The following is a 139106-nucleotide window of genomic DNA, read 5'->3' as shown; positions in this document are numbered from 1 at the left end:
AATTGGAGAGGGGCGGGAAAAGAAGCTGTTGGGCAGAGAGGGGGATCAGCTCAAGGACAGCAGGGGCTAAGGAGCGGACCTGCGGCTTCTCCAGGGCTGACCAGCCTCCTGCCGGCCGACTCTCCCAGGTTAGGGATCAGCACAGTCCTGACTTTGATCAACTACACCTGGTGGATGCTTGGCACCCTAGCCGTTCCTGAGGCCTTTGGCAGCAAGGTGGTGCCACTCGGCAAAGAATGCTGGGCCTGGAGTCCGGAAGTCCTGGGTTCAAATGCAGCCTGAGCTCCAGTAAGGCTTGTTGTGGGGAGCAAATGAGATCCTATTTGGGAAGGACTTGGCAGAGTGGCTGGCATATAGGAGGGACTAAATAAATGCTGTTCCCTTCCCTTTCCTTCCTTTCCCTTTGTGCAGGAAACTATCCATGCATATTGTACATTTCACTGTATTGCTCCCTGGGGAAGGAGAGGTCTGCCAGATAGGGAAGGGAATCGCAAAGCACTCTGGACTCAGATACAAGTTCTTTCTGCATTTTTTACTGTGTAAAGACACCTGTTCTAGACTTTGCAGCTTAGAAAGCTCACTACTTAAATAATTGTATGGACATGTATACATATATTGTATTTAACATATACTTTATTTATTTTTAAAATGTTTTTATTGACAGAACCCATACCAGGGTAATTTTTTACAGCATTATCCCTTGCACTCACTTCTGTTCCGATTTTTCCCTTCCCTCCCTCCACCCCCTCCCCCAGATGGCAAGCAGTCCTTTACATAACATATATTTTAACATTTTTAACATGTATTGGTCAACCTGCCACCTGGGGGAGGGGGTGGGGAGAAGGAGGGGAAAAGTTGGAACAAAAGGTTTGGCAATTGTCAATGCTGAAAAATTACCCAAGCATATAACTTGTAAATAAAAGGCTATTAAAAAAAAAAAAGATTCAAAACTGGGGTGGGGGTGGGGAAGGGAAATAAATAAATAACTGAGAAAAAAAAAAGAAAGCTGACTGCTTGAAGACAGCTTGCCGACTCCCCTCTCTCTAGCCACTATGAGGGATGCCATGTTCTGACTCCCAGGATGGAAAGAAATTAACCAGAGAAGTCAGATCAGAGAATTTAACTTTGGATGAGACGGGTCAAAACCAGAGCTCGCCATGTTCCTTGCTAAACTTCTCCAACCTGAGAAACAGAGCCCCCAAGCCCCTCAAGTCCTTTGTGTCAAGAGGGAGCCTCCAACAGCAGGCTCACCTGTATGACGTGCTGCTAGAAATATTCTAAAGGAGATTCAATATCAAGAAAACTATCAGCATGATGACCAAACTAACAGAAATCATATGATTATCTCAATAGATGTAGAAAAAGCATTTTTCTTTTTTTTATTATAGCTTTTTATTTACACGATATATGCATGGGTAATTTTTCAGCATTGCCAATTGCAAATCCTTTTGTTCCAATTTTTCCCCTCCATCCCCCCTACCTCCTCCCCCAGGTGGCAGGTTGACCAATACATGTTAAATATGTTCAAGTATAAGTTAAATCCAACATAAGTATACATGTCCAAATAGTTATTTTGCTGTTCAAAAAGAATTGGAGTTTGAAATATTGTACAATTAGCTTGTGAAGGAAATCAAAAATGCAGGTGGACAAAAAAAGAGGGATTGGGAATTCAATGTAATGGTTCTTAGTCATTTCCCAGAGTTCTTTCACTGGGCGTAGCTGGTTCAGTTCATTCTGCTCCATTGAAACTGATTTGGTTCATCTCATTGCTGGAGATGGCCACGTCGATCAGAATTGCTCATCATACAGTATTGTTGTTGAAGTGTAGAATGGTCTCCTGGTTCTGCTCATTTCACTCAGCATCAGTTCCTGTCAGTCTCTCCAGGCCTTTCTGAAATCATCCTGTTGGTTGTTTCTTACCGAACAATAATATAGAAAAAGCATTTGACAAAATCCAATACCCATTCATAGTAAAAACACTAGAGAGCACAGAAATAAATGGAGTTTTCCTTCAAATGATAAGTAACATCTATTTAAAAACCATCAGCAAGCACCATGCGTAATGGGGATAAACTAGAAGCATTCCAGTAAAATCAGGGGTGCAGCAAGGGTGCCCACTATCACCATTACTATTTGACATTGTAGTAGAAAGCTAGCTTGACGTGATAAATGTGGGAGTATGTTTAGAAGAACTGCACAGGTTTAACATATTGGATTTCTTGCTATCTGGGGGTGGGGGTGGGGGAAGGGAGGAAGAAAAGTTTGGAATATAATGTCTTGCAAGGGTGAATGTTGAAAACTATCTCCAACTATCTGAAAATAAAAGACTATTATTAGACATCTTTAAAAAAGAAATGTTAGCTTTAGCAATATAGGAGGGACTAAATAAATGCTGTTCTCTTCCCCATTTCCCAAGAAATGGAAGAAATTAGAACAGATAATGAGGAAACAAAACTATCACTCTCAGAAAGCATCACCTGCAATGGGGATAAACCAGAAGCTATTTCTGCCATCGGCAAGTTGGCCCTTCTTCCTTCCACCCTCTGGGTCAGTCCCTCATAGAAATACCAGAAGACAACTGGCATTCCTCCTGCCGGTGCCCTGTCCCCACCCCCACCTTCTCTTCCTGAGTTCCGTAATTGGTCTTCATGGTCCTGAGCTCCAGCTATGTCCGGGACGCCCTCCTGCCCAGCAGAGTGCGGCCTTAGCACTTCCCCCAGCACTCCTGCTGGGCTCTGAACGATTTCTGACTGTCCCCGGGGGGTGACTCTGATCAACTACGTCCTGGGTCTCAGTGTCCTCATCTGTCAAATGAAGGCCTTAACTGTCCACAACAAGTGCTGCTCCTCCTCTAAGGGGCTTTGATGACTAAATCCCCCCCCCCCAAGGCTTCTTCTAAGCTGTCCCGCCCTGCTTAATTAGTGCCGGAACAATGGGGCGGTAGCCAGAGGAGCGGGGAGCTGCCCTCTTGGGACCTGACCGAGGCGCCCCCAGCCACGGAGAGTGGAAGAGCTTCCGAGGCATGAGGTCTCGGGAAGAACGCGTTCCAGGCCTTCCTGGTGCCGCACCGGGCCAGTTTTAGGGCTTCTGACTCTTGGGGAGGGGAGACAGGATCCAGCCCTGCCCGTCCCTACAACAGCAGCATCCTGAGGATTGGTGTGAGGAACATCCCTGGGAGCTCCTGGGAGCCATAGAGGGCAGTAGTCCTTCCTGCTTGGCCTTTGGAAAGAGCTCTTGGGATGAGTCTGTGTTCTTGCAGGGTTAGAAGGGACGGAAATGGCTCCGTGGGTCCCACCTCCGCTCCCTTGGGGGCCTCCTTTGCTTTTCCGGGGAAAGGCTTGGAAGGGCTCCCATGGAGAGGGGATGGACGGTCCCTTTGGAGCATGAATGAAAGTGTCCAGCTGGGACTCTCCTGTGGATGGTGATCTCATGGAATTCTGGGTGAGCTTGTCAGCAGCCTCAGATGGGCCGTAACCTTGGTTTGGCTGGGACATTGTGCACCCTTGGACTGAGACACTAAGCCTGGCTCTGCCTGCACCCCGCACAGGCCTCAGTTTGCTTCCCTGTAAAATGGGATGACAGCCTCTAGCAGGAAGTCTCTGCTCTCTGAGTTTCTATGTGGGACTCTGGACCAGATAGTCTCCAAGGCTGCTCCCCATTCTTGGAATGGAAATGGGAGCTGGAAATGGGAAATGGAAATGGAGGAGAAATGGGACAGATGGGCTGATCTTTGAGGTGCCCGCCCCTGAGGGCTTCCTGCCAACTCCCCTCTTGCCAGCTCCCAGGCCAGGAGGAGGGGGCCTTCTCCATGGCCTCTCCCACCAATTCAGCCTTGATTGGGAACCTCTGGGGAGGTCTCTGGCTTCCCCCCACTTCCTGAGGTGCCATCATTCTACCAGGGGCCTATGATGTGCAGCCACGCCTGGACTTTCCTCGGGGAACCCTGGGAGTGACCCATGTGTTTGAGGTGAAGCAGCGTGCTGGGTAAAGCCGTTTGTACTTCCCAGCCTTTCGCTTGCCAAGAGGAGAACCACCCGTGATCCTCCTTCATGCAGCCTCGGGCCTGGCCAGATTGTCCTGGCCCCTGCCTCCACACCTTTTCAGAGGCTTTCCCCGTATCTAAGGGGGGTTTCAGCCTTCCTCTGACCCTGCCCGAGGAGCGCCACCTCCTGCCCACTGCCCACTCTGTGGGCTCATTGTTGGCGTAATCCCTGGAGGTCACATGTACATTCTGGTGCCTCCCCAACCCTCCTGCCCACGGCCCACCTCCGCCCCAGAAGCTCCATCGAGGGCTCCCACCTCCTTGGCAAACCCTTGGCACACAGAAGGCGCTTCGTAAGTGCTTGTTACCGCAGGAAGCTCCGTAGGGGCGAGGGCTCCGTTGCCTTTGGCTCCACGAGGCTGGAGCCAGCACCGCCAGGCTGCCAGGATGTCGCCCGTGCTGATTCCTCACATGAAGTAACTTGCCGGGAGCTGCCGCTCTGGCTTCCTGGCTTCCCCGGCGTGGCTCTGCCCGCCTCCCTGCCGCCGGGCTCCGTGCTTCTGAAGTCTAACCGCAGCCTCCTCCTCCTGGTCTGTGGGCCTGGTATCTCATGCAGTCTTGGCCCGGGTATCGAGCCTGGCTCTTCCCTTTGATCACCTGGGAGCCGGAAAGCCGAGCTCTACCTGCTTGACCCAGAGAGCCAAAGACCTGCCTTTGGCCAGGGCAGCCTGACTCAGGGAGTGGACCGGTGCCCCTCAGCTCCCAGACTCCTGAGCCTCCCAGCAGCCTCTCCTTTGGATCTGCCTGGGATCAGCTTCCTCCTGTGCTATCTTGAGCACTTATGTCCTGGAGGCAGGGCCTCCCAGCATTGGGGCTTCCCCTCCTGGCCCCAGGGCTCCTCTCAGGGCTCGCCAAGGCTCTGCTTAGGCCCATTTCACCCATCCTTGTCCTTCAGTCAGATCCTGGAGAACAAGTCATTAAATGGAAAAACTAGGGCCAGAAAAACACCTTTGAAAGGCTTGAGAACTCTAATGAATCCTGTGACCAAGGGAGGAAGCCTGTTCCTGACTCCTGATGGAAAATCAGGGACTTAAGGTCAGGATGGCCCAATAAGACATGCATAGAGCCTGGAGGCAGGAAGGCTCATTGCCCTGCCTTCAAATGTGGCCCCAGAAACCCCCTAGGCCAGTCATTTCATCCAGTCTGCCTCAGTTTCCCCATCTGTAGAATGAGCTGGAGAAGGAGACGGCAAGCTGCTCCAGTGTCTCTGCCAAGCCCAAACGGGGTCACAGAGAGTCGGAAATGACTGAAATGGCTAAAAAACGAGTGGGGATTTGTGGAGTTTCCTATGCCTATTTGTTACCAAGGTTTGTTGCTCTTCGTTTTTTTTTCCAAAAAGAGTCAGGAAAGCGCTTATAAGTACTGCTGAGCAGAGGGCAGGCTGGACAGCAGCACAGAGCACAGGGCTGCTGGGAAGGTTCTGCTCTAAAGCAAAAGCAAGTCACCATGTCAGGGCCAGTCCTCCGGCTCTGTTCTCCCGTGGAGGTGGACACGCTCTTTTTTTCTGGTGTTTGCTAAGTTCAAACAGAAAAAAAATAACAGGGAAACCAGCCTGGCTCGGCCCTAGAATGAGTCCGGAATCCATGGTTACTTGGCCCTCTGGGAGTTCAGGAAGCATCTCCACTCCCCCATTTCCTTGATTTCACTCCATGCTCTTCCCCTTTTTGCTCCCAGAGCGGGTTTGGGCATTCTCTGAGGGACAAGTGCTCCAGTCGCATCTGGCCCCTCTCCCAGAAGGTGCGCGTGCTCTGGGGCTGCTCTTCAGGGACTCCCAAGTGTCAAGAGCACCAGCAAGGCTGCAGCCACTCTTTCTGGGGTCGGCTCTCTCCTTTCCAGGGTCGGCTCTCTCCTTTCTGGGGTTGGCTCTCTCCTTTCTGGGGTCGGCTCTCTCCTTTCTGGGGTCGGCTCTCTCCTTTCTGGGGTCAGCTCTCTCTCTCCTTTCCGGGGTCGGCTCTCTCCTTTCCGGGGTTGTTTCTCTCCTTTCCGGGGTCGTTTCTCTCCTTTCCGGGGTCGGCTCTCTCCTTTCCGGGGTCGGCTCTCTCCTTTCCGGGGTCGGCTCTCTCCTTTCCGGGGTCGGATCTCTTCTTTCCGGGGTCGGATCTCTTCTTTCCGGGGTCGGCTCTCTTCTTTCTGGGGTCGGATCTCTCCTTTCCCGGGTCGGATCTCTTCTTTCTGGGGTCGGATCTCTTCTTTCCGGGGTCGGTTCTCTTCTTTCTGGGGTCAGCTCTCTTCTTTCTGGGATCGGCTCTCTTCTTCCCTTCCCTCCTGCCCTGGAACTAGAGATGGGAGCTCACTGCCCTTCTCAGCCAGCCGGGCATCCTTAGCACATGTTCCTGCACACATGGAGCGCTGTCTCTCCTTCTACCTCATTCTGCCATTTTCCTATCCTGAGTGACTCCTCCTTTCTCTCTCCCATCCGAATCCCGGCCTCCTGTCCCCGAGAATGGAAACTCACAGCACGCAGAGTGGGAATATGACTTGCTCCTCTAACCTTCTCATCAAATGGCCATTTACTTGAGGACCACAGAGAGCTGGGGTGGGGGTGGCCCCAGGCCAGTTTCCCATCCCCCCACCTGGGGACAGCTGGGGTTAGGAGGCAGCCAGCTGGCCTCTTTTCATCCCTCCCACTCTGAGCTTTGTCCTCTGGCACCAAACTCCGTGAAGTTCTTCTTTAGTTACTGGCTGGGCTTTCCCAGCAGGTGTCAGGCCCCGGACTGGGCCTGACACCCCCAAGTTCTGCCCTTGACTTTGCTTTCCTTCCTGACCAGTGCAGACCAGGAATCCTGGTGACTTCCTGGAGGAAGGGGGACTTCAGGGGGGAGCCGGGGCCTGGATTGCTGAGCCACACCTTCCGGCCTGGATCACACACAGCTCCTCCCTTTCATCACTCTCCCAGCACACAGAGAATGTTGCCTCTCCTCCTAGACTGGTTCTGCTTGGTCCCGAGGGCAGGATGGGGAGCTGGAGGGGGGGGAGAGGGAGTGGCCAGGCCAAATATGGAGCCCAGTGCCTTAGCCTTCCTTAGAGGCAGGGCTAGCCCAGAGTGGCAGAGGCTGCCGGCCTCCAGCTGGTCCTAGCAGAGCCTGGATGACCTCTGGATGTCAGGGAAGAGCTTTTGATCCGGGGAAGGGAACTCCGAGGCCCTGTCCAACACACAGATGGACACTGGGGCACACTCCGGGACACTTCCATTGTCGGGTCGCCCCAAACTCGCCCCCTGCGAGACCTTGTGCACGTGGAGAGTGAGAGGAAAGAGAGGGGTTAGACGTCTCCCCCCGGAGGTTTCTGGCCAAGGGATGCTCCTGTGGGTGAGGACGCACTGAAGCCGCCCAGTCCCGTGGGACCCCGGAATCAGCCTTGGAAGGCTCAGAAGCTTTCTCCAACAATCTGGGGAAATGGCTGGCCGTCCCAGGCAGTCCCGGGAGCCTGCCCAGCACCCTACAGCCAGGCCCACGGACGCCCGCACCTGTCCCAAGGACCTGGCCACCAGGGAGGCCCCTCCCAGCTTCAAACTTGAGCCCTCTTTCCCCGGCGGAGGCTGCAGCCCCATCTTTTTTCCCTCTGCTTCTTGCTCACTTGGAAGGTGGAGGCGGAGGAGGTGGAGAAGGCGGAGGTGGGGAAGGGGGAGGTGGGGAAGGCGGCCTCTGTCTCCCTTGAGTTCTGCTGGCTCCCTGGGTCCAGGTGTCTGAGTCCTGCAGGATGAAGCCGCCCTCCTCATCCAGGCTCGTCCAGCTGCCGACTGACAGGATGGGGCGTCTCAGGCAGCCCCTTCTCCCTTTGGCAGCTCTCACTGTTAGCGCTTTTCTAATATGGAGCCAAAATCAAACATCCTCCCAGTCATCCTGGTCCTTCTGTGGAGGCCAAATGGAACAAAATCTTCTTCCTCTTGTGTTTTTCGCTCCCTCGCGGGATTTCTTTCCTGTGGTCTCACCCACGCTCTGGGGACCCCTCTGCCCTTTCCCTCCTCACCTCCCCCATCCCCAGTTCAGGATCATGGGGCAGAATCAATCCAACTTTGCCCCTGTCCCCCGGATGGGCTGTGCCAGTCTCTTCCCCGGGGGCCCCATTCGCCATGCTGGAGACTTCCCTGACCCAGCTGCCCTCCCCGGCCATTATTCTTTCTGGGTCTAGTCTGTGTCTCTGGGGCTAGCCCAGCGCCTGGCCCAGACTCTCTCCCTGGCTTCCGTGTTGCCTTCTGGGATATCACTGTAATCACTGAGCTGATTGTCCGCCCCGTCTTTTTGCCAGTCCCGGGTACGTGTCCCCGTCGGTGAGCAGTTATTAAGGATTCCCTGGGTACCAGCCACGGGCACAGATATTGGATGCCAAGTCGTTGAGCTTTTTCCTTCCCCAAGGAGCAATTTCTCTTCTCGTTTTATTTGCATCGAAAGCTCTGACTTGCCCACTCTAACCTGGGTGGGGAGTGCCGTGGGAGGTCCTGCTGCTGGGGGTCCTCATGCACAGCTCTCCGGATCTTTGGGGGGAGGAACAGGCACAGGGATACTTTTGAGGCCCACGGAGGCTGGGCCCAGGGAGGTGGTGGAGGTCGTTCTAGGAGTCTGCACCAAGCCTAAGTGGGATGGAGCTTTTCGTGATCTTGTTGGAGGAGTATGGCCCTGGATCGTCCAGTACGTCCCGACTCCCAAAACAGCCAGCAGTGACCAGCTGAAAACAGGTTTTAGAGAGCCAGTGGATGCCAGGGGAGATCCGAGGCCGTTGCCCAGACCGAATGGCTCCCGAGGGGCCCCGGGAGCTGCGGGAGCTTTTCGGAGCTTCCCACAAGTGAGCTTCGGAGGATTTGCTGGCGCCCTTAGTGGGGCTGGCGGCAGCTGCTGCCTTCCTGCTCCCGCAGCTCATTCCCTGTCGGTGGTGAACCTGAGGTGGCAGGGGGTCGCGCACGGAAGAGGTTGGGGCTGGCCGGAGAGGTCGGGGAAGGCGGCCCCCAAAGGGGACCACGAAGGGCGAGAGGGATTTGGCTAAGAACAGGCAGGATGTCTGCTGGGGCTGCTGCTGGCTGGGGCTCCAGGTGAGGGGACTGGTGAGAGCAGAAGCAGCGTGGGAGGGAAGCCTCCTGTTTCCTAAATTGGAGTCGGGCTCGGGTGGGGGAAGGGGAGAGGGGAGAGAGGCCCTGTCACGGCACAAAGGAGAGGGCGTTCCCCGCCCCTCTAATTCCGGGCTGCCTGCTTCCCCGGCTCCTGCCTGAGCCGCACGCATGCTCGGCACCTGTTTTGGGGGCGCAGATGGGGTGAAAGAGGGAAGCAGAGCTTCTCGCCCCCTCAGAGCAAGTTTCTGCCTGCGGTGCAGTAGTCAGGGGCATTCTGACTTGGTGCCGAGGGCTCTCCTTTACTTTATCCAAACTCTCCCCAGGCTTGCCTCCCCCTGCAGGGAGCCTGCCAGGTCTAAGAAGATAACCCATGGGAGAAGGCCTTTAACCTCTGTCTAGATCAAGCCTCCCTTGGGGAAGTGTCCTGGCGGCCTTGGGTCACTCCCAGAAAGGGGGGAAGGGAAATGTGTCTGCAGTGAGGGGGCAGGGAGAGGATCCCAAGACCCAGAGGAGGGCGATGTGCCCAATGGCCACTGTGGTCCCAACTCCAGGGTCAGGGGTCCCCTCCCTCCCCCCGGGGGAATCAGCCGCTCTCAGGAGGGCTGGGGGAGGGCTCGTAGCGCAGTGTTTTCCCAGAACCTCAGGCGGAGCACTGAGTTTCCCCAGCAGCTTTCCTAAGGGACTGATGGAGGGGATCGTCTCGTGTCGGGGGAGGTGACGGCTCATTGGAAACCAAGGAAAACATTCTCCAGGGATTAGAGGAGGAGCTGGCGGTCCTTTGGGACCAGGTTGAAGGAACCTGAATGGTTCAGTATCGAGGGAAGGCTCTAGCGGAGCGGTCCAACGCCCTGTGCGTGCAGGCGTTGGCTGGAGGCAGGAGCCGCTCTGCAGGTTTGTGGGTGAGACACGGGCGCGGGGAATAGAGACGCAGCTTTCCGGCGCACGGAACCCAGGCAGCCGTGCTGACCCTAGAGCCAGCCTCGCCCGGGTGGGGGCAGGGCTGCAGGGAGCTCGGAGATGGGCGATCCATCCTCCAGTCTCCCAGGGGGACGTCTGCGGGCCACCCCTCCCGAATGTCTGGGCCTGGGTGCGGGAGGAAAGCCGTTTCCCTAGTTGCTCTCCAGGGGCACGTGGCCCTTTGCCGTCCCCAGCGGCCCAGGCCTCCCTCCCGAGTGCTGGGGAAAGATGGGCACGGGTAGCCAGGCAACCCCCAGAAGGCCGTAAACAGAAGGCCAGGAAGTCAGACTGACTAGAATAGCCCCGAGAAGATGGCAGAGGGCCAGGAGCTCTGTCTGAGTCACAGAAAAGCCCTCAGCTCCCCCAGCAGGAAGGAGGAGAGAGGGAAGGAGGGGAGAGGGAGGGAGGGAGAAAGAGAGGGAGGGGCAGAGGGAGGGGGGATGCTCACCTGCATCCCTCCCCCATTAGCACAGAGCCAGAATCCCAAAAGTTGGGGTGGGGGAATCAAAGTCCAATCCAGGGAGCTCCGAGCTGCTCCCAGGAGGGTCCCTGAGCCTCGGCCGTCCCAACCCGGAGCATCAGAGCCTTCTCTTCCTTGCCTCTCCCAAAGCATCCCCCTTGGGTGAGCTCCCACCTCGCACCCTTGGGCGCGCTTCCACCCTGCATCTCCCAAAGCGGTCCCACCCTTTCCCCACCACATCTGAGCCCTACCTGGACGCTCCCATGGCCCCCAGATGTTTCTTCTGGGTTCCTCCCTCCCCGGCAGGATGGACACTTGGGGGCAGATCCTTGGGGCCCAACCTCAGGAAAATGAGACGCCCGCTCCGCCCCCTGGATACAGTGGAGAGGAAATTCCCATCTTGAAGTCAACGGCCTTGACCTGACCTCATCTTGTCTGGAACCAGCCTCCCCCCCCCCCCCAGTTCTTCAGGCTGTTGGCTCCCCTCCCCACTGGGGCTGCCTCCCATCTATTTTCTCCCTCCAGTAGACTGCAAGCTCTTGGAGGGCAGGGGCCGGCTTTCTTGCTTCTATTTATATCCTCGGTGATCCAGAACTTGGGCCATTATTGCAGTTCATTATTAATGGAGACGTGGATGCCCACGTCTCCTTTGGAGTCTGGCTTTTCTTTGGAAGATCCACGTGTATTTATGTGGGTTCCATTGCGAAATCTCCCAGCATCACTTTGTGCCCCCTCTGCCCCGTCCCCAAGGGGCCCCCACTGCTCAGACAGCTGCCTCACGCCGGCCCCCCCGGAGCGCAGAGTAGACACAATCAGGGGCTTGGGGAAGGAAAAAGAGGGGGAGCAAAGGTTGGCAGCCAGGGCCGTGTGCAGGGCCCCAGGCAGCTTTTTCGGGCCATTCCTTCAGCACCCCCCCCCCAGCTGTCAGAATGGCCTGGGCTGAATAAGCGAATCTTCATTTTTCCAGGGCCAGAGAAATGATCTGTCTTAACCAAGGTCCCCCATCCAGTTAGTAGCAGACACTTCAATTAAATGGCTGTTTCCCCAGGGACAAGACTGAGCTCAATGAGTATGAAGGAGGAGGGGGGGCCTGACTGACCACTTATACGGGGCTTCCTGTGTGCCAGGCACCGTGCTCCATGCCTTCTACAAATATTTGCTCATTTGACCCTCACAAGGACCCCTCAGGATCCCCATTTTACAGCTGAAGAAACCGAGGCAGACATAGTTGGGTGACTTGCCCAGGGTCACCCAGCTAGTGTTGAGATGAGATCCGAACTTCTAGCTTCCTGACTATGGGCCCATTGCTCCGCCGCCCCCCCCTCCCCCCCATTGTGCCTCTGGCTGCTTTCCTCAGACCAACAGAAAGATCTTGTACCACAGGGAGCCTCGGTGTCTTCCTCTCTAAAGGTGTCAGAAAGGAGGCCAGGTGGGAGGTTGGGCCTCGGGAGATGGAGGCTCAGGCCTTTATGATGACCCTATTACAGTGGCTCCTGGGAGTGAGGAGCCACTCTGGCCTCCCTTCCGCCCGTCTGCCTCCCTTCGGGCCCGTCTGCCTCCCTTCGGGCCCGTCTGCCTCCCTTCGGGCCCGTCTGCCTCCCTTCCGCCCGTCTGCCTCCCTTCCGCCCGTCTGCCTCCCTTCGGGCCGTCTGCCTCCCTTCCGCCCGTCTGCCCCCCTTCGGGCCCGTCTGCCTCCCTTCGGGCCCGTCTGCCTCCCTTCGGGCCCGTCTTCCCCCCTTCTGCCCGTCTGCCCCCCTTCAGGCCCGTCTGCCTCCCTTCGGGCCCGTCTTCCCCCCTTCTGCCCGTCTGCCCCCCTTCGGGCCCGTCTGCCTCCCTTCGGGCCCGTCTGCCTCCCTTCGGGCCCGTCTTCCCCCCTTCTGCCCGTCTGCCCCCCTTCAGGCCCGTCTGCCTCCCTTCCGGCCGTCTGCCTCCCTTCGGGCCCGGCCCCGCCGAGTGCCGGGGCCTCCGTGGCTGTTTGTGGGGAAAGACCAGGCTGTTGCAGAGACCCTGGCCTCGGAGTCAGTCCCGGGGCCGCCTCAGCCGAGCCTCTGGGCTTCCTTTGGGGGAAAGAGGCGCAGGGCGGGGTTCGGTGCGTCTGCAATGGAAGGAGGCAGCGGGAGGACGTAGCCCCAGCCTCAGGACTGCTGCCTGTGCAGGAAGCAGCCCCTGCTCTCTCCCTTGTGGCCAGCAGGGGGCCGGGCCATGCGTGCATCTGTGTGCTCGTACTGCCCCCTGCTGGACGAGATGCTGCCCCTCCAGGCGGGCTCCCAGAAGTGGAGGGGGGGAGGGGAGATATAGGCCCTGGGCTCCGAGGAAACTCTCAAAGGCCCAGAGTAACTGCAGGGGGCGCGCATTCAAGCCTTGCTGTGGATCAGCCGGGGGGTCCTGGGCCGGTGCGGGGCCTCCCAGCCCCCTGGGTCCCTCCCCCCCATGTCAGCCTGGGCTCAGACTAGATTCCGCAGTGACTCGTTCAGGCCTCACATCCCCAAGGCAGTGAGTCCCGGGGCCAGGGCAGGACTCGCACCGAGGACTCCTACCGCCGTCCTCTGAGGGGGGGAGGGGGGCTGGGCTCAGCAGGACAGCCAGAGCGCTGACGGCTTGTTTCTGGAAGTGTCTAAAGGATCCTGGGGGACCCGGGCAGCCACCTGTAGGGCGCAGCGCCTGGGAGAGTGTCAAGGAAGAGAGGCCCTGCCCTGGGCTTTCTGGATCCAGGCGGGCGCTCTTTCTGCTCCTGAGACAGGGCTATGGTCTCCAGGTGCAGGAGGGCCAGCCTCTTTCTAACTGGCTCAGCGCCCGGACCTTGGGCGGGGAGACCCTCAGCCACGGCCTCTGGCCCCCGGAGAGGAGCCGGCTCTCCTGGGCAGCTTAGGGTGCTCCCCCAAGGCTCCCTTGTTGTCCACAGGAGGATCCTGCCTTGAAAACCAACAAGGCCCAGCTCCGAGGGCAGGCCTGAGTCCGGGGCAAGGCTGGGGGCAAGGCCAGAGTCTGGGGGCAAGGCCGGAGCTGGGGCAAGATCGGAGTCCGGGGCAAGGCCGGAGCCGGGGCAAGGCCAGAGTCTGAGGGCAAGGCCGGAGCCCGGGGCAAGGCTGGAGCCCGGGGCAAGTCTGGGGGCAAGGCCGGAGCCTGGGGCAAGGCCAGAGGCCGGGGCAGTGATGGCGGCCAGAAAGTCCTACGCCGACGTTCCCCGTAGCGGAAGGGACTTTTTACAGGTTGTGCTGAACGACCTGTTTTTCAGAGGGGACATAGTCTGGCTAGTAAATGTTTAACTACTGGCCTTTCCCCGGCTGCTCCACCTCCCAACCCGGCTCCAGGCCCTGGCACTGGTTGTTCCACTGTGGGCCTGAGGGCCTCCTTGCTGCCCTCACAGCCTCCTCTTCTGGCAGGACCAGCTCCAGCCCCTCTCACCTCCAACTACAACCCCCCCCCCCAAGACTACCTGGTAATTCACTCACTTTGTGCTACTAAAAGCAGCCCTGATCTGGCTTCTCCCTGGTCAGTGAGACCAACTTGGGAAAAGAAAGGTGGAAGCATTTTGTCTAGAACCCCCTGGCAGCCTGAGGTCAGGAGGCCGGGGGGAGGGGGTAAGAGCCAGCTCAGACCCTCCCTCATTATCATTGGGGGATGGGATTGGCACATTGGCCCATGTCCAGACTGCTCCCCTCCCCCCTCCCCCTTACTGGCTGGCCACAGACACAAGGATCAGACCAAAGATTAAGCTCCGAGCCCCTTACAGGGGTTTTTCCCAGTCCTCTGCCTTCGGTGCTAACCGTGTCCCTGGTGAAGCCCATAATCGGACCCCACCTTTCTCCCCTCTGCTGACTAGCTCAGTCAGCTCCTAATCTGGGAGTTGGCCTTCCAAGTAGCTCCTTAACCTAGGGAGACACTAAACAGATGCAGGAAACGATCCCTGTAAAAGCAAGATGAATGGAAACCACCAATGCTTCGGCCATGAAAAGTCGGGTGCCCGGGAGGTAGCCGCTCCCGTGGAGACGACTCCTCCTATTTGCTGGGAACTGATTTCAGGTCCTACTTGTTCAGGAGAGCAGCAATAAAGCTGTCAGGATTTAGGCGCCGGCCTGTTGCCTGTGGGAGAGTGTACCCCTCCCCCTCCTTGCAGGAGGCAGTCAGAACCAGTCCATTGGTGAGGCCGTACCCCTGAGTGCTGGAATCGTGGGACGAAGCCCCATCCCTACCCCCCCATTGCCTAAGTAGCTATGGCTTCACTTGTCCCTTCGAAACCTGTTTGTTTGGGTCAGGAGGCCGGGCGCTGGAGGCAGTTCAGGCTCTCCTAAGGCCATTGTTTTGCTTCTGACCTCCCCATCTTCCCCAGTCTGCCTTCCCCTCTCTCAGCCCTCCCTTTTCTTATCGGATCTCTGGAGGGTGACTCTCTTGAGTGTGGGCTTGTGGGGATGGTGCATGTGCCAGAAGCCGGGAAGAACCCCGTCCATCCCGCAGCACCCCCTTTTTGAGAAGCCAGTAGAATGCTTTGTTATTACACAAACTTGGAAGCCCTGGGGCTCCCCTCCAAACCATCACCGTGTGTCTGGCCCCCCAGAAAGAAAGCCTTCTTATCATATCGGGGTCCCCATGTTTTCGTTCAGAGACACGGTTATACCCTGTCGGCCGTGCCATTATCCGCCATGTCCCTTCTGTTCAGGATTGCTGTTCCCGTCCTCCAAAGTAAAGGGTACGGGGGCATCCTCACCAATGAGCCCAAAGAAAGGGGTGACTGGCATTTTGGCCTGGCTCCCCTAGCCCAAGTGTCCAAAACAGGGCAGGAAGTGCAAAAAACCAAATACAGGGAAGGAGAAGGTCTTAGGTATCAGTGTCAGATAAGCAGGTGACCAGGGACCACTGATGGGTGTTGCCGTCTCCTTTGCACTTACTGGATTCAAAGACTGATCAGGATGGATGGAGGTCAGTCATGGCAGGCTCCACACGGGAGGGAAGTATCCAGGTTGTCTGTGGTCACGCTGCTGGTCTCAGCAAATCAAAACCCTTCTGCAGCCCACAGACTTCGGTAGTGCAACAAAGTCAGTCGTAGCTGTTCAAATGGCTGCTCCTCCTACTTTCTCCCCACTTTTGTCACAGTTTTCTGCGTTCCAGTTACACTGTCGATGAGAAAGTTAGCTAGTGACCACAGGCCAGGGCTGTCCAGACACCGTGAGCAAACCCTGACCTCTGAACTTTCAGTACAAGGTTCCCAAATCAGTATCGGTCCAAACAGAAATGCCAAGCTGCTTATAGAATGGATAAGTCCATAATGCACACAGAACAAACAATCAAAATGACAATAGCGTGAATAACGAGATCCAGTAGTTTTAGGAAAGTCAAGTTCTTTGGCAGCATCCGTGATCTTCGGGAGTCTGGACAGCACTTCCTGTGCAGCTTTCCAACAGCTGTGCATGGAGCAAGGCAGGCTGGCAGTTCCCAGTGGCTTGTGGGAATTATCTGGACAATGCTACAAAGGCCTGCTAGTCATGAGACAGTATAATTTAGGGAAATCTAAACAAATTGGCCTTCCAGCGGTTAGTTCTTGAGACAAAAACAGTCCAGACCTTTTCATTCTAATCCCTTTAACAACAGAGCTCCAAGAACACCAAATTAGGAACCCTTAGTTTACCTGAAAGTTCTGAGAATTTCCCTTTTACACAGCACTTCTTTCTCTTGTTGCCCAAACCCTGTGTCTGATCTGGGAAATGCTATCAGTATGCTGAAGGGAAAGTCTTAAAAGGGTCCATGAGGGGCTGACTGCGAAGATGGGCTCTTCTTTCCCTTAATATGACCAGACAGACACTTCAAAATACAAAAAATGATGATTTAAGTTTTTCTTTATCATTATTAATACAACTTCATTTTATTATTTTTATTAAAGCTTTATTTTCAAAACACATGCACAGATAATTTTTTCACCATTGACCCTTGCATAGCCTACGAATGAGATGTTCCAAGGACTTAATCTTATACTTGTCTAAAAAATCATAAAAAAAAAAAAATGATAGTTGTCTTAAAACCTCAGGAAAATGCTGACTTCAAAAACCCTCTCATCTGTACTGCTGAATAATCCTGAAAGAAAACATGAAATCTTTGAGTGTGAGATTTATTATTACTAAGTTGGCTCAAAGATGTAACTTTAATACACATTATTTATCAAGAGGCCCAATTTCACAATTTTCATATGTGACAGCCAAACAATCCATCAGGTAAAACTCACTCTTTTTTTTTTTTTTTTTAAATTAAAGTTTTTTATTTACAAAACAGATGCAAGGGTAATTTTTCAGCATTGACCCTTGCAAAAGCTTTTGTTCCAAAATGTTCCCTCCTTCCCCCATCCTCTCCTCTAGCTGGCAGGTAAAACACTCTTTACTATAAGCAAACTCCTAAGTTTTCCCCACTTTGGCTGGGAGGGATCCTAGTTTCTCCAACTTCATTACAGACAGTTCTCACTTGATGTAAATTTCTTTCACACAAATTCTACTTTAAGTAAAGATTTCTGAAAAAAAAAAATATACCTTCCCCTCCCTTTTTCCATATTAACTTTACTGTAAAGTGTTGTGTTCTCCCTATTCATGTCTCCTGACTTGGTGCTAGAAAAGCCCTTCAAAAGAAAGCAGAATAGATGCCTGGAGAGACCACCGCGCTGCTGCCAGGGAGCCCTCTGCCCCCCTCTGCCCTCACTAGATTTTCTGTCCACACTTGGCTACCATGTGTCTGTTCCTCATTCCTGTGTGCCCGCCTTCCCCTGTCACCTGTCCTCCTCTGTCTGTGTCTGTCCTTCTCTCCCTTTGCCATCTTCTTCCTCTTAGTTCTGGTCAGATCCCTATGTGATTGACCCCAGCCCGGCCTATTTCTTTGCCTGCTCTTGATTCTCTTTCCCCAATTCCTTTGTGTCCTTGAACCATGGGCTGAACCCCTCCCTTTCCCAGGTCCCCTTCCTGCTTTTCTCTCTTTCTCTCTCCCTTCTCCATGTCCACAAGATCAAATTTGCATCAGGTAAAAATCACTCTATCTAGAGGTCTATGGAACAGTCCACATATTCAAAGGGAGAATTGTCTCTACTTAAAAAGTTCACGCATTGTCAGCAGGACGAATAAGTCCTGAAAAATTCACAGATAAAGATAACTTTTTAAGGCCTTTGCTACTTCCTCTCCAAGTGTTGTTGGTCTTATTCATTTTAAAGTAAAATATACGAAATTAAATATGTAACAATTTGCAAACACTGTGACCGTAATGTCCTTTCCCAGTTTAATTCACAATTTAACAGTATCCAGATTAAAAGAGAAGTTACTTTTCTGATGACACAATTGTATCTCCTTGGGTATAATTATTTTTTGAAAAACATTATCAGCATTTCATAGACAATGGTTTCCCAAAATTCACAGTCCAAGAAAAATATTAACAAAATTATGGATTGTAAAAAACATAACAAAACTTTTTTCCAGTCAAATAATATCAATTCATTCGAGTGCATTTCTGAATTCCCTTATAAAGCTATCCATTTTGGCATTCTCTATATTCACATATAGTCAAAACTCTGGTAGAATAATTACACTTAATATAAGAAGAACTAACATTTATTTGGTACTTATCATGTGCCAGGGACTGTGCTAAGCACTTTGTAATTATGTCATTTGGTCCTCATACCAACCCTGGGAGTTAGCTGTTATTACCATCCCATTTTACAGATAAGAAAGTGAGGCAAACTGTTATGCCACAGTTCTCTTTAACTGTCCTGACTCAGTTTCCTTGTATAAGTTTCCCTTGTCTCAGTCTTCCTAATTACTCCCCTAAGCTGTAAATCTCCCTTTGGTCCATGAAGGCTGAGGACCAATTAGTCTAAGGATATAAATGGTTAGCCCAAGTAAGATAAACAAGAGAGTAGACTTCCTGATTATCTTCTGTCCTTGAGAAATTTACAACATCCCTTAAAATATTCCAAGATATTTCACTGACAGCTTTATCTCTGGGTTCCTTTTTGATTCATAGTCTTTTCCAGCTGGGCTTTTCCCGCTCTTTTTTTCCTCTTCTTTGTCTCTAAAAGGTATATAAAGGTTAGAGATTCTCCATTCATTGCTGGAGAATGGCGGCTGGCTGTGGATGCTGGACGCTGGATTCTTTGAGATGATAGTCTCCTCCAGACCTGGGACCAACATGAATTCCTTGGTCCCAGTATATCTTTATCTCTGTCTGACTGGATAATTTGAGACGAGAGTCCTGTCCAGTCAATCTTACTCTCCCATTAATAAAATATTAAAAACTCTCTAATCTCTCTCCTGCCTCAGTTTCTCTGGCATTACAAAACAGGTAAAGCAATTTGCTTAAGATCAGACAATTAACACATTTCTGAGATCAGATTTGAATTCCGGCTTTCATGATAAAACCCATTTTGTCGAGCTGGTTGCCTTAATGCCACATAAACTTATTTTGCATTAAATTCTGATTTATCATAACATCTCATTTTAAATGAGATCACATTATGATTTAGTTTTTGGGTCAAACTTTAGTTAAATCAATATGGATTGATCATCATTAATGGAAACATTCAAAATCTCAGTTTTCCCAAGGGCCTCAGCTGCCAGCACCTTAAATTTTAGAATCCACCAATTTAAGTTAGCTTCCTGTCACAGATTCACATGTTCTTATCTCCCCATTTTTGAATCTCTGCAGGCTTTAAGGACTGAGACACACATGGTCTTTCCAGGGCAGAATTTTAGTCTGCTCGACTAATTTTAGCTGCAAATTTATCTCCATATTTCCCATATCATAGAGCCACATTATATTCCTCATATCTATCTTATCTCATCAATACTGAAACTCATCAAGTTCTCTTTTCCAATTCTAAATCCTTTACTTTTAAGCTCTCCATTCCCATACAATGTAGACTTCAACTTTCTACCTGTTCTCCTCTGGTTGAGAAGATTCATCCCCAGTCCCTCCCCCCCCCCAAAAAAAAGGTAGTCTGTTTTATGTCCTCAGCACTGCTCTAATTCCTAATTCTAAAAAGAGCTGCTACAACATTTTTGCATGTGGGTCCTTTTCCCTTTTTTATGATCTCTTTGGGATACAGGCACAATAGCGACATTGCTGGGTCAAAGGGCGAGCACAGTTTGATACCTCTTTGGGCACAGTTCCAAATTGCTCTCCAGAATGGTTGGATCCGTTCACAACTCCACCAACAATGCATCAGCATCCCAGTTTTCCCCATCCCCTCCAACATGTATCATTAGCTTTTCCTGTTATCTTCGCCAATCTGACAGGTGTGAGGTGGTACTTCAGAGTTGTCTTAATTTGCATTTCTCTGATCAATAGTGATTGAGAGCTCCTTTTCATATGACTAGAAACTTAGTCCCTTGTGAGAAACCTTGCCCCTTTGAAGCAGGTTGTGGTCCCTTTAAGAAACTGCATTTCCTTTTGCTCTGTGATCCCTTTCAGATTCTCAGCCCCTCCTGGGGAAGCCATATCCACCCTAGACAAGTCATCTCTCTGGGAGGCCAGAGCCTTTGATTCAATTAGAAATCCTGGTCAAAAACCCCCCTTTGAAGTGTTCATTCCAATAGGAGATCCGGGCTGTCCCGCCCCCTCTCCCCCCTGCCTGTCTGACCTGCTCGGCCTGTCCCAGCCCCCACTAAGACCCAATATAACAACTTCCTTTAAGGAAGGTCTTTTTAATTTTATTTTATAATAACTTTTTACTGACAGAACCCATGCCTGGGTCATTTTTTACAGCATTATCCCTTGCACTTACTTCTGTTCCGATTTTTCCCCTCCCTCCCTCCACCCCCTCCCCTAGATGGCAAGCAGTCCTATATATGTTAGATATGTTGCAGTATATCCTAGATACAATATATGTTTGCAGAACCGAACAGTTCTCTTGTTGCACAAGAGAATTGGATTCAGAAGGTAAAAATAACCCGGGAAGAAAAACCAAAATGCAAGCAGTTTCTATTCATCTCCCAGTGTTCTTTCTTTGGGTGTAGCTGCTTCTGCCCATCCTTGATCCATTGAAACTGAGTTAGGTCTCTTTGTCAGAGAAATCCATTTTAAAGAAGGTCTTTTGCAGATGGACCCAGAGTGCTCACTCAGCTACCAGGACCCTTCTGTCCACTGGGAACTGCATTCTCTCAGTGCAAAACTCCAATTCCCGGAGATCTGCCACTGGCGACGTCAGCCTCTGGGTAAACTGCTTTCTAACAATAAACTTTCATTTTGCAACTAATATTGGGGAAAGAGTGAATTCTTTCACTCCTACAACCTGGGGCCGATTTAATGGGGATTCTTAGCAGCGTCTTATAGCCGCTAACCTCTAGAGCACTGGAACCGCATCACCTTGACTAGGACAGGGGTTCAAGTCTGCCAATTTTTTTAAGATGCTTTGTGACCTAGCCCGAAACTCCAGCCTTTGGGGGCCCCTTGGAACTGAGGTGGCTTTGGTAAAAGGGGCATATTGAATTCCACCCAATTGCACCGATCACTGATTTTGCCCAGTCTCTACTTCTCTGAGTCTAGTTTTTAGCCTATGCAGCTGAAGACAACCAAAGATTGCACATTTATCTGACTAATGTCCTTTCCCACAAGTCCCTGTTGAGCTTCACTATTTAGATTTTGGATATTCACTGGCAGTTTTCCCTTGACCCAAGTTTCTTCTTTTTTTTTTTTAATTATAGTTTTTTATTACAAGATACATGCATGGATAATTTTTCAGCATCGACAGTTGCAAAACCTTTTGCTCCGATTTTTCCCCTTTTCCAGATGGCAGGTTGACCAATACATGTTAAATATTATAAAATAGAATACTTGTCCAAACAATTATTTTGCCGTATAAAAAGAGTCAGACTTTGAAATAGTGTCCAATTAGCCTGTGAAGGAAATCCAAAATACAGGTGGGCAAAAATAGAGGGACTGGGAATTCTATGTGATGGTTCCTAGTCATCTCCCAGAGTTCTTTCGCTGGGTGTTGCTGGTTCAGTTCATTCCTGCTCCATTGGAACTGATTTGGTTCATCTCATTGTTGAAGAGGGCCATTTGACCCAAGTTTCAAGCACTTGCCTAAGCGTGAGTTGGCAGGATCCTTACCCGATCCCATAATGATGCCAGTGTCCTCTTAATCTTTTTGTTCCTTGGCAAGTCGTGTTGGGCAAGACCATCTACTCGCCCCTGCCCTGTTCTATACATAAGCAGCTTCCGTTTTTCTTCACATACAAATGAAAATCAGTTTGGGGCTTGGGGCTTATTCCTCCCGATCCCGTCTCAATTTGGACAGTTGAATTCTGTGAACAATTTCTGAGAGAGACCACTCTGACTCGCAATGGGACAAAGGTCCAAGTGCTCGCTGTGGAGCTAGAGCCAGTCAGAGCCGAAGCGATAGTCATAGCAAGTGAGCGATCCCTTCGTGGTGGCCAATATTGTTAAATCTTGATTTGGGCCTTGTTAGTAAGGCAAAGTCAGAGGGATTTTATGTAGCACACCGAGCCAGCTCGCAGTGGGGGCAGCCAACGCGGATTCAAACTTTGGGGCTGATTTTATAGGGAAGAGCAAACATTTCCATATCAGGGCAAAAGCATGTTGACTGGATTGTGTGATCATGAGGAGATGAGATTGGTGTCCGAGCTCGGGAGTATTTCCAGACCACGATCCCCTGTAGAGTGGCAGCACCCGTGCACAGATATTTTAAGCACCGTTATTCTTAGAGCCCCATAGACTGACCTTTCATAGCACTTTTTTTTTTTTTTTGGGGCTGAGGCAATTGGGGTTAAGTGACTCGCCCAGGGTCACACAGCTAGGAAGTGTTAAGTGTCAGAGACCCCATTTGAACTCAGGTCACCTTGGCTTCAGGGCCAGTGCTCTATCCACTGCGCCTCCTCGCTGTCTTAGTGCTTATCCTTTCTTTTTTTTTTTTTTTTTTTTTTTAAATTTTTTATTTAATAATTACATTATATTGACACTCATTTCTGTTCCGATTTTTTTCCCCTCCCTCCCTCCACCTCCTCCCCTAGATGGCAAGCAGTCCTTTATATGTTGGATATGTTGCAGTATATCCTAGATACAATATATGTTTGCAGAACCGAACAGTTCTCTTGTTGCGTAGGGAGAATTGGATTCAGAAGGTATAAATAATCCGGGAAGAAAAACAAAAATGCAGATAGTTCACATTCGTTTCCCAGTGTTCTTTCTTTGGGTGTAGCTGCTTTTGTCCGTCATTTATCAATTGAAACTCAGGTCTCTTTGTCAAAGAGATCCACTTCCATCAAAATATGTCCTCATACAATATCGTTGTCGAAGTGTATAATGATCTCCTGGTTCTGCTCATTTCACTTAGCATCAGTCCATGTAGGTCTCTCCAAGCCTCTCTGTATTCATCCTGCTGGTCATTTCTTACAGAACAATAATATTCCATAACATTCATATACCACAATTTACCCAGCCATTCTCCAATGGATGGGCATCCATTCATTTTCCAGTTTCTAGCCACTACAAACAGGGCTGCTACAAACATTTTGGCACATACAGGTCCCTTTCCCTTCTTTAGTATTTCTTTGGGATAAGTGCTTATCCTTTCAATATTTATTTTGTGTCTAGCACATCCTCTGGCTTTAGCCAATCAGCATAATTAGCCTTTACAAAGGGAAATTCACAAAGAAGGGACAGCGAAGACCAAAGTGGCCATCGTCCCCCAGTCCTAGACACGCTCTCTTTGGCACACGCTGGATCCCTGGGCTCCAGCTTGAAGCACAAAGGTTCGGAAGCAAACGTGTGTAACTGAGGGTTACCTGAGAGCCTCTTTCTCCTTCCAGGAAGTCCCTCCCACCAAGTTCATTCTGGGTATGGTTTAGTCAGCGGACGCATTGCTCCTTTCCTCAGCCGGGCTGTCGCTTTCCAGGATTAAGTCAAGCAGGTCATCCAGCTATCGCCCTGCCCTTTGTTCACGGCCTTCTGATCCGTTGTTGGGGTCACTGACTGGCTCTGACTTTTGACCTATTAAACCTCCAAAGACTCACGGAATCGCCACCAGATATGTCTGCAAATACTCAGTCCCCTCCAATGAAGAAAGAGTAAACATGAGAAACAGAAGCCACGTGTTCACGACCACGCGGCGGCCGAGGAGGAGGAGCTGAAACGGCTGACGTCATTGACGAGAGGTTCTATTCCTTTTTCTCCTCTCTCCGAAAGCTTCCAGAAAAGGGAGGGGGATCGTCCACTCAAGCTTTTTTGTAGGAAAATTCAGTTTTCCCTCAGTGGCCAAATAAGGGGTTTTTAATCACCACGGGAAACTAAGCATCTGGTATAGCGACACTGCCTTGAAGTGAGAAGAAAGATCTTCCCTTCACAAAGCTGGAAGGAGGCCCGCGGAGCCTCCCGATGGATTGGAAGAGGCCCTTCTAGCAGTTTCTGTACTGGTTTTCCCATGGGAATGGGGCTTTCTTGTGAGCAGGGACCGTTCCTTTCCTCATCCTTGTTCTTGGACCCTGGCACCAAGCCTGGCTCTCAAACTTGTTGACTGGTAGGACGGAGTTTGATTCTCTGTGACATTACTTGGTATTTACACGTCACAGTTATTGATTTCCTGTTGAGAAAGACAAGTGTGAGAGCTGCAAACGCGTGGGAGGTTCCCGTGTCATTTGCAGGTCTTTGGTTTTTCTGTTTTCCCTCCTGTTTCTCCCCATTGTAGCCTTCCCCACTTTTGTGGTGAAATCCCGCAGGGCCGAGGGACCGGGGAGGCGCTCCGACTGCTCCCCGCTTCTTACCTTTAGCCACCGCTGCTGGAGCAAAAACTGCCATTATTTTTGTGGTGTCTTTTTGCAAATCCGTGTCATGCAATTTTCATGGTGAATCCTGCAATGCCTGACCACTAGTGTCCCGGGAAGTCGGGTTTTTCTCCCGGGGACAGGATGGGATCCGGCCGCCCAAGCCACGTGTTCATTGATGTTGGGACAAGGCTCTCACTTGGGAAGGACCAACGGGCGGGGTTATTCCCGGCCCTCAGTGAGCCGCCCTCGCCGGCCAGTCACTGCCGAAGCGGAGGGAGGGGACTGCCCGCATCCCAGGGCCATTTAAACAGTCGAATTCATGCGTGTTGTGGCCACGTTTTCATCAGTGGGTGCCAGCCCGGCCCGCGTGCTTCTCCGAGATGGTGAGCGTGGTCCTTGGAAAACAGCTCTGGGCTGTTCCAGGGCTCATCTTCCTAGAAGACTTGGGGGAAGCTGCCAGAGACTGGACTTCACCGTCAGGGTTTTCAGTCGTGTCCATGCGATGGAGAATCGGTAGAGGAGGAAAAAGTACTAACCGGCCCTTATACCCATCATTTGGGCGTCTTTGGCAGCTTCATCGGGCTGGCAACTCGTAGTGGGCTTGCGGTCCACTTAGACCCCTGATCTTTTTTAGATAAATTGTGCTGCTAGCCGGCCGGGCGGGAGTTTATTTGCTTAATACGAGTGCGAATGTCCCAGCGCCGGCCAGCCTTGGGAATTCCATTTTCTCCCCCGGAACCTGGGATAACAAGGCTGACTCTCTCCCGGACAGGTGAGGGCACAGGCTGTTGAAGTGGGTGCAGAGCCGCCCTCGGCCAGGGAGAGCTGGTGCTCTGTCTAGGCTGCTCTCCAAGGCGGGGACCCGTAGTGTTAGGGCCGTCCGCGGGAGCCCGGACTTGGAGGGAAGCCCTGAGTGACGGTCCTTTACCGAGATCTCTGGGGAGCCCGCCCGGTCGCAGACTAGAGTGGGAGGGGCCTCCGGAGCGCTTGTATAATGTGGGGGATGGGAAAACTTCGGGGACGGTAAGAGGCATCCCACCGAGAGAAATAACCAAGTGCATCCATCTCGTGCCGATCCCCCTTTGCTTTTGTCTTTAATACTGTTAAAATTACATGTCTAATAAAGAATTCTTTTAATATAAATTTCTTTTATCGCTTATTATTAGGAAGTATTTTATAAAACTGTACACCCAGGCCTGCGAAAACCCCTCGAGTGGAAAGGAGTCGCGAGCGGAAGGAATTTAAGAAGCCCCAACACTGTTCTGCTCCCGCCCCATTTCACAGATGAGGTCACCGAGGCTCGCAGGGCGAGGCTTCCAGCTTTCCCCAACTGCGGCTGGAAGTTTTCCCCCTTCCAGAACTGCTAGGAAGTCCGCCCGCTCCTTTCCGAAGCTCCCGCCTCCCGCCCCCTCTGGCCCCGCCCCGGGAGGCGTCAGTTTCTGGCCCAGACCCTCTTACGCCGGCTCGCGCCTGCGCGCTGGGGCTCGCGGAGTGGGCGCAGAGGGTGGCAGGAATGCCTCAGGGCTCGGGGGGCGGGGCTTCGCAGAGCGCAAGCGCACGGCCTCCCTCTCTGGATCTGGGGCAGCGACTGGCGCAGGCGCGGGAGCAGGCGTAGGCGTGGGCGGGGCGGGGCCACCGAGCCGATTTCATCAGCCGGGCTGGGCCACGCATGCTCCCGCGCCTGCGCCTCGTGTCTCTCCGCACCCCCTCCGCCCCCTTGGGTCCATGCACCCGCGCCGCGCGCTCCTTTTGCTGTTGCCGGTGCTGCCGCCGGTGTTGCCGGCCGTGAGGCGAGTGCGGCCCCTGGGTCAGAGCCCCCTGCCCCGCGCCGCAGGCCCCGCGCCCGCTCGCCTCTCCTCCTCGTCAGTGGCCGCCTCGCGGGCGCGGCCCCAGGGTCGCCCCATGGACGGAGCCCAGGCCCAGGCCGAGGCGGCGCTCGGCCCCTTCCGCCTGGCCGTGAGGCAGCAGGTAAGCGCCGGGTCTGGGCTCGGCCCTCGGGGGGGAGGGGGACTGTCATGCACCGGGCTCAGTTTCCTTCTCCCCCTCCCGCCCCAGGTCCGTGGGCATCTTCCTGATTGGCCTCTCCGAGCTTCAGTTTCCCCTTCTGTCCGATCGGTGCGAGGCTGGGGCGGGATGGTCCCGCAGCTCCTCTGGGCTGAAGTCACTCTTGGTGAAGGGAGGGGTGATGCCGGGGAAATGACCTTCCTCCTCCTCCTCCCTTTCCCCCTCCTCCTCTCCTCTTTCCTCTCCTCTTCCCTTCCCCTCCTCTTTCTCTTCTTCCTCCTTCCCCTCCCCTGCTCCCTCCCATGACCCCAGGTCTCAGACCCCGCCCTTTCCTCTGTCTCCAAACCCCACCGATCCTCCCTGGCTCCCGGGGTTCCCAGGAATCCGTCCCATAGCTCTGTGACCTTGTGTCCTCTCTGGATGACTCTGACCCCTTCGGTTTGCCCCTCCAGCCAGTCTGTGCCTTTCAGCAGCGAGGTGCCGGTCAGTCAGCAAACATTTATTAAGCACCCATTCTGCGTCAGGCAGGGGGCTGCACCCTGGGCAGACCTGGAAGGAGTAAGCCAGATGTGGTCAGGGACCTGCAGACTGATGGGGACCGGAGTGAATGACAGGCAGAAGGGTTGGGCCCAGATTCAAGGCAGCCTCCGTTACCTCATCGGACAAGCTCTTTCCCCCTGCTCACTAGGAGAGGTTACCCAATTACGATCCAGGCAAGGATGCCCAGAGGTGCCAGCCTCTTGGAACAGGGCTGCACAGAGGGCTCAAGCAGCATTATTTCTGAAAAAGGGAGTGTTGCCTTTTGCTGTACACACGAGAGAATCTGCTTCTTCCCCCCCTCCCCCCCCAACCATACACTCACACTCAGTGGCTGCAACCACTTCCAGCTGGAAGTGTGCTGGAATCTAAGTTACTTAAGGGGTTGGCAATGAGGGGGCTTTTTCAGTTCCCAACTGAAATGATGAATTTGGAGATTAAAAATACTGTTTTTGTGCAACTGGAGCAAAGAAGTCAGGAGTTGGTTGTAGGTGGGGCCAGGCAATCATTAGTCAGGATTCTGGACCTATGACATTAAGAGGTAGGAAGTCCCGGTATGCAAATTATTTTATCTTAATGATTGATGGATGACTCCTCTTCTATGGAGAGTTTTAGACAGTGGCTTAAGACTTGGAGATGTGACTTGCCCAGAGTCACTGTTGTCTTCTGTGTCCTAGGCCCTGTGCTAAACTCTGGGGATACAAAGAAAGGCCGAAATCAGCTCTTGACTAATAGGGAAGACAATATGTAAACAGTAAGGGATAGATGAGGTATATTGAAAATCATTACAGATAGAAAACAGTAAACTTTGAGGAGGACTGGACAAAACTTCTTGTAGAAGACATAATTTTAATTGGGACTTAAAGAAAGCCAGGGAGGTCATTAGCACAATGCTGAGAACTGAATGATGAGTTTTGTTTGAGGAAGATAAAAGAAGCCAGGAATCCGATTGCAGAATACCTAGGGGATTAATAAAATGGGAGGAGACTAGAAAAGTAGGAAGAGGCAGATTTTGAAGGGATTTAAAAGCCAAATAGAATTTTAGAATTGATTTTGAAGGTAATAGGGAGAACTGTTGCAGAGATTAATATTATTCATGGCGGGGGGCGGGGGGGGGAGTTACATGGTCTGATCTTTGCTTTTAGAAAATCATTTTGGTGATCACTCTGGTAACTGATTGATGACTTGATTGTTTTGATGGACTGAAGAGATAGGCTACTGCAGTGATCCAAGTGATGAGGGCCTGCATTCAGGCGGGGGCATTGTCAGAGGAGAAAAGAGGACTGTTCTAGAGATGCTGCAGAAGTGAAATTCAGAAGAAATGAAAGATTGCAGAGGTGAAATTGAGAAGTTGAGGAGAGATGAGAAAAGCTGTGGAGGTGAAATTGAGGAGGGATGCTACAGAAGTGAAGTTGAGGAGAGGTGAGAAAAGTGGCAGGAGTGAAATTGAGGAGAGATGCTGCAGAAGTGAAATTGAGGAGAGGTGAGAAAAGTTGGAGTGAAATTGAGGAGAGATGCTGCAGAAGTGAAATTGAGAAGTTGAGGAGAGGTGAGAAAAGTTGGAGTGAAATTGAGAAGAGATGCTGCAGAAGTGAAATTGAGGAGAGGTGAGAAAAGTGGCAGGAGTGAAATTGAGGAGAGATGCTGCAGAAGTGAAATTGAGGAGAGGTGAGAAAAGTTGCAGGAGTGAAATTGAGGAGAGATGCTGCAGAAGTGAAATTGAGGAGAGGTGAGAAAAGTTGCAGGAGTGAAATTGAGGAGAGATGCTGCAGAGGTGAAATTGAGGAGAGGTGAGAAAAGTTGCAGGAGTGAAATTGAGGAGAGATGCTGCAGAGGTGAAATTGAGGAGAGGTGAGAAAAGTTGCAGGAGTGAAATTGAGGAGAGATGCTGCAGAGGTGAAATTGAGGAGAGGTGAGAAAAGTTGCAGGAGTGAAATTGAGGAGAGATGCTGCAGAAGTGAAATTGAGGAGAGGTGAGAAAAGTTGCAGAAATGAAATTGAGGAGAGATGTTGCAGAAGTGAAATGGAGGAGAGATGTTACTGATGTGAAGTTGAGGAGAAATGTTGCAGAGGTAAAATTGAGAGATGTTATGGAAGTAAAATTGAGGAAAGAGAATGCAGAACATAAAGTTGAGGTTTTCCCTCAACTCAAAAGTAAAATTGAAAATATGTTGCAGAGGTGAGATTGAGGAGAGATGAGAAAAGAATATGGGAGGTAGGGACTTGAGAGAAGGGGGTTGAGAGAGTTGGATTATGATCCTGGTAACTGGGTGAATGTTGTACCCTTGGCTTTTAGAAACATTAAAAAGAGAGGAGAATTGAGGGGAGCAGTTATGGTGAATTCAGTTTGGGCTCCTTTGCCTTAAGTTGTTCAGTCAGCATTTGGAGATTGGAAGCTACTTAGGTCTGGGATCAGAGTATGTAGATGAGCAGAGCCTTGAACTTTCTGAACTGAGGTATGGTACAGATAGGGGACTAGATGCCTTCCTAGCATCAATATTGAGTAAGGGGATTCAATCCCATCTCTGAAAATGGGTAGAGAAATGTGTCTTGTTTTAAGTGGACTTGCATATTCAGTCGGAGGATATCGTCCAATTCATTTGGCACCCAAATTGTTTCTCCTGAGAGGTCCCTGATGCAATCAGTGTGTGCCTCAGCCTGATAGCCGGGTGGGTCCTATCTTGGGGTCAGGGCAGCGGGAGCCAGCCCTGCCCTGCATCTCCTGCTGCTGCTTTTTCCTTTGTCCAGAGCGGTGTCAGAGGCCCTGGGGGACATCCCCTTCTCCAGCACTCGGCCTGGCTGAAACCCCCACACTCAGACAGGGGTGTTGGCTGCCCCCATTTTGCTGTGGTTACTTTGCCCTTTCTGTAACTCAGCTTTTCACTCTCCTCGCTTTGGAACTGAGGCATTTTGGGGTTTTTTTCATTTCTGTTACATTTAGACCCCTCCTTCTGCCACGTTAGTCTGAGACTGCAATGCAGACCAGCTGTTTGTGGCAACTCGGGTAAAGCCAGCCACCTAAATGAAAGGGATTGAGTAATATTTGTCGACTGGGAATAAAAGCTGCACCGGGGAACCTTTGAAAGCGGCGGGGTTACTCTGGGATTTGTTGAGTCCTTTCAGTGTCTCTACCTGCTTTTCAAAGACAAGGTTTCCGAGCGAGGAATCGGACGTGGCGGCGTCTGCTCTTCCTAATCATTCAGATGTGGACGAGTCGAACGGCCGTCGCTTTGACAAGTCGATGACTAAGCTGGGGAGTTGCGGTGGCTCTTGGCTCCCGTGTGTCCCTGAGGGTTCTTTGGAGGACCGGCCGGGGGACTGAGGCAGAGACTTAGAGCAAGGAGGGGCCTCAGGTGGAAGGGCTGTGAGCCCAGGACCATTCCTTAAGTCAGCTTTGAGGAGCCTAGAACCAGGAGGAGCTCAGACTCGCCCCTGCTGCAGTTTCTTCATCTTCCCCGAGTTCTGAAGGGCACTGAGCTGGGAGGATCCCAGGAGGTAGCAGGAGCCTCCTTTTGGGCGGGTCACGCTTTGCCCATGGAGGAGGCGTGAGGAGGAGAGGATGGAGGCCGGCCAGGACGCAGGTGCTGTGATGTGTCTAAAACGAATGGATATAATTTGGTCCCTAATTGTGGGTTTGAGGCAGTGTTGCTGCTGAGGGCTTCTTGCTGGAGACAAGGTGGGAGGGCTGTGGAGGTGGGAGACGGGCAAGGACAAATGCAGAAAGAGGAGCTTTGTGGTGACCCAAGGAGCCGTCAAAGGTCAGCCCTCAGCCAGGCAGGGTCTGAAGCTCCAGCCGGGTGCTGGGCTCTGCGGGGAGGACTGGGGAAGGCAGCCAGGAAAGCCAGGCAGGGTGGCGTGGGGGCTCGGCCCGCACTCGCCTGCCTCCCCCAGCCTGAGCGGGAGCTGCTCGGCAGGGCTTGGGCCCGGCCGGCCGGGAGCTCACTGAGCGCTGCTTTCATGGTAGGATGGTAGCGGGGGTATAGCTCTCCCTCCTACTTCTGGGAGCTCGGGGTGGGCCCCCACGGCTGGGCCCTGACGCCTTGTTTTGTGGGGTCTCGTTCTCAGAGGGAGAGCACAGACTGGACGTGTCTCATTGATCGGTCCGGCTCTGGCCCCGACCTGGCCACGATCGTCCCCTCTCGTGGGCCGGGCCTCCTCTCCCTCCTGCGGCGGCTGCCTCTGGGCCCCACGTGGCCCGCTCCCCGTGCCCGGCAGCCTCTCCCTTGCTGCCCTCGCTCTGTCCCGGCCCCCGAGGGCGGCCGCTGAGCCGCCGTGGGTCAGCGCGCTCTGTCTGGGGGGGCCTTTGAGAGTGATGAATCGAGCTTGTGGCCGCCACCCTGGTTCACTTTGATTCTCTGTGTTTTAGGGGGATCTGGTGAGGAAGTTGAAAGAAGACAAAGCTCCCCAGGTCGACATCGACAGAGCCGTTGCAGAGCTCAAAGCGCGCAAGAGGATTTTGGAGGCAAAGGTGAGGTCCTCCGGCTCCCTGGGACCGTCGGGGGGAGGCCCCCTTCTGGCTGGGGAGGGAACCCCCCTCTCCCCCCGTGGAGAGTGAAAGAGGGCAGGCTTCCCCCCTCCCCCCAGGGTGGTCCTGCCCTGGACAAAGGGGGGGTATGTGTGATTCTGTTCTGGGTGCGTTCAGTGGGGGGAGGGATGCATCATTGACACAAGTACATAAAAAATTAAAGGAGGTTAACCTCAGGGTTCTGGGGAGTCAGGGGGTGGTGGAAGAGGCAGGGAGGCCAAGGAGGAGGAGCCAGGGCGGGCAGGGGGAGGTGAGGGAGAGGGCTGAACTAGGCCTGAGGCTGGTGGGAAGTGCATGAAGGGCCAGCTGCCTTTGGCCCAGGACGGGCTTGGGGGGTGGGTCAGGGGTCACCACGAGATGGCCCGAGAGGGGGGAGGGGTGATGCCCTGAGCTTTTGACGATGGCTCCAGGGGCCCCGGTGGGCTGGTCTGGGCCCAGAGCTTGGGGAGGAAACCCCTCAGGTTTGGCTACAGGCCCCATGGCTGGACACGTGAGCAGTTTCTGAGAGTGCCGGCGGCCAAGGGCCATAAGCACAGTGAGAATGGGGGGGACACTTGGGCCTGCTTGCCAGGAGCAGAGCTGGAGCCGGGGAGGGCGGGCGGTTTGCCTGAGAGCCCTGGGGGGCAGTGCCAAGGGCCCCTGGGTGGGGAAGAGACAGGCTCCCGCTCCTCGGATGAGGGAGAGTGGAGGGCTTGAGAAGGGAAGCTTCTGGCGGCCAGTGGAGCAAGAGCAGGAATCAGGAGCGGGAAGATCCCCTTGAGGCTGGACCACCTTGAACAGGACAGAGGGAGGTCCTCGGCTTTGTTCATCCCCATGGGTGGGATGGGGAGCTGGGGGCATTGATGGGAATAGGTCCAAGAGGGCCCTGCATAGAGGGAGAGGGTGCAAGAGCGGAGGACCCAGGAGCTGGAAGGGAGAGGGCGGAGGGGGCACCGGATCCGGAGTAGCAGGTCCTGAGGGACGGGTCCTGCGCGGGTGGGGGAGAGGGGCCGGCCCTCTGCTGAGAGCTCCACTGTGGTCATCTCATTGGGGCCTTGCAGGAACCCTGGAGGTCAGGACTATGACCCCGTTTTCCACTTGAGGAAACTGAGGCAGACAGTGTCTGATGGAGGATTTGCACTCCCCACTCCATTGCTCTGCTCGGGGGAAGTGAGAGGGGGGCAGCAGGCCCAGCCCTCTGTGGGGCAGGGGGACTTTTCCGAGGCCTTTTTGGGTGGATTAGAGCAGGAAGCTTCTGGGGGAGCTGAAGAAAGAGGGGTTCCTGGAGCGGAGCTCCGGGCTGGGCCGGCCCCTGTCACTTCTGGGAAAGGTGAGGAGTGGCTGGTGTGAGAATCTGTGTTTAAAGCCCAAAGATGGGGGCAGATGGGGGTGCTGAGGCGCCGGGAGGAGCCGGGTTCAAATCCAGCCTCAGAGACTTCCTGGCGAGGGACCCAGAGCAAGACCTTCCCCGCTGTTGGCCCTGTTTTCCTCATCTGTAAAGTGGGCGTCATATTAGCCCCAGCTTCCCGGGGTGAGGACCATGTGATACAGTCTTTGTGAAAAGAGCCTAGCCAGGGCCTGGCACACAGCAGGTGCTGCATAAATGCTTGTTCTCCATTCCCGCCGGGACTGTCATTGCCCCCCTCCCCCTCGTCACTGGAGCCACTTCTGGGGAAGTGCTGGATCGTGGTTGGAAGTGCGGATTCTTGGGCTGAATTGCCACCCCGGGCCCGAGGGACGCGGCGGGCGGCTTGGGGTTTGAGGGAGGCCGGTCTCGTGGCCGCTAAATGTTTGCCCAGGACCCAGATCCCTTGTGGGGTCTGGGGGGGAGGGGGGCCAGTGCGCTCTCGGCTCCATGCTGTTCCTTCTTCCCCCAGGAGTTGGCGCTGCAGCCCAAAGATGACATCGTGGACCGGGTTAAAATGGAAGATACCCTCAAGCGGAGGTTCTTCTATGACCAAGCCTTTGCCATTTATGGAGGTAGGGGATTCAGGAAGCTCGCGGGCCTCCGCTCCCGGGGCCTCCGCTTGCTCCTACTCTGGGTTTGGAAGCAGGGGTACAATCGGCCCGTTCAGTTCTCGTTTTCTTGCGGGGGTTTCAGGCTCGCTTCTTTGGTTTGGGGTCCCCAGGGGCTTCCCTCCATTCCCAGACCCGGAGTCTCTGCAGACACTTGCGCTTGATCTGCCTTCCCCACCTGGACAGAGCAGGGGATTTCTTGGGCCCGGGGAGAGACGTGGAATTGGCTGTAATTGGGGCTCATTGTGCTCGGGCCTCTCGCCTGTCGGGCTCTGGATCCGGGTCCATCCCTGTAGGCCGGCCTTTGTCCGAGGGGTCAGGGCCCAGTCTGAGGGTCCGGTCCCCTGGCCCGTTCCAGGCCCCCTCCCCGTCCTGCCCCAGGGTTGTATTGTGTGTGAAGGCGGGATCTTTCTGCAGTGGCCGTGGAGGGAGGCCGGGGGGCCTTGCTGCGGGGGCCGGGGGCGGGCTGCCCTCCCGAGGGGTCTGGGCTTGTGCCCTCGGGGTGATGCTGGAGCTCCCGCCCGGGTGTGTGCCGGCTAGCTGGGGCTGGAGAGCGAGCAGGAGTCCATTCAAGGTGGCGGCTTCTTTACCGCCCCAACCTCGGCCCTGTGGTCAGTCTGACTGACCTGGTGACTCGCGGTTTGGGAGACAGGGCGTGCCCAAGCTCGGGGCTGAAGGCTTCAGTCCTGGCTGACCCGGCAAGAACAGGCTCCTAGTCACTTGTGGGGGAGGGGTCTGGGGAGGGGGGGCTTTCAGCGCTGCTGCTGAGATCCGGCCTCCTCTGGCCACAAGCCCACCCCGACGTCTCTTTGCCCTTTTGCCCTCCATGCTTGGCTGAGAAGGCTGGCGGACTCCTCGCCACAGAAGAAGCAGGAGTCCGTGACGTCCAACGGGGCCTGGAGGCTGGGGGTGGTGGGGCCTGCCCCGGGGGGAGAGGTCCCTGTCAGCGTTGGCTCAGCCTGCGTCCTTTCTCCCAGGGGTCAGTGGCCTCTATGACCTGGGGCCCGTGGGCTGTGCCCTGAAGAACAACATCATCCATGTCTGGCGGCAGCATTTCATCCAAGAGGAGCAGATCCTGGAGATCGACTGCACCATGCTCACCCCGGAGCCTGTTCTCAAGTAGGTGGGCAGGGGTTGGCTTCTCCCAGGCCTCTGCCCAGCTCAGCATCCCCTGCCTGAGCCCCCCAGGCTGAGCCCCCTGCCCGAGTCCCCCAGATTCCGAAGCCCCTGGTCCTTAGGAGCAGAAGCGGGGCCCCTGCGCTGTCTGGCAGACCGCTCAGTCCCCCGGGCACGGCACATCTGGGCGCTGCCCCTGCTTGGCGCTTACTCAGCAGAGAGGAAGTTAGTGTAGCTCGTAGACTTAGAGCTGGAGCAGCTGGAGGCAGCACAGGCCGGCCCCGCAGGAAGGCTCTGAGGCAGGATTGGCGCTCGGGCCTGGGCCTTTCTGGCAGAATTAGCAGCACCCACGCAGCGGGTACTGAGGTACCGGTGGGCACAGAGACTGGTGGGCACAGAGACTGGTGGGCACAGAGAGACCAGCGGGCACAGAGGAACCGGTGGGCACAGAGAGACTAGCGGGCACAGAGAGACCGGTGGGCACAGAGACTGGCGGGTACAGAGGGACCGGTGGGCACAGAGAGACCAGCGGGTACGAGGGACCGGTGGGCACAGAGAGACTAGCGGGCACAGAGAGACTGGTGGGCACAGAGACTGGCGGGTACAGAGGGACCGGTGGGCACAGAGAGACTGGTGGGCACAGAGGGACCAGTGGGTACAGAGGGACTGGTGGGCACAGAGAGACTGGTGGGCACAGAGGGACCGGTGGGCACGAGCCCATCGCGGGTTCTCTCATCCCTCCCTTTTTGCACCCCCCGGGGTCAGTGCCTTCAGCTGCCGGTTGTTGTTGCAGGACGTCCGGCCACGTCGACAAATTTGCCGACTTCATGGTGAAGGACGTGAAAAGCGGAGAGTGTTTTCGGGCCGACCACCTCCTGAAAGGTAGCGTTTGTGTGGCCGAGCGGCCCTTCAGCCCTGGCTCCGGGACCCGAGGGGGTGGGAGGGGGGTGAGGTTCCCACCACAGGTGAAGCCCCCCCAGAGCTGGGTGGAGGAGGAGCATTCCCTCAGACAGCTGCCCATGGAGGTCCTGCCTGTGCCCCCGTCGCCCAGCAGAGGGAGCTCTGAGGATAAAGAGTAAAAGAGGAGGGCAGAGCTGTCGGACTCGAAGGCCCCGGTGCCGGCCCTGCTCCATCCCAGTCTCCCAACTGCCCACATGTGGGATGGGGAAGCTCTCCCCCCCTGCTTTTCGGAGCTGGCCATTCTAGTTTTTTAGCATCCGTTTAATTTGCCCGTTACCGTAGCCTGAACGCTTAGTCCCAGCACCAGACTCTGGTGCTTCAAAGCCAGCAGGAACAGGAGAGGGACGAGGGGCTCCTCTCCTGGCCGGGACCCCGGACGAGCCAGACGGGCACCTCGTTGGGTCCGTGCTGTCCGGGGCCCGGGCTGACCAGGCGCCTTCCCCGTCTGCAGCTCACCTGCAGAAGCTGATGTCTGATAAGAAATGTTCGGCTGAGAAAAAATCAGAGATGGAAGGGGTCTTGATCCAGGTGAGTGCTCGGGCGGTCTCCCCCAGCACTGGGCCCCTTTTAGTGGGTGTCACCCAGACCAGGACAGCTTCCCAATCACCCCTGTCCTCACTCCCGCTCCCTCAGGGTCTTGTCCCTGCCCCAGGGCCTGAGACCCTAACGAGGATGGGAGGGGGATTTTCAGCTCCTTTCTCTGCTACCCACAGTTTCCTTCTGGCCCACAACCCACTTGGAGAATGCTGGGCAGCCCTGAGCCTGCCCTGATGTGGAGGGGGATGGGACGGGGTCTTTCTGCGGTGGGGGAGGGGGCAGTGGCCTTCAGCATCTGTGACATGGTCCTCTTCAAGGCGGCGGAGGTCCCGCCTTGGGGGTGGCCGTCTGAGGGTGGGCCCTGACCGCCACGCTGCGGTGTGCCTTGGCAGCTGGACAATTACGGCCAGGAGCAGCTGGCCGACCTCTTTGTGAACTACAACGTCAAGTCCCCCATCACCGGAAACGACCTCTCCCCTCCTGTGGCGTTCAACCTGATGTTCAAGACCTTCATTGGGCCCGGAGGGAACATGCCTGGGTGGGTGAGCCCGTCCTGGGGAGGGCAAGGACCCCGAGGCGCCCCTGGGTGGGAGCTCCCTCCTCTGGTGGCTTGGCCCGGGTCCCCCAGGGACTGGTTGGCCTTGGGACAGGGCTGTGTCTGTGTGAGTGGGACACAGAGAGAGACAGAGAGAGAGAGAGATGGAGAGAGACAGTGAAGGAGACAGAGAGACAGAGACAGGGGGTGTGAGTGTCACAGAGCCCCCACGCGAGAAGCCAGGCCTTGGGTCTCACCTGAGGGCCGAGCATCTTCAGGTAGCTGACTCCTGGCTGCAGGGGGGGTGGGGGGAGGGTGCAACCATCCCCTTAGGAAGGCCCAGAATTCCCAGCCCTTCCTAAGAAGGAAGTGGCTGATGTCAGAGCCCGCTCTCGGCAGGGGGTCTGTGGGCCTGGAGAAGTTTGGGGAAAGCGCTTTTTTGTGACGTTGTTTAGACAGTTCTGAAATCTCTGGGTTGGCAGTGTGGGCGGCCGTGTGTGGCCGGGCCGCCCGCGCTGACCCCGGCTTCTCATGTCCAGCTACCTGAGGCCGGAGACCGCCCAGGGGATCTTCCTCAACTTCAAACGGCTTCTGGAGTTCAACCAGGGAAAGCTGCCCTTTGCTGCCGCCCAGATCGGCAATTCCTTCCGCAACGAGATCTCCCCTCGCTCCGGACTGATTCGAGTCAGGTAGCCTCTTGTTCTCTGGGTGTCCTTCATCTGCCGGGTCTGGGCGGGGACGCATGGCTGGTGGAGTCCTGGGGGACTATCCCTCCCCTCCCCAGCAGGAAGCGCCGCACAGGAGAGCCACGGGCAGCTCTGGTGGCACAAGGGCTGGTTTCCTGGCAAGGTGCCCCTGGCACGGTGTTAAGGGAGGCAAGCCCTGGCAGCTCTGTGGGGCCCTGTTGAGCCTTCTCCCGGCTAGTCCAGGCCAATAACCAGTGGTCCTCCCCCACCCCCATCCAAGGAGTCATTTTTAAGGTAGATTTTGGTGGGGACGGCCCCCTCTGCCCTCTCTCACCGCCCCCTAAACCTGAGATCTGGCGCTTACCAGATGCTTTGTTTAAAACAACAGTGGCGTTTGTGGGGGGGCCCCCGTGGGTGCCCGTCCGTGACCCTTCCATCTGAGGGATGGGCGTCTCAGGAGGCACCACGATGGAGGGGACAGGAGGCTTGGAGAGGCGGAGCCAGGACGAGCTCAGGCAGGATTTGAGGCCTGAGGTTTAACCTGTGGCTCAGCCCTGGCTGCCCTTCAGGGAAGCAGCCGGTTCCCACGGGCCCGGGGCGGCTCCTGGTTCTGCCAGCGTCAGAGGCAAGGACTTGTCGGTGTCACGTCAGGCAGCCCGGCACTTCCCCGTGTTCCCATTCAAGGCTCCGGCCCTGCTGGCTTTCTACGGAGCACACGATAGCACGGCATCCAGAGGGTGCTTACTGTTTGCTGGACTCGTGCCCAAGGCCAAAGATCCCCTTTGTCAGAATGTAGACTTGGGGGGAGGGAGGAGGGATCAGGTGCCCACTGTGGGCCAGGCTCTCTGTCACGGGGGTCACAAATGCCCCCTCAGTCGATACTGGCAGCAACCGTGGGAGGCAGATGCTGTTTGACAGCTGAGGAAATGAAGGCAGAGTTCACTGACGGGCTTGCATCGGACTCCAGTGTCTGAGGCTGGATTTGAACTTGGTACTTCCTGGCTTCAGCACATGGCACCCCTCTGTATCTGTAACCCAGGGAGGAGACTTAAAGAAGCCTCCTCGTGCCCTCTGTCCAGCTGTGCTCTCTGACTGGCTGTGTCCTTTGGCCATCTGTGCCCTCTGTCTATGCCTTCTGGCCATGCCCTCTGTCTGGCTGCACCCTCTGTCTATGCCCTCCGTCTGGCTGCGCCCTCTGTGCCCTCTGTCTGGCTATGCCCTCTGTCTATGCCCTCTGGCTGCACCTTCTGTCTATGCCCTCCGTCTGGCTGCGCCGGCTATGCCCTCTGGCTATGCCCTCTGTCTATGCCCTCTGGCTGCACCTTCTGTCTATGCCCTCTGGCTGCACCTTCTGACTATGCCCTCCGTCTGGCTGCGCCCTCTGTGCCCTCTGTCTGGCTATGCCCTCTGTCTATGCCCTCTGGCCATGCCCTCTGGCTGCACCTTCTGTCTATGCCCTCTGTCTGGCTGTGCCCTCTGGCATGTACTCTCTGGCCAGCCGTGTTGCTCTGGAGGCTCTGCGACTTCATGGTTCTTGCTGCTCCCCAGGACCTTGTGCGCCTCCGCAGCCTGGTCTCCGGGACCCTCGGGGGCTAGCCCATGGTGCTTGGGGAGAAGAACTTGGAGGATGGAGTGAAAAAGCAGCTCCTGCAAAATGCTGTCTTGGGGAGCAGGGTCTCTCCGTCTTAACTGGTGACTCGGGGCCCGGCTGCCACAGATCCAGCCTCAGCCTGAGGGACCGACCAGTCTCCTCCTCGTCTGTAAGCCCGGCATACGTGGCCCAGCCTCCCGGGTTACGGAGGCCGAGGATAAGCGCTGAGCGCGGCGCCTGGCGCAGAAGGTGCAGCGGGAGGGCTCGCAGCCCTGGGGGCGGTTGCTCGGCCTGGCCGGGAGCAGCCCCCGGGAGGTCGCCCCTCCCACGTTCCTCTGTGGCCTCGGCCGTCTCCGTCACTTCTGTTCACCTTTGTGGGGGGCAGTTGGGGAGGCCCCGGGGCCAGTTGTGGTTGAATTAAAGGCCGGGGATGGTGCGTTTGTGCCCCTCACGCTCGTCTTCCCAAGCGCGCTTTTGGCCGTTGCCGGGGGACGGCGTCACGCCCACGGCGGCATCGGGCCCGTCGTAGTCACGGGGAGAGGGGGAGCGGCCGATAGTCTCGGGAAGGAGGAGGGGACGAGACGACGGGCGCGGGGACCACGGCTCTCTCTCTGGTTTCAGGGAATTCACGATGGCGGAGATCGAGCACTTTGTCGACCCCAAGGAAAAGCAGCACCCGAAGTTTGACAGCGTGGCCGACCTCACCATCTCCCTGTACTCGGCCAAGGCCCAGGTCAGCGGCCAGTCTGCACACAAGATGCGCCTGGGGGATGCGGTGGAGCAGGTGAGCGAGTGTGGTGGGGGCACTGGGCCCGGGCAGGGAGGGGCCCCTGGGAGAACGACTGGCATCCGGGGCGGGGCCGCCCTCCCAGAAAGGCTGACGCTGGGCCCGTACCCCCGGCGCCTCGTGGGCTCCCCCCGCACGGTCCCTTTTTGTAACGATTTCGAGAAAGCCGTCTCGGTGACTTGGGACATCGCGCTCCATCTCGCCTCAGCCCTGCGAGCCCCGAACACTTAAAAATCTTAGTGTCGCGGGATTGTTCTGTTTAAGGGATCAAGAAGTCGTGCCGGTTCTGGGCGGCGGCTTGGGATCGGCCACGGTACCTGGGGGCTGAGAGGGAGTCTGGTTGTCGGCCGGCAGGCCCGAATCGGGCACGTGCCATGTCCGGAGCTGCTCGGGGCCCGGGGGGCGACGAGGAGGAGCCGTGTCCATGAGGAAGGGGGAGGGGCCCAGAGGGGGGGGTCCAGCGGGGCCGAGGCAGAAGCGGGAGCTCGGGGAGTAACCCAGGTAACGCTGACCGACCTCAATGGAGATGGAGCCTCGGACGAAGGCCCGTTTCGCTGCTTTGAGGCCTGTCGAGCCAGCGTGTGATTAAAGCCCCGTTCGTACGAGAGGCCGCCCAGACGCCATCGGGAGGAGGAAGACTGTTAACCAGGGGCTTCTTGCGTTTGCCGCTGGTCCCCCTGCTCGAGTGTCTGCAGAGCTTGGGCCTGGGCGGAGTTTATTGGCGAGGCTGGACCGGGGAGGAAGGGCAGCAGAACCGGGCGGGCCGGTGACCCGCGGCTGGATCGGGCCGGACCTTCCCGCGGCCGACCTTGCGTCCCCATGTTCCTTCCAGGGGGTGATCAACAACTCCGTGCTGGGCTACTTCATCGGCCGGATCTACCTCTACCTCACCAAGGTGGGGGTGTCCCCGGAGAAGCTTCGCTTCCGGCAGCACATGGACAACGAGATGGCGCATTACGCCTGCGACTGCTGGGACGCCGAGGCGAAAACATCCTACGTGGGTAGCCCGGAGACCCCGTGGCCCCAGTGGGGGCCCCTCTCCTTCCCTTTCTCGGCAGCCCCGGGGGTAGCAAGGAGGCGGGATTTGCTCCCCCACAATGGCCCACGTGGTGTCCGTGGCCCTTTCAGAGCCCCCCAGGACAGAAAGCCCCGGGACACAGCTCCCACTTAAATGAGTGGCTGGAGCAGCCCTCGGGGCGGCAGAACCAAGCAGAGGTCGTCCTGGCTGGGCAAGGGGGGAGGGGGGCAGGCAGAGGAAGGCAGAGGGAGGCAGAGGGAGCTGCTGCTCGGGTTTGGTTTTTAAACTCTCCTCTTTGTTGGGAGTTCAGCTCTGTACACCTGGAGTTCCAGATTGCCTCTCCCCTCCCCCACCATTGAAAAGGCTGACGGCAGGTTCTGGGTTGGGGCGGGAACGTTTCCCATTAGCTACATTGGGGGGGCCCCTGGAAGGGAGGAGGCGGCTTTTCCTCATGAGTTCTCCGGGATGGGATTGATCTGGGGGCCTAAAGTGGGGCTGCGGCTTTTGCACTTGGTCATCTTTACAACATCCCAGGAATCTCTTGTTTCTGCTCACTTGGCTCTGTAGTAGTTCATCCAAATTTTCCAGGCTTTTCTTAAACCGCACCCCCCCATCTTTCCTTGCAGAGGTGTTCTGTCCCCCCCCCCCCCCGGCGCTGCTGTCTCCCCCCCCCCCCAGCACTGTCCTCCCCCCCTCCCCTCGGCGCTGCTGTCTCCCCCCCCCCCCCCACAGCACTGTCCTCCCCCCCTCCCCGCGGCGCTGCTGTCTCCCCCCCCTCCCCCTCCCCACAGCACTGGGCTCTCCCTCACAGCCTGTTCAGCTGGTCCCCGGGGCTTGGGTCCCCCCCACCTCGGACTGAGCCGCTCTCAGTGCTAGTTTCCTTCTCCTGCTCCTTCGCCTGCACCGACTCGCAGGTTTTTTCGCCCCTGGTGTTCCCCGGAATGGGCCAAGTCCACCAACCTTGCGCGGGCGCCTCTGCTTTTCTCCCCACCCCCGCCGTCTGTCCCTGGGTCTCATTGGCCGAGCGGGCGCCTGGGAGTCCCCGGCCCTGGGGGAGCTGACCGGGCGCTTCTCCCCTAGGGCTGGATCGAGATCGTGGGCTGCGCCGACCGCTCCTGCTACGACCTCACCTGCCACGCGAAAGCCACCAAGGTGCCCCTGGTGGCCGAGAAGCTGCTCAAGGAGCCCATATCCTTCTGCTGCGGCCCCGAGGGAGCCTCTGTGGGGTCGGGGCGGGCTCCGGCCTCTCCCCTCCCGCTGCCCAAGCCCAGGGCCCAAGGGAAGGTGCCGCTCCTCGCAGATACAAAGTCGCGCTCTCGGTGGGGGGAGGGGCCGGGCCGGATCTGCCTGAGGACCGCACTGTCCAAAGGTGTGGAGGTGGGGGAGGGTGTGTAGGGAGCCCCCCGGGCGGGCAGGTTGGGCCGGGACGGCGAGTGTGAGTCCCGGCGATCCTTGACCAGTCTGCACAAAACGATCAACGTGGTTCAGTTTGAGTCGAGCAAGGCGGCCATCGGCAGGGCCTACAAGAAGGACGCCCGGCTGGTCCTGGACTACCTGGCCAACTGCGAGGAGGCCTATGTGACCGAGATGGAGAACCTGCTCAACGAGAAGGGGTGAGGGGGCCCCGAGATGGGGGAGGGAAGGATGGGGAGGGGGTCCTGGAGACAGGAGGGCCCCCCCAGAGATGGCTGGGAGCCCCCTCCCCCCAGGATGTACTGATGCACACGCACTCACACACATGTACGTGTTCTCACACACGTGCGCCCCCAGAACCCTTTGTTTTGAGGCACTTTGGCTTTTTGCAGGGAATTCACCATCGAGACGGAAGGGAAAACGTTCCAGGTGACCAAGGACATGGTCAGCGTGCAGCGGTTCCAGAAGACGCTCCACGGTGAGCGTCCCGGGGTGGGGCTCGTTCTCGGGAAGCTCTGGGGCTTCCTCGCCAGCAGGACCCCGGGTTGGGGCGGCGGGGGGCTGCTCTGCATCCCTTGGGGGGCCCCCTTTCTTCAGGCGCACGTTGACCCCCGAGAAGCAGGGCTGCCCGGCTCAGGGGCGCGTCCCCGCGGGGGTCCTGCTGTTGTCGGCCCCCTCCCCCGGGGCCCTGAGCCGCCGCCTTTTCTCTTTCAGTCGAAGAGATCGTTCCGAACGTCATCGAACCATCCTTCGGCCTGGGCAGGATCATGTACACGGTGTTCGAGCACACGTTCCGCATCCGAGACGGGGACGAGCAGAGAACGGTGGGTTCTGGACCCCAGTGGGGGAGGGTGCCCGGGGCCCTGGATGGCGGCTGTCTGGGGTGTCCCTTCAGGGCGGGGCCGGACGGGCTCTCTTTGGCACCCCGGGCTTTAGCCTTGTGCCTGCACACAGTAGGTGCTTAATAAGTGCCCCCTGGGGACTGTGCGCTGCTGACGCTGCCCCTGCTTCCTCCTGCAGTTCTTCAGCTTCCCCGCTGTCGTCGCCCCCTTTAAATGCTCCGTCCTCCCGCTGAGTCAGAACCAGGAGTTCATCCCCTTCGTCAAGGACTTGTGTAAGGGGGCCGGGCGGGGCGTTGGCTACCGGGGGCCATCGGTCTGGGAGGGAGCCTGAGGCGGGAGCAAGTGCAGACCAGCCTGCCCTTGGGTCACTGTAGGGGGCAGCATCTGGCAGGGGCTTTGGTTGGGGATCATAGGGCAGGGACCTCCCAGAGCAGAGTCCTCTTGGGCCGGCCTTCCCAGCCTGCGAAGGGCCCCGGGAGCTCCTGGTACCCCTCCTCTCCTCTCACCAGTGGGGAAACTGAGGCAGGGAGCGTAGCAGACACCCCAGAGAGCCTGCAAAGGGCCCCGTTAGCCTCTGGCCCCCCTGATCTCACCAGTGGGAGGCTTGAGGCAGGGAGCGTAGCCCCCCCTGAGTTCCCCGGCTTCCGGGGGGGGGGTTCTTGTGGTCCCGGCCCCCCCGTGGGGAGGGCCGGCCTCCATCTCACTGAGAGCAGGCTTCTCATCCCCGTGTCCCCGTGACAGCCGAAGCCCTGACCAGGAACGGGGTGTCCCACAAAGTGGACGACTCCTCCGGCTCCATCGGGAAGCGCTATGCCAGGACGGACGAGATCGGTATCGCCTTCGGGATCACCATCGACTTTGACACCGTGAACAAGACCCCTCACACGGCCACCCTGCGAGACCGGGACTCCATGCGCCAGATCCGCGCCGAGGTGGGCGCCTTCAGCTGTCACGGGGGTAGCGGGAGCCGGGGGGGCCTCTGGGAGGCTGCCGGACCAGGCCTTGTCTGGAGGCTCTGCTGGGGGCCTGTTGGGTGGGCCGCAGTCTGCATGAAAGAAGAAAGGTTGGGGAGGGGGCTTCCGTAGGCCCAGGGGATGGTCCTGGAGGAGGAGGACGCCCGGGGCCGTGGCACTTCTGTTCCTCGGTCAGAGGCCTGTAGTCTGGGGGCCCTGAAGTGCCAGGCGGGGGACGGGAGTGGTGTCAGACTGGCCGAGGCGGGGGGGCCTCCAGGACAGACCTTGGGAGGGGCGGGGGTGTGATGGGAGCTCTCGCTTTGGGGGCCCCAAAGCGGCGTCTAACGGCCATCCTTTCCCTCCCCCGCCTCAGATCACTGACCTCCCCAAGGTGGTCTGCAGTTTGGCCAACGGCACCCTGATGTGGGCCGACGTGGAAGCCAGGTACCCTCTGTTTGAGGGGCAGGAGACGGGCAAGAAAGACACGATCGAGGACTGAGACCCCGCGGCCCCTCCTCGTCCTGCTCACGCCATTAACCCGCAAACGCCTATCATGTGACCGTCTGTGCCGGAGGGGCTGGGGTTTGAGCCCCCGACACAAATGACGATTAAATTAAAGGTTCGAACAGATGAGGCTGCTTGTGTGTGTTTGTGTGGGGCCCGGCCCCCGGAGGAGCCCCCGGAGGAGCTGGCAGAGCCCGCGTTAGCCAAGGGCTCTCGCGGCATTGGAAAACTGCTGACCCCCCAGAGCATCCCCGCACACAGTGGGGCTCCTCTGGCGGCTGCTCCCCAGAATCCCCAGGCACACAGTGGGGCTCCTCCGGCTGCTGCCCCTCCCTCCCCCCCAGAGCCTCTGCGCACACAGTGGGGCCCCTCTGGCTTTCCTGGCAGGTTTGTGTATGTTCAGAAGGCAAGGCCTTGGGCTCCTGGGTCTGGGCAGTGAGACCCAGGCCGAGAAGTGTGTGGGGGGTGCTTTCCATCCCCCCTCCCCCACTGGCCGAGTTTGTCTCTTGTGACCCGTTTCGGGGCTGGGAGCCGCTCTCCATCTGCTTCTGGCGTGGCTGTGCCGCGTGCTGGGTCGGACGACCCAAAGCCCGGCCTCATCTTGCCGCACCATGGGGCACGCAAGGCCCGGCTGGCTCAGCCAGGGCATTCCGGGCCAAAGGTTTGCCTTGCTTACAGCCTTGGGGGACGTGGGGGCTGGAGCAGGGACCAGAAGGACTTTCTCCCTCAAGGTCAGACCTCCTTTAGGGGCTGGTGGGAGCTGCTCGGGGAGGTCTGACCTTTGTCCTTATACCTGTAGCCAGGCAGGGGAGGCAGACTCTGGCCCGTGGGGGGCCCCCCCCCCCCCCCCCGCTCCCAGTCTGTCCCAGTCTGCTGCCATCAGAGGGACTTTCCCACTGGAACGAGGAGGGCTGGGCCTCTGTGTGCCAACAGCCTTGGCCTGAGGCCCAGGGTGTCATGACCTGGTGCTACTTGAATCTCCCTAAAGCCAGGCTGAGCAGAATGGCAGTTCCGTGGGCCCAGGTGGTGGCTCCGTGGGCCCGGTGGTGGCTCAGGGCCTGGGCGGAGGCTCCGTGGGCCCGGCTGGCGGCTTGCTGCCTTTAGGAGAAGTGAGTGGGCTGGTGTGGAATTCAGTCATGGGGAAGGGCCCGAGGAGTCGTTGGCCCCGAGGTCCCCCGTGGTCTCTTTCTCTGGCCTCCCCCACAAGGTCTCTCGCCCCCACTGGCCTCTCGAAGAGACCTCCTGGGGAGACCCCAGGGGGCGTGGGTGTCTTTTCCCTCTGGTCTTTGTATTTTAAATTGCACGATAAAGGAGATCAGCTTTCCTAACCTGGAGACACGGGGGACCTTAAAGTTTCCAAAGGGCTGAGCTCCAGCTGTACCCTGGGCAGGGGAAGGGGGAGGGGCCTCCCCAGTGACCTCGGCCTTCCAGAAAAGCCCAGTGTTTCTTGTCTCTGATTCCACATCAAGATGCTTTAATAAACCTTGAACATCTCAGACTTTCTTGGCTCTTTCTGTGAGTTTTCCCTGGGGTCCCCACGCCCACCCCCCCAGCTCAGCCCTCCCCGTTCTTTGTCTCCTGGTCACGGTCGTCCGGGGAGAGATGCTCAGGGCGTTATTGTGACGTTCAGGGTCGGCTTTCTGGAGCTCTCGGGACCAGCCGAGGAATCCCCAGGAGAATAGCCCGGGATAAAGTCCCAATTCTTTATTGTCTCCTTCAAGGTCTGTCTCCTCGCCTGGGGCCCGGCCAGCTTTCCGGAGGCCTTCAGATGGGCCCTGGTCTCCGGGGGGAGCAGGAGGACGGGCCGGCCCCCCGGTGGGGAGAGGTAGAAGGTCTCCTTGGCTCCCAGAGCTTGAGCTCCCGCCCCCGGCCCTCTGTCTTCTCCAGGTCTGACCCAGCTGAGTTTGTCCCCATTAATATACAATCACATCCTGACAGTAACTGGGTCTCAGCCATTATTGGTTGTAAGGTTGTCAGTCATCCTGAACCAGAGAACTTGCAGGCTAAGCTGGATGGCCACTGTCTCGTCAGTCCCACCGAGCTGGCACCTTGTGAGAATCCTTGTTTCAGGTACATTTCTCCAGAGCTCTGGCCCATTACACGTTACCACTGAGAGGGCAGGGAGGGTGGGGGGCGGGGAGAGGGATGTCACTGGGGCCTTCTCCAGGAGCTTCCCCCTTCTCTGATGTGGGAGTAAGGGTTCCAGGGCCCAGCTCCAGAGGCAGATAAAGGTCATTCTCCCTCGCCCCCCCTCATAGAGCGGCTGCTCAACGCCTGCTTCCCAGGGTCGGTCACGCCAAGCGAGGGAACGCGTGTGAATCGGCGGCTGCTGATCTGGGCAGATTCTGGGGCTGCTGGGACCCAGTGACCCCAACTGTTTTTTAAAAAATATTTTTGTTTTCAAAATACAAAGCTAGTTTTCAGCATTCAGCCCTGCAAAACCACATTTTCTCCCTCCTTCCCCCTCCCCCTCCCCTAGATAGTAAGTGATCCAATATGGATCAAACATGGCGGTTCTATATGTTACCGTGGTGCACAGGAAAAATCAGATCAACAAGGGAAAAAAATGAGAAAAAAAAAGCAACAGAAAAGGTGAAAACGCTGTGCTGGGATCCCCGGACAGTCCCCCAGCCCCCCGCTGGATGCCGATGGCTCTATGACACGGCTACTGGAATTGGCCCAAGTCGCCCCATTGGGCAACCCCGGCCTTGTGGGAATCCAGCCCAAATCATTCAGAGGGAGGGATGACTCTTAGAAGTGGGCTGCCCAGAACGTGGGGCCCAGAATCCCCACGAGACTCGGGCCAAGGGACCGCGGATGGCGCTCCCCGCGCAGGGGCCAGCAGGACCGCGTTTGCCTGGGAGCCGGTCTATCTCTAACGGCGGGAGCTCAACCATCAGCAGCACCGGGAGAAGGGCCTGCAGGGTCTCCCTTGGCCACAGGCAGGCGCATGGTGTCCCCCTAGGCCACAAAGTATCCTCTTCCTAGGTCACGCCCCGGGCACAAAGTATCTCTCTAGGCCACAAAGTATCATCTCCTTAAGCCACAGTGTCATCTCCCTAGGCCCCGAGCCAGGCCCGCGGTGTCCCAAGGCCGCCCTCCCAGGCCTGTGTGTGGGCTGCTGACTCTGAACCCAAGTGTGACTATGTTTGGCTATACAAATTCTACAATTGGCTCTCCTGCTCTCACTGGCCGGGATCCCCAGGGGATCCCTCCTGCTCTCACTGGCCGGGATCCCCGGGGATCCCTCCTGCTCTCACTGGCCGGGATCCCCGGGGATCCCTCCTGCTCTCACTGGCCGGGATCCCCAGGGGATCCCTCCTGCTCTCACTGGCCGGGATCTCCGGGGATCCCTCCTGCTCTCACTGGCCGGTATCCCTCAGGATCCCGGCAGTCAGTGTATTAGCCACCTCCCAGCTTCATTGATCCTGCCATCTATTCCTTTGTCCAAACTGATAACAAATATTAGTCAGCACTGGTCCCTGGGGCACCCCGGCCGGATACACATCCACCTGCCTGCGCGCTTCCTCCGTGGATGCGCTTTCCCCATTAACATGGAGTTTGGGGTCAGGAAAGTGTTTGGCAATTACTTCCTGGGTCTGGAATTGGGCAGACTTGGCTTCATGAATTCAGATTTGACCTCAGACCGCCCACTGGCTCAATTCATCCTGCTTGCCTCAGTTTCCTCATCCGTAAAATGAACAGAAGGAAAAGGCCGCTCCAGGATCTTGGCCAAGAAAACCCAAATGGGGCCTTCTTGGAAGCAGGTGAGCGCGGGAGCCTGCAGGACATGGTGCTGAGCGCTGGGGAGGCCGGTGAAGGCGAAGGGCCCGGCTCTGTCTTCCCGGAGCTCACAGTCTGACGGGGGTCAACGTGCCAACAGTTGCACTCGGGGTGAGCTGGAGAAAAGCTGCCCAGAGACCCCATTAGCTGGAAGGGGCCGGGGAGGGGGCTACTTTTGGAGGAAGCCCCTGGAGCCGGGAGGTGGAGAAGAGTGGGGCGACATTGGGAGCCAAAGCGGGAATCAAGGTGCAGCCGCAGGCCGCGTCCCTGGGGGCTGGACTCGGGATGCGGGCTGGCTCCCATACAGGAGGCGGAGGAGCCAAACAGGGAGCCTTTGGGGTTCCTGGGGCGACCAGGCTGGGTCTGGGCTTTCGTGGCTGATGGGAGTGGGGGAGACCCCGCCTGCAGCATCACCACGGGCCAGCCCGGCCACGAGGGTCCGCCAGGACGCGGCAGCGAGGTCTCCACGCCGGCAGGGCCACGCCGGCACTCCCTTTCCCCCCAGCCGGCTTTGTCAAATGCCTCCTTATGAACTGAAGGCAAATTACCGGGAAAGTAAACACAGTATTAATAGGGGTCGTCAAGGGGTTTGAGGGGAGGGGAGCCCAGAGTCCGGGGAAGAGGGGGGTGTATGCTATGTCACAGTCAGTCCTAAGGACAAGGAGGAAGCGCAAGGTACCAAATGCTGCCCTGTGTGTTTCGTGGGGCGTCCTGGTGGGCGGCGAAGGGCTCACGCCCATGTTGCCTCCCTGCCCAGACTCCAGGATTTCACTGATGGCCTCGCACGATCTCTGTAACTGGCAGTCAGAGCTTTTCATGGCCAGCTGCAGCTGCTCTGGGACTTTACGGAACGGTTTCGGCCCCCGATGCGCATGGTCCGGCCTAACTACCTTCTGATGGCCGATCTTACGGCTCCTCCTCCTCCCCACTCTCCTCCCTGCACTTGCTGAGCCCCAGACCTTCCCTCTGGCCTCGGAGTGGAATCAGGGCAATGGGAAGAAAGTCCAGGCTCTCCAATGGGCCTTTATGGACTGTACTCGATGATGCAGGATGATTCAGCTTGACTTGGCGGACTCGTGTCGGAGAGCTGAGCGCCTCCGGGAAGCGAGGTCGCCGGCAGTGCTCCCCAAGCTCCGAGCGCCTCCGGGAAGCGAGGTCGCCGGCAGTGCTCCCCAAGCTCCGAGCGCCTCCGGGAAGCGAGGTCACCGGCAGTGCTCCCCAAGCTCCGAGCGCCTCCGGGAATCGAGGTCACCGGCAGTGCTCCCCAAGCTCCGAGCGCCTGTGTGTGTGTGTGTGTGAGATCCCCTAACCCCGACGCAGCCCTGAGCCCCCTTGCCCCTCATCTCCAGGTAAGACATCTGTGGGCAGAGGCTGGGAAGCTCGGGGCCAGGCGCCTCCTCCTTCTCCAGAGCTGAGCCCCCCAGGAGGAGGAGAACAAAGGAGATAATTGCTGCCTTCGCCGCCTCTCCCCGGCAGTTCTCCTGCGTGGGTGCCTCCCCCCCCCGGGGGTCAGAGGTGCCGGGCTCCCCATCCGAATGCAGGCCTTGGAGCCCGGAGCTGCTCCCGCTGCCTGCCGGAGCCTCATTAAGGAGCCGATTCATCCTTTATTATATTTTTAGCAAATGGGAAGGGCAAGAGCGGCTCAGTAATTAAGCCCACAAGCTCTTGTCTCTGTCACTCGTCGCCTCATTGAGCGAATGGGGAAGGGTCAGAGCCCTCGCTCTTTGCCTCTCTCTGGACCAGCGGGCACCAGCTCCCGGGCTGTCCTGTGGGCAGTGGGGACAAGGCTGCTTGAATCTTTCTCCCTCCTGGGAGCCTTTCCTGGCACTGACGTGGCAGCAGAGGAAGCCCTGGGCCTGGAGGAAAGCTGACAATGTGGTCTCAGACCCCTACTGGCTGAGAGACCCCGGTCACTCTACCATCCTCAGCCTCAGTTTCCTCCTCTGTAAAATGGGGATAACAACAGCATCTCTATTCCCTGGTTGCTGTAAGCACCAAATGAGATGCTCTGGGGCCAGGTCCCGAGTAAGCGCTAGCCACGGCCCTCCCTGTGCCGTGCATGCTATGACGGACACATGGGGTGCCGTGAGGGGCAGCTGTGCCAGTGGGGGCTAAGCCGGGCAGGCTGCCTTGGCCACCATCTTTGGACTTGGATGGATACGGTCCACACTCCCAAGCCTGGAACGTTGGGAACTCCCCGCCCCTCTCCCCACCCCGTCACTAGATCTGCTTCCCGCACAGCCTCAGAGCCACTGGGCTCCCCAGCCAGTCTGTCCCCTTTGCTCCTGACCTTCAGGACAAGTCTGTCGTGTGTGTCTTTGTCAGAGCCACCGAGGAAAGTCTTGTCCATAAAAGGGCTCCCGATTCATCCCTTTGCCATCGCACGGGCCCTTCCTCCTGGCCGATACTGATCAGAAATCAGTATTTTGGGGTCTGTTCGAACGTGGGGGGACGAAGCTCAGAAATGGCCCTCCCCCACCTTCCCCCCCCCCCCCCCCCCGGACGCTTCTCCGTGTTTGTGACTGAATCAGTCGCGAGTGTCACGTTGTCGTTGGTTAAAATTGGGCGACCACCACAAGGTCTTTGGGCACCAAAGGTTTCCCTCCCCCCAGTCTGAAAAGCCGGGCCCAAAAGGGAACTGTGACCCTGGAGGAGATCGGAAGGACAACATCTGAACGAGGCTTCCGGCCCGAGAAAAGGGGCCCCCAAAGGTGGCCTCTGTTGCTGCTGAAACTGAGAATGGGGGGCGAGTGTCCTTTCCTGAGGGATTCAGAGACCGCCCGACGGCTGACTCGTCTCGCTGGAGGGTCTTCAGCCTGTCGGCTTTGGTGCAGGGCGGTTTTCAAAAACGGGAGAGAAGCCGAGAGTGCTTCAGAGTGAAGGGGGGGCCCTTGTGTGGATGTGGTGGCCACGGGGACAGCGCTGGGGCATGGAGGAAGAGGAACTCCCCCCTCCAGAGAAGGGGCCTTCCGGAAGGAAGGGGGATCTCACTTAATCCCCTTTCCTTGGGGTTCTCGCTGCCTGATGGCGTTTCCACCCCGAGGAGGCGAATCTCCGGCCAGGAAAAGCCCCCCTGTGCCTGGCATCCGGGCGGGAACACGGGGGCCACAGCCCGCCTCCCAGTGTCTCCAGCTACAAATGAGCGGCTGCTTGGAAACAGTTTCCACGTCTCCGGGCCACGGGGGGCGGGGCTGGGGGAGCGAGGGGGAGACGCTCGGCGGAATCCAAAGCCACGGTCAGTGCCCTCGATCCAGCAGGCGCGGTCCCGGCTCTGACACAAACGCCTCCGACTCATTTGTTGAATTGAACTGATTGAGAGCCACTTCTTCCTGAAGCTCAGGTTCTCCCCACGCAGGGCGCCCAGCCCCGCTCGCTCACTTCACCCGGAGAGAAGGAAGGGGGATTGCTGGAAGGGCTCCAGGCGCTTCTAAAGGTTCCCCTGAAGCACAGATTCTGTTCCAAGTTCTCAAGTGGGAAGCAGGTGGAGCCTTTGAACCGCGGATGCTGAGCTGGGCTTGGGTTTCCGGCCAAGTCCTCGGAAAACATTCTGAGAGGATGGTTTGTGTTCTCTTAAGACGGGGAGCAAGGAGGCTCAGGGGCACGGCATGGGGAGCACAGCATGGGGAGCACAGCATGGGGAGCACAGCACGGACCTGTTGGGGGCACAGCACGGGGAGCACAGCATGGGCCTGTTGGGGGCACAGCACGGGGAGCACAGCATGGGCCTGTTGGGAGCACAGCACGGGCCTGTTGGGGGCACAGCACAGGGAGCACAGCATGGGGAGCACAGCATGGGCCTGTTGGGAGCACAGCACGGGCCCCTCAGGAGCATAGCACAGGCCCATGTGGAGCAGATCGTCCCTGTCAGCTTTTCTGGGCAGTGGCTCGTCTGGCAGAGGCCCAGGTGCTCCCCACAAAAATCCTGATTTCTCTAAGGCTTTTGCCACATCTCTCCTGTTAGCTTTGAATGAGAGACAAAAAAGCGGGACAATTGGGGAATCAGCAGGATTTGGAGCTAAGTCCTCAAGGACCAGTGACTAGCAGAGCTAATCTCTGGCGGAGTGCCCCTGGGCACTATTCAGGTGGAAGCCCAGAGGAGATCATCATTGCTCAGAGTGACCACCGGAGACACTGCTGGTCTCATTCCCATTTTACTGACAACAAGACTGAGTCTCAGATTTCTGCATGAGGCAATGGTCCTCGACCCCAGCAGGTGTGAGAGGAGGGATGTCACTGTGGCTCTGACTGGCTCTGGGGCAAGCTCTCAGCTCCGGGACTTGGGCGTCATTTCACCTCTGAATGCCTCAGTTTCCCCAGTTGTAAAGCGGCCCTCCCAGAGTGAGACTGCCTAGGGCTGCTAGGAGATGAGGGCAGGCTTTCCCCCGGAGGCTCCAAGCCCGTGGGTCCAAAAAAGAGCCCTTTTGTGTGAGAAGAGATCGGACTGAAATTCTCTATTTTCCCTTAGCTCCTTAATGGCTACAGTCAGGATGTCTGGGTTCAAATCCTGTCTCTGCTAGGAAGTGACCTTGGATAAGCCGCTTCAACTCTGCCTCAGTTTCCTCACCTGAAACATGAGCTTTTGGAGCTTGAGAGCTTCTGAGGTCTCTTCCAGCTCCAAACCCACAACTCTGTGACCCTCAACAGGATGCGCTGGTGTGAGTCACTGGATCCTTCACGAGACCGGCCTGAACCGGGCCACGGGCAGCTCTCGGCCATGGGCAGCTCTCGGCCACGGGCAGCTCTCGGCCACGGGCAGCTCTCGGGCCACGGGCAGCTCTCGGGCCACGGGCAGCTCTCGGCCACGGGCAGCTCTCGGGCCACGGCAGCTCTCGGCCACGGGCAGCTCTCGGCCACGGGCAGCTCTCGGGCCACGGGCAGCTCTCGGGCCACGGGCAGCTCTCGGCCACGGGCAGCTCTCGGGCCACGGGCAGCTCTCGGCCACGGGCAGCTCTCGGGCCACGGGCAGCTCTCAGTCCCATCTCGCCACAGTTCTTGGAGGCCCTTGGACTCCCTGGTCCTGAGCCGGCAGCTCCCACCCCTGCCCTTCAAGTCCAAGAACAAGCAAACTGGACGCCCTCCAAGTCCCTGTTCTGCCCTGCCTACCGGCCATAGGCGTGTGTCCGTACACGTGTGTGAACACACTCATACCTGTAGCACACATGTGCCCACGCAGTGTGGACGTACACACACACACACACTTCTAACTGCTCACATTTATAAAATGACACACATTCTGAAGGGTGCAAACACATGCATGAGGTGCATAAACAATGCACACATGTACACACGTGCATAAACACACACAGGCCATTTCCCTCTCTCTCCCCTTTCTCTTTCTCCTTCTCTTTCACTCTCCCTCTCCCTCCCTCTCTCCCCCCTCCTCCTCTCTCTCTCCCCTTTCTCTTTCTCCTTCTCTTTCACTCTCCCTCTCCCTTTCTTTCTCTCTCTCTTTCCCCCTCCCTTTCTCCCTCCCTCTCTCTCCCCCCTCCTCCTCTCTCTCTCCCCTTTCTCTTTCTCCTTCTCTTTCACTCTCCCTCTCCCTCCCTCTCTCCCCCTCCTCCCTCTCTCTATCTCTGTCTCTGTCTCTCTCTCCCCTTCTCCCCCTCCCCCTCTCTCTGTCTCTCCCTCGCCCTTGCTCTCCTCTCCCCTTTCTCTTTCTCTCTCTCTTTCCCCCTCCCTTTCTCCCTCCCTCTCTCCCTCCATCCCTCCTCCTCTCCTCCCCGGCACATTCTATGCTATTGTCTCAGCTCCTAAAGGGCGGGAGCATGGCGGAAGGAGGACTGTGGCACCGGCTGCCAGGGTGGTCTCTGGGACCTTCCTGGTTCTGAGACTTTTATTCCTTCTTGGGGATGGAGACTGAGCTTCCCAGCCCGAGCCCCGCCCCGTGTCTGGAAGCATTCACGTGCCCCTTTCTAATATACTTGTCATGTAAAACAGGGGCTGCAGGCCCCCAAGGGTCATCTCACCTCCTCTTAGTAAACCCGGGAGGCCGGGGCAGGGATCAAGACTAGCCTCTACCTTTCCTAGGGGTCTCTGAGTCCTAAGGGACTACTAAGTCCCAGGGACACTAAGGGAGATGTCTTGCTTTGCCAGAGAATTGGCGCTAAGTGAGCAGTCTCCTTTCTCTTTCCCTCTGTTGAATGGGCCTCTTCCTTCTCAGGCCCTCCTTGGACTCAGCCTGCCCCGCCCGCCCCGGCCACCCCGGCCTGCGTTGACCCAGCCCTTCTCTGTTCTGCTGACCTCAGTCTCCAGCCCCAGTCACACAAGGTCCCCGTGACCAGACTAGGGGAGGTGGGGCTGAGGCCGAGCCTCCTCTGCCTCCCAAGGCTCAGCCCCCAGGAGCGGCCCCGGTGCACCTTCAATGAACACAGCAGACACTTCAGGAGCGGTTTATTCCAGAGACACAAGACACTGTTTCTGAAGGGGAAGGGCCCGGCTGGGTCCCGAGGACTTGGGCTTCCAGGTTTACGTGGCTGACGCCCCTCCTCCACCCCCGCACACAAGCCTGGCCAGTCCTCCAAGCAACGGGAAGGACGGAGATTGGGAGGGAAGGAAGCCGGAGTTCCTACTCTCTGGGAGCAGCTGGGGAGGGGGAGGCCCATCCCGTGAGCAGTGCGGGACAAGTTGGTTCTCCAGGGCCCTGGGCTCTAGCCCAGCTTCACTGGTGTCCACATCGCCGTGATCAGCGTCTCTCTCAGGTTCTCCCTCAGTCGTCCATTCCCATAAAATGACAGGCCTGGGTGAGGGCCTTCTGCAGCCAGCTCCAGCCTCTCCTCTCCGGGCCCGGAGCCTCCCCTTCCCCTTCAGGCGAGTGGGGCTCACTGGGCTGAGGGTGAGAGGCTCGGACCAGTGGGACAGACTCTTCAAGGGGGTTTCCCCGAATGCTCCCTGGCTGCTGGGCCCAGGCTTGGGCCCCTTTCCCAGCGACCCCCCAACATAACCCAACTTCCCTTGTCCCCCACATCAAACTGCTCAGGGAAGGAAGGAGGGAGAGAGGCGCAGGGGGCGTCTTTGGGACTGGAGGGGGAAGGGGAAGGGGGGGAATGACATCAGACGGCGGCCGTCTGCTTGATGCTGTGAAAGCTGATCCTCGTGGGGGACGTGGGGATGGACATGGCCCGGGCCACCCGCACTCGGAGGGAGTGGTGATCCTGCCACCTGCGCCACCTCTTCCTCACGGCCGCTCGGACCTGGAGAGAGACAGGAGGGGGAGGGAGGGAGGCGGGGACCAGACGGAGACAGTCAGAGACACAGAGACAGAGAGGACGGGGGAGGGGCCAACCTGACTTTGCCATTGGGACGCGGGTGAGTAAGGCTTGAGCCCATCCCGGCCCGACTCTTGGGGGACGGACTGCGTGGGATCTCTTCCTCTGTGCCAACAGTGATGGCAGCACCACTTGCCATTTCTGGGGGGGGGGGGTTCCAAGTGCCTGACCGACAGCGTTGTGACATTTGAACTCACAACCACCATGGGAAGAAGATGCTGTATGGGTTATTATCCCCATTTTCCAGATGAGGAAAATGAGACCGAGCGTAATTAGGTGTGTCAGGAAGATATCCGTTCTAACCCTGGCTGCAGCTCTAAGGGGGGCGTGCTGTGAGGAAAATGTGTCTCAAGGGCCTGCATGGCTCGGCTGAGGGATGTCTCTAGTCTCGATCAGGAGAATGGGGGGGGGGTGTCTCTGAGGGGGAGGGAACATCCTGCTGGGGTGTTGGGGGCTGGGATAGGGATTAGGACTTAGTAACCGCCAAAAGAGCACAGATTTGTTAAACTCAGGATCACCTTTTAAGGATGATGCTATATCAGACATCCTGATTGGTGCTGTAAAAACCAAAAAGGCTATAAATACAATGTACTTCCTGGAGCACGCTCTCTTTGACCTGATGTAGCTGTGTAAGAATAAACTCCGTTTGACCTCTGGCAACTCGGCTCAGTGTTTAGTTCTTCCTCGGAAGCCGGTGACGACCGAAGACCCAGAAAATGGGTAAGTAGAGGGCAGATACTCCGCTCGTGAAAGGAGTCACGTTACAAGTGGCGCCTGAACAGGGACAGAGGATCCAGGGACTTTCACGAGCGCAGAGAGACTGCCTCGGCAGAAATTCTGCCTTCGCTGAGCTGCCTCTGCTGGGAGCAGGGATGATGGGGGGAAGTAGTAGTATTTCCCAAATGTTGCCAGAAGAAAAAGCGGTGTTAACAAAACGCCTCTATAAATTATGTGCACAGAAAGGTTGCAAACTTCCCATAAAGACATGTCGGGAATTTATAGAGAAGGTTTGGGACGTCTGCCCATGGGTCCAACAATCAGGCATAAAAATAGGAAGATGGCATCTAGTGGGTCAGCAAATGGCCGCATATGACCATACACACCCAGGGATCTTAAAACCAGAAGACTTTTCAATCTTTAGAATAGTAGATGCTGCTCTCAATCCGAAACCAATTGGCATGCCCCAGGATGAAACGACACAAGTCGGATCGTCTCTGGCTGCCTCGGATTCGGATGAAGAGGAAGTTCTATATACAGAAGAAAAGGCAAAAAACAAACACAGAGACCTATATCCCTGGGAGGATTTGAAAAGGACCACCAGAGTAGATTCTAGCGAGGAGGAGGAAGAAGACCGCCAGTCTACAAGACAGCGAACAAAACCGAAAGTAATGGGTAAGGATAGAAATCCAAAAGGGAGTGAGCGCCTTTTAGATCCTCCAATGGCCTCACAAAGACACGCCTTCCCCATTCAAGTGTCCATGGCTCCTTACGAGCTGGACCTACCTCCTTACAACTTGCCCTTTCTTACTGCCCCGATAATTAATTACCCAAAGCGGTGAGACCCTTGAAGAATAAAAATTCTGAGACGGATGTTTTCTGGCACACTGGAGGATATCCTCTGAGTATCTGTTATGTGTTATATGTTTGTTTAATGTTGTAACTGTGTAGTCTATGTGATGTGTGTTCTATGTTCTGTGTGATTTGTTTGTTTTATTGGTTGGAAAAATTTTTAAATGGAGCTCCATGTTTGTCTGTGTGTGTCTGTGTTAAAAGTTAAAATAAGCTTGTAAGAGATAAGAATTCAGCCTCTGTGTTGCAGGCTTAGAAAATGTCAAGAAGTTTGAAAAATCTTTCTCTCTCTCTCTCTCTCTCTGTCTCTGGCTGACTGCAGCAGCCTGTGAGAAAAAGGGAGAGAAAGGAAGAAAAAAAAGGAAAAGATCTGTTCGATGGTGAAACGCCCGATTCTCGCGAGAACGTAAATAAACTTTGCTTTGCTTCTAGAGATCTATCCAGTTGTTTTATTAATGGTTTCTGACCCACACAGTTTTGGGGGCTCGTTCCGGGATTACACTACTTGCGGTGAGTAGGTGAACCCTTGGGGTGCTGGTGGGGTGGCGCCCTGCCCTGATTTAGGCAGCCCACCAGCGTCCAGGGCTTCTCCTTACTCCCCAAGGAAGGTGGGCCCGAAGTGGAGAAACTCAGAGCAAAGCAAAGGGAGAAACTCCGCGGTAAAAATCCCGACCGGTCGGTGGAGGACAAATATCAGTCAAGCAATTTGCTGCGCAGCAACCCAGAAAAGGTAAGCCCCCTGTGAGGCCCTGAGTCTTAAACTCGGAGGGGTCTCTGGACAGGAGCCTGTGAGGCCTGGAGTCTTAAACTCTGGGTCTCTGGTCAGGTAGGCTTGGCTAGGCCTTCTAGGGTGACTGGAGTCAATTGGCGACAATTGGCGTATTTGGGTGTTTTTGGAATTTAGATTCCGTCCAAATTCAATGGGTGTGGCCCAGTCCCAGCCAGCCCTCGTGGAGAGAAATGAGAAAAATGATCAGAGAATACCGGTAGATAGTCCCTTGGGAAACAAATTAAGTAATTGGAACAAACTGCCAAAATATAAAGGAAAAAGCAAGAAAAAGATGATAAGGTATTGCTGCTTTGTCTGGGGTGACAAAGACATTGGTGGAGGCACTATTTGGCCTAAATTTGGCTCCCTTGAAGATTGGGTGTGCCAAATACTGAATTTGTGTGTTAATAACAAAGAACCTGTTAATCCAGAGGAGGTTCTATATGCAGGACTATGGCTTTCCGGGGCTTCTATAATGCTGAGTAAGAGTCCAAATGTAAAGGACAAGACGGAGGAAACTTTAAAGACCCAGCAATGGGACCCATTGTTAGCTCTCAGTCCTCCATACTTATCCCCACCCCCAGAAGAAGCCATGGTTTTAGGAAAGGGGAGGTGAGGACTTAATCCCATCAGCTCCTCCTGGGCCCCTCAGGGCACGGGAGGATTTAATTCGATTGACCCCACCTGGACTCCGAAAAGAGTCATTCTCTTTAAGGAAGGAATTAGATCAAATTCAAAGAGATACCTGAAATTATCCTTTGCCGGGAACTAAAACCCCAAGTCCTAAATTATATCCCTTAAGAGAGGTTCCTTCAGCCCAAGGAGGTATAGGATTTGTGAATGCTCCCCTGAGCACCGCAGAAGTCAGGGCCTTTAAGAAGGAAATGAAGTCCTTGATAGAAGACCCCACTGGGCTAGCAGAACAGTTTGATCAATTCCTGGGCCCTAATCTTTTTACTTGGGGAGAATTTATGTCAATTTTGAATGTTCTCTCCTCACTAGAGGAGAGGGGACTAATTAGAGGTGCAGCTATGAAGGAGTGGATCAGGAGAAACCCTCCAGCTGCAGGAGTAGTTTGAGCTAACCAGAAATACGGTTAACAGATCCCAATTGGGATCATAATCACCCTATACATCGGGGAAGTATGTGGGATTGAGAGAGTGTGGCTTCTTTCCTTTCCCATGGATCCTGACTACAGCAGGGCCACATGGGACCAAGGGAAAGAAACTGCTATTTGGTGAAAAATATAGGTTATTAAAACAAAATGCTGGTAGTTTACCTTAGGGGAGGTTGGGGTTGTATCTCCCTACTTAGATGGTGTGTGTTCTAGAGGTATTGGGTAATTTGTAACTGAGTTATGCCCTAAAATTTGTCATCTCTGTTGGGCAATTATAAGTTTTATGAAATTTGGTTCAGTTATTTGAGAATCTTGGAAGTTTTAAGTTTTAAAGACAAGAGACAAGAAAGATTGATTTGCAAAAGCAATCAATAATTTAAATGGAGCATCTAGTATTGGTTTGGGAATGTTTAACTTATGTCAGAGAAGGTTTAAGCAAATAAGCTTTGGAAGGAGAGAGATGGGACAGGAAAAGATAGTGGGAGAGAAAAAGAGAGGAAAATAGCTCTCCAAAAATGGGGGGAAAAAAAAAAAAAAAAAAAAAAAAAAAAAAAAAAAAAAAAAAGGCAAATTCCCTCGTGAATCTGCCATTTGCCATGGGAGAAGGAGATATAGCCCATGAGGTTGGGGCCTATCTTGAGCTGGCAGATTGGATCCTGGGGAAATGGTACCCTAAAAAAGGTTAATTGAGATAAGTTAGGGTTGGGAAGCATGGTGGAGTGGGGGAAGAGTGGCCACATGGAGAAGGGACCCTGTCAGGTGATCTAATCCCCCTTCTCCATTAAGTATGGTGGCTACAACACCTTGCTGGTTCGGCTATCAATTGCTTCTACTGTTTAAAGGAACAGCCTACATTTTTATGGTGTTAATAACTGAATGTTTTATTTTTTTCTTCAAGTCTGCTCTAAAAAGTTTGTTGGAACTGTAAGTTATCTGAAAGTGATTTATTTCTACTAAGATTCCATCTGTTTTAAGCAAATTATTTAATGCTTATTTACGTGCATGGTAGTCTCCTTGTTTAGTTAGAGCAGGATTTTAATTTGATCTGATAATTTGATAGTGTTATTTCCAAAAATTCTTTGAGAAGAGAGTATTGTTATCTGGAAGATTTAAAAGTTTCTTTTATGTGGAAACAACATGCGCGATTTAAAATTGTTTTTCTTTGTATTCGAGTATTTTAAAGGCAAATGATCTGAACTATCTACTTAGATAAGAAAGATAACTGTATAAGATGTAAACCCTTTATTGTGATTCTTGAGAACTAGATTCATCTGAAGCCCTTGATTATTAATTGCTGTAGAAGATAAAATCCTTTGGCACTGCAGCTAATATTTGCTGGGAGTTTTGAATTCAGGTGTGACTGCATAGGTCAAAAGGTGGAATGGTTAAAACTTAAGGACAGTTACCTGACGTAAAACTGCATTAAATAGATATTTCAATTCGCGGCCAGAGCTTGGTTGCTGCTATTAATCTTTTAACCTTTTTACTTCCTGGGGCTAGAGTTTCTTTATCTAAAGGTTTACTTCACCCAAGTACTTGGGGCCACTCCCACCCTGCCTTTTGAGAAAGCTGGGAATCTCATTGTCCTGATTAGGCTAAAGTTTAGGCCTAGAGCCTTTTACATTGTGTGTTGATGGAGGGCAGGGCTATCTCTGGAACCCTTGTCCTAGGCCCCTGATTTACTTATCAAAGATTTATATTGTTAGATGCGTTTTTCATGTTTTGCATGATCATGGGGAGGCTATAGAGTAAGTCTCCCACATCAAGTAAAAACTCTTATTAAATCAGAGGGTTGAGAAATAGCTCACAGATTTTAGAATGTTGATAATCTTAATCCTGCCTCCTGTCCCCAGGAACAGAACCACCCCTGCAGAGGAATATTGTTGTTTAGTGTTAAATCGATTTTCAAATGAAAGTAAGAGGATTCACAAGACTCCCCAATGCCTGGGGGAGTAAATTGGTTTGTAGATGGATCTTCTAGAGAGTAGATGGGAAAAGGAAAATGGGTTTGCTATTGTGGATGGAGATAGGACTTCCACTGTTACCAGAGGCAGTCTGCCTGCCTGCCTATTGGCCGGCTCAAACTTATGAATTGTTTGCCTTAAATCAAGCCTTGAAGTTATTGAGGGACCAAGATGGGGATATATATACTGATTCGAAATATGCAATTTGGGATATTTTTCTATGTATTGGGTATTTTTAAGGCCAAATGATTTGTATGTATAATGTTCACTCATGTAACATCTACCCAGATATGATAATTGTTCTAAGTTGTGAACTTACTGAGACAAAATTTCTTTCTGTTATTACTACAAGGTTATGATAAATAATTGTTTAAGAGTTATCAGAAATTTGATTAATGACATCTGTTATTGGAGGTAAAAGTTTTGGCTTAGAGTTAATTAGCTGTTTGGGAGTTTTAAAGCTCCACTCTGTGACAATTACTGGGACAATTGATAAGCAGTTAAAATTCGATTATGTTCTTGCATTTTTCCTTTTGTAACTGATCTCTCTGATCAGAGCAATGGTCAATAGAACTGTTAATGTAATTCAATTATGTCATACCTTGCTATTTTCAGTCTGGTCATATGTAATCATTGTATCCTAAATGCTTGGGCAAATGAGTATTTCGCCGGGTCATCTGTCTGTTACTGGATATTTGCGTTTTATTTCTTTAAGGTTTCTACATGATAAGAGGACAATTAACAGGGGTCTGTGAGACCTCACTGATGTTGCAACTTGGGACTGCACCCGTTTGCTTGGCTTGTAAAGCAAACTCATTTCTTCACATAGGGAACAATTTATTTTGGCCTCATGTTTTGCAGCAACCTGATGAACTGAGTCTTTCTATCTGAGACGGATCTAATCTTTGTGCTAGGTTTGTGTTTTTGCTCTAGATTTTGGTCAAATTACAGCTATTGACTTGCTTCTGGAACCGGGATCAGCTTTGATCAGCTTTGATTGTCAGCATGATGCACCCACTCTGCAAGGAATGAGAGCCTCCTATCACTTTACAGCCTGAAGCAGCAGTTTGTACATGAGACCATGGACTGGACTCTGCATCGAGTGTACTTTGGACTGATATAAGGGACTTTGGGAATGGTTGATGACTGTTAAACCTTGCCTGGATCATCTATTACTGTGTGCTTAAGATTTGGGATGGGATTTGTTAACACTGTGTAACTGTTGCTGTTATGTTTGAGGGCTTGTTAGGAAATGCTACTGTATTAGTCTGTTATGTATAGGGATTTTGATTTGCTCTTAGAATTTATATGGGGAATGGTCATTTGATAATTCCTTTCCGTGAAAAAAAAAAAAAAAAAAAAAAAAAAAAAAAGGGGGGGGAGGTAGAGATAGAACATTGGGGAACCTGGTATATATTTTTTCAAAATACCTGAAAGAATGGGAACGCCTAGCTCCTATTCACTTTGCATGCTCCTCTGGGCTGACCACTTTTATCCGTTCCACCTCCCTTATAAGCAAACGAGACTACTGTGTGCTCGTGTCGCTTTTTCCTCACCTCACGGTACACCCAGCCGACGAGCTTTTAAACTTTTGGGACTCAAGGGCTGACATTAAGATCAGGACAAAGAGAGAGCCCTTGACAGCAATCACACTAGCTGTAGTCATTGGCCTTGGACTAACAGGTACGGGAACAGGGATTGCCTCTCTAGTTACAACCAACCACCAATATGCGCAGCTGAGTGCAGTTATTGATAAAGACCTTCAGGAACTTCAAGCTGGCCTTGAGAATCTAAAAGATTCTGTGGCCTTTTTAGCAGAAGTAGTACTGCAGAACAGAAGAGGTTTAGATCTGTTGTTTTTACAGCAAGGTGGCCTTTGTGCTGCGCTGAAAGAAGAGTGTTGTTTCTTTGTTAATAAGCTTGGCCTGGTGGAAAACAGCATTCAAAAGGTCAGGGACAGTTTGGGAAAATGCAAGAGAGAGAGAGAGCAACAAGAATCCTGGTACCAAAACTGGTTTTCTGCTTCCCCCTGGCTGACAACATTGCTTCCTAGTCTCCTAGGCCCACTCATTGGTTTTTTACTTTTGGTTTCCTTTGGACCATGGTTGTTCAACAAACTAACCAACTTTGTTAAGTCTCAGGTTGACTCCGCGATACAGAAAAATGTTCAGGTTGTTTATCTGCACACCACACAACCTGAGCCCCTTTGTTTTACTGAAGCTGATCTTAACACTCCATGGTATCGGAAACTTTGCCTTACATAAGTTAACTATCCCCCGGCGCCTGTTTGTCTCTGCATAATTACCTCCCTTTGATCATGCATAACGGAAAGGCTATGACCCTCAGGTCTGGCTGACGGAGCTTGAGCCACAACCATAAGACCACCATCGCACCATGACGGGCAACTTCAGGGCATTCCCACCCACCTGAGACAGGGCCCTGGAGTGGCAGGGACCCACGGGTCAGGCGTGGCCTGCCCTGACGACCTAAGACAGCGCTCCGTGGCCGGAATCCTCAAGCTCACGCAGAAGGGATCCAGGGCATAAGCCATTTGTACAAGAAACGCTTGCTGTAAAAGCAAAGCATGCATGATGGTATAATTGGAGGCTGAGACAGGGGAAAGTATTATGTTTACAAAAGGCTTCACTTCCAAAACCAAGGCATCTGCGCTTTCAGCACTGGCTTAAACAAAAAAGGGGGAATTGTTGGGGGCTGGGATAGGGATTAGGACTTAGTAACCGCCAAAAGAGCACAGATTTGTTAAACTCAGGATCACCTTTTAAGGATGATGCTATATCAGACATCCTGATTGGTGCTGTAAAAACCAAAAAGGCTATAAATACAATGTACTTCCTGGAGCACGCTCTCTTTGACCTGATGTAGCTGTGTAAGAATAAACTCCGTTTGACCTCTGGCAACTCGGCTCAGTGTTTAGTTCTTCCTCGGAAGCCGGTGACGACCGAAGACCCAGAAAATGGGTAAGTAGAGGGCAGATACTCCGCTCGTGAAAGGAGTCACGTTACACTGGGGGGTGTGTTGCATATTCACTGAAGCCCTGGCTTTGCCTTTACCGACTAGAATTACCCACTCCAGACCTCTGGGGAATCCATGAGGATACCCCGGGCGGGGGAGACTTTCGAAAGCCTGAGACCCTTGGGAAGCATTGCTGGGAAGATTCTGCCCGCCCCTCGTTTGAATCTGGGTCGCCTCCGCGTCCGTCCGTCCCGCCTGTCCTTCCCGTTCTCCCTTTGCTCTCCAGAGCTGGCCGTGGTGACACCTTGAGTGGCCCCGCCCGAGCAGCCCCACCAAGAAGGTCGGAGGCTTGCTCCTGCGGGGCTGGGTCTTCTGCTGCCAGGCACCCGCAGCGGGTTTGGGGACTCATTTATGGGATCAGGGATGGAGGGAACAGGAAAGAGATAGAGCAAGGGAAGCAGCACCGGGGGTCAGGGCCCTGGGCGCTTCTCAGTCCTTCTAGGGACTGAACGGGTGACCCCGCCTGCGTGCCTCACCCTTCCCGGGTCTCAGTTTCTTCCCCTGAGAAATGGGCTCTCTGCTAGCTTTGCTATTCCACGGCTGCCTGTGGCGACGGAACGATTTGTCACTTTTTAGCAGCTTCTCCCCAGGGTCCCTCAAGACAGAAAGTTTCCCTGGAGCCATTTGCCGTCAGAGCCCTGGACCCAGTTCCGATCCTTATTCAGTCCCTGCTTATGTCCCCCCTGGTGGAGGCTCTTCTGGGGCTCTGGCTTCCTCACTTCTCAGAAGAAGGGCTTGGGGGGGGGGCTTCCGGTGACCTTGCAGTCACTAAGGGGCCTCCTGGCTCAAAGGTCCTAGGACTCATTCCCCTGGAACATCCATTAGTTCCTCCCTCCCAAGCCAGGGGAGACAGTGCAGAGCTCCCTTCTTGCAGGACTCCCTTCTTGCAGGACTCCTCCGGGGAACCCCCCCCCCTCTCAGTAATAAGCCCAGGAAGGGAACACCATGGAGCCTCTGCTTCCGTCTGTGCCCATCCGGGACTTGGTTATTTCAAGTCGGTCTGTGTCATCTGCCATCCGGCTTGCCTTTCTCCCACTCAGCTCAGGGAGAGAGCTTTGGAGATGCCCAGAAAGCCCAGCTCACTCACCTCTCCGTTCAGGAAGCAGTAGAACACGGACACGAAGAAGCCCTGGGGAGCAAGGGGGGACCCATTAGTGCCACGTGTCTAGGCGACCCTCGGCCAGACCCTCCTTGGAAGCAAGGGTAGAGAGGGCTCATGAGGGAGAAGCGAGGGAGGGGGGCCGGGCCTTTTTAATGACCTTGCCCGGCTCCTCCAGAACAGGGGGGACATGCAAGCCCATCAGGTGGGGAAGGTGTGGAGGTCGGCAGAGCGCTGTCCGTGGTACTGAGCGCTGTCTGTGGTGTTGGGCGCTGTCTGTGGTACTGAGCGCTGTCTGTGGTACTGAGCCCAGCCCCTCCAGTGCAGAGGCACTACTGTCACATGGCCGGGATCTCAGCCCTGGCCCCTGCTAGGACTGGCTCGGGTTAGGAAGGCATTCCGAGGAGCAGGCCCGTCTTTACCGGGGCCAGGGGTCCGCTGTGTATGTATGTGCGGGGGCTGAGCACAACTTTTGTGCACACACAGGGTGAGGAAGCACCAATCAGCTCTCAGTCATCTCCCTACAGATCAGCTTTGCTCTCATGTCAATCTCAGAGCGGTTCCCTCCTGGCCACCCCTTCACAGTCTGACCCTCCCCCCAAGTCCCTGCTCTAACAAAAGGAGCTCAGATTAGGCAACCTTTAGGAGCGAGCAATCATACAGGCACGCGCCCACACACTGGCACCCCCTGACTAGGCACTCAGTGCGCAAGAATAAGGGGCCCAGGTCCCCTCCCCTCCCCTCTGCCCCCAAGACTCCGAGGTTCTGACCTGGAAGGACTGCAGGAAGGAATTGAAGTAAATGAACACAATCTGAGACAAATCATCATCACCCGGGTTGACAAAGAAGAGCATGTAGGTGATCCCCAGGAGGGGCAGGAGAACCAGGGTTGCCTTTACTGCCTTCCTGGATGGGGGGAAGAGAAAAGAGAGGCCACAGGTCAGTGGAGCAGGGGACTGTGGGCACTCCGGGCACCCCTCCTCCCCGATGGCACAGGAGCCGAAGCTGCCAGGCTGAGAATGGTGCAGCTCCCCTGGGATCAAGCATCAATTTCACAGTTTCATTTTCTAGACCCGTGGGCATGGGTCTGCTGTGGGATAGGATGCCCAACATGGGCAGGGATCACAGCCTTAAGTTTTGTGCTCAGTCCCAACCGTGTGCCTTATTCAAAATTCTGCATACTGTTGGTGTTTAATAAAGGCGTGTGCACTGATGTGGAGATACATGCACACACAGACATACTACGTACACATAATATGTTTAAGGTGGGGAACATTTATGGAGCCTGAGACTGCTCTCTCAACAGATTCTCTCAGGAGTGAAAGCACCCCTGGGATAATTTCTGGTGGGCTCTTGCCCAGAGCACAAGGCCCAGGGACCAGAGAGCATCCTTAAGTGCTGAGTGAGTGGCTAGAGTGGGGAGTAACTTTAGGAAAAGAGAAGTGAAAAGGGGAAAATCTGAAGTCAGGGAAGCACAAGAGCAGAAGGGAAGCTGAGGGGCCAGGGAAGCTCAAGGATACAGGAGGTATCTGAGGATCAGGGAATCCCCAGGGGAATTCCAGGGAAGAAAGAAGACCAGGATAGACCCAGGGGAGAAGGAATGGTGGTAGGGAAGCACAATGGTGGTGGTCTGGAGACATTGCTGATAGTGACTCCTAACTATTTAGTAGAAACAGGTCTATAACTTAATGTATGAAGGATAAAATCCATAGGAACATGGTTTTCATTTTAGAAATTCCATTTCACAGGCTTTCACAGGGATTTTCACAGAATCCCCAGGGACTGATTTCACAGAAAATCACTTTACAACTCATTTGATTGACCTCAGAACAAGGGTTTCTTAAACACAAAAGGGAGGAAGGAAGTCAGTGAAAATAGGCACGAAGCAGCCCTCGGAAAGACCAGACTGAGGGGCAGCCCTGGCCAAAGGTGAGGGGTCATAGCATAAGCTGAGGAAAAAGGAGAGGAAAGGATGCAGCAAAGCCTGCGCGAGCCTCCTGGATCTCAGTGGACACGTTGGTAGGTTCACCAAGCAGGTATGGGTGTAAGTATTGGGGAGGTGGAAGGTGGTGGAGGCATTCCCACTCCCCTTGTACAGAACTGGGAGGTAAGGTCAGTACATAGCGCGAGGTCACACATCATCTGGGCCGAAGGCCCTTCTGTCCAATCTCACCTCCTTTTTCTCTTTGGCAGCTCTGAGTGCACAAGCAGGGAGAAGCTTTGTGTGAGATTCAAGTTAGCCACAAGGAGGAACTCCCTGATGGAGATCAGATGAGAGAGAAGGGCTCCCCTCCTCGTGAACGCTGGCGAATCACTTCCCCCCAATCTCAGTGGCTCCAGAGGGGCCATCACTCCTCGGAAGACGGTAAGAGGTGGATGGTTGGAGGCAAGAGCACCGCCTCCCATGGTGGGGAGCACTTACCTGTACTGCATCGTCTCTGAAGTGGTGGATGCTCGCAGCTTCGTCATCAAAATTCTTACAATGTTGAACAAGAAGACGAAATTGATCTGGAGAGAGGCAGACAGAGATTAGCAAAGTGACAACCAGCTGCTGAGCTCCACATACAATGCACACACACACACATACTCTCTCTCTCTCTCTCTCTCTCTCTCTCTCTCTCTTTCTCTCTCTCCCTCTTCCCCCCACCCCCTCTACTTTGACCTGGCACTTTCATTCTCCCCAAAGACTCAACTCAAATGTCATCTATCCCATGAAGCCCACCCTGATTACTCCAATAGAATTTTCTCCCCGGACTCCGACTTCCCCAAGCATTTTGTACCTTCCATAATGTTCTGTTAGACAGATTTGGAAGCACTAAGTGTCAGACGAAAGGAGCCTTTGAGATAATCTAATCCAATGATTCATTTTACAGAGGAAAACACTGGCCTTCAGACGTAGGAAGAGGCCTGCCCAAGGTTATGCAGTAGCAGAGCCAGGGCAGGTCTTGGTCCTCTGGGTCAGCTGCTGAGACCCAGTTAAGTCTCTCTCTGAAGCCAAAGGGAGGGAATTAGAGTCTGTCCTTCCTTGACCAAACTGGGGACAAATGCCAGGAGTTGGCGTCTGGCCTTCCTGGATGCCTTTGAGATGGGTTAGGTGAAGCATCTGTGTAATGAGCAGTCAAGCCAACTTGACTTCACAGGAGCAGGGAGATCCTCAAAGGAGAGGATTATTATTTCAGGGGATTATTTCTCAGGATTGAAGGATCTTAGAGCTGAAAGGACCAGTTCACCCAAGTCATGTATGAACAAGAAACTCAACTTTCGCATCCCAACAAGGGAGAAGATAATAATTTTTTCATAGTTCAATAATTGTATTGAAGGCTTGCTTTTTTAATGAAAAAATGAAGTTTAGACTCTATGCTCTAAGTCAAAGCTAAGCTAAAGAGGACAGTCCCATTATCTAGTGTCTTAGCTGAGGACTCTAAGTAAAGCTTTGAGGTGGGGGGGGGAAGGGAGAGAGGGAAGGAGGGAGAGAAAGAGACAGACAGAGAGACACAGAGAGACAGAAAGAGATAGAAGACAGAGATGGAGACACACATAGACTTATTTTATTATTTTTTCAAATAACTTTTTATTGATAGAACCCATGCCAGGGTAATTTTTTACAGCATTATCCCTTGCATTCACTTCTGTTCCGATTTTTTCCCTCCCTCCCTCCACCCCCTCCCCTAGATGGCAAGCAGTTCTTTACATGTTGAATAGGTTACAGTATATCCTAGATACAATATATGGACACACATAGAGTTAAAGAGACAGAGTCAGAGAGACAGAGAGAGACAGAGACAGTGAGAGGCAGAAACAGACAGAGTTATGGAAGAATATTTTATGGCTACTTTTCTTATTCTGCTATTTCATTAACTGTCTTTAGTTTGAATTGATTATGTCCTCTGGTTGACACCAAAACACTGGTGGGGGCTCATGAGTCGTGGTTTAAGTGGCGGGAGCTCCAGAGAGTATCTTGGATTTTAAATACCTTTTCTGGGGGTATTTATGCAAGGAGAAAAACTTTCAAAATCGCTATAAAGATGATTAACTATTTGCTGATTGGCCACTATATGTCCTGCATTCAGACAATGCCTGTCACCTAACAGTTGCTGAAGAAATGTTTGTTGCTTATTGTTTAGTGCTAGCAGCCTCTTCCACCTTGGCTCCACCCTTGGGCCCTCTCAGAACTTTACTGAGCCTCTCAAAGAAGTGACTCTTGGAGTCACTCCTGGATAAATGACTTTCAGCAACTGGACCCACGCCAGATACCGAAGTGAGGGACCTGGACACACACATGGCCCAGGCCTAAGCTGATCTTTTAACAAAGGGACCTTTTACAGTCACCGTGACCTTCTCAGATGACATTTAGAGTTGAGCGTCTCTTTCTCTCTCTTTCCTGGAGAATCAACTTAACATTTAAGAAAGCAGCACCTGACCTTGTAGCCTGGGTTGGCTCATCTGAGAGGTATGGCTCAGCATGATGGAGGCAGAATGGGGAGCAGGAGGGTAAAAGAAGGAAACTTTCTTATCCGAGTTTTATTAACCCTTTCCATCCTCCAGTGTCAACCATCGCCTCCTTGATGTAACCAGAGATACAGAGAGACAGCATGTTAAGAGGCATTTCCTGTCACCTCCTAGCTACAGACTTCTGGAGCTACACAGATGAGAGCCAGGCAGATTCACCGTCAAAGCTCTTTCACAATCTCTGGAAACAAAGGTTCCTTACTGAGTCTTTCTTGGTGCTCTGGTGCAGGCTGTAAACATCACGGTAGCTGGCGAGTTCTTGTCTGGTCCAGTCAGCCGACAAATGCCAACAATTCTCTCTCCACCTCTTCTCCAACATTTGTCCCTTTATCTCCACTCCCACTGTGGCACCTGCCCCACTCTAGATCCTCATTACTGCTTCTGGGTTACTCCAATTACTCCAGTTCATCTTCTACCGAGGGCTACCAAAATGGTCTTGCTGGAGCACAAGGCTGACCCTGTACTGTCCCAGCTCGAGGCTTCCCTGGTTCCCTATTCCAATTGCTTGGAATTTAGAACATTTTATAGTTTGGCTAGAACTGGCTTTCCAGGCTTTTTTCACATGGAATCTCTAGACACACCCTGTGTTCCGCCCAATGGCACTGCTAGTCTCTTCTTGAACTGAGCATTTCTTTCTCCCCCCTCCATGCCTTTGCATCGACAGCCACCATGCTCCTCTCCGCTTCACCTTCACCTTTAAGAATCCCCCATTTCTTTCCAAGCTCAGTTGGGAGACCATCTTAGCAAGCCCCACCTTAGCCTCCTGGTGATTACCCTTCCTGGGCTCCCTCCTCAAATCACGCCATGATGATGAACCCGAGAGAGCTGACCCCACACAACCTCCATTCGCTATACACATATGTGTGTGGAGATCTCACTACTCGCTGGTGTTCAGCATGCATAGTGTAAGAGGGGACAACGTGAAGATGGTGCAGTCTCTCTGCTCTTTCTAATGTCTCTCACCCTCCTTGTCTGGTTCACGCTCAGTGCTCTAGGAGGCCTCCTGAGAGGTTCCAACCTTCCTAGAAGCTCCAGGCTAGGGCTTTTCTGTCTCCTTTCCCCATCCACCAGTGGCTGGTTATTCCTTTCAGGGAGGACTTTTCTCTCTGGATCTTCTTTTTCAGAGCTGTTTGCATATTCTCTCCCTCATTAGACTTGGGGCTCTTCAAGAGCAGGAATAGTATTTTGTATCTTAAGTAAAATGTGCTTATAGAATGACTGGCTGAAACTTCAAGGAGGACGGGATCAGGACCACGGAGAGGTCCCTGCCCAGGCACTTCAGCGTCAGAAGCCAGCATGAGATGGCTCTCCCGCCACCGGGGCAGCTCTAGTCATTTGTCTCTTTTCTCCTTTCAAAATGTCCAGCCCCCAGTGGTGGGATCCTGAGCAAACTTGTCATCAAGTGGGCATCAAGTGGGCAAGGGGGCTACCCATGCAAAGGATTTCAAATTATCTGCTAGCCGGGTCATCAGGACAGGCCCCGGGGGGGGTTAGAAAAGTGGGGGGGATGCTGTAAAGCCGGATAAAGAAGGGGCCGTATCCCAGACATGATGGTGGCTTTTACAAAGGCGCAGAGGTGGGAGGTGACGCGGCGAGTGGAGGAGGATCATCTAGAGGCCAATGTGACCCTTGGATCGGGGAGAGTGATGTGCTTTTCTGACCTGCCGGTTCCACCAACATTTTCTGAATCATCTTGCCAATGAGGCGCCTTCTTTTTCTCCTTCAAATAATTCTGTTCAGACAAGTCTATGATGTGCAAGACCAGTTGTGAACTGGGCTATGAAAGCAAAAGCACAATGGTCTCCAGCTTAAAGAGCTACGGTCTATGGGGGAGAGTGGCATGGTTCACTGGGGCGAAGGGAACAGCTAAGCAGCTGTGGCTAGGAAGGGGCTGCATCCTCCACCTGCCCCAGGATGGAGGGAGCCAAGGAGCTGCTGGAGAGAAGCAGCAGCCAGGGCAGGGGGGACCTAAGAAAGACCAAGAAAGAGCTCAGGAGCGCGTGCTGGAGCATTCCCGAGCCATCAGTTCTCCCAGCTCGGAAGGCAGTTAGGGGGCTTCATCTTCACCCCTCCCCCACAAACCTCCACTTTTGGTCCAGGCCCAGGCCCTATGTATCCCTGTCCCACCAATTACACACGTAATTCAATAAAGAATAAATGCAAACGCACACCAGCAAGTGGCAGGAAAAGAAGCCAGGGAGGTGGCATTTGGGGCTTGTGGGCTCAGGGATAGCCAGGCTCCACGTGGCAAATTAATGACAATATGATCTCTCTTCCTCCCAAGACAAGACGGCGACTCCCTCAAGATTCATCAGCTGGATGATTAACCCCCACTTCAGTGATTCTCTGGGGCACCAATGACCCTCCAGAAGGCCCTGGCGAGGATTGCTGAAGATGACAAAAGCCAAAACCAAAGACCAGAGGGCACCGATTGTGCTCTCTTCTCTTGGCAAGTAAAGGATGAAGGTAAGAAGAAAAAAGTTGTTCTTTGGCTGACTCCCAGATGTTTCTATCCAAATGGGCTCCTACTTCTGAGCCTCAGGTTGACCTCGCTAACTACCAATTGGAATTTCCCACAGATGGGCTGTTTTATTCTCAAACTTGACATGTACAAAAAGAAGCACATTATATTCCCCCAAATGCACTCAATACCCAATTTTCCAATTTCTTTCCATTACTATCTTTCCAGTCACATATTTTCACAGCCTTCAAGCCATCTTCTCTCTCTGTCTCTCTCTGTTTCTGTCTCTGTCTCTCTCTCTCTCTGTGTCTCTCTCTCTGTCTCTCTTTCTCTGTCTCTCTGTCTCTCTCTCTGGCTGTCTCTCTCTTCTCTCTCTGTCTCTGTCTCTTTCTCTGGTTTTTAAAAAATCAAGAGTTTACAAACTATATGCCAGAGGCTTGACATCCATTTCTGGGAAGATTCTGGAAGGGATCATTAGCTGACGGCGACTGAAAAGGGGGCAGCAAGGACAAAGAGTCAGCCTGAAAAGGTCACGTGGGGCTCCCCTCCTGGCTATTGCCCAGTAATGAGGCAGCTACATGGAATGCTGCAGTTTAACTAGACTTTTAGAAAAATTGTCCCACTCTTGTTATGGAAAAATATCCCAGTGGCTGGCATGTGGTAGGTCGTACTAAAAGCCCCTTAATTGGTTGGAAAAAATGGATACATGCGACTCACTGGATGCACTTGGCTTTGGTTGAGCGGCCGTCCTCCCAGGCAGTCACTGATCCTCGGGCCACTTTGTCAGGAGGCTCCACTGGGGAGCTCTAGGGATCCGCCCTGGGCTTGGCCCTACTCTGCTTCTGATTTTAATCAGTGACTTGGATAAAACCATAGCTGACACGCACATCACATCTGCAAATGATGCAGGGAGGGAGAGAACATATGCTGGGTCATAGAATGAGCTTTTTTTTTTTCTGAAGCAATGGGGGTTAAGTGACTTGCTGAGGGTCACATAGCCAGGAAGTGTTAAGTGTCTGAGGTCAGATTTGAACTCAGGTCCTCCCGACTTCAGGGCTGGGGCTCTATCCATTGCGCTCCCTAGCTGCCCCTAGATTGAGGATCTTTAAAAGGCTCAGCAAGCTAGAACCCTGGGTTGAATCTATTAAAATGAGATCCAACAGGGATAAGGTAATGTCTTGATTTGGCTTTGAAAAACCAACCTGATGAGTACGGGAAGCCGTTAGCCAGTAGCTTGTCTGGGTGTGAAAGGCATTTCAGGGAACTTCAAGGGGATGATAAATAAACAACATGACCCGGCAGCCCCCGAGTCCAGCGCCGTCCTGCAGAGGATTGAAGGGTGGCATCCAGAGCCAGGAAGGCTGCCATCTTGTGCTGCTCTTCCTTAGGCAGACCCAGTCTAGGGCAAGTCGTTCATTCTGAGTGCCCCAGCTCATGGGGGAACATCCAGAATAGGGGAGGATCCCAAGTCTTGTCATTGAAGCCATTGAACAGGGTAAGCTTGGAGCAGAGGAGACCAGGAGGCAGGAGAGCAGCTATCAGCTCTCTGGAGGAGGGTCACCCTATGGGAAAGGGATGAGACTTGCTTTTGGTGGGTGGAAATTTCCATCTCTGCATTCAGAGCTCTTGCTCACTGGGCTTTGGGCAAGCCACGAGGCCGTGGGCTTCTTCCCCGTCCCTCTTCTGGGATTTGGTCTCCCTCCAATTACTGGTCATTTAGAATGGTTTTGTCCTTTCAATGCTACCTGCTGCTCTCAGCGCTCCGAAGCCTGGAACGTTAATCCGGATTTTTCTTCCTCCCCCTCCATTTGCAGCTGAAAACCCTCTCGATCACATTCAGATGGCTCTTATGAAAAGAGGCCTCCAGCTCTGGCCCGAAGCCCGGCGCTCCCAATTCTCAAACGCGGGTCCACAAATACCTCTGCTTTCAGATGCCCATTATCATCATTCCTCTCCCACCTGCCTGTCTTGGAGCTCAGTCTAAAGTGGCTAATTTAGAGTTCTGAGGAGCCTCTGAGCCTGTGGGCGTATGACGGCCGCTTGCAACCCCTCAACGGGACCCTTGTTTCAGTGACTCGTGGTGCCCGGAGGCGCCAATGCACCTGGTGGGCATCCAGGCGTTACCGCATTAGGCTGATTTTGCCAGTCTGGGTATTAGTGTCCTGAGGAAGGCGAAGGGACCCGGAGTCCAAAAGCCCACCAACTTTGGGTCCTGGCTGCAGCCCTTGCTGGATGGCAAGCTGGCCAAAGCCCTGGAGCTCTCATCTGGACTCAGAGCAAACACTTCAGAGCAAACACCTGAACAGCAAGGTTATTGATTCATTCGCCTCCTGTTTCTGTAAAATAGGGATAACAGCAGCACCCACCTGCTGGGGATGTGGTGAGGAGCAAAGGAAACAATAAATATCAAGTCCTTAGCACAGTGTCTGGCACATGGCAGGAACTTAATAAATACGTGTTCGCTTCTCTCCTCCCCCAGTCCCAAGGATCAGAATAGGAATAAAGGATAGAGAAGAGACTTAGGCTTGATGTCAAGAAGCTTCCTAATGGTCTGTCCCAAAGTGGGTTGGGAGGCCTTGAGAGGGAGAGTAGATGACCAACCATCTCTTGGGGAAATGGGAGCAGAATTCTGTCTTTAGCAGTGTTCTCACTGGACTAGAGGGCATTGAACCTGAAGTTAAAAGTCATCAAGTGGGAAATAAGGAAAAGTGGAGAGAATGTGCTTCTGAGGTGGCCACGTGCCTCAGATACTAAGCACTCCTCCATGGCTGACGGCATGGCTCCATCCTCAAAGCCCCAACTCTTCAATTCCAATGGACTTGTGATGGAGAGAGCCATCTGCGCCCAGAGAGAGACTGAATGTGGAGCACTGCACCCAGAGAGAGACTGAATGTGGAGCACTGCACCCAATGTGGAGCACTGCACCCAGAGAGAGACTGAATGTGGAGCACTGCACCCAATGTGGAGCACTGCACCCAGAGAGACTGAATGTGGAGCACTGCACCCAGAGAGAGACTGAATGTGGAGCACCACATAGTTTTTCACCTTTTTGTTGTTTTTTTGCTTTTTGTTCATTTCTTTCTTGTTTTCTTTCCTTTTTGATCAGATTTTTCTTGTGCAGCATGAAAATAGTGGGAATATATAGAACTGCACATAGTTAACCTATATTGGACTGGGAGGGGAGAAGAGAGGAAGGAGGGAGAAAAATCTGGAAGACAAGGTCTTGCAGGGGTGAATGGTGAAAACCATCTTTGCATGGATTTTGAAAATAAAAAGCTATTATTAAAAAAGAGATGTGGCTCTTTAAGAAAACTGGTGCATATATGAAAGCCTTGAAATTACCGAGCCAGAAATAAGGCTGACACAAACCTGATTGCTTACGGGTCTTTTTTGGGTAATTTGGGGGGTATTCTGCATAATGTATTCATTTTGTAAAATGCGGCTTTTACTTAAACTCTACCTTAATTAAAGCTCCTATGTGGATTAACAACACAGCGGCAATTATGTTTCCGATGTGAATGAGGGAGGCGAAACGTGGGAAGCGGCCTCGGCAGGAATCTGCTCATTATCGCCTCATTCTTGCATCAGCTCCTCCAGTGGGGAGGGCAATGAGAGCGCGCCTGGGCCCCGGGCCAGCTTTGGGAGGGAAGGGCCGAGGGGCTCGGGGCTGCCTCAGTAGCCAAGCTTCGAGCACCGCCCTCCCTCCCCATTTGCCAACTGCTGGAATTTCTGCTCAGATTTGTAGATGAGAGACTCTGAAAGCTGGAGGGGACTTTAGAAGTCATATCTTCTAATTACATTTTCAGAAGGGGAAACGGAGGCACAGAAAGGGCCTCACCCCTGCCAATAAGTGACAAAGCTTGGATCAGATTTCAAATGAGAGACTTCTGATAGCAAACGTTGGCCACACCTGTGGGGAGTGAAAGCGGTTCTTGGCTGCGGTCCTGGCTCTGAGCCCCCCATCCTTCCCTCCCTCCTTACACGGGGTGTAAGTGAGCAGCCCCTGGGACGGGACACTGCCCAGCTCAGGTGATTCAGGGAGAGAAGCAACAGGACCAGAAGGAATCGAGGATGTGCTGCTCATGTGACTGGCAAACAAAGGCAGTCATCAGGACATGGGTTTCAAAGCACCTAATGTAGGAAGGAAAACTGGAAGTCACAGCAGGAATGGAGGCTCTAGGAGGCCACCCAACCCTTTCAGATCAACTCTATTCCTTATCTCAAAGGAACAGAATAGAAAACTGGGGTAAGAGCATCATGGCCCATGAACCAGGATCAGGCAAGTAGTGAAGGGCACTGGGGCAACTGGCCATCAAGCCTCGGCTCTCCGCCCTTTTCTGGCTCAGCCCTTTGAGAAGGCCATCCGGAAGGAGTTCCTTTACTTCCTGTTCTCTCACTCTATTAGCCTTGCAGTCAAACTTCATCATTCAACTGAATCTGCTCTTTCCAAAGTCACCAATGATCATTCAACTGCCAAGTTCATTGAGCTTTTCAATCCTCATCCTTCCTGCTCTTTCTGCATCTGGTGATACTGTCCATCCTTTTCTCCTAAATTCTGCTCTTTCTAAGTTTTGGTAACAGAGCTCTCTCCTGTTTGTGCTCCCATGTGTCCAGTCACTTCTCAGATTCCCTTTCTAGGTCTTCAATCAGGTCCTTCTAACTAACTGTGGGTGTCTTCCAAGCTGGGTTTCCACCCTCTTCTCTTTTCCCTTTATTAGTATTTTGCCTGGTGAGATCATCACCTCCCATAGTTTCAATTGTCGTCTCTGTCCTAATGATTCTCCCTTCTATTTATCCAGCTCCAAGCCCTCTCCTAACTTTCAACCCAGCATCTTCAACTCTCTATTAGCAGCTCACACTGGCTGTCCCCTCCACATCTTAAACTCAACATGTCCAAAACCCCCCTCATTACTTTCTTGTCCCCTAGTTGGTCTCTTGCCTCTTTGTGTTGAGGGTCCCACTATCCTTCTAGTCATCCAAGCTCACAACTTAGGAGTGAACCCCAAAACTTTCTGCTAGGAGCCTTTCCTGCCCCTCCTCATTGTTAGCACCTTCTCTCAGTGATCAGCTTCAATTTATCCCGTACACATCTTGCTTGTGCAAATTACTTACACATTGCCTCCCTCATTAGATTGAGCTCCTTCAAAGCAATGGCTTATTTTTCTGCCTTTCTTTAGAGCCCCAGTGTTTGGCTGTTGAACCATTTGCAGTCACATCTGACCCTTCGTGACTCTGAATGGAGTTTTATTGGCAGATACTAGAGTGGGCTGGCTATTTCCTTCTCCAGCTTATTTTACAGATGAGAAGACTGAGGCAAACAGGGTGAAATGACTTGCCCAGGATCATACAGCTAGTAAGTACCTGAGACCAGATTTGAACTCAGGAAGATGAATCTTCATGACTCCAGACTCATTGCTCCAGACACTGGGCCACCTAACTGCCTTGTTCAGTCGGTGTTAGATGCTTAATAAAACAGGCACTTAAATATTTGTTCACTTAACTTGTTGACTTGACAAAGGGAAAAGCAGAAACTCTTTGCAGCATACTAGAGACGACAAGTAGAAGGAATAAATAGAGGGGATGTCTGGAAACAGATCATTAATCTGATAGAGAACTCTGAAAAGATAGTGTGGAGGACTTCAATTCTCCATGATCTATTAGAATTCTTCCTTTCTTCCAAAATCAGACCCTCTAACAACTTCTTGACAATTGAATAACATTTTCATTTTTGAAAAGATGGAGGAAATTATAATAGAAACGGCTATTGCGGACCCGATGCTGACCAAGAAGGAGGAACTCATGATTGGATCAGAATGATGGGAATCTTGGATCATTTCATTTTTGAAACTGTGAGACTAAAGAAGAAGAAAGCCAGGAACAGCCTGAGAGACATTTTAGACTTTGGAAGATTAGAATTCAGAGTTCAGAGAAAGAATGCTTCTCGAGGGCAGGCTCTTTTTGGCTTGTTTTTGTGTCCCCAGAATCTAGAATATTGTATGTGCTTAATAAAAAATTGTTGAATTGAATGCCCTGGCTTAAAGGTCTACAAGGGAAGCTGGCCACAGTTTTCTCAAGTACTAATTTCTCCAGACGTGAACAGAAAGGACTATTATAGGGAAAAATAAGGAAATCTGTGACTAGTACCAGTGTGTATAAACAGAACACTCAAACTTACTTAAGATGTTAAAGACAGAAGGTGAAAACAATGGTAGGTCGTGGAGGATGAATACAAGCTGTGCAACGAAACTGTCAGAACAATGGAAGGATGAGAACAACAAACAGATTTAAGAGAAACTGGGGAGGGGGAGGATCAAAGAAAGGACAGGGTTGATTCTCTGAGAGAACAAGATAGTAAAAGTCAGTGATGGAAAGACAGTTCATCCTGATATTCCTTCTATTTTCTCTACTAAAAGGGATGACCTTTCGACAGGAAAAACCCAAAAGGACTAATACAAAATCGACAAGCTAGATGGGATCCAGAACAGGGTTATCAAGATGATGGCAAGCCTAGACATCTTTCTGGAAAAACATGGGTTGAAGAAACTGAAGATGGTTAATCTGGTAGAGAGAGAGAAGCCTTGGGGGTGGGGAAGGACCTGAAAATTCTCTTCATGTTTTTGAAGGGCTGCCTTACGGACAAAGACTTAGACTTTTTTTGGCCTGGGAGATAGAACTAAGATCATTGGTTGGAAGTCATAAAAGCAGATTTAGACTCGATGTCAGGAAAAGCCATCTAAAACAGTGTCATTCTCAAGTGCCTCTCCAGGTGCTGAGTTTCTCATCACTGGGCAATTTCAAGTAGATGCCAGATGGCCACTGATGGGGGACCTTGTAGAGAGGACTCTTGGGTCAGGGATGAGTAGGTGGGACTATATGGTTTCCTAACTGGTAGCTATGATTCCGCAATAGTTTAATCACTTTAGTCTATTGTTACCCTCGGGGACAGACACTTGAGGACAGATGTCACAGCAGAGGATGAGCTTGGCTAGCGGGACTTTGCTATTCTTGGAGGTCAGTTCTGGGAAGGAACCAAATGTGTTCCCTTGGTGGTCGAAATATGAAGGTTCTGGCTACCTGTGATGGTGCAGTTGTATCTCCCCCCCAAAAAAGCAAGAGGCACTAAAAACATGCTTTTTTGGTGCAGGTTTTCCTCGAAGCGGAAGCACGCTCTACCTCCCTCCCTGTTCCCATCCAGTCTTCCTCTCCTATCTGTCCTACTGCCCCCTCCTACTGCTTAGTTCCCTCCATCTGATGCTTGGGAGATTTTGGTAAAGGTGAGTGTGAGAAGATTCCAGGAGGGAAAACCAGAAGGGGGTAGTGCCGTGAGGGCATGAGGGGAGGACGCTCTAGGGGACTTACTTCCCCAAACAACTGAGTGAGGTCAGCAGGATGGATTTTTTCACTGCCATTTTCTAAATGCAGGAACTGAAGCTTGCCCAGCATCATCCAGCCAGAGTTCTATCTGCTGAGAGCAGAGAACATGAGAAATTCCTGCTTGCCTTACCAGCAGTTGAATGGGGTACAGAAAAAGATAAGGGGCACTGTTCTAGACTCCCCCAACACCATAAGCCTTGGGCGTGAAGTGGCAATGAGGACAACCGAGAGGGAGGAACATATGGCCAAAGGACAATCAAGGGCCCGATTCCCAAGCCCAGAATAAAAGGAGAAGCTCTTTAGGGGAAGATCTGATGGGGCCATCACATGAGTCTAAGGAAGAAAGAAGGGGAGAGATAATATAAGGACTGTCCTGAGAGCCCCGGAAGTGCTGGGCTGAATCAGCTTTCGAAAAATCCCTGCTTTAATTTGGAACTAGGCTCAAAAAGTTATCAAACTGTCCACACCCTTTGACCCAGCAATGTTTCTACTGGGCTTATATCCCAAAGAGATCTTAAAGAAGGGAAAGGGACCCACACGTGCAAAAATGTTCGTGGCAGCCCTTTGTGTAGTGGCAAGAAGCTGGAAACTGAGTGGATGCCCAGCAGTTGGGGGACGGCTGAGTAAATTGTGGTATATGAATGTTATGGAATATTATTGTTCTGTAAGAAATGATGATTTCCGAAAGGCCTGGGGAGACTTAGAGGAACTAATGCTGAGTGAAATGAGCAGGACCAGGAGATCATTGTACACAGCAACAACAAGACTATATGATGATCAATTCTGACGGACGTGGCTCTCTTCAACAGTGATATGATTCGAACTAGTTCCAATTGTTCAGTGATGAAGAGAGCCAGCTACACCCAGAGAGAGGACTGTGGGAACTGAGTGTAGACCACACACAGCATTTTCACTCTTTCTGTTATTGTTTGCTTGCAATTTTGTTTTCCTTCTCAGGTTTTTTCTTTCTAGTTTTTCTTGTGCAGCAAGATAACTTATAAATATGTGTACATATGTTGGATTTAACACATTTTAAAAACATATTTAACTATGTATTGGACTACCTGCAGTTGGGAAGGGGGGAGGGGGGAAGGAGGGGAAAATTGGGAACAAAATGTTATGCAAGGGTTAATATTGGAAAAATTACCCATGCATATGCTTTGTAAATAAAAAGCTCTGTGAAACAAGGTCAGGATCAGTGAGGAAATGGCAACAGAACACCAGCTGCCCTGAAAGGCTCCCAGACCTTTGAGAGAACTGGCAGGGAGGGTTTCTGATCACTGACAGTAATCTTTGAGGAGTTCTGGAGAACTAGGGAAGTAGAGCAGATCTGGATGCGGATTTTGAAACATTTCAAGTTCCAAAAAAGAGAAGGTCTTGAGCAAACCCAAGACCAGGAAACTCGGCTTTAATCCCTGGAAAATACTAGAACACGGTGGCAAGGAATGAATGGCGAACACATGAGTTCACTAAGAACAATCAAGCTAGACAAACCTCATTTCTATTTTTAGTGGGGAGGACTAGACCGACGGGTAAGTGTAGAAAGGATTTATTTAGATTTTTGGCAAAAACATCTGACAAAGTCTCTCATGACATCCTTGTGGACAAGATGGAGAGATAAGACAGTCTGGTGACTTAGGAACAAGTTGATTATAGGCTCTAGAGAGCACTGAGTCATGAACCAATGTTAAGCAGGCTAAAGACAATTCCTGTGGAGTGTCATGGTGGGGGAAAGAGACAGAGAAATAGAAAGAGAGAGATGGAGAATCAGAGACACAGAGAAAGGCAGAGTCAGAGACAGAGAAACGGAGAGAGAGAGAGAGAGAGAGAGAGAGAGAGAGAGAGAGAGAGACAGAGAGAGAGAGAGAGAAGGGGAAGGAGGGAGAAGGGAGAGACAAAGGCAGAATCAGATCGATTAATCATCTATTTCAGGACCTAGCACACTCCTCTAGGGACTCAGTCTATTTCTGATTAACTGATTGAGCAGCCTCTCAGAATTCAAGTCAGGGAGCACAATGTCTGAGCCCATGACTTCAGCCCTTAGGAAAATGTAACCTGAGCTCCCTCCACGGATTCTTCACCCCCTTTTACTGAAATGTCAGACACCATGGGGACATCACTCAGGCACTCATGGCTAATGTCTCCTTATGGACCTACCAGGAGCACCAAAATCACGGGGCCTTGATAGATGTAGTCAACATAGTTCCCCGGCTCTTTGCCAAACCAGCATCTGTAAAGGAAAGAGTCCAATATGAATGTGTGTGCAGACGGAAGCTTCTGTTAGCACAGATCTGAGCGAGGCTCTTCTTGGCTGTCACTCCTGAGCTAGCCAGCCCCTGTGGAAGACGAAGTTGGACCCTGCAAATCTCGTTTTGACCAATGAGAAAAATCAGATAATTATTTAGTATTTTATATTTGACTCGATGCTGTAATTGAATCTATTCTAACTGCCCAAGCCCCAGTTCTTTGTCTTTGAGTTAAGTGTAAAAGTTGTACAAGAAAGGAAGGAAAAAAGGAAAGAAGGAAGGAAGGAGGCAGGAAGGCAGGCAGGCAGGCAGGCAGACAGGAAGGAAGGAAGGAAGGAAGGAACGAAGGAAGGAAGGAAGGTAGGCAGGAAGGAAGGAAGGAAGGAAGGAAGGAAGGAAGGAGGCAGGAAGGCAGGCAGGCAGGCAAGCAGGCAGGCAGGCAGGAAGGAAGGAAGGAAGGAGGCAGGAAGGCAGGCAGGAAGGAAGGAAGGAAGGAAGGAAGGAGGCAGGAAGGCAGGAAGACAGGAAGGCAGGAAGGCAGGCAGGCAGGCAGACAGGAAGGAAGGAAGGACCATGACATGAGGTGACCTTAATTTGAAAGTAGAATTCCACTCCTCATTTACATGGCAATAATAAGAAGAATGAAGACAGCTAACATTTGTAGACTTTAAAGTTTGCAGAGCACTTTGCATATATTATTTCATTTGATTCTTACAAGAACTCTATAAAGCAGGTGCTATTATTATCCTCTTTACAGAGCAGGAAACTGAGGCTGACATGACTTAAGTGACTTTTCCAGGATCCCACAGCCAGTAAGTATCTCAAGCCAGATTTGAATCCAGGTCTTTGTGACTCCAAGTTCAACACTATCCACTGTACCACCTAGCTAGCTGCCTCAGGAGGTCATTTCTCATGAATGTGCCTTTTGATTTCATGTTCTTAGTGATTCTCTCCCCAGTTCCTAGATGCCTAACATCACATTTGGTGGGGATGACATGACTCCTTGCATGTGGAGTCACAAGGTGGATAAAAGATTCAGGATAAAAGAAAAAATTTGGATTGCTGGAGGAAACAGTACTGCTGGTTCAATGTCACCAAATGGAAGGCTCCGGCCCCGATGACTTCATGGCCAGGACATTAGTGAAATGTCCATTTCTCCTCCAATGGTAGGAAATTTCACCAGACAGTCAAGCGTTCTCCAACCACCTTCCCCAAGGAAGGGAGGGAAAGGGAGATAAAAGAGAGGAGACAATCGGTATCACGGCCCGGGGAAATGTGAATATAGTGAGTGTAATCAGCACCAAGGTCAGAGACAGCACCTGATAGATTGGAAATTGAGTTTCTCTATGGTTTTTGGAAGGGACATGAAATGAGAAAGAAGAGTAGTCAAGGTGTGATGGCCATCTAAGAACCAGGAAGAGGAAACTTTCCTACTGGTGGTGATAGGCCAGATGCTGGCATGGAATTATGAAGCAATTTTACTCATTTTCAGACCCAGGTGAGAATACAGGGTATCTGAAAAGGGGCACTCTGAATAACGGAGCCTTCCCTCCTGTGCTTATTTCTCTCTCTCTCTCTCTCTCTCTCTCTCTCTCTCTCTCTCTCTCTCTCTCTCTCTAAGGTGTTTTCTGTGGAGGGAAGGGCCAAGAGAATCCTGGGTGCCTTTGTTTTCCTTCATCCTGCATACCTTGCATCCTGCGGCTCTGCCCACCGTCTCCCTGGTGACTCCAACTCCAGTGGTTGCATGGGGGGGGTTCCTGAAACCACCTCCAGCTGCCTTGCTGTGAAGGCTTTTGGGTGGGACTGAGAGCCTAGGAATAGCAGTAAGTCTCTGACTCTTGAAAGTCTGAAGGCTGTGAAGTCTGGTGATGAGAATCTTGAGCTGCCATTCAAGGGTCCTAGATTCTGGTCCTAACTAGCTCATTGTGCACTACGTGGTCCTGGCCGAGAACTTCCATTATGAGCTTCAGTTTCCCCATCTGGAAAATCGCGTAAATTCTCCTAGTCCTTCACCATTTTTAGGATCCCGAAAGGATAATATGTAGGCATGTGCTTGTATGTGTATGTAGATCTGTGCACGCACACACAGATTATACACATGTATTTTGTTGTTCAATCACATCCAACTCTCCACGAGTTGGATTTAGAGTTTTCTTGTTAAAGATCCTGAAGCACGTTGCCATTTCCTTCTTTAGTTATTTTTTTACAGCTAAGAACTGAAGCAGACAGGGCTAAGTGACTTGCCTAGGATCATAGAGCTAGAAACTGTCTGAGGCCAGATTTGAACTCATGAAAATGAGTCTTCCTGATTCCAAACCCGGTGCCCCAAATAGCACACCATTTAGTGCCACTCCACCCCCCAATTTTGTCTGGAGTTCCTTTACTTTTCCCCCGATCCTGCTAGTACTGCAGCCCCTACCCTGTCTTCAGCCTTCCTTTCTGTTTAGAAAGCACAGTCCTATCAATTAGAGCAGAATTACGTGAGAGCTAACCTGAAGAATCCAATGAAGGGAACCACATCCCCTATTCCTAGCCTGCGAGCTCCCGTCACCAAGCCTTGTCCAATCCGAAGATCTCCCAAACCCAATTCACTTCCTGCCTTAAGAGAAACTTATACTAAGCTTTGTCCCTTTATTCTTTGGGAGAATCTGTCCTCCAAGTGGGGCTCTCTTGCTGAGAAACTCAATAAACCCTTATTGGTTCTGATAGTTCTGGTTTCTTTGGGGGTTCTGTTCAGATTCTGGCTTTGGTTTGTTGTGGGGTCAACAATTTTACCCACACTGTACACACACACACACACACACACACACACACACACACACAATGTATAAAAAGAGTCTCTCCAACTAGCTCCCCATTGTCTACAACATGGATGACCCGTGGGCATTTTCCCAGTTCCCACAGTGGAAGGACTTTGCTTCACACATCAGTCTTGTCTCCTGCTAAGCCTGGTGCAAACTCTCTGCAGAATCTTATTCTAGAATCTGAAAAACTGAGTCAGGAAAGTACAGCAGCGTTCCTTCCCTGGGCCCAGCCAACGCAGGCCAACGAGTGAAACCCTAGGGGAGGAGGCTGCTTATCGCCTAGGAGACCTTCGGCAGCCCCTTCATCCTTCGTGCATCTCGTTCTCCTCATCTGGGAAATGAAGGGATGGGGCTGTGGCGTCTTTAAAGTCCTGACAGATGCCGTTCTGGGAGCCTATCGCACTCTGTTCCAGAACCAAGTAGAGATGGGTTCTGCTTAATGAACACCTGCTCTTTCTTTCCTACTGCTTCCCTCTGTTCATCCAAGTGAGTAGGTACTGACTCAAGGACCCCCCCCCCCCACACACACAGAAGAATATGTGATTTCACTTACTGCTCATCTTCATAGTAGAGTTTGCCAATGGCCCAGGCGATGATGATGGGGCAGGGGATGACTGAAAGAAAGACCCGCATTAGAGCTGTGAGAGGCGTCTGTGTGATAAAGAACTGGGGGAGTTACAGCACGACGGGCAAAGCCCCCTTGTACTTATCCTGCACTCCATGAGCAGGGCGCACAATCATACCCCGGAATTTTCTCTTCCATTTGGCCACATTCCAGACCAACTTAGGTTTAAAGTAAAATGGGATCACAAGTAGGCGTGGAGGGAAAAAAGATTTCTCTCTCCCTTCCTCCCTCCCTCCATCTCTCTCTTTCCCTCTCTTTCTCTCCCTCCTTCCATCTCCCTCCTTCCCTCTCTATTCTCTCTGTCTCTGTCTCTCTTTCTCTCTCTTTGTCTCTGTTTTTCTCTCTGTGTCTCTCTCTGTATCTTCTCTCTGTCGCTTCTATGTCTCTTCTCTCTGTCTTTCTGTCCCTGTCTCTGTCTCTGTGTCTCTCTGCCTCTCTGTTTCTCTCCATCTCTCTCTCTCTCTCTCTGTATCTTCTATGTCTCTCTGTTGCTTCTCTCTATGCGGAACTGCCCATGGAAGGAAGAGCAGACCTTGGGTCTTTTGCCTTTTGCCCGTTTGGTACCGAGGAGAATGGTGAAGGACCTTTCCCTCAGCCTCAGGGGTGGCCCGTGACAACCCCCCTTCCCCCGCCTCCCACTTACACCATCCAATGAACAGGAAGACCCACTTCCTCAGCTTGTCTGTGGAGTACGTCATGACGATGGCCGTGTGCAGGTAGCAGCCTTCCACGAACATCCAGAAGAAGTTGGTCACCACGAAGTAGTTGAAAATGGTGGTGATGCACCGACACCAAGCCTGCTCAGGGAGGACAGAGGGGGTCGGGGAGGCTCGAGGCAAATGCTCCGATCTCTCCTAATGAAATCTTGGAGCGGGAAGGGCCCTTAGAGGCCTCCCCTTACCACTGGGGCCCCTCTTGGCTCTCAGTGGGGCTTAACCAACGTCTGTGAGATCGACTGCATCCTCACCTCCATCTTGGCTCTCCGCCTCCGCAGTCCTGGTCTACACTGATTAATCCCTGATTTCACGTAGCACACACTCAGGGCGCCAAATCGTTTTCTTCTCTCTGCCTGGGCTCCCCCCTCCCCCGACCGTTCTCCCAACAGACCAAGCAGATCTTTGACAGGTTTTCTTAACTGTGCTGAGACTATGAGGCAGGGATTCCAGCCCTCCACATCCCATCTCCCTGTCTCTGTCTCTCCCTGTTTTCTCAGAGCCTTCCTACATTATCCTCATCTCCTTCTTGCCAAGGGTGACCTCTTCAGCTATGCTCTCAACCCCCCTCCCCCACGGGACCTTGTCTGATCAGTAATCTTGCATGAACTGAGGCAGGGTGGAGTGAGCAGAACCAGGAGAACAACTTCTAAAGCATCAACAATACTGTAAAGACAACTCCAAAAGGCTTAAGTTAGGATCTACACAAAGACCGATCGGGCTTCTGAAGGCTGCGTGAAAGAACGCGTCCCTTCCCAACAAAGAGGGATGGCTTCTGTTTGGGGATGTGGCCGGAGGGAATTTTTTTTTTTTTTGCTTTATTTTGCTTACTTGGCACAAGGGAGGATTCATATTTGAGGGGTGAGGAGAAGTAGTGTGTGTGTGTGTGTGTGTGTGTGTGTGTGTGTGCACATGCATTGTGTATCTGTGGACACTGTGATAATGATGCAAAAAAAGAAGAAAAAGAAAGGAACCAATAAAAATGAACAAAATGCCCAGCAGAGAGCAAAAGGCAGTTGAGAAGGGGCAGCCAAGAGGGGCAGAGCCGGCAGGGTTTAACCAAACTTAACGCGCACTCAAAAAACTCCAGGGGATTCACCACTTTGCATAAACAGCGGCTTCCCTAGTCTCTGTACAGCAACAGGGCAGAGAAGCAGGGGACGAGCTTGGGCTCCCAATCTGAGAACCTGCGCCCTCTGCCCCATCTCCAAAGCTCGCTGTCCACGATTGCACAAAGCACGATTTGGGGACCAGTTTCCCCATCTGGGAAATGGAGGTTAAGCCAGATGCCTTCTGGGATCTCTTCTAGCCCGAGGTCTCTCTGACTGGGGACTAGAGAAGCCATTTGCTGGCATCGGCTTCTGGATCTTCTGGGGCGCAGAAGGGTTGTCTGGCTCGGGTTAGGGGTCCGAACTTTGGGGTTAGTTTGTACTTAACGAAGTGAAAGCATTTTGGTTACCTCATGGATTGATATCCCGGCTTCTCCTCCCAAACGCCCACAAGCCGCCCTGTGCCCACTGTGGCCTAAAGTTGCGCCAGAAATCAGAGTTCCCTGGCCTCTACTGGAGGTCACTGGCCTTTGCCCCGTGGCCACCCCCCCCCGGAAGGTGCCTCCGCCCCAGTACCTCGTTGTTCTCATGCACAGTGTGGTCGATCAGCTGCAGGAGGAACCAGAGGAGGTTCCGGAGGATGAAGGTGGTGATGAGGTTCCAGTGAATGATGTTCCGGAGGCAGCGGATGCTCCTGGATGGGGAGGCGAAGGCAGGGAGGAAGGAGGCTTGAGCCTCCATGGGGGCATCAGACCAGACCAGTACGCTCATCCTTCACTCAGTCATCAAAGGGTCTTCCCAAAGCCCAAGGCCTTGTCATCCCCCACCCCAACTCAGTAAACTGCTGTGGCTCCCTAGTCCCACCAGCCGGGGGGAGGGAGGAGAGGAGAACAGAGGTCGAAGGAGAGACGGGAATGGGGGAGGAGGGACGAAGGGAGAAGGAAGCTGAGAGAGACAGAGTCAGGGGCAGAGAAGGAGAGAGCCCGAGGATGGGGGTGGGTGGGAGAGGAGATGTGACTCACTGCAAGCCGAGGAAGAGCAGGAAGGCGGCGAGGAGAGCCCCCATGGACATGCAGTGCCCCAGGTAGTTGATGATGAGCGCTATCTTGTAGTGCACGTCATATTTCTTCTGTGGGGAGACACATAGACGGAGGCAGAGACGGGGGAGATGATCCGGCACTCGGGGGATGCGGGGTGCAGGGACGAAGCTGCCCCCGCTCCCGACTCCCCAGAGACCACTCGGGCCCAGCCACGGGGCTCCCTCGTGAGCAAGGAGTCATGGACCCGCCCCCGAGTTTCCTTCTGGACTCTTTCTGAGGTGGTCCAGAGCAGCCTGCTGGGGGGGGGGACACCAGGATCTCCCTGTTTTCTGTTACCAGGCTAGGGGCCAGATGCCAAACCTTGACTCTCAGCTGTGAGATCCCTATGCACTTGACTTGGCTGGGCCTCAGTTTACCCATTCTGCTCATTTCACTACTTCTTCAGAACTGGGATGAGTTAGAGGTCACGAGAGCTGTCTCCCAGTGTCCTCGGCTCGGGGGCCAGCTTGGGCTTGTTTATCGGCCCTCCGGAAGCTTTCTGCCTCACTCTAGCTTTGCCCTCCCAGCCTCGAAGGCTTAATTCGAGGGCTCTCTTGTCAGCGAAGCCTCCCCGGATCCCCAAAGTTCCCGCCTAATACTCACTGCATGGAATTGGGGGCCACCAGGGGAGAGACTTCTCGGGTACAGAATGACCCGGGCAGGGGACACCGAGGGAGCTCCTGCCCGGCCGGACTTCCCACCCTGGGCGCTCGGCTGACAGGAGTCAGAAAACCCCAGACTTTGTCCTGAGCAGCCCCTCCCAGCCCCCACACTCGCGAGGAAGCTGAGGGTCCCTGAGATTCAACGTCATGCCCAAGGTCACGGGCCAGAGCGAGAACAGAAAACTACAAGTCGGGCCTTGATTTATTGTTTTGGTCATTGTCTAGATGTAAGGAAGCGAAGGAAAAAAGGGGAACTATCCCATCAGTTCGGATTCAGTGGAAAGGTCTGCTCTGAGTCCGTTTGTGGAGCCGTCAAAGGTGTCCCCACAGCGCCAGTGGGCAACAAAGGGCTTGCTCCGGGCCTTCGAGGCCGGGAAGCCTGAGAGGCAGTGACTCAGTTTCTCTAAGGCTTTAAATGGCCTCGCATCCGTGCTCCAAGTGCCGAGGAGGGGACCTGCTCCCTTTAGTGAATGAGAGGCCGAGCTACCGAGAGACTCCCTTGGATTTTGCTGATGGGATTGGGGGAGGGGAGCAGACAGGAGGAAGAAGCAAGGCAGGATTTGAACTCGGGTCTCGGTTCCCCACCACACTATACTTCAGTGGTAACACCTCTGTCCTTGAAGAACATTATTTGAGGGTGAACTTAATTCCTGGAAAGGTCCCCAAGAAAGATTTCTGTCTGCGGGACTCGGCTGGGCGGTCCCTTATTTCTAGCCGTGGTCAGAATTGGGGGGGAGGGGAGTCTGCACAAAAGATGGAGATGAATTTCCCCGCGGGCTGGAGGTGAGCTCCCTGTGCCCAGAAAAGGGCCGCGTCTGCCTGTTGCCCACTTCCCTGGGATCGAAGGGGAGGGGCCTAGGAAGGGAGCTCTTTGCTCCATTCTGCTAGCGCTCCAGCTCCTCCCTCCTGCCTCCCCCATGTTGGGCTGAGGGGCCAAGAAAGAATGAGCCCCGCCCTGAGTTCTGCGATAGAAGCCGCAGTCAGCCAGGCTTGGGGGTGGGGCTTATTCCCTTGGGGGGAGGGGCGCGGAGCACGTGGGGGAGGGGCCACTCACCTGGTCATCCAAGATGGGCTCACACTGGGAGTAGTTGATCCGGGAGGCCCAAGTCCCATTATCGGTGCACTCTCGGTAAGCATTCCCTGCAACACAAGCACAGGGGGCGCTTGGCGGGGAGGGGGAGGCAGAACACGGGCCCCTACACGGGGCTGGAGTGTGGTCTGGACTGTGTCATGGGCTTGCTATTAGCTTCCATCTCCCCCATTAGAAAGTGAGGGAAGGGACTGAGGTTTGTCTTTCTCAGTATCCCCAGTCCTAAGCGCAGTGCTAGACCCTCAATCGTTGTTCAGTCCTTCCTTCCTTCCTTTTTTCCTTCCTTCCTCCCTTCCTTCCTTCCTTCCTCCCTCCCTCCCTTCCTCCCTCCCTTCCTTCCTTGTTCCCTTCCTTCCTCCCTTTCTCCGTCCCTCCTTTCCTTCCTTCCTTCCTCCCTCCCTCCTTGTCTTTTCTCTCTTTTTTAGGGACTTGATTTGAGAATTATTTTTAATTCAGTGCACCAGGTCACACAGGCTGGTTGAGTGAGGAGCTTTGGAGCCCCTGAAACATCTGGAGATAGAGCTTGCCTGGGGGATCCTCAGCCCCTCTCTCCCCTCCCCCCAGCCCCACCTGGAGAACCTGGGGGCAGGTGCCACCTTCAGGTCTGTGCCCTTGGGCTCAGGAAGGGTCTGGATCGTAGGAGCTGAGATTTCAAGCCGGGAAGGACTTTCTGGGGCCGCCCTTTTCATTTACAGAGGAGCCAGTGTCAGCCCAGAAGCACCCACGGACGTCCTGAGGTCCCCCTGGCTCTGAACTCGGCTTGGTTCATTCATATTGAGCCCGGATCTTCCCACTGCTCTCTCACTCTCACCTCTCACCACTGGCTTTTGGATTATTATTCACTTCCTCATATTTACTTTGAATTTAATCCAGTTATGGCTGAAAAAACCACTGTTGTCCTGCCGCCTCCCACACCAATGGAGGCTTCCGTCATTTATTTCTATGTAATCGGGGTGACCTGGCTTGCCCAGAGTCACAAGCTTGGAAGTGTCTGAGGCTAGATTTGAACTCAGGCCCTCCCGACTCCTGGGTTGGCCCTCTCCGCCCTCCTTCGGTGGCCGTCCCCGATCTCGCCATTTTTTGTATCCCACTGGATCCAGTGGATGGATATGCAACTGGCTGGGGGTCACAATTGCCTCTGGCCCAAGCGGAAGCACAGTCACGTGATCATTTCCGCCCACTTTATGAACTCTCAGCACTAATGAATCGCTCCCTGCGGGGAGCCGCGAAGGCTGGGCGCTGCCCATTTGCCGACTTGCCCACTTGTCAGCTCTCAGCAGCACGTGGCTGGGGCCCAGAGCGCATGGAGATGGCGCAGGGAGGGCTGACTCCATCATCCCCGCCGCCGAGAAGACTTCGGTCCCTGTTTGCTCTAGATACATGAGTAGCTAATAAGTGACAGACTCGGGGCAATGCTGATGGTGAGCGCCAGGCAAAGGCGGAGGGGGCTGAGACCTGGGCAGAAGCCCGGGACCCCCAATCCAAGGGAATTTGAGAGTCGCTTCCACCTATCTGACAGGCACCGAATTGCGCGATGGATTTAATTCTCCCTTGCGGAGCTTCCGGAGCGAGCATTTTGTCAAAGGAATTGCTTTTTAACAACTGCTCTGGAACTCGGTCATTACAAAAAGCAGCTCGGTGGGTAGCTTTGCCAGGGAGAGCGGTCCTGGCTGGGCTCTCAAGCCAGGAAGACACCCACGGAGACCCGGAGACTGTGGAAGTCTGCCACCTGAAGGACGGCCAATGGAGGTTGGGAGAAGCACCTGGGCAGCCTCGGGGGCACTGTTCGGTCTCAGATTCTCTGTGAGCTTGCCGGAGCTGCGCTCTGTGCTGGCAGCCCTGGGAAGGAAGAGCACCACAAAGGTCCTCCCACGTCAGCTGAGTAAAAGGATGGGGGTGCCCGCTGAGATCGCAGAACACTGGTCTGAGGGGGACTCAGCTGCAAGTTACCTCTGTGGCCTTGGCAAGCCACTTCCTTGTCTGGGTCTCCTTTTACCTGCCTTAGGATAAGGGGGTCAGTCCAGATGGCCTCTGAGGAGAGGAATATCAGTTTGGCAGCTGACTCTAGCTTGGATTGGAGAAGGGAGAGACCGGAGCCATATGGGATTTGCCAAACTGGGTCTCTCCCAGATTATGGGATCCTCCCATCTTGTCGACATCCCTGCCCCTATGAGACACGAGAACACGATTGTCCTCCATGAAACCAGTCTCAACCAGCCACATGCCAGCTATGAAGAATGCCCATGAAAGCTGATGGGATGGCCCGTTCCCTTGGTGCTATATCGAGCTTATTTGTTGACTCCTCAGCTTTCCGGTGAGCTCCAATTGGCTTAAACAGGCTTAAATTAAACAGACTTAAATCCCCCAAACAAGGAAAATGCAAATCCTAAACTCTGGCCAGCAGGCCCTGTAACCCTCTGAAGTAGATTTTTCCGGGTGTTTCTTCAGCGGCCTCCATAAGCTCATTCTTCTCAAATAACCGTAGTTGAAAAGTTGTTTGGGTTGAAGGTGGATGTCTCCATGGAGCCATTTATACTTTTTCTGGCTGTTAGTAGAGACACAGCCCTCCCACTTGGGTGAACTTCCCCTGCAAAATCAGCAACTTTCTTTTGGGCACAAGAGTTTTATGGAGTCCTCTACCCAATGTCCCAGAGGGCCTCTACTCTCACTTGGTGGTGACTTTGTGTCTTTCTGAAAATACGTGGACCATGAGTGTTGGGAGCCCGGGAGCCCTTCACCCAATGTTCTGGCATGAGTCCCCGTCAGATCCTTGTCTGCAGGGCGGTGTAGAACAGAGATTCAGAATCAAAGGTCCTGCATAGGAATCTTGGCTCCAAAACTCATCCCAAGTGTGACCTTGGGCGCCTACAGGTTCTTTCTGGGATTTGGGCTTCACATGTAGAAGATAGGAGGGAGTTGTGTTCCATGACTGACTGTAAAAGTAAAACCCACCAATGGGGGCTCGGGACATGGGATGTGGAGAGAATTCTGATCCACACAATACCTAGAACCCCAAATAGCTACCTGGAGACCAGAAAGGGGAGGAGCTCACTGACAATATTTGTGCAAATCTAGAGAATCTGCCTCAAATGCTCATACGGACTATTTGTATTGGTCTGCACAGCCACAGTCGCACACATTGGACCTCGGCTCTGCCGCGGTGATATCATTGTGATCCTCTTGGAGAAGGAAGGACAACAACTGACCAAATGTTTGCTCGAGTTCACTTGGGATCCAGCTGGTTCTACGTTGTTTTATTTTCTTGGAATCATGAAAATCTATTAACAGCTTATTAAAGGTCATTTTCTGGGACTGATTGGTCCTCACCCTCCCCACAATCCTCTGGTCATCACCCGGGAAACTGCCCCTCTCCCCTACCTCTTCCCCCGCCATCATCTCTCCTACCAAGATCCAGGGGCTGATAACTTCACTCTCACTGAGCTCCTCAGTTCCCACTCTGTCTGCTAGATAAGTTTGGTCCAGATTTCCCTCTGACACGCTCATCAATGACTATCTCTATGTTTTAACCTCAGTTTTACAGAAACAGGTAAATGGTGCAGGGAACAAGCCTGGAGCCAGGAAGACCCGAGTTCAAATCCAGCCTCAGATGCTTGCTGTGTGATTTTGGGAAAATCATTTCACTTCTGTTTACCTCAATTTTCTCATCTGAAAAATGGGGAGGATAACCTCACAAGGTGGTAAGGATCAAATGAGATAAGAGTAAAGCACTTAGCTTGGTGTTCGGCACCTAGTAGGTGCTATATAAATGTTAGCTATTATTATTGGCTCCTTTCCCTTTCCCTATAAAGAAACACCCGCCACACTTCCTTGAGCCTGCCACGTCCTCAAGCTGGTTTTTTCCCTCTCTTTCCATACGACACGGAACATTTAGTCCTTTTAAAAGCTCATCACTTTGTTCGACATGCCTCCCGAGACTGCCAGCCCCTTGAGTTGAGGAACTCTTTTTCCTTTTTTCCGTATCCAGTACTGGGCACAGTGCCTGACATGTGACAGGCATTTAATAAGCGCTCGTTGATCGATTAACAAATATTAAAAAGGAAAGTCTGGCAGAAGCAAGCAGGGCGGGTTTCCTGGGTGAGATTCCACACCCACGTTTCCCTCCTCTGCAGAGAAGGGAAGGATTCCACGGCTGCTTCTTCCTCAGCCCCTGAGAGCTGGCTTTCCTTCTCCCCTTGAAAGAGCAAAGGAAACGAGCTCCAAATTGCGAGAACCAAGGCCTTTTCTCATTCTCCATCTTCTTTCCCTTGTCTGTAGCTCGTGACACTAATGGCCTCCTGACGGGCATTATGAGACTCCTCCCCAAACTCCTCCTACTTCAGACTCTCCCCAGCCTTCTTTTTTATTCCACGCCTGCCTCTTGCCCTTAAGCACTGCTGTCCCTCGAGGCTTTACCTGGGTCCCTCCCAAATGCCTTCCCCTGTCCTCACCATCATTCTGGCCTCTCAGGGCATCAGCCTTCGGAGCTTTTCCACCTTCCCCTCAGCCAGAACTGGGAGGTTTCCCTCCTGCGTCTGACTGTCCACAAGAACGATTCTGCCCCGGGCTCCAGAGCTCCCCAATTCTTCTCTCTGATAGCAGCGCCCCTCCTGCCTCTTCTGGTCCCTTCTCCCACCCTAACTATCATGAGGAGCTCCGTCCCCTGCCTCCCCCCAATCCCTGCTCTGGTTCATATTTCACCCCTCCTGGCTGAACAGTCCGAATATGAACCACAAGCAGCTTCCCTCAGCTCCTGCTTGTAAATGGGTAACATCACACACACACACACACACACACACACACACACACACACACACACACTCACACACACACACTCACACTCACACACACTCACACACACACACACTCTCACACACACACACACTCACACTCACACACACACACACACTCTCACACACACACACTCACACACACACACACTCACTCACTCACACACACACACACACACACACACACACACACACTCACACTCACACACACACTCTCTCACACACACACACACACTCACACACACACACACACACACTCACACACACACTCACACACACACACTCACACACACACACACTCACACACACACACTCACACACACACACACACACACTCACACACACACACACACACTCACTCACTCACACACACACACACACACTCACACACACACACACACACACACACACGCCAGACTCCCTCCCTCCCTTGCCGGAGCCTCCTCAGCCTCCTTCGCTCCTGCCTGTGAGCTGCTGGACTGTCCCGAGCGCACCACAAACCTCCCCAAGTCCAACCTCTGTGGCGAGCGTGAGTTCATCCTCACTGTCCCTTGGACACCCTACCAGGCCGTTCCAAGCTCTCTTTCTCCTCAGACCTGCGCCAGCACCCCCTCCTCACTTGCCTTCCATGTTATTGAGGAATGGAGTCCATCCCTGGTGAGCTCCCCCCCCATCCCTCCACTCTGCCCCATTCTGCCACCCTTTGCCCCAGCCCCCGATGAGGGAGCCCTTCTCTTCACCAAAGACAGGTCATTCACATGTGTCCTTGACCGTGACCTCATGGGACAGGAGCTTGCCCGGGATCATTTTCTCTTCCTCTTCTCAGGCTCTTCTGATCTCTGGCTCCTTCACTCTGGGGAGTGTGCCTGGGGGGGGGTCCTCACGAGACTGGGGCACTGGTGAGCGCCACAGAGAGGCAGGCCGGGTGGGGTGACTGGAGCACAAGGGCTGTCTTGGGGGGTCCTTTTCTGGCGGGGGCTTCAGGTCGGAGCTAGACTGTCCTCTGAGAGGGGGCCGAATGTTCAGGTATGTCACCCCAGATGGCCATGGAGCTCCATTATAGTCTGGAGAGTCGGGAGGCTGGGAGCACACGCAGGGGCTATTTCTGACCAGGGCTGCATTAGTTACCATGGAAATGCCCATGACCTTGCTGAGAATCGGCGTGGCTTGTGTGCCACCAAGACAACCATGGGCATTAGGGCAGGAGGAAATGGAGCAGGCTCGTGGTCTTTCCACATGCAGGCAGAGCCGGCTCCGGCAAGTCCTGGGGCCTGGGCAGGGCCGGAGCACTGGTCCAGCCACCTTATGTTTCTCCTTTAGGGGCCCCCAGGAGTAATAGCTCTCACGTATGTATGATCCCATTCAACAAGCATCCGTTAAGTACCTACCACGTGCCAAGTACTGGAGGTACCGAGAGAGAAACGTTCTAGAGCAGGTAGGAGGTGGGTCTGCCCTGGAGCTGGGATTTAAGGGATAGTGGGAACCCAGGTGACCCATGCAGCTTACAGGCTGGGGGAGGAGCCCGGGGGCATGGGAGGAGTAAGGGACTTATCTAGGGTCACCAGGCTAATGTGTCAGAGAAGGGAGGTGGACCTGGGCCACCTTACAATTAAAATATATATGCAGTGATTTCTGAGCAGCCAGGAAGGCTTCCTGCAGGAGCCGAGGCTCAAGCTGAGCCTGGCAGGGAGCCCAGGCAGGGCTGAGCAGGGAAGGGCTTCTGGGCTTGGGGCGCAGCCCATGTCACCGGAGGGAGAAGATGGCCCTCAGCTTCTCTGAGCCTGGCCTGCTTCCTTCTTCCCCCTGTGGGGACCAGAAGGGCCTTCCGCCTCGCTTCTCTCTTGTTCGGGGTTTTCTAGTGGCTCACGTCATCGGAACCGGGAGGAGGAAGATGGGACGGGAGAAAACCATGGGTTTGCCGGCCCTTCCCAGCAAAGCCCAGACACGGCCGGTGAGCGAGTGATGCCCTCCTCCAGCAGCACCGAGTTCCAAGTCAGCCTTCTGCAGCGTGTATGTGTGTGGGTTCTCTCCTCTGAAGCTCATTGGCCAGATCCGAAGAAGGCAAAGGGCACGCCCGCCCACAGTTACCCCAAAGCCACCACGGAGAGGCTTGGTGGGGGCCGGCAGGAGGGGACGGGCTGACTCAGATTGGGAACAGCTCCCTACCCACGGGGCAGTCTCAGAGCCGGTGCTGCTTCAGAGGGGGCGGGCGCCACCCTTGGGGGGCTCAGACACCGGCCATCCTCTGCCGTGCACCCCACGGACACGTTCAGCCGAGGGCGGGGGGGGGGCGCTTTCAGCCCCGGGACCCCGAGGTTCCGTGATGGAAATGGAGGCAGACTCGCTCTGTGCGGTCTTCGGGCTGAACGACGCCCCTGGGTGGGCTGCGGGGAGACGGCTCAGCTCAGGCTGGCGAATCCCTGGGCAGGGGAGAACTTGGCTTTGCGAGTCGGCGGCTCGGTTGGATGGCGGCTTATCAGGGGTCGTGCGGAGGCGAGCAAGGGGACAGAGAGCCTCCCCTCCCGCGCTCAGCGTCTCCCGCAGCGCGTCGGTGATTCTCCGGTCCGAGAGCTGTCAGGCGCCAGCATTTTCTGTGCCGTGAAGGCCGACTCCCCAGCCAGCCACGAAGAGCCGGTGCTCCCGGGGGAGGAGTGCCATCGGAGGGACGCCCATTCCCCGGCACCGGGGAAGAACTCCAGGTCAAAGGGGACCCCGTTCTCCTGCGCGTGGATGTCTCCCCGGGCACGCTGTGGAAGAGATCACGCCGCTCAGCCCCGCCCAAGGGGCTCTTAAAGGAGCTGCCCCAGCATCTACCCTGGAAAACCCGAGCGGTGAAGAAAGCGAGGCGGCCGGCGACAGAGCTCGGTGTGGAGGAACTCATCCCGGGCACAGGTCTGAGCCCAGGGATGGAGAGAAGGAGGACGGGTCGCCGTCACACACGGGCAGGGTTCCTTTGGAGAGCCAGGGAAGCAAAGGCTCCTCTCTGGGATGTCAGCACGCGGCCCATGGAATATGAGGCGGGAGGGCCGGGGAGTTCCGGTGAACAGGAGCACAGGATGTCTTGGAGAAAGGCCAGGGGGGTATCCAAGGGCAGGGGTTCCCAAGGCCCCCAGGAGGGGAATCAAGCGGGGCCTCTGGCACTTCAGGAGGGCCCCGGGGCCTCCATGGGAGGAGATAGGCTATTCTCGTAGGCTGGCAGCTAGCTTTCCCGGGGGCAACTTCCAAACAGACGCGCCCACGTTCAGACTCACTGGATGGGCAGAACCTCACCCTGAAACTTAGTTTCAAAGCTTCAGGCCCAGGTCACACCTGCCTACACCTATGGGGGTGCCTCAGTGGGGTGAGGGGCTCCTGTGGGGGATGCCTTAGCGGGGTGAGGGGCTCCTGTGGGGGATGCCTCAGCGGGGATGAGGGGCTCCTGTGGGGGATGCCTCAGCGGGGATGAGGGGCTCCTATGGGGGTGCCTCAACCAGGGTGAGGGGCTCCTAGGGGGGATGCCTCAGCGGGGTGAGGGGCTCCTGTGGGGGATGCCTCAGTGGGGTGAGGGGCTCCACAGCAGAAGCTTCCCCAGCCTGCTCCCTGACCTGGGGTGACTCACTGGAGCCGAGTCCCTCGTGCTGTGCTGGGCACTTGTCAGCTTCCTCAGCCACCCCGGGCCCTCCCTGGATCACCGGTCCAGTGGAAGGATGCTTTGGCCCTTTCCCAGTCTCCATGGAGACTGTATGAAAAATGAGGTCCTCTCCAGGGAAACACGCCAGGGGAAAGCAGGAAAGGCACGACTCGAATCCAGCGCAGGTGCCAGAGCTTCCATCCCCAGCCATTGTGTAAAGCAAAGAGTGCAGGTGGGAGAAGGTCCCACTGCTTTTCTTTCTTTTCTAGTCTGAAGGGTCTCCTTTGTACTATGTTGTCCCTAGCAACCATCAAGGGGAGCCGCGGCTTTCATCACCATGACGCCGAGAAAGGAGGGAGGCAGTGGAGAAGGGGGGGGATGGCAGTCACAGGCAGACACCCGGGTCTGTGTTTTCTTACTTGGAGACACTCGGGGGGCTTAGAGACACCTCAGGGGGGACCCCTGGCTTTGGCGGCCTTCGGGAGAATACACGCCCTCCGCATCCCAGCATCTGGCCCGGCTCGGCGGGTGCCCTGCCCTCCGGGTGCCCGCTCTCAAAGGCGAGACAAAATGGTGGCTTGGTGCTGGCTCGGAAGGTCGGGCCCCAGCAGAACCTGCTGCTCGTTCACTAGCCCCGGGACCGTCCATGGGTCCCTAAATCTCTACGAGCTTAGGTTCCTCACCTCCAGATTTGGAGCCATGACCCAGCCCTGCTGCCACCTAGACTCACAAGGATTATGTAAGAAAGCCTTTCAAATCCTCTGCAAGAAGTGATTTCTGAAGATCCAATTTTCCCTAGGGTACATTTGTGTGTGTGTGTGTGTGTGTCTGTGTGTGTGTGTGAGAGAGAGAGAGAGAGAGAGAGAGAGACAGAGAGAGACAGAGAAAAGAAGAGAGACAGAGATAGAGAGACAGACAGAACGAGAAAGAGAGAGAGATTGTGTCAGAGGGGGGAGAGAGAGAGCCTTTCCCAAAAGAGAAACAAAGGCAGACTGGAAAGAGGGCAGTGATGGTGGTGGCTCAGAGCTGAGAGGGGGTGGGTCTGCCCGGCCTTCCCATCCCCCTGAGCACACACCTCACAGACCCAGGCCCCACCTGAACCCAGCGTGCACGTCCCGAGTCTCTCTCTGAGGCCGACTCTCCTCCATGCATTCAAGCCAAGACGCAGATCCCCCCATCCCCACACAAGGGACTATCACAAGCCCTCCCCATCTCCTCGGGCAGAAGGAAAACAGATCCCTGGGTGGCAGTGATGGCCAGAGGGAGGGAGAGTGTTGGACCAGACAGAGCTGGAAGGGGGGCCCTTAATCCACTTCTCCCATTTTACAAAGCAGGAAACTGAGTCTTTGGAAGGGGTGACGTCCAAGATCATGGACATCAGGGACAGGATCTGAACCTGCACCCTCTGATTTCAGAGAACTTTCCACTGGCCCGTACGGCCGCCTTGGGAAGCTGGCTTCAAATCCCTGACACTAAACTAGGAAGAGGGAAAAGGTCTGGGGGAGGGGTGGGAAGCAAATGATTCCATTTTGAGCTTAAGAGAAATGGGACCGTCCAGTTTGAGGACGTTGGACACTCCGGCAGTTGGGGACGCTTGGCTGGGGGACAGCGGAGAGATCAGGGCTGGGCAGAGAGAACCGAGAAATCCTCAGAGATGGTGATTGAATCTGGCCAGATCACAGAGGAAATGGAAGGGAGGGAGCCCAGGGCGGAGCCTTGTGGGAGCCCAGGGCCCTTAAAAGACCTCACAAAGGAGGCAGAAGAGGACTGGTCTGAGAGGGAGGAGACCTATGAGGGAGAATGTCCAGAAAACCCAAAGACAAGAGAATCCGGGAGAACAGAGATCTGTAGGCTGCACCCCGGGGTGTTGTGGGGAAGCAGTTTTACAGTTTGCAAAGCGTTTTTACCTGCACTGCCTTATTTGATATGTTCTGAAGTGGGCATCAATTATTGACCCATTTCATAGAGGAGGAAACCGAGACTGAAAGGAGCTAAATGTCTTGCCCTGGTTGTGAACCCAGCAGGAGTCTGAGGTAGGATTTGAACTCGGGTTCCCCAGCCCCTTCTCATCTACCGCTGCCCCCATCCACGCAGCTTCATCCTGCCTCAGAACGGAGGGATGCGCAGTGCGCAGGGAGGGGAAGCCACAGTCAGAAGACTCGGCCACAGTCTCTCTTGGCCAGAGCAGGTGGAACTCAGCCTTCGGTGGCTGATGTGGGCAAGTGCAGCTGTGGGAGCATGGCCAGGCCCCCTTCCGGTGCCCGAGGCCAAAGGCTAGCGGAGGGAGGGCTCTGGCTCTCAGGGCTGGGGCTTTCCTCACCAAAGGGAGGGGCTCCCTCCGGCTCTGCCCCTCCCTCCCCAGACTTTTCTACCAGCTTCACTCCCATCCTGCTTTTCAGCTCCCTGTCACCGAAGTGTTAGCATCTAGGGACAGCATAGGACACCTCCTTCTTTTCCTCTTCCTCTCCTCCTTTTCCTCCTCCTTTTCCCCTTCCTCCTCTTCTTCCTCCTTTTTCCTTCTTCCTTCTCTTCCCCTTCTCCTTTTTTCCTTCTTTTCTCCTCCTTTTCCTTCTTCCTCTTCTTCCTTCTCTCCTCTTTTTCCTCTTCCTCCTCCTCCTTTCTCCTCTTCTTCCTTCTATCCTCTTTTTTCTCCTCTTCTTCCTCCTCCTTTTCCTCTTCCTCTTCTTTTCCTTCCTCCTCTTCTTCCTCTTCTCCTCCTTTTCCTCCTCCTCTCCCTCCTCCTTTGTGATCTATTCTTCCCCAAGCCAGGCCTGTTTCCTCTGCCTCTTCTTTTCCTTCCTCCTCTTCTTCCTCTTCTTCCTCCTCTCCTCCTTTTCCTCCTCCTCTCCCTCCTCCTTTGCTATCTATCCCTCCTCAAGCCGGGCCTGTTTCCTCATTCGCAGTGGCCTCACATCAATAGGACTCGAATCCCAGCTCAGACACTAAGCTTCCTTGACTTCATCCCCTTCTCTCTGGACAAGCCAAAGCCTTGTGATCTCAGGGGAGGATTGCTGACCGACTGCTGCCTGTGAGTCGGGCAGCAAGGGCCGGGGGCCAGTAGCACAAAGTTGCCAAGGGAACAGAGCCCCAGCAGCTTGGAGGGAAAATCAATGGTGAGAAAAGGGGCCAGAGACTGGGGGGCCCACAACCTCCCAGCGTCCCTGATTCAAGAAAACTCCCAGAGTCCCAGAACCCTCCTTGGCCTGGACCCCGGGGCTGCAGGTGCTCTCTGATGCCCAGTGACTGTTGAGCAGCATGTCTGTGGCAAACTCCCCATTGTATCTCCCAGCACCGCCTGCCTCTCCCAGGAGACCTTCCCTGACTGTTGCCGAATCACAGAATCTCAGAGCCCAAAGGGACCCAGACCCTGGCTAGTCTGACCAGGATCTGAAGCCTCAAAAGTACGCACACAGAAACTTCTTGGTTACCTCCAGTGATGGGGAACCCATTACCCCTTGCAGCCGTCCATTGCTACCTGGACAACTTAAATTGCAAAGAAGCATCTCCTTGGGGCAGCTAGGTGGTGCAGTGGATAGAGCACCAGCCCTGAAGTCAGGAGGACCTGAGTTCAAATCTGGCCTCAGACACTTAGTACTTCCTAGCTGTGTGACCCTGGGCAAATCAATTAACCTCAATTGCCTCAACAAAAAAAAAGAAAGAAAGAAAGAAAAAAAAAAGAACCATCTCCTTACAGCTATAGGATGCTTCCCTGTGACTTGCAGTACTGCTACTTTTGCTCTGGGACCACCTAGACCATGTCTCCTTCACGTGGCTGCCTTTTAAGTACCTGAAACCATCACATCCTTGCTAGGAACCTTCTGCAAGTCATTTCTCATCTATGACGTGGCCCACGGCCATGACCGTCCTCCTGTGGACACGTGACAGTTTATCAGAGACCTTCCTCAAACATAGGGTAAAACCGGATCCAATTCTGACGAATTCAACTGTAGCCCCCGACCCCATTTTCCAAAGTTGAGACGGAGCCCCAGACTTCGGCCCTGTCTGTAACCTAGAACCCTGGACTTGTGCCCTTTAAGCACCTCGAGGTAAGCCAGGAATCCTGTCCTGTTCACGAATGAGCTGGCCCCAAGCTTCAGCTGTCTCTCCCCCAGCGCCTGCTTGTTTGCAGCCACCTGGGACATCAATTTCCCCTAAGAGCTCCTGTTTTCCCCTGGTCTTCTTCCCTTCCCAGACTTCTAATCTCTTGGCTCTTAAGCCTGTAACTACCCACGGGCTGCCATTTTGGTGGTCCCGGAGAATGAAGGCCAAGGGCCATGCCCCAGCAGCCCGGGCAGGTCCCTTTGGCCCACGCTGCTGGCCGGTGACTCGGCAGTCCCGGATCGCTCTGCAATTCGTCCTCCTTTCGCGGCCCCAGTTCTGCCCCAGCTGCCCAGCTGTGTACTGGGGTTCCCTCAGCTCCTCGGTGACCCTCACCCCCATCCCAGGCCCTACGCTGTCTCCCATTCTCAGACTGCTCGTCGCCCGCAGCAGGTGCCAACGGACTCTTGTGCGGCGCGGCCATCGTCGCGTCTCCATCACCGGGATGACTCCATTAGGAATAATCCACCCCCACATCACGTTAGCATCTGGAAGCCACGTCACACGCTCCAGAGCGTGGAGCTTTGGATGCTCACACGGAGCTTGCTGGCCACGGACACTTCCAGATCCTTGTCACAAGCAGCCAGATCGTTCTCGTCCCGCACTTATTACATTTCAGTCAATAAACATTTATTAAGCACCTACTATGAGCCGAGCTCTAGGGATACACAAAGAGGCCAGACAGTCCCTACTCTCAAGGAGCTCCCAGTCCAATGAAGAAGAAAACAATTACCGGCAAGTTAGATGCAGGATGAGCGGGAAATGATTAACAGAGGGAACATTACTGAAATTAAGGAAAGATTTCTTTGGAAAAGTCGAATTTTGTCTGAGACTCAAAGGAAACCAGGGAAGTCGGGAGGCCGAGATGCTGAGGGGAGCCTCCCGGGCTCGGGGGGATGGCCAGAGTGAGTGTCCGGAACCAAGAGGGGAACAACGAGGCGCCAGAGGCATAGAGGGGTCCGCTGTCACCGAAGAAGGCGAAGATAAAAGAAGACTGGAAAGGTTCTCGGGGCGGGTTAACGAGGGATCTGAAAGCCAAATAGAGGGGATTTTGTATTTGTTCTGGCAAGCGACAGGGAGTCACTGGGGGTTATTGAAGTGTGTGTGAGAGAGAGAAAGGGAGGGGGAGGAAGAAGAGGATGTCAAAGAGACACTGGACTTGGCCACTAAGAGATCCCTGGTGACTTCGGAGCGGGAAATGGCGGGGTCAGTTTGTAAGGGATTAAGAAGGGAGGGAGAGGACACAAAGTGGAGCCACAGATTGATTTTTGAATATAAGTTCAGACTCAACTTTTTCCCCTAATAAAATGATTTTTAGATTGAACTCGGGCCACCTGAAGTGCCACAAGGGGGCACCATAGCTCACAGGGCCTGAAGTCACGAAGCCCCATATTTCTGAGTTCAAATCCAGCCTCGGCCATTTACTAGCTGGAAGATCCTGGGCAGGTCACTTCATGGTTGATCTCACTTTTTTCATCTGTGAAATGATCTGGAGAAGCAAATGGCAAATCACTTCCGAAGGGGACACCACTGAAATGCTCGATAACACCACGCCATCTGTGGTCTTCTATTCGATGTATTAGGAGGGCTCCCCCCAGATTTTCTCTCCTCCATAAATGTGACAAATGTGCCATCAAGGACTCCATTCCAGTCAGAGTCCCCTCCTCTGGGCCACCTGGGGACCGACCTTGATCAGGGAAGTGATCCCCTGGACCAGGTTCCCCCAGTTCTAAATCCAGCAAGCTTTCCTAACAGCCGCTTCCGTCCCTCTGTCAGATACCACCGTACTTTTATTTAGCCGAACACCTTGCCGACGTCTGCTCCGGCTACAGCGTTCCCCCGATCTGTCTGCCTGGTGACGCCGTCAGAGGAGGCACAGAGGTTCAAGCGGCGGAGCAGGAGCCAGGACTCCGCTCCCGCAGATTCTAAGCTGCGCCACGTGGGCTGTTGGTGTCGCTGCTTCCTTTTCTAAGAGCCCACGAGCCATCCCTTTAATAATGTGTTCTAGAACTTTGCCAGGTATCAAAGTCAAGTTCTGCGGCCTCTAGTTTGCAGCATCTACTTTGTTCCCCCATGTCCCAGGGTGTTTATTTGTCTTCCATCCTGCGGCAGATCTGCTCTCCATGATCCTTAAAGATCCCTGACTTAGCAATTCCTCCTTCCAATTTCCTCCCCTATTTAAGGATGTAATCCATCTGGGCCGAGGGACCGCAGCTCGCGGAAGGCAGCTAGATGATCTCTGGCTGCCTCCTCATTGATCTTTGGGTTTACTTTCCTGTTAATAATTTAAAAAGACTTTCAGCTCTGAAGATCATTCTCCTCAATAAAGGGGAGAAAAGCTAATTAAGGCAGGCTTGCTGTCTACCTGGCTTTCCTTCCTACTGTGCCAGTGGCCCCAGGCAGGGCCCAATCCCGTCCCTGGTCTCCCTGCCCTTTCTTCTCCAACCGTGAGATCAAGCCCTTTTGTTGTCCTTGGCATTCGCTGCCAGCCTCAACTCCTTTGGGAGCCATCTCAGTGTCTCTTGCCATCTCACTCCTTCATGTTAATTTTCAGTTACGGTGACTGCTTTGAGACTCCTTCCCCAATCAAACCGCCTCTCCCTTGCAGCTCCAACTTCTCCCCCTTTCCTGGAGCCTTTCTCCAAGGACATCCACCCAGCTCCTTTGTTCTAAAAACAAACGATCGCAGAACCTCCGAGGGGAAGGACTCCCCTGCACCTTCCTCTACACCTGAGCAAGAATTTCTCTTAAGGGCAAAGCGGACAAATGGCGAGACTTTGCTTGGAGGTCTTCGGGGAGGGAGAATTCTCCAAGCCCACATTCTGCTCTGGAACACTTGTAATTATTAGGAAGTTTTCCCTTTATCGAAATCAAATCTGCCTCTAAAATCTTCTCTCTCCTCCTCCTTTTCTTTCCTCTTGGCCCAAGCAGAGCAAAGCTAATCCCTTTTCCATGGGCTGGCCCTTCAGACGCTCCCTCCTTCCTCCAGTTTTCTGTTTTCCAGGTTAGACCCTTGGCCCTTTGCCAGTGCTTTTTGTTTCCCAGAACTGTTCCTCTGGACCACAGTCTGAGCAGAGGTGGAGGACATAGGAACTGTTGGCCTGTTCTGGACGTCCTGTCCCTATTAATGCGCACCCCTTTGAGGATTGCAGGGAGGCACCTCATGCCATAGGGTGAGGGCTGACCTCGGAGCCTAGAACATTTGGGTCAGACTTGGACACTAATTGGGTGATCCTGGGCAAGTCACCATCTCCTTTATGTTTCAGGAAACTCCCAAGACTCGCCCAAGTCCCAGCCAGGCTGCAGTCTGAAGTCAGGCAGGGAGCCGTCCACACCGACAAAATCCTTCAGTGTTGATCTAGCCCGAGGCAAGTCCCCAGCCAGCTCTTTTTCTCCCGAGCTCTGGGTTTTTGCTGCTCTTAGCATCCTTGTCCCCAAAGTCTTAGTGTTGTTGAAAGCTTTGATAATAAGCTTAATACGCTTAAGGCCGTGCTAAGACTTTTGGACACTTTGTACTGGCGTGTTGAGTTTTGGAATCCCAGGGTGACCTCGTGGAAGGAGCAGAGCCCGTATTCTGCAGTCCTCGCTTGGATTCTCAGCTTAGCCACTTAATCTGACTTTGGGCACATCGCTCCTGGGGACCCCAACTTCCTGCCATAGCGAATGGGGACCAAGTGATTTCAGAAAGTCCTTCCCAGCTCTGGGGCTTGAGCTCTCTCCAGACTCAGTTTCACTTTTATTAGATCAGGTTAATTGGTCTGTCATGTGCGTGTGCCCCGTCTTTTAAGAATAAGATGCTGATAAGAACAAGTTGGCTTCTCCTCAAGCCCCCCCTATTGCTTAAGCCCACGTCATTAATCGATGTTCTGGGGGTTGCCGTTCGAGGTCTTCAGCGTCTCCAGTAAGAGGAGTCGAGCTCTCTGCAACCCCACCTGCCGACAGTGTCGCCCACCACTCATTTCTCACTGAGCCGATGCCCCCGACTTCCTTTAGGAAGCTCCTCGGGATGCTCCCGGCAGGGTTCAATGGACTCAGGAGATGCATGGGCACCAATCCCTTCTCCTCCTCACTGTGTGACTGTGGCCAAGCCCCTTCCCTTATCCAGGCCCTCATTCTCTCCTCTGTAAAATGAGAGGAAGAATAGCACTTCCCTCCCAAAAAGATTGGGAAAATCCGAGGGAATGCCGTGGCAAAAGCAGGAAGTCTGTTGCGACGATCCTTCCCCTAAATCTCGCCGAATTAGTGGTCGCTGCCTCACTCTGTGAAGGTCGTGCACCTGTGAATGATCCCGACTAAAGCCCAGAGTGGGACTGATGTGCCAGCGGACTGGTGAATTTCCAAGGAAAGGCAGAAGATTACGGAGCCAGAAGGGACTCGAGACCTCACCGGCTTTAAAAGGAAGCAACCTGGGAGGAGCCCAGAAGGTTGCGATGGCTTGCCTGGGTCGGGAAGGCTGGAGGAATCAGGCAGGCCTCCAGACTGGGTCTCCTGGCAAGTTGGCAGTCAGACAAAGGGAGTCTCTCCAGAGCACTAATCGGGGCGACAGACACGGGAGCTTCCCCAGGGCAGGGACACTGCCTCCCTCATTGGATCAGGGCCTCCCAGGGTGGGAGACACGATTCCCTTGTCTGCCTGGGGGCCGATGACTGACCCCATCCGGGACACATAGTGGGTGCTTAATAATGCTCCTTGGATTGGGTTGCATTAAATTAAATTTCGCAAGCGCACGCAGGGCCAAAGGAAGTCAGACAAGAGGGTAGGATGACTCAGTGCTTCCCATTCCCACTTCTGGAGGCAGCTTCAAGGTAATACCCCTCTGACTCAGGGCCTGCCCCCCTGCCATGATCGATGAACAATGAGACATGTTTATTAGATCAAAATGCTGAGCCGAGGGAGAACTGTCTGCCTCAGCTTCCCTGACTAGATAAACGAGCCTGGCAGGCTGACAGGAGAGCCTATGGATGTGGAGGAAGGGGTAGTTCTATGGGGGAATCACCTTTTTCCAGACTCATTACCAACTTGTTCAATAACACTTGGGATTAGTGGAGACTTTGAGGTGTTTTAGAGAGAGAGAGAAAGTCAACGTGACCTGGTCAAGTCAGGAAGACCGGGTCAAGTCAAGTCTTGCTCTAAGACACATCGGGTACGTGGGTGCTCTAGGCAGCCCCCAGGACTAGAATTTGCCGAGAAGATGCTGTCCCGCCTTGGGAGAGGGAGCCTTTGTGTCTGGGAGCTAGCTCCTCGCCAGTGACCTTTCCCAGCTCCAGTCCTTATCCCTGGGCATTGGGAAAGCGGGGGTGGGGGGTGGGACACGCGCACCACAGTGCCCAGAGAACTGGGGCTGAAAAACCTCAAAGCCAAATCCAGTCTCTGACCCTCTAGCTTTGGGAACCTGGGCAAGATACTTCACTGCTGTCTGCCTCAGTTTCCCAAACTATAAAAGGGGCTATTATATAGCACCTACCTCTCAAGGCTATCAAATGAGGTAATCATTGTAAAGTGCTCATCTCGGGGCCTGGCACATAGTTGGTGTTGTATAAATATTGTTATTAATGAACTCCAGAATGGACGAGATTGTGGGAGATTCCTTAGGGAAGACAAGGATGACTCGGTCTCTCCTCTGGGAAGGAAGACCATTATCTCCTGGTGGGACCGAGGGTGGGCTGGGCCGCAGTGGCTGAGTGAGTGCTCAGTGAGAGCGGGAGCGGGAGTTGTCCGGCTCAGATGCCCTACGTGACCAACGGGTTCTTTCCCTATCCATGGAAAGCAGCAGCAGCGGCAGCTCGGGGCCAGGCCGGAGACGCCAGGGACCCACTGTCTACCTCTCTTGCCTTCTCACCTCACCCCAGTGACCGAGGTGGGAGCTCTAAAGGAGACATTGACCCGGGGTCAAAGGTAAAGATGCAATTCCCCCTTCAAAAGGAGAGCGGAGGAAGGAGAGGCGGGAAGTGCTGGGTTTGTCTTTAAGAACCCGAGTTCTAGTGCAAACCACAGGATGTAATAGGGAAAAAGACCCTTGGGTTTGAGTCACAAGACGCAGGTCTGCATTCTGGCTCTGTCAGAATGCTATAGCTGAGGGACTCGGGGCGGGACTCTTGGGAACCTCTCTGTAATGTGCTGGGGTCATCCTGGTGATCTCTGAGGTCCCTTCCGGATCACTCTGACCAAGCCTCTGTTCTGCCACGTTAGTCGCGACCACGGACAAGTCACAAGTTCTCAGAGAGACTCTCAGTTTCCCCCTCTGTCAAATGGACTCGTGTCTCCGAGTTAAAGGACAGCCAGAACATTAACAGTTGTCTAATCCAAATCCCTGGGACTTGGGGGAGCTGGGGACACTTCTCATACTCCGAGTGTTCTCTTCTCCAGCCCCAACATACTCCATTCCCGCTATACCAGCTAAGGAGTCCATTTTGATTGGTGGCAGTTGGTTCTATGCTTCTGGATCAGATGACTGATTCAGAGCTTTGTCATCTCATTTGTCTACAAAAGAACTAGACGGTCAGCTAAGCCACAGGGGAGGAGTGATGGAAAGGACAAAGAAATGATGACGGTGGGAAAAGAACTAGATTTGAAGTCTGTGGGCCTGCACACACATACACCCCCCACAGACCCTCCCCACATACACACATCCATACAGATACCCCCCAAACACACACACACACACACACACAGAGCAGCTGTGTGACCTTAGGCAAGTCACCTTATTGCTCTGGACTTGCCTAAAGATTCATCTTCTTGCCTGAACACTTGCTCCAGCCAATTCTTATACTACAGCAGACAAGCTCCTGGTCTGCATGCATGAAGGGAGTTTCTATACCAGAAAGAATCCCTAACCAGATAAAAACACGGGTCCCAGGCCAAACAAACTACCCCACCACTGAGTGGGGGGGCTCAGCCATTCTCGTGTGCTCTGGTCCCCCTGGGCAGACAGTCTAGTGCGGTACACGGATGCTCCGAAATATGTTTTTAAGCCAAAACGCAAATAAATGAAACATAAAGGAAACCAACCACGTCACTAGCACAGTTAAGAGCCTCTGCTCCAGCACGAGCACAAAAGGGCAGCAGAGACTGAGCAAGGTCAGCCTCTTCTTGCTCATCATCATCCCTGCGTGAGTGTCAGCACTACCTCATAACGGGGCCCTCTTCCCCGTGCTCTGGCGAAAGGCCCTGGAGAGCCTGACCCTTGCTGGGTTGTCTGCATGCAGCAGACTCACCAGCACGGCTCTTTCTGGTGATATGGAGGAGCACGGGCCCTTCACCCGCTCGCGCTCCCCCGGCACCGATCTCTGAGCAAGGACCTCCGGCCCTTCCTTTTGCTCCGCGTCGGAACTTTCTTTTAGACAGCGTCTCTGCCCAGGCAGAGAGTGAGTTCTTTGAAAAGAGCTCTTTTTCCTTGTATCCCTACAACAGCACAGTGCTCGCCACATAGAAAATGCTAAACGAAGGCGATCGAATCCCTTTCCCCCACTAACATCGCCCTTCTCCTCCTCCTCCTCCTCAGCGTCGCCATCATCTCTCTCATTTCTGTGTCATTCCGTGATTCACAAAAGACTTTCCTGGGAAACTCCAAGTGCGGATTAGCGTTCCCGGCTTCTAGGAGTGTGAACTGAAGCTGGGAACAATTGAATGCCTCTCCCATGAACCTGTTCTCATGTGTGAGGCAATATGTAGATTCATATGTCGGAAGAGAGCCCCAGGGCCCCTTAGTCTGACCTCCTCTCTCTGGCACGCTGCTGACAGCCGAGTCAGCCTTTATGGGAACATTAGCAGGGACAATGCTTCTTCTCATCGGATTGCTATGATCCTTGATAACAGCTGCCATGTTCCCTGGGTATTTCTCTTCCCTGGCCCAACAGGGCCGGGTCCCTTAGCTCCTCCTCCGCATGCGGTCGGTCTTTTGGCCCCTGACTGACAGCCCTATCTGGTCCTTGGCCTTCCTCCAACATGGCGTCCACACCGAACCCCACCCCCCAGCACCCTGTCTTTGGCTTAGACATGGCCATGTCCTCCTCCTCCTCACGTGGCCAGAGAGGCCATAGAACTCTTCCCTTTTTAACCTTAGGATGAGCCAGGCAGCCGGACAGAACCAGTGTAGACAGCCCCCGAGCTCTCCGGCGCACTTGCACAGCAGCAGCTTCCCCTTTTGGGGCATTTGGCATTTGGAAATAGAAACACCTTGCGTCCAGTGGAATCATTTGCTAGTTATTGCTCAGCTAGAAGAAGCCCCACGCAGGCAGTTCCCCTTTCGTGGGAAGACACACTGAGTCACTGGCATGTGCCCTGGACACATGGGGAGGCAGGCACAGGGACAAAGGGTCAGACCCGCTTTCTCTCTCTCTGAAGGCTGAGAAGCCTGCCCCAGGCCTCCGAATCGCCAGTGGGCACCCTGGCTTCCCTTCTAGGGCAGGGGCCCAAGGGGAATCTTTTGGGATCTGAGTTCTCAGGGATGGCTGCCTTATCCTGCATTTCTCCCTCCCAGCCAAAGGGCCCGAGAACACAATGTAATGACCCATTTTTGAAGGGCATCGTGGTGGCCAGAGTGCCGAGCTGAGAGTCAGAGTGCTAGCTCTTCTATTTGTTGGCTGTGTGATGCTGGAAAAGTCTCCTCTCGGATTCTGTTTCCTCCTCTGTAAAGGAGGGGTTCTGAGGCTGAGTGTTAAATCATACTATCTCCTTCCCAAGCTTGAAATTCTTATTTTCAAGACTCCCACGTCCCAGCACTTGGTGCCTCAGTGCCCTGGAACTGTCTTCATTTAATTGCCCTAAAGATTCCACGTGCAATGTTAGCTCCCTTTTTGCCTTTGGATCCCAGCACCCAGGACAGCGCCTGGCAACCGGGAGGCACAGAATTAATGGGTTTTGATTGACTGCTTAAGAGAATCATACTCCTGGGGGGTGAGAGGGCATCTCATCACATATGAAACCTTAGAAACATAGAACCCAGTGGGTTTCCCCTCCCAGAATGGAAAGCCCTCCCTTCACAGTCTCCCCAATAAGCTTGGACACCAGTGAATCTCCGGGGCTCCCAAGGCAGGGAGCCTTTGGGGGAATTCTCATTGTTCAAGAAGCTCTGGGAGCCAGAATAAGGAGGAAGCTTAAAAACCATAGAGTTTAATTGAGTTCCCTCTTTTGAAATATAAGGAAACAGAATAAGGATAATTTATTTACAAAGAAAATCCCCCTGAAGCTAATAGACACCTCTAGCTGCATGTCGGCTCTCCCTTTCTCTTCTGCCACATACAAGCTCACTTATTTGGTGTTTTTCCAGTTAAAAATGAAAAAAAAATGAATGCCAAAATGGAGGCCCCCAGAGGGAAAGTGATGTACCCAGGTAGCAAAGCTCTTATGTGGCAAGACTAGTCCTTCACTGACTCAAAACCCAGGAGTCAGGACCGTGTTCCAGCTCAGCGGAGTCCAGATCTGCCTTCTTAGAACCACTTTCTACCTCTCGGTCCCCATTTCCCCTTGCTGTGCTGCTGAGAACTAGTCCAGGCCCCCTCCCACATCAGCCCTTTAAGATTTGAATAATGTTCCAGATATGGAGCAGTGAGAGTGAGGACTAAATGAGAGCTGGTGACACAGCTGGGGCCTCCTGGCAGTCTCACTGTCTCCATGAAGGTTCCGACCAGAACTCAGAAAGGCAGGAGGTAATGGTGGGAAAGAGAGTGGAAAGTGGGGAAGAGGGCGGATGGGTCAGCTCTGTGCTGAGGTCCGTGGAAGGTCTCTGCCATGACTGGATGCCCGACCAGGTTTCTGGAAAAAAGGGCTCCCCGAGGCAGCTTCCTGCTAGGAAGACATTGGAATCTAGGAACCCCTGATTCAGAGGGATCCAGCCCCCGGTTCCTGACTCAGAGCCCTTGACTCAGAAGGAGCGAGCTTGCTCCAGACCCTGACTCACACGAGAGAGCTCATTCTGAGCCTCATTAATGGCTACCTCAGAGGAGAAAAGGGTGCAGACTCTGGACTGGTGGCACCTGAGCTCCCGGTGTGATGGTTCTGTTCTGTAATCCAGACCCCCCACTCTCCCATCCAGATCACTTGTGGCTCCAGAGCTGGAAGGGTATTAGAACTCATAGAGTCCGACCCACTGGTTTGGTGAGGGGGAAAGCAAGGCCCTCTGGTTGGGGTGGAGGAGAGTGAGGGGTGGGAGGGAGGGTGAGTTCCTGAGCCCGTCCCCTTCCCCAGCCTTTTCCTTTACAGTCTAGAGGGCCCCACCTGGCAGTCTTTTCATTTCCTACATAAGCATCTCTTTCCGAGCTAGAGCTGGGCACTGAATGTGAGGTGGAAGTGGTTGGGGCGGGGGTGGGGGGTCTTTAGATGTGTCAGGAGAAGGGAAAACTCGCCCCAAGGAATGCAAATACTTTGCAAGTGGGACGGGATGTGGGAGAGGAACCTTCACCCCTAAAGCTCTCATTCATTCACTCGAATAATAAGACTGTGAGGTGGGACCCCCACCTCGCAGTGAATGAGCTCCCTGGGGCTTGCCGGGATAGTCCGGGGCTCCAGCTTCTGGCAGGAAGGGGCACCTGACTGTGCCCTTCTCTAATGGAACCTGACGCTAGCTCCCGGTTAGCCCCTGCTCACTCCCATCCCTCTCTAGAGCTTGGGGCACTTAGTGGGCTCCTAAAAGATTTAGGTCTGAGCCGGTGTTGGAAGCCCCTCAGCTCCGTCCCCATCACTGCACACAAAGGGAAGCAGGGTCAGAGGGCGGCGGGCCTGGCCAGGTCCCAGAGCTGGAACCGGGAGCCGTCACTCCCTGTGCCCCAGGCTCCCTGGGTCCCGGCCCGAGGCCCGGAGTGGGAGCAGGGAAGGAGGGAAGGGGAGCGACTTACTCGTGGTGTTGTACTTGATGCCGTTGAAGAACTCGGGGCAGGGTCTCTCCACGTAGGCCCCGGCGGCGCTGCGGGGCCAGCACGTCCCGATCTCGTCAGTGGTAGCATTGCAGTAGGGACCTGGGGCGGCACACGGAGGGCCGGCTGAGCATCCCCGGAGCGGCTCACGGAGGGGCGGCTCACGGAGGGCCGGCCGAGGACCCCCGGGACGGCACACGGAGGGCCGCCCCGCCCGGCGCCAACCCGGGGCTCCGCCCCCGGCGCCCAGACTTCCCGGAGCACCTACCCTGCGGGCCCGAGAGGGGCGGGCCCCGGCCGTCCGGCCCCGGGCCCCGCAGCAGCTGCGGAAGTCCGCTGCAGTTAGCGTCCAGCTCCTCCGGCCACCCGGGGAAGAGCGCGAAGTCCATAGTGTGTCAGTGTGTGCGAGTGTGACTGCGTGTGTGTGCGAGTGAAGGGTGTGCGCGTGTGTGTGACAGGGTGTGTGTGCGCGTGTGACACGGAGGTGGGGGAGAGAGAGACAGAGACAGAGAGACAGAATGACAGAGAGATAGAGAGACACAGAGAGAGAGACAGAGACAGAGACAGAGAGAGGACACCGGCAGAAGCCCAGCAGGAAGAGAGTGGGGGCGGGGCGGAGGTCGGCCGAGGAGCGGATGCGCAGGTGACTTCGGGAGCGTGGGTGTGCGCCCCTATTTCCCGGGGCGCCCGGCCCGCCGAGCTCTGGCTGCCCCGCTCTCCTTCGGCTTTCCTCTGCCGTCTTCTTCCCCCGCTCCTCCTGCCTGTTCCTGCAGCTTTGAGGGCGCAGCCCGCAGGGAGGCAGAGCTGCCGAGCGCTGCGCTGGGCGGGGAGTCCCGACTCAGGCTGCCGGCTGGCCTGGGAGTCGGGAGTCCTGTGAGCGGCGGACTGGAAGCGGCGGCGCCCCGGCTACCAATGGCAGGCAGGGCTGGGCTGGGGGTGGCGGGAGGAGAGAGGGCGGGGCCGGGCGGAGAAAAGGGGGGCGCTTGAGAGGAGGAGAGCAGGGCCGGGGCTCCTCCAGAAGCCTAGTGTCTGCTGCCCAGTCTCCAGTGCCCGGGTCCGCAACCCGCTCTTCCTCCGCCTCTGCAGCCTCTCACTCCGCCCCTCTCCTCCCCTGCTCCCCCACACCCCCTGCTTTTTCCCGAATTCTGGGGCCTCAGTGTTCGCTGTGTGTGTGTGTGTGTGTGTGTGTGTGTGTGTGTGTCCGCCAGGGATGCGGAGGGAAGAGGGAAACTACAGGGAGAAAGGGATGATCACCCTGGAAGGAGGGCACAATATGACACCAGGGCCAGCGCCAGGGGCAGGGGCAGGTAACTGGGGGCTCTCAGGAGCTTGGAGATCCAGCGCCTCTCGTGACTCTCCCTTCTCTTCCCCCCGCTCAGCTTTTGGAGATCCAGCACTCGGCCTCCTTTGCACCCCCCCCCCCAGATCTTCTCTTCCTGTGGGAGCCAGCTCTGACTCCCAGATCTTTTTCCTGTTTCTGGCCTGGGTGCTAAGAGCAGAAGGGAAGTGGAACTGCCCCAAGCTGCCCTTGGTGGGATCAGAGGGAAGGGATGGCTTTGGCTTTGATCATGGAAGAAAGAATCAAAGTTTGATTATCCTTAACCAAACCGGCATGAAGAAGGGATGCAGGATGGAAGTGGAAGGAAGTGGGAGCACATAGTGGCAGATAGGAGCCACTCACTAAGAAGAGAGAAGAGAAGGGAAGGGAAGGGAGGAGGAAAGGAAAGAAGGAGAGAAGAGGAGAGGAGAGAAGGGGAGGAAAAGAGAAAAGAGGAGTAGAAAGGAGAGGAGAGGAGAGAAGGGGAGGAAAAGAGAAAAGAGGAGTAGAAAGGAGAGGAGATGAAAGAAGAGGAGAGAGGAGGAGGGAAAGAACAGAGGAGTAAAGAGGAGAGGAAAAGGGAAGGGAAGAGAAGAAAAAAGAGAAGAGAGGAGAGGAGATAAGTTAGAGGAATCTGACAATTGCCTTTTCCCTGAGGATTTAGAAAGCAGCCATTTGAAAGACGGCTCCTATTCCGCTACCTCGCGTTGGCCCCAGAGCCAGATCTGGACCAGTGGGCGTTAAGTAGTAGAGGTGGGTTTGGAGTCCATGGAGTCCATAAAAACTTCCCAACAGTTAGCTCTATCTGAAAATCGAACCGGCTGCCTGGGGAGGGAGTGTTTCTCACAGCTCGAGGAGCCTTCTGGCAAAGGTGAAATGATGGGTCCTCGAGGATCTTGGCAAAAGAGATCCAGACTTCAAGCTAGAAGCCTCCCAAGGTCCACTGTGGCTCAACTATTCCACGAAAGTGGGCTGGCCCGACATCACGGCCAACGTGGGAATCTCCTCCATGTCAGCCCAGGCAGGAGGGCCGGACTTGTGCTTGAAGAGCAAGTTTTGAAGGGCAGAGGCTGACCCTCGAAGGGAGACTGGCCTGGAGAATCTTGAATCTGAGTGATGAAGTGACTGGAGAAGACCATTCAACCTCTCTGAGCTTCTGTCGCTTCATCTGTAAAATGGGGATGCTAAGAATCGACAGTTCTTTCTCTGGTGTGGCAGCATGCCGGGAGGCGGTCTCAGATGTTCAAAGGCAACCAGTGGGATCCCAGAGCTTTGAAATGCTTCTCACAGCATGAGGGAAGGTTTAAAGGAAGTAATTTATGGCAAGGACAGCCTCTGATTGGATACTTCCGGTGACTGAGAGCTCACTAACACACGAAGCAGCCTTCTCCACTGTTCCTTCTCTCCAACTGTCCTTTCTTTCTGAGTCAAAACCTGCCTCATCAGGGATAGAGCCAGTCTAATTTTGTCCTCCAGAATCCCACAAAAAGAATTCCATTTTCTCTTCAGCACAACAGATCTCCAGTGCTTGACAGATCATACAATTTAATCTTGTGAAACCTCAGTTTTCTCATATATGAAATGGGAATAATAAGACTTAATTATCTCATTCTCCACTAAACTCCAACTCTGGTGACTCATGGTATTCGAGTGCAAGCTCTGAAAGGTTCTTAGATCTGGGAAGGTTTAGAAACAGGCACAGGACAGACACAGAATGACCCGAGCACTAGCTGAAGGAGTTTTGGAGATGCTCATTCCTAGAGGCTGGCCCTCCTTCCCATCACGAGATTTTGGAGGTTTTGATTTTGTTTTCTTTTATTTGGCTTTGCCATTGCCATTCATGCTAACTCTCTTCTCAAGGGCAGCAAACTTCACCTGGCACCATACATAAAAAATAACAATATGTCTCCCTCTGACTTCTCTCGGTCTCAGTATTCCACTTTATGGAAAAGTAGGGCAAATTTATCCCTTTTAAATGGTACCCCTTCCAATATTTGAAGGCGCTTATCATTCCCTCCTGATCTTTGGCTTTTCCAAACCCAACAGTCTCAGTTCTCATATAACAAGGCTCCAAGTTCTCTATATATCATCTTGGTTTTTTTCTGAAATGTTCCTCAGGCCTCTTTGGAAATGCAATGTAAAAAGTGATGGAGAGGGCTCCACGTGTGAGCTGACCAAGTAGGAGAATTACTGCTCTGTTGTATCTTGGCGCACTCCTCTGGTGATAGTTTCAGAGCAAATGCTTTTTAGGATATGCAGCCAAGGCTTTCTCTGAAAGAAGGGACTATCAGAAAAGAGACAGCCAGGGAAGGCACAGCCTAGGAAGGGGCATCCAGACAAGCTCTCACTCAAAGGTAACAGCCTATTAGCACACTGTAAATAGCACACACAACATGTGTACATCAGAAAAACTTTTCCTTAAGAATCCAGCAAGCAAAGAAGCTGGAAAATGAATGGATGCCCATCCATTGGAGAATAGTTCAGTAAATTGTGGTATATGAACATTATGGAATATTATTGTTCTGTAAGGAATGGCCAGCAGGAGGAATACAGAGAGGACTGGCGAGACTTACATGAACTGATGCTGAGTGAAATGAGCAGAACCAGGAGATCATTATATACCTCAACAACAATACTGTTTGAGGATGTATTCTGATGGAAGTGGATCTCTTCGATAAAGAAGCTAGTTCAGTTTCAGTTGATCAAGGATGGACGAAGCAGCTACACCCAAAGAAAGAACACTGGGAAATGAATATAAACTGCTTGCATTTTTGTTTTTCTTCCCGGGTTATTTACCTTCTGAATTCAATTCTCCCTGTGCAACAAGAGAAATGCCCGGTTCTGCACACATAGATTGTATTTAGGATATACTGTAATCTATTCAACATGTAAAGGACTGCTTGCCATCTGGGGGAGGGGGTGGAGGGAGGGAGGGGAAAAATCGGAACAGAAGTGAGTGCAAGAGATAATGCTGTAAAAAATTACCCTGGCATGGGTTCTGTCAATAAAAAGTTATTTTAAAAAATCCAGCAAGCAAGACCACCATTCCCAAGAACCTCAGCAACACCTACTCTTATTCTGGGAACAATCCAAACCACTTAAAGGTACCAAAGTTAGTCAGCTCGATCAAATTTGTCTGTAAGGTCCTCAGGATCCTCAGATGGTTTTTAGCCCTGACCATGGTGCTGACCCTTACCTGCTTATCTGGCTGATAGTTTCTCAGTGCAGAGCTCTTTTCCATCAAAAGAACTATTCATTACAGACCATTACTTTCCCATCTTCCCAACAGAAGTGCCTTCTGAGGTCGATGGGTTGCAAAGGTTGAGTTTGTGCTGTTAAATTATCTCACTCTGACACAGAAAATCATCATCTGATCCTGCTGCCTTCTTCTTACAAATGCTAAGGGGATAAACTTGCCTGAAAAATGACCAGTGCTAATGAGTGACAAGGACAAGCAGCCAGAATTTGAATCCTCTCTCAGATATTTTTTATCTGGGCATCTATCCCACAGGTTTGTTATAAGAATCAAGTGAGATTTTACACATACACACACAAATACATGCACAACACAAGCATAATGATTCACAAATCTTAACGCATTATATAAACACTAGCTATTATTGTCGTTATTAAGCAACAGTCACAAGAGCTCAGACTCCTAGCAAGGAACCCACAGACACATGCACACACTTCCCTGACTGCTTTCCTGTTACCAGGTAAAAGTCTCAGAAACATGCTCACATCGAGGACATTTCTCCTTGGGATGTTCAGGCCATGCTTCAGGGCTTCTTTAACTGCAGGGTTCATATGGATCCAACCCTTACTCTGCCTAATTTTGAAGTCCCAAAGCCAGCCAGGCCAGTTAGATTTACCAACGCTGATAATAACCCTTCTCAATAATCTCACTGCATATCCCCTCCCCCATCTCTCTCTCCCCATGTCCAAAACGGCAGTGTAATGCACCTTCTCTGTATGGCCATAGAGTGCACTCAGCATCGCTCCTGCCCCTGGCCGTGGTGCTGACTCAACTGTGATTCCCTGCTTCTTGCTACTTACCCCTGGCCGTGGTGCTGACTGCTTTTCTTACAAAATCTCTTCTGGGTTTTTAGTATTATTCATGTTTTCTAAAATGTCGTTAGCTTGGGGAGAGGGGACAGGATCATTCACATGTTCAAATTGCTTTTTTCTATTGAGCTCAAGGTTGCTAAATTCCTTGCCCCTCGGGTCTTTTGCAATAACTGTTGCCTTGCCACGCCCCATTCCACACCCCCTTCCCCAATCTTCTCAATTTGTGCTGTTGATTAAAAAAAGAAAACAACTAAGTTCAGCATCTCACATCTAACCCTATTAAATTCCAATTCCCACGCCACTTTGTTTGGACCATTGTTCTAACTTACTGAGATTTTTTTTGGGGGGGCGTTCAATTTATTTTCATCTAATGTATTAATTATTCCTCCAAGCTTTATGATCTTCACAAATCAATCCATTAGCAAGCATTCACTAAGCATATACTTTTTGTTAGGCACTGGACTCTGAGACTCTAAATACATGTGTTTGCCTTCAAGTAGCTCACATTCACTAGTGGGATGAATGCTCCCAGATAAGTATATCAGGAGTTCTATAAAACACACATTGCTTGGAGTAACTCATTAACAACTGGGAGGATCTTTAACTGGATGGGGGTGGTAATTGAGCTGATACTTAAAGGGTTTTAAGAAGCAAAGGAGGGGGGTTGAGTTTCCCAGGAAAAAAGAAAAACTTATGCAAAGGACTGCAGGGGGAGATGAAATTCCAGTTGTGAAAAATAGAAAGAAAGCAAGCTTGCTCAGACCATAGAAGTCTTGAAAGGGAATGTGATCAATAAACCTAGAAAAGTACATTGGAGCCAAGTGGTGAAGGGGTTTAAATGCCAGCCACAGGAATGGATATTTTTTCCTATAAGTGGAAGAGGGACAATCTGGAGGACTCTAGTTCCAGCCAAACCAGTAGGAAGAGTCCACTTTTGTGGACTTTCTTTCTTTAGATAAAGGGGGTCAGTAGGAGACATGCATCTCACACAGAGCAGAGGGGGACACACGACAGACAAACATAGACCAACATAGAAACAGAAAAGTATAAGAGGGAGGACACCCTAGGGATGGGGAAGTAGTTTCCCTCACCCCTATCCCCCGGGCTGGAGAGAATGGTGGCTATGGGCTTTAGAAAGGTACATATCCTCAGAGCCCAGCAGAGAGCTGGAACTACAGGAAGCTTGAGGAAGATTCCACATAGGAAGAGAAGTACTCTTAGTGCCAAGCCTTTTAAAACACCTCTTTGCCACACCTACTTCCCCCACGTGTGCCTCACTACCTTTGTACATTACTGCTGAACCTGCTGTCCATAGGAACTTTTCACTTGCAGGAGAAGAGCACACCTCTCTTTTTAGGGGTTGTCTAGTACCAAGTGTCTTTATAATACCTTGGTATTTTCTAAAAGCTAATCATGGAGAAGCCCATTGATGGTTCTTGCCCTTCAGGCTCATTCTTTAGAACAGCAAGTAGAACAGCAGTCATTCTTCTGGGGACACGAGGAACAGCAAGGCCAGAGTAGGGCATGGTCTCATTGAATTCAGAGAAAGCCCCAAGTCTGAGCCCAGCAGGTTTGACTGGAGCTGAAATGAGTTGGAAAGGAGGATGGTTGCCATTGAGCTTCCTCAGCTTCTCCTGGCCCTGCCGGGCTTCTGCTGCTGCCCGCTCCTTGGCCTTTGGTTCTGTGAGGGGGTTTCCAGCCTTAGACTGCTCAGATGGAGGATCTACTGTCTGAATTTTCAGGCCAGTGTCAGAGGGCCTGCCTCAGGCCGTGTCAGAAACAGCAGTCCTGGTCTCAATCCCAATGCCCATAGGCACTGTGGTCTAGTGGACAGAGCTGCTGGAGATGAGGCAGGAGGACTCAGGGATAAATCCTGAGCCAGCTTTTGGTGTGTAGTTGTGTAGCACCGATGTCCCTTAGCTGCTTGGGGTCTTAGCTCCCTCATTTGTCAACTGCAGAGAGTATCTACCTCAGAGAGTGGCTGTGAAGTTCAAAGGGGCTAATGTGTTGGAAAACCTCACAGCGCCATAGAGCCAGCCATCATCATCATCATCATCATCATCCATTGGGGATGCTGTTATCCATTGGGGAAGATGTGAGAATCAAATGAGATAACAGAGAAACAGAGAGACAGAGATGATAGAGAGCTGTGTAGCTAGAGTGTTCCATGGTATCAGGAAGAGCTGTATTCTCTACAGGGAAGGAGAAGAAAGAGGAAGATGAGGGGGGGAGAGTCAGAAAAAGTCAGATAAAGAAAAACCGAGGAAGAGAGGCAAGACAAAGAGAGACAGAGAGAGAAGAAAGAATCTCTCTCTCTCTCTCTCTCTCTCTCTATATATATATATATATATAGAGAGAGAGAGAGAGAAGAGAAGAAGAAGATGAGAGGAAGGAAGGGGGAGAGAGAAAGACAGAAACAGAGAGAGAGACAGAGAGAAAGAGAGAGAGAGAAGAGAGGGAGGGAGGGAGAGAGACAGAGACAGAGAAAGAGACAGAGAGACAGAAAAAAGAAAAAAGAGGAAAGACATAAATTTTATATATACATATATATCAAGAGGGAGAGAAGAGAAGAAGAAGAAGAGAGGAAGGGAGGGGGAAAGAGAGAGAGATAGAGACAGAGACAGAAGAGAAGAGAGAGAGGAAGGGAGACAGAAAGAAAGAAAGAAAGAAAGAAAGAGAGAGAGAGAGAACTTTCCCTTTGAAGCCTGAATAAGATGTAAGAAGCAAAGGAGGAACCTCTGAAAGAGGGACACTTACACCATCAACAATCAGATCAGACCTTTCAAATCACATTCCCAACTGACTGGAGAGTCTGGTCACGCCCTCCATTCCTCAGTTACCTCCCCTGACTCTGTTGGGAGCCCAAGGATTTCCTTCCCAAACCTTCCAGCATCTTCTGTTCTCACCGTAGGAGATGGGTCCGAGTGTGCAGTAAGTTTCTCCCTGGGTGGTCTCGGAGCCCCTCTAGCTCTAAATTCTATTACATCTTTCTCCTAAGCACCAAGACATTTGGGGATTCTTTTGTAGTTTGTAATTATGTTATACAGAAATTTACATTTTAAAATTTATATTTAACCCCGCCCCCCAAAACAGGATCATAGCTCTATTACTCAAGTTGTTGCTTTTCGAATTGTAGTTTACATTCTAAAATAAGGCGATACAACTAAGCCATCCACGCCGCCCGCTTCTCCTTTTGAGAATCTAACCAGGACTTAGAAAGCTGTAAATCAAAAGCTCGATGCAGAAAGTACAATGAGGTCAGTTGGCTCTAACCGAGTGACATTAGAGTAAAAATACAATTTCCAAGGTAAATTTGAGGGAAAGATAATCAGGTCTTCGGAGTCAATCATTCAGTCGGTCAATAAATATTAAATGTCAGGCACTGGGCTAAATACCGGGGCACAAACAAGGGCAAAACAGTTCCTTTCTTCAGGGAGTTCATTATCTAATGGGGAGAGCATGGGTCAAAGACTTTATTCAGGTTTTAGGGGGAAACGTGGACAAAAGTTTCCCAGGCCTGAGCTCTCCGAGCACAGAAGAAGGCAGAAGCCTCACCAGGCTGCCCTAGCGGTTTGCCAGAAGCTCTAGCCAGGACAGTCAGTGACTGAAGGAGAGCCTGCTGATATTTAGTCAGGCAAATCTGGTGGCCAAGATGCTCGGGAGCAGTGGAAGAGCTATGCTTGGGCTGCTTCTAATGGGGCGCTGACCTCAGGAGGGTGGCTCCAGGCTTAGCCTTTTCCTGTTCCCCGAGGCCGAAGCCTCAGCTGATCCCGAGACAAGCTCAGCTTCACTCCCACTCTCAAAATTCGGGGGCGGGAAAAGCAGTGGGAAATCTGGCTCGGCGTCCGGCCCGAAGCACGACTATTGCCAAGCCGGGTCTTGAGTCCGGATCTGGGCAGAGGGGCTGTTCTCCGGTTCCCTGGGGCCTCTGCCCTGCCCTGTGATTTTGACTAAATTCAGCTTGATTTCTGCTTGCCAAGGGAACAGTAAAACCCTGGGGACCTAGGCCTATGGCCAGCGTGTCTCTGAGTAATTTGGAACAGCGTGAAGGCCGAGGAATCAGAAAATCAGAGAAGGTAAAGGAGGAGCGTGTGTCACTCTTTTGCTTCTCAGGGCCTCGCTCTGGGTGCAGGGACCGTGGACAGAGAGAGCCAGGCCTTTGTTTTGCGCCCCCAGGAGCAGGGGCCTGGGTCCCGCCTGAGCTCAGTCAGTCCCGACAAGGAAGCCCAGCAGAGCCATCACCAATCTGGGCCCCGGAAGCCTGGGTGACCTGGAATCTGGACCCTTGTGCAATGAGACAGACTGAGGGGGCCCAGAGGGAGGAAGCACAGCCTAAAGGGGATGCCCCGGGCGGGGACAGCTCGGCCCCCCAAGCTGGGGCTGAGGCAATGAGAAAGGAGGTCTGGAACCCAGAGAGCATCCTGTAGGAGTCGCAGGGGAGACAGGGAGGAAGGGGTAGACAGCCCGGGCCTGAAAGGAAAAGCAAGAGAGCAAGGAGGAGCAGGGGAAACGAGGAGGGAGGGAGGCAGAAAGACACATGCTGCCTCCATCGGGGAGTCTTCCTGGATTCCTGCAGCCCGCCCTGGTCTTTTTCTCTCCCTGATCCCCCAACACCATCCTCGAGGGTCCTGCGATAGCATCTTCCGTGCTGTGAGCTCTCCGTTCCATCCGCAGCCTGATCCCCGCTCCCTCCAGGGGCAGCCTGGGCCAGTGTCCTTACTCTGATACGTGCCGGACTCTGTGACCCACTCCCCTCAGTCAGGGCGCCGCAGGATGCGCCTCCCGGCCCTCGCTTGTCTTCCTCCTCCCTCATGGCTGCACTGGGATTTTTGCCACTTGACTTTCCCTCAAATCCTGGGAGCGTCACTGGGGTGCCTGGGCTAGAGGGCCTTCTGTCCCCCATGTGATCAATCAGGTCTCAGGGCGAGAGAGATCTTGGAAGGCCCAGAGTGAATGAGACCCCCGGAGACTGCTCTGAGTCACACAAGTGCGGCGCACGGGGCGGGGAGGGGGGGCCTCGGGAGCCTCCCGGACACGCTGCCTCCGGCCCTCTGGCTGAAGGAGGAGACTCGTCTCGTGTTCTAGCCACGCGCTCGACTCTGACCTAGGCCGTCCTTTGTTTTCTGGGTGTCGTGTGTGAGAGTGTGAGAGACTGTGTGTGTGTGAGTGTGTGTGTGTGTGTGAGAGAGACTGTGTGTGTGTGTGTATGTGTGTGTGTGTGAGTGTGAATGTGTGAGTGTGTGTGTGTGTGTGTGAGAGACTGTGTGTGTGTGTGAGTGTGAGAGACTGTGTGTGTGTGTGTGTATGAGTGTGTGTGTGAGAGAGAGTGAGTGTGTGTGTGAGAGAGAGACTGTATGTGTGTATGTGTGTGTGTGTGAGTGTGAGAGAGAGTGAGTGTGAGTATATGTGTGAGCAAAAGAGTGTGAGACAGAGACAGTGGCAGAGAGACACACAGAGAGACACACACAGACGGAGAGACACACAGAGAGAATGTGAGTGTGTGTTGTGTGTGTGAGTGTGTGAGATGCTGGTTCCCAGTCCCGGCCCCCTCTGAAAACAAGGCACAGGCAGCGGCCCCCCCTCCACCTCCTCCAAGAGGGCCTGGGCGCTTGTGGGGCCTTAGACGCGTGAGCCCTGCCCTCAGCTCTCTGGGAACGCCGGGCCAGCGGTTTTCAGCTCCTGCTCCTCAGCCCGGCTCATGACCTTGGCCTCCCCCTTCCCCCTTTCTTGGTCCACCCCGGGCTCCTCAGGCCCCACGTCCCTTAGGCCCCCACCCAGTCCCCATCCGACCTCCCTCCCGCTGGCCCCTCATCTCTGATCCCAAGGACCCTCAGGCCTGGGGGACACATTCACAATTCATACTGGATTCGTCCTGGGGCCATTTTGGCCTGACCAGGCCCCAGGATCTCGATCCCAAGGAGGAGGCTCCAGGAATGTCCTCTCAGGCATTGATGGAGCCGAGGGAGAAATGTCGGGGGGGGTTTCCTGGGGTCTTCCAGACCCCCCTCCCAGGGAAGTGCGTCTCTCATGCAGGGCTGGCCCTCCCCCACAGCTTCCCCTCCCCCAGCAGTCCCAATTCCCGCTTTAAGCCCACGAGAGAACATGAGGTGAAGCAGGCGCGTCCCTGGGGGCTGAAAGGGAGGGGTGCGAGCTGCCGGCGGCTGGCGGGTTGTCTGCCGGGCGACTCCCTGACACAGGAGACGGGGAGGGGCGGGGCTGTCTGACAGTGTGCAAGGAGAGAAACCATCTCCCCACGTGCCCCGCCGGGCTCCAGAGGGAGCCGCAGATGGAGAAGGGTCGGCGGGGGGCAGCAAACACCTGGCCAGCCGATGAGCCCGCAGGAGCCGCCGAGCCCGGGAGCCTGGATGCCGGGGGCTGCCAGATCCCCACGGACCCCAATGTGGGCTCGCCATGGAGACACGAGCCCCATCCCCCACCTAAAGGGAGCTGGGGGAGCCTTCATCCGCAGGTGGCCCGGGAAGAATGAACAGAAAGGATGTGTCCGGGCAGAAGGAGGCAGAGAGGCAGCGAACAGAAGCAGAGAGTCTGGGGCGGGGGTCCGCAGTCCAGCCCGAGCCCCTCGTAGTTATGGACACGAGCAGGAAGAAAACTTCCCCCTGGTGATGGAGGCAGAGAGGCAGCGAACAGAAGCAGAGGAGTCTGGGGCGGGGGTCCGCAGTCCAGCCCGAGCCCCTCGTAGTTATGGACACGAGCAGGAAGAAAACTTCCCCCTGGTGATGGAGGCAGAGAGGCAGCGAACAGAAGCAGAGGAGTCTGGGGCGGGGGTCCGCAGTCCAGCCCGAGCCCTTAGCGAGTTTTGTGACAAGGACACGAGCAGGAAGTTTTCTGAGGGAAAAAGCAAAGCTGCCAATGGCCATTTATAAATGCTCCAAATCACCCACAATTAGCGAGATGTAAAATAAAGCCATTTGGCGGCTGTCTCACCCCCATCAGCTTTGTACGGGGGGAGGAGGGGAAAGGATCCTTTTGGGGCAGAGGACAGTTCAGACCTCAGCTCTGACCCCTGAGGAGCTTGGGCAAACCCTTACATTCTCTGGGCCTCAGTTTCCCCACCTGGAAAATGAGGGGTTATCAGATGCCCTTTGGGTCCCCAGCTACTATAATTTCTGACCGTGACCCAGCCAGCGTCAGAAGCCCCAGGGGGAGCAGTGGCTCACAGCGGCTCTCAGGCTTTTCAGGGACAAAGTTGGGAAGAGGGCTGATGGGTGGGGGAAGGTGGGAGAGCCTGAGCGTGCTCATTGAGAGGCAGGCACTGGCGGGTCAGGCTGGGGCCCCAGGTACACCGGGGGGGGGGCTGGCACCCCACTGACTGCAGGGCCCTTCCACCGGGAGAAGGGATGTTCTTTTCTTCTAAGCAAAGTCAGGAGCAGAAACGTGGAGCGAGCCTCAGGCTGGCCTCCCGGGCCCTCTCGGCCCTCTCCCTGCGGGGTTCTCCCCCTTTCTTCTGCTCCCCCATTTCCTTCCTGACCAGGGGCCCCCTCTCAGCTTCTACTGCCCACCCCTCTCCTCCAGCCTCCTGGCCCTCGGTCTCCCCTTCCCAGAACATTCACCTTCCAGCCATCTCTCTGGGTCCTGCTCACCTGCCCCTTGGGCCCCTGGGAAGCCGGCTGGGGGCAGAGGCTCGGAAGGGCCCAGCCCCCCGTGCTTGGCGAGGAGCCGGCGGGCACGACCGCAGCCAGCAGAGGGCACGGGGGCTGAGGGGATCGGGGCAGAGGTTCTAAGCCAGGATGGGAGCAGCGGCGAGGACCGGGTAGAAGAGCTGGCATGTGGGACCCCAGACTGTGTCCCTGCCACGATGCCCGCGGCCATGGCGCCGCCAGGCTGGCACCTCCCTCCCGACTCCCTTGCTGGTGCTGGGAGCTCCCGGAACAGAGCCCCTGACACCAGGTGAGCTGCACTTTCTGCTGCCCCACGAAAGCAGCGGAGCTCGGGGATGGGACAGTGACGGCTCCCAGGGCAGCCCCGACCCTCATCCTCTGCCTAAATGCTGAGTGAGCCTGGTACTGGGCAGGGGCGGAGCCTCACACCCTAAGTGTGTGACTGAAGTGGATCCCCCCGTTCTCAGCAGACGCTCAGGTGGGAACCATCTTTTGGGCCCCCGCCCCCGCCCACACAGAACCAGATGCGTGGCCCAGTGGGCGCCGGCCAGTGCCAGGGGAGGGAGGGAGTCGGTGGGGCCGGGCCAGGTCATAAGCTGGTGGTCCTGGGGGGCAGTTCTCATTTCATCCTCAGGCAGCCCGGGGAGGGCAGCAGGGAAAGCGTGAGGGATCCCTTACGCAGCCTGAGAAGCTGGGGCTCGGCCACCCCTGGGACAGGGAGACTTTCCGGACTTGCCCAGTTCTATGACCCCCCCGGCTAACTCTGCTGGTGATCCCGTGTGCGTGACTTGTTCTCTCCCCGTCAGGCTGGGAGCTCCTCCAGGGCAGGGCTGCTGCTGCCTCTTTCTGGAGCTGGCTCTTAGCACAGCCTGACACACAGTAGGTGCTCACGTTCTCTGACTGACAGAAGGACTTGCGGCTTTCCCGAGTGAGTAGAAGGCGGAAGAACTGAGCCTCGAACCCGTGTCTCCTTGTGGCAAATCCAACACATTGGCCGCTGCCGACCGTTCCCCGATGGACGAAGCCTCGGAGGCCCTCCGGGTGCCGGGCCCTCTCTGTGGCCACCGGACAGATGAGCAGCCGGAGCCAGCTCTCCCGGCAGCCTGAGACCGCCCCGGCCCGACAGAGACCCGGAGCGCCCCGCCCAGTCACGGCGGCCCTGGCAGAGAGGGCACTGGCAGCCCTGGCAACGACCGGGGCAGAAACCGTCCTGGAGTTCTGAGCGTGGCGAGCCCCCTGACCTTAATGAACCCCCTGACCTTGATGAACCCTCTGACCTTGATGAACCCCCTGACCTTGGCAAGCCCCCTGACCTTGGCAAATGCCCTGACCTTGGCAAGCCCCCTGACCTTGGCGTCAGGCCGGGGGCAAGGGCACTGTCATTTGGTAGATGAGGGGCCTTGTCCGTGGGCACGAAGCTCCTAAGGGGCAGGAGCGGGCTTGAGACTGACGGGCGAGCCTGTGATCCCGCCCAGGCTGGGGCTGCCATCCCTGGAGTTCCAGAGTTCTGGGTGCCGTGGAAATAAAGCTGAGCGGGTGTGGGCCGTGGGAGTCTGAGGCCCCCAGCCTGCCTTAGGAGGAGGTCAGAGCAACAGAGCCCGAAGCCCCCGTGCCGAGCAGGGCCGGACCCCCTGAGCTTCCTTCCTGGGGGCATTAGGGAGGCCCAGATTAGCGTGTTGCCAGCCGCCTGGGATTGTGTCCAAGGGCAGCAGGGGCACAGCCAAGGCCGTTGTCCCGGGAGACAAGTGCCCAGAGAACCAGGGACAAGGCTGGGCCAGCCCCCACACTGGAGGAGCTTCAAGGGCCTCCCCGCCTTGCTGCCCCCGGATGGCGTATTCGGAGACCGCGGCTCCCCGGAGGCCTGGCGGTCAGGACCGCATCCCCCAGATGCCGGGGAAGGCCCGGCCACCGTCTGCAGGCCGCAAGGAACCTCTGACCCTTTCCCGAGGCTGTGGCCAAGCCCAGCACCTTCCGCCTCAGACCGGTCACCCCCCCACCCCCCACCCCCGAGCCGCCGCAGAACCTTACCTGTGAGATTGGCGAAGGCGGGGGGCGCGCGGCAGGAGTGACCCAGCAGCTCCAGGAGGGGCAAGTCCGGGGAGGCGTGGCCCAGCGGGGTGACCTGGGGGGAGGAGGGGAGGTCACCTAGGCCACGGAGCTCGTCCCACTGGCCCAGCCCTCCCCCCATCCCCCTCACCACAACCGGCATCCCCAGGACCCCAAAGAGGTGGAGCCCATTTGGATCCTGCTGAAAGTTCTGGGGGCCGTCGAGTGGGCTGAGAGAGCAGAGAGGCTCCCCCCAAGCCGAGGCTCCCCCTGGCCCCCAGGCCCTGCCCATGGCGCAAACTGAGGCTTCTTGAACCAAGGCCCGGAACCAAAGCAAAGAGAAGTCCCTCCCTCCGGGTCTGGATCAGCTGAGGGGGCAGCCGGGGGGTCAGCCGGGGGGTCAGCCGGGGGGGGCAGCTGAGGGGGGGCAGCTGAGGGGGCAGCCGGGGATCCCATGAGCACTGAGTGCCAGGCCCAGAGTGGGAGCCCCGCTCCCCGGTTCTCTCGGCCAGGCCGCGCTGGCTCCTGGGCGATGGCCACGGCGGCTCAGGGTCCGTGAGAGCCGAGGAAGAGGGGGCCTGCGGCGGGGGTGGTCCCTCGGGCTGCTGGGCCATCGAGGGGGACGGCTCCTCCCTGCCGTCCTCCTGAGCCTTGGCTTGTCCAGTCCTTTGCAATGGGCTGGCGGCTGAGGGGCCGGTCTGGGAAGGAGCTGGGAGACAGTCTAGTCATTTTACTGATGAGGAGCCAGGAGCCCGGGGAGTCCAGTTGGAACCTGCCTCGAGCTGTGGGCCCTGGGCCTCTCCTGGACACTGAGCCTCAGTTTCCTGACCTACAAAACGGGGCTGGTGCCACATGACCCACCAGGGTGCTGGGAGGCTCCGGGCAGGGCTCTGCGCCCTGTTACATTCTCGGGGGGGGGGGGCCGGGGCTTCTCGACTGAGAGAGATCAAGGATGGGGCCAGGACGGCAGGGAGGAGGCTGCGCGGAGCTTTTGTGTTTGCTCTGCTCTGTTCCCAGGCCCATCGACCCCCAAGGGGCAGCACGGACCGTCCCCGAAAGCGGGCACAGCGACGGGGGCTCAAAAGCTGTGGTCGTGACTGGGCGCCCAGGGAGGTTCGGGTGTGAGGGGGGAGAGCACGGTGCGGGGAGGGGGGCCTGGGGTGCTGGACAGTGCCCAAAATGGCCCTTCCTGATGGGGGGACACCCCCCCCCGCACACACCCCCTGCACACACGTGTGCACCCCCACACACACACAACACACCATGGACACCCGTGCACACGCGCCCCCTGCACACACACACGTGCACCCACAAGCCCCCGGGGTCTTCCTGCGGCCATCACTACTCGACTCTTTCCCACCCACAGGAAGAGCCAGAGCCGGCCCCAGAGCCCCTGCCGCCCCCCCAGGCCCAGCTGGCCACAGGCTCGCCCTCGCGGCCTGGCTCGGCCCCTTCCAAATTTAGCCCGGGCTCTAAGCTCGGGAGGCTTGTTGGCCCCCGTCCCCCAGGGCAGAAGGAGGGAGGGGCCGGCACAGAACTCCCCCCCTCCCCCTCCCCCCCCCCCCCCCTCCCCCTCCCCCCTGCTCTGGGCCCTCCCTGCCTGGTCAAGGTCGACCAAGGTCCCGCTGGAGAGAAAGCCAGCCCTGGCCTGCCCGGAGTCAGTCACATACTCACACACACACAGACAGACTGACTGTGCGCCTCTCCCCTCCCCCTCCCCGCGCAGGGCCGCCCCAGGGGGACGCTGGGATGTGCCTGGGCTGAGGGGCTCCAGGCCCCCCGGCCCCTCCCCCATCGCTCCCTCTCCCTCTGAGCGAAGGTTTGGCCTTCCCCGTCCCCCTCCCCCCCGGGAAGCCTGGCCGGCCGGGCTGCTCCACAGGTGGGAGAAGGGGGGGCGCCGGACGTGGCCGATTTGGTGGCAAGGACGAGTGGGCTCCCTTCGCGGCCTCTTTGAATGTCCCCCAACTCCCAGAAACAGAAGCCCCCCTTCTCCTGGAGCGGCTGCGAGTGCTGGAGGGGAGCCGGAAGTCAGAGCCGCCGTGGCCCCCCCACAGGGAAGGAGCCGAAAGAGAGCGGGGAGGACGGGGCGGCGGCTCCCCCACAGCCACGGAGGCCCCCGGACATCACGGGCCGGATTGGGCAGAGAAGCTCGGAGGGGACGGAGGCCGGGCCGGGGAGAGGCCGAGAGGGAAAGGGCCCCCCTCAACCTCGGGAGCAGAGGCTCCGGGCCGGAAGGCTGCCCCTCCGGATGCCCCAATGATTCCCTCCGGCCGAGGGTCCCAAACTTCCCGGGCCACTTAGCCCCTCAGTCGCAGAGCGCTGGCGTCCCTAACCCTCGGAACCAGAGGTGCCGCCGGCGCTGGGTCCCTGCCCTCGTCTCCGGGCCCGGCTCGGACCTCAGCCGCTGGGGTCGCTGGGAGGGAGGCTCCCCGGTTATAGCGGAGAAAACAGCCACGGCCTTGAGGGCTGGAGGAGCCTCTGACTGGGTCGTGCAGGGATTCCGAACTGGGGCCTGGCCCGGAGGGGGACGTTCCCTCCCGCTGCTGAGGAGAGCTCAGCTCCCCGCCTCCCCCCCCCCCTGCGTGCCCCCTCCCTCTCCCCCCCCGCCTCTTCTGTTAGGGGTGACTGTGCTCCGATGCATTTTCTACATTAAAAACCACGGATCTGAGAAGGGCCAGAGGCTTGGCCACATCCCGGGGCTCCCTGGGGCAAAGGTGAGAGCCGCTCTCCCCTCGGAGGCCCCGCTTCCCTGGGTGGCTCGGGAGGCGTCTCCGGCCTCAGGGGGCCCCGGGTACTCCTCCCACTCGGGCCGGGCAGAGAGGCTGCCCCATCCTTCACAGGGACCCCCCCTTTTCTTCTCCAGGCTGGAGTCCTTGAACCGTGCCATCTGGCAGCAGGAGAAGCAGGGAGACGCAGGGAGTTTTTCTGGGGAACAGATTTGTTGTATTCCTTTCCCTGCAAGGTCCTGGGCTCTACCTGGCAGGATGGCGACATGGTCGTTCCAGGGGCCGCCCCGCAGGAGTGCCCGGGGCGCTTGTTAAATGAATGAGCTGGCTCTGTCCTGGAGCCCCCCATGGAGCCCCCCAACCTCCGGTCCCTTGGCTGGTGATGGGAGCCAGCCGGCTCTCCTCCCCGCAGATCTCCAAGACCCCTGGCTTTCCTCGCCCCTCCTGGCACCCGGGGCCTCCGTGCCCACCTGCCACACCTCTGATTGTCGCCCTCTGTGCTCCTGACTCCATCGCTCTCTGAGCCCCTGACACACTGTGGGTGCTCATAAATGTTCACCGACTCACCCAGAGCTCTCTCACTCCCCCCCTCCCCCGACGTGCTGTGGAAGGGGGACGGCAGCATCTGTGCCAGGATTACGGGTGATGAGAGTCGCCCCCAGTGCCCACCTGCAAGAAGAAGAATTAATGGGCTCCGAGACCTCTGCTCTACTTAATGAACCGAGTCACGGGGGCAGGGCCAGGGAGGGGGAAGGAGTCGTGGGCTGTTTCCTGCTAATGATTATTTATACACATGCGACTTCTCTCTGAGTCAGGATCAAACTTGATTAAGTCAAAAGCCAGGAAAATAAACCAGGAACCTCAAAGCCTCAGCTCTGGAGCATCAAGGAGGGGCGCGGTGCTCTCTCCACATCGGGGGGAGGGGGGAAAGGGGGTGAGGAGGGAGACATGAGCTCTTCTCTCCTCATGGGGCATCCAAGCTGCCTGCAGGGGGGGGGTTGTCCCATGGGCAGCTGGAGGTGTGAGACTAAAGGTCAGAAGGGAGCTCGAATCTGCTCCAGATCTGAGAATCCTGGACATGACAACGGCGATAGAGCCCATGACAATGGTGATGGAGCCCACAACAACGGTGATGGAGCCCATGACAACGGCGATAGAGCCCATGACAATGGCGATGGAGCCCATGACAACGGTGATGGAGCCCACGACAACGGTGATGGAGCCCATGACAATGGCGATAGAGCCCATGACAACGGTGATGGAGCCCATGACAACGGCGATGGAGCTCATGGCAGCTCAGGAGCACCTGGGTTCAAATCTGGCCTCAGACACTTAACACTTCCTGGCTGTGTGACCCTGGGCAAGTCACTTAACCCCAAATGCCTCAGTAAAAAAAGAAAAGAAGGAAGGGAGAAAACTTGTCCCAGTCCTACAAAGCACACTTAACCCTTTGTCTACACGGTGAATGCATTCCTTCTGACTCCTCTGTTCCTGTGCTCTCCATGACCTTCATCCCATTCGTTCATCTACCATCTGTCTCCTTAGCAGGCAGCCATCTAGCTGCCCCCCACCCATCCCCCTCTCCACATATCCCTTTCTCAAGAATCCTTCTCTCCGCCATGCCCATCTATGTATCCATTCATCCTCCTGCTATATGTCCATCATTCCCTCCCTCCTTCTATAATCCATCTATCCTCCCATCCATCCCTCCTTCCATGTATTCACACATCCCTCTTTCCTCCCTCCATTCCTATGTCCACACACCCTCCCTTCCTCCACCCTCCCAGGCCCCCAAGGCATTCACCCATCCCTCCCTCCCTCCATCTACATGTCCAGAGTCCCTCCTCCCAGAGGTCCATCTGCCCTGCCCGCCTCCATCCAGGGCCCAGCATTCGCTGGCTCTCCTGTCCCTCCCTCTTTCCCTCCCTCTCTCCCTCCCCCTTTCCGCCTTTATCCGCTGCTTTCCAGAGCTGAAGCTGGAAGAGACTCGAGAGGAATCAAAGGATTCTAGATCAAGGAGGGCACTCAGGGATCATGGAGGCCGGCCTTAGGGATGGGGAAACTGAGGCTCAGCGAGGTCAGGGTTCTGCTCCCGTGGTGAGGGAGCCTCTGCGGCAGGGTCCTCACAGCCCTGCCGGGCGGCTTGCTGCCCCTTGCTGGGCCCTGGGGGAGCCACCTCCAAGTCTCTTTCAGCTCCAGAGCTGTGAGCTCGGCCCGCACTGAGCCCCGGGGCCTCCTGGGCTCCTCCTTAGCCTCCACTCAGGACACACGCATTCAAAGGAGAGCGTCTGGATGAGAAACCCTGAGGCTGGAAACGGCTGCGGCCTCGTGCCATCCCCCAGCCGCCCCCATGGGAGCTCTCCAGCAACCCGAGGTGTTCTGGGAAAGGACAGACCTCAGGCACCTTGGGAGTGCTCCCGGTGACGCTATTCTCTGCAAAGCGCTCCCGCTTCCGCTCCCTCTCCCGCTCCCAATCCCGCTCCCGCTCCCGATCCCGATCCCGCTCCCGCTCCCGCTACCGCTCTACTCCCGCTCCCGCTTCCGATCCCGATCCCGCTTCCAGCTCCCGCTCCCGCTCCCGGTTGAGCCGCGGGCTCAGCTCAGGGCGCCACACTTCCGCAGGCTTCCAGGAGGAGCCAGCGGTCCGGGAGAGGCCTGGGAGCAGGCCCTGGGAGAGCGAGGGGAGAAGATGGAGGCTTTCCCTTGCCTGGGAGAAGGGGGGCTGGGTGGGGCGGGAGCCGAGTTCAGGAATTCCCAGGGAGATGGACAAGGATTAACTGGGAGTGCGGGGGTGGGTGGGGGGAGGGACAAGGGGTGTCAAGGACTCATCAGGAAGAGCTCCCTGGCCCGAGAGGTGCCCCAGGTGGCCCCGGCGATGGGCTTCCCCTCCCCAGGGGTCCCCGAGCAGAGGCCGGACCTGCCATTGTGGTTCTGGCTCAACCGAGAGCTGGACCAGGAGCCACCGGGACCCCTTAAAGTTCCTCCGCGCCAACCCGCCCCGACACTTTCCCTCCCCCACTGTGGAATGGGAAGCTCACAGGAGGAGAAGCTGAGGTCTGGGGGGGTGAGATAAGCCCCTCCCACCTCCGCCCTGGACTCCGCCCCTTTCCAAGGATGGGGAGGAGTTTCCTCAGTCTTTCCACTCAATGATGCTTCCTCCTCCCTTTTGGAGGCCGCGCTGCGGTGACTGAGCTCAGAAGGCCCCGAGCCGCGGGTTGGTATTTCTGGCTCTGTGACACGCTGGCGTGTGCCCTCCTCACACGCATATACACGTGTGCACACGCTCACACACGTGTGCACACGCTCACGCTGTTTAGGTGCCGGGGAAGGATGGGGAGAGCTGGGAAATGGCAGCAGAGCCAGGCCGAGGCCTTCAGAATCCTTCCCTGTTCCCTTTAGCCTTCCCTCTGCACAAGGGGCAGTTTAGCAGAGTAAGAGAGCACAGATCTGGGGTGAAATCCCCTCTCTGTGCTTCTTGCTTGCTCCATGCAGTGAGCGCCTTTACTTCTCTGCCCTCACTTTTCTCATCTGTACAATGGGTCAGTGATGGCTATGCTACCCATAGTACCGGACCCCTTCACATATTTAAGACGCCCCTGTTCTCTGAGTGCAGCCCAGCCAAAGGTCTCCAAAGAGGAGAGGGGGGTGACTCATGTAGGAGCCCTCGTGACGGGCTCTCTCAACGAGAGAACGGCCTCCCAGAGGCAGCCAGCCACCTGAGACCAAGCTCCTCTTGGGGGAACGGCTTCTGGGAAGAGAGGGGTTTGGGGTAGAGGCTGAAGGCTCCCCCTCCCTGGGCGATCCCCAGACTCCATCACTCCGGAATTGCACTGCAGCATTTCAGGCCCTTCCTAGGCTGCCTCGGCCAACCCTTCTGGGCTTCCTTTTCCATCGGCATTCTAGGCAAACTGGCCTCCTACCGGTCTCTCTGTCCCCACGGCTCCTCTCCCCTCCTTTCCTTGCCCAGGCCGATGCTCACATCGGAAGACCCTCCCTTCTCACGTGGAGTCGTTCCGGTCGTTCTGACTCTGTAGGACCCCATTAGGGCTTTTCTGGGTAAAGATAGCAGGGTGGCTCTCCACCTCCTTCTCCAGCTCATTTTACAGGTGAAGAAACTGAGGCACACAGGGTGAAGTGACTCACCCGGGGTCACACGGCTTGAGGCCGCGGTCACGTCCTTCAGACTCCAAGGCTGGTATGTTGTCCACTGTACCACCTGCTGCCCCTTAAGATCCAAGATGCCGTCTCTTATGGGAAAGCTTCCATCAGATAATGAGAATGCCAGAATCTCCGAGCTGGGAGGAATATTGGCAACCACCTCATCCAACCTGTATCTAACCCAGGACCCCTGCTCCCACATGCCGGGCGGAGAGCCGGCGAGGAACTCTAACTCTGACACGCTGGCCAGGGAGCCACCAAGGACCCCTGCTCCCACACGCCAGGCGGGGAGCCGGTGAGGACCCTCACTCCGACACGCTGGCCAGGGAGCCACCAAGGACCCCTGCTCCCACACGCCAGGCGGGGAGCCGGCGAGGACCCTCGCTCCGACACGCTGGACGGGAGCTTGAAGATTGCCGGAGGGCACGTGGAGATTTGCTGTACAGCAGCAGAAGGCAAGAATCCTTTGGAGCAAAGAACTGAGATGGAAAGAAAGTCTTCCAAAGGCTCCAAAAGGGAGTTTAGTTCTTTGTCTTTCCCCCACCTTTCCATGTGAATCACGGGACCATAACTTTGGAACCGAAAGCCATATCATGGCCATCTTGTCCATCCCCTCTTTCTGGGGTTGAGGAAACAGAGCCAGTGAATGAAGTGACTTGGATTCCTCAGGCACCCAAACATTGACTTGGGTGGGAGAGGCTGGATTGGAATCCACTTCCTCACAACTCCCTTCTGGGAGACCAGAAAGTAAGAAAGGCGGCGAGCCAATAAGCGAGAGAACCTCGGGGTTGAGAGAACCCGACAAGGCTGGTTCGCAACCCCCCAAAATGATCCTGGAGAGGGTTAAGTTTAACAGGAGGGATTAAAGAGTGAAGAGGATTTCCCCATACAGAGTCAGACAGAGGCACAGGAGGATGGCAGGTCCCCAGGGCAGGAAGACAAAAAGACAAGGATGCCGCACATCCTATCCCTCCACTGACAAGGAGCCCAGCGGGTCCCCAGTCAGCCCATCCTGCACTCTGACTGCTCTGCTCGTTGGGAAGTCACGCCTGGTGCTCAGCTTATATTTGCCTCTCTGCGCCTCTCCCCACGCCCCCCACTTGTGCCCGGTTCTGCCCTCGGAGCAGAGAGACAATGGCATTCCGACCCTTCTTCCACACCACGATTTTTCAAACACTTAAAGCCAAGTACGAGACTCCTCCCCCAGCTCCCTTAAATATACCCAGTTTCTTCAAGCAGTTTTGGTAGGGCATGAACTCAAAGCCCTTCACCAGCCTCATTACCCTGGTGTGGTCTCTCTCCATCAATGTACTTCCTAAACTGTGGTCCCCCAAACTGAAGAAAATCCTATCCATGCAATCTGACAAGGGCGAAGTTCAGCAGTGTGATCCCCTCCCTGTTCCTGAGGTGACCTCTTTCCCTTTTTTAATAGTTTTTTTTTCCTCTGAGGCAATTGGGGGTAAGCGACTTGCCTAGGATCACACAGTTAGGAAGTGTTAAGTGTCTGAGACTAGATTTGAACTCAAGTCCTCCTGACTTCAGGGCTGGTGCTCTATCCACTGAGCCAACCAGCTGCCCCCCTTTTTATATTTTAAAATTTTTCCAAATCCATGCAAAGATAGTTTTCAACATTCATCCTTGCAAAACCTTGTGTTCCATTTTTTTCTCCTTCCCTTCCCCTATCTCTTCCCTAGAGAGCAAGTAATCCAATATAGGTTAAACAGAGGCAATTCTTCCAAATATATTTCCATGTTTGTCATGATGCACAAGAAAAATCAGATTAAAGGGTGAAAAAAAAAATGGGATAAAACCAAACAAACAGCAACAGGGAAAATAGTATGCTTCCATTCATACTCTTCCCACAGTCCCCTGTCCAGATGCAGACGGCTCTCTCCATCGCAAGATCACTGGAGCTGGCCTGAATCACCTCAATGTTGAAAAGAGCCACATCAATCAGAATTGATCATCGTATGATCTTGTTGCCGTGTACAATGTTCTCCCGGTTCTGCTCATTTCCCTCAGCATCAGTTCATGGAAGTCTCCCCAGGTCTCTCTGAAATCCTCCTGCTGGTCGTTTCTTACAGAACAATAATATTCCATCACATTGCCACCCCATCACTCATTCAGCCGTTCCCCAGCTGATGGGCAGCCGCTCAGTTTCCAGTCCCTTAGTTTGGCTTCTCTGACTGCAGCCCAAGACTACCCTGGCTTCTGTCACGGCCACATCCTACTGCCAACGGCCATTCAGCTCTCACCCACTGACCACTAGCTTCCCAGTCCTTTCAAGCTGAACTTCCTTGGGAAGTTGATTTCTTGGATCCACATGTAAAACTTTACATTGATCACTATGAAACATCGCCTCATTAGATCCTCCTGTCAAGATCTTCGGGGAGCCAAACTCTGTCATCCCTCCCCGCCTCTGTGATCTACACCCTTCACAGAGATTCCATTTCAGCTTTTATCCAAAAGCACAACACAACCCTGCCTAGCACCCGAGACACTCCAAAGGAGACCTCCCCACAGAGCCCCCAGCTCTCCACTGTTGGTCAACTGTTCCTCAGGTGCTCTCATGCTCCCGCATCCATCTCAACATTGGCTCTTCCTTGAGGGTTGCGCCTGGTTGGTTTCTTCTGTCTTGATGTCCCTGCTCACGGTGACCGGCCCGGGAGAGGCTGCATTGATGTGGATCCAATCAGATTTCATCCAATGCTGGGATTTCAGCCTCCTTAATGTTCCTCAAGGAGCTCCTTCTACTCATCCTGCAGCAGTACTGGCCTCCCAGGTGAAGCTCCCTCTCCAGCCTCTAGGGGAACCTCACCTGGCCCAATAAAGGGCCGCCCCTAAAGCCAGCAAGAAGCCTGGCATCGGGACTGGCTCATCGTTCAGTGCTCCAGGGGCTCTTCTGAGACTGTGCTGCCCGGGGTGGAGAGAAGGGGGTTTCCTTACCTAAGAGTTCCCGGGAGGCGGGGTCTGCTGTCACAGCCCCTCCTCCGCGGGCCTTTCAAATGGAAGAGGGAAGGGGGCTGGCACAAATACGGCTTCGGTGCCTCCTTAGAACGAATTAGGGCCCCGGGCCCGCGTTTGCAGAGTGGGGCTCAGGGCCTGGTTGGGGAGGTAAACGCGAGGGGGGGGGCGAGATGGGAGGAGGCAGGAGGGGCTCGGGAGCAGCGTCAGGAAGCTGAGGGGGCAGAAAGGGTCGGGGCTCGGGAGCAGCACCAGGAGGCTGAGGGGAAGGGAGGAAGGGGGGGGAGGCCAAGGGCTAGGGAGATGTGAGGGGTCGAAAGGCGGTTCCCAGCTTCCTGAGGGCAGGACATTCTCCAGCAAGAGAGACAAGTTTTGGGGGCGTCTGAGAGCGCGAGGGAAAGCTGCCTGCCCCCACTCCCTTCTCCCTGCGCCCTGAGGTCGCCCTCCCAGCCCGCGCGCCCTAGCCGGCCCCCGCCCCCCTCCTCGCTCCCCCCCTCTCTGAGGTCCGCACGTCCCCCCGACTTCGAGCCTCAGGCTCTCTGAGACTCCCAACCCGAGCGCCCTGGCCGGCCCCCGCCCCCCTCCTCGCTCTCCCCCTCTCTGAGGTCCGCACGTCCCCCCGACTTCGGGCTTCAGGCTCTCTGAGACTCCCAGCCCGAGCGCCCTGGCCGGCCCCCTCCCGCCTCCTCGCTCCCCCCCTCTCTGAGGTCCGCACGTCCCCCAGACTTCGGGTCTCAGGCTCTCTGAGACTCCCAGCCAGCGCGGGTCCCTTTTCCTCGGACGCACGCTCTCCGAGACCCCCGCTCCGGGAGACGCAAGCTCTCTCCTTTCCCCCTCTCCCTCCCCCCCCCCGCCCCCTCCGCGATGCCCCGAGCCCTGAGAAACCCGGCTCTGTGGGATCCTCTCCCCGGCCGCCGGCCTCCCTGGGCTCCGAGATCTCCCTCCCGACACTTACTTGAGGCAGCAGTAGAGGCAGCGCCAGGGGTTTCAGAATCAGGACCCACAGGGCGGAACGAAGGCTCGGCCGGGGGGACTCCAGCGCCCTGGCCGCAGCCATGGCTCCGCGCGCCCGGGCCGGAGCCGCTCCCCTCCCCCATCTCCCGCCCCGCCCCGACACCCCCCGCTCCCAGTCCCCTCTGCGGATACCGAACCCACTGGGGGTGGGTGGGCGTGTCCAGGGACCCCCCCCCCCCAAGCCGCGGGCTGGCAGAAACAGGGCCCAGTCCCCCCACGCCCCTTCTGCCCCATCCCGGAGCCAGTTATTTATAGCCCGAGCCTGGCCCGGCTTTGGCCCTGGCCCTGGTCCTGGTCATGCAGCCCCAGCCCGCCCTCCTGCCGCCAGGGACCCTGCCCGTGTCACCCCTCCGGCTGATTCCGCTTCCCCTCTACGGGTCCTTGGG

At 54.4% G+C, this 139106-nt stretch overlaps 2 protein-coding genes and 2 long non-coding RNA genes across 7 annotated transcripts; 3 read left to right on the top strand and 1 right to left on the bottom strand.

The window, feature by feature from the left end:
- The first annotated feature begins 25968 nt into the window (after positions 1 to 25968).
- Positions 25969 to 44377, top strand: GARS1 (glycyl-tRNA synthetase 1). Its single transcript, XM_051977868.1, has 17 exons — positions 25969 to 26216; positions 31156 to 31257; positions 33171 to 33273; positions 34287 to 34428; positions 35219 to 35307; positions 35837 to 35913; positions 36315 to 36460; positions 36997 to 37146; positions 39356 to 39518; positions 40354 to 40518; positions 41620 to 41728; positions 42008 to 42152; positions 42345 to 42430; positions 42667 to 42776; positions 42973 to 43066; positions 43536 to 43726; positions 44121 to 44377. The coding sequence occupies exons 1-17, from the start codon at positions 25974 to 25976 to the stop codon at positions 44244 to 44246; spliced, it is 2241 nt and encodes a 746-aa protein (XP_051833828.1). The 5' UTR covers positions 25969 to 25973; the 3' UTR covers positions 44247 to 44377.
- LOC127549655 (uncharacterized) lies at positions 27164 to 31149 on the top strand. Of its 2 annotated transcripts, none has more exons than XR_007950685.1 (3): positions 27164 to 28272; positions 28339 to 28518; positions 28763 to 31149. It is a non-coding gene; the product is annotated as an uncharacterized LOC127549655 (long non-coding RNA). The 2 variants fall into 2 exon arrangements; XR_007950684.1 differs by having other exon boundaries at positions 27175 to 28272; positions 28702 to 31149.
- Positions 44378 to 54407: 10030 nt separating the features above from the next.
- CRHR2 (corticotropin releasing hormone receptor 2) lies at positions 54408 to 138804 on the bottom strand. Of its 3 annotated transcripts, none has more exons than XM_051977833.1 (13): positions 138662 to 138804; positions 127841 to 127934; positions 112790 to 112909; positions 89427 to 89512; positions 87654 to 87760; positions 87208 to 87325; positions 85513 to 85666; positions 84798 to 84858; positions 81352 to 81424; positions 67273 to 67358; positions 65621 to 65756; positions 64839 to 64880; positions 54408 to 55224 (listed from the first exon to the last, which is right to left on the bottom strand). In XM_051977833.1, exons 1-13 carry the CDS (start codon positions 138761 to 138763, stop codon positions 55084 to 55086), a joined length of 1320 nt encoding a protein of 439 aa, XP_051833793.1. In that variant the 5' UTR covers positions 138764 to 138804; the 3' UTR covers positions 54408 to 55083. The 3 variants fall into 3 exon arrangements, with proteins under 3 accessions (XP_051833793.1, XP_051833803.1, XP_051833814.1); XM_051977843.1 differs by having other exon boundaries at positions 87654 to 87757; XM_051977854.1 differs by lacking the exons at positions 54408 to 55224; positions 64839 to 64880; positions 65621 to 65756; positions 67273 to 67358 and adding an exon at positions 80726 to 80903.
- On the top strand, positions 55231 to 63636 carry LOC127549640 (uncharacterized). The gene is made up of 2 exons (XR_007950680.1): positions 55231 to 56019; positions 57191 to 63636. It is a non-coding gene; the product is annotated as an uncharacterized LOC127549640 (long non-coding RNA).
- Positions 138805 to 139106: the final 302 nt, after the last annotated feature.

Source organism: Antechinus flavipes, chromosome 1, assembly GCF_016432865.1.
Source record: "Antechinus flavipes isolate AdamAnt ecotype Samford, QLD, Australia chromosome 1, AdamAnt_v2, whole genome shotgun sequence".
Taxonomy (NCBI): domain Eukaryota; kingdom Metazoa; phylum Chordata; class Mammalia; order Dasyuromorphia; family Dasyuridae; genus Antechinus; species Antechinus flavipes.
The sequence above is the reverse complement of the archived record's forward strand: the minus strand, read 5'-3'. Positions and strand labels throughout refer to the sequence as shown.

Excerpts from the sequence above, each read along its gene's own strand:
- GARS1 (XM_051977868.1), top strand. The coding sequence starts at position 25,974 with ATGCACCCGCGCCGCGCGCTCCTTTTGCTGTTGCCGGTGCTGCCGCCG. Across the intron at positions 26,217-31,155 it reads GCCTGGCCGTGAGGCAGCAG|GGGGATCTGGTGAGGAAGTT; the intron begins GTAAGCGCCGGG and ends TCTGTGTTTTAG. Across the intron at positions 31,258-33,170 it reads AGAGGATTTTGGAGGCAAAG|GAGTTGGCGCTGCAGCCCAA; the intron begins GTGAGGTCCTCC and ends TTCTTCCCCCAG.
- CRHR2 (XM_051977833.1), bottom strand. The coding sequence starts at position 138,763 with ATGGCTGCGGCCAGGGCGCTGGAGTCCCCCCGGCCGAGCCTTCGTTCC. Across the intron at positions 127,935-138,661 it reads TGCCTCTACTGCTGCCTCAA|GTCACCCCGCTGGGCCACGC; the intron begins GTAAGTGTCGGG and ends TCCTCCCCCCAG. Across the intron at positions 85,667-87,207 it reads CTGTGCATGAGAACAACGAG|GCTTGGTGTCGGTGCATCAC; the intron begins GTACTGGGGCGG and ends CTCCCTGAGCAG.